We start from the raw sequence: 139,690 nt of genomic DNA on the forward strand, positions 1-139,690 counted from the left end.
TCTCTGTGTTGGATATGACTTGCTGCCCAAATGAGGGTGTTTCTCGGGATCCTATTCATGAATGAGGGAAGGATGGAGCAGAAGATGGACAGGCAGGTTGGCAGGCAGCTTTCGATTTGCCAGTCAATGTTTCGACCCTCAACTATGGTCCTTTTAGTCACTTCCTTTGGAAAGAATGAGATTGTAAATACAAGTAGCTGAAATGAGTTTTCTCCTGAGGGTGTCTGGGCTAAGCCTTAGAGATATTGTGAGGATCCTTAATGTTGAAAGGGGCCAGTTGAGGTGATTCTGGGATATAATCAGGATGCCTCCTGGGTGCCTTCTTTTAGAGTTTTACCGAACATGCCCATCGTGCTGGTTGGAGGGGCTGCATGTCCCATCTAGGAACAGAGGAGTAGGAAAGCATGGCTGGAGAGAAGGATGTGAGAAAACCCCTGCTTTGCAAGCTTTCTCCACAACCTGATCTTGGATAAGAGAAAGAAAATGGATGGATGGATGGATGGAGAACCCCCCTGGGTCATCCAGAAGCCGGCCTTGGTTTAACCTTTCTTACCATGGCAAGATTTTGTAGGCAATCTTTGGTGAAGGAAACTCCAGCCTCAAAATCCACAATATGCAGGAAGAATACCATATTTCTAGATATTAGAATTTCTAATGTTCAAATCTCACATCCATGCATGAATCCATGTATGTGTGCATGTGTGTGGACATGCATACATACATGTGCTTCTAGAGGAGAGTAAGCCTTTGTTTACATGTAACACCAGCTTTTACAGAGTGTTGGATAAGTCCCTGAAGGAAGTCTGTGTGTGTTGCGCTTTTTGCGTACATGCCAGCATTCCTGCCATGTCTATTGTGTTTGCATGCAGAAGAATGGATGAGTCTGAGTGTTTGTCTGCCTGTGTACATGTGTGGGAGAGTGTATCAGTAAAGGTATGAGGCAGCAGTCTGATTCCACGGAGTCTTATTTGGACTGAGTGAACTATCCAAACTGTGAGTCAGTCAGACCCCTGGTGATACCTTCAGACACCTCCAAGTTAGAGACAGAGGGAACAGAAAGAGGATGGATGAAATAGAATGAGCGGAATACAGAAGCTGGATAGGGACACAGGAGAAACTGGCACTAAGAAAAGCACAGCAGCAGAGAATAGTACGTCATTAAATAGATGATAATATTGTTGAGAAATTGTAGAAATACTGCACATATTAATAACCATTGAAAACGTAACTCAGGAACTCTCTTTTTGGGAGGCAGATCAAGAGGAGTGTACTATGACCCAGACAACTGCATAAAAATCACATACATTATAAATTAAACCACTGGTAAAGTAATAATAAAGGGGCTTTGGAGTGAACAACTCAAAAGATGATTTGATTGTTTTGTACAATTTTGGCTGGTTGCTTTCATTGTTATTTACAGCTGTAAATAAAGGAACACAGAAAGAAACTCAAAATTAGAAATCCTCCTCCGATAGGATCACACAAGCTGGGATGTCAACATATTGAGATTCTGACCCATGAGTACTTCGTTCTGACCATTACATTATTACATGAGCCAGTCAGTCTTCTTTGAATAACACATAAGGGTTTAGATAAAATGCTCATAGTGGTTGATATTACCATCCCGTCTCTGTTCCGTCTTCCTAGAATCAAAATTAAATATGATTGACATTATCAGACGCAAATGTAACATTCAGCTCTCGAGATTATAAACTTACCCTCTGTGTTAATTTGACATTTAGAAAGGCTGTTGAATAAAGTTCTCTTTTTATTTTTCAAAAGTGTTTTTAAATGCAACAGGCTATACAAAGTCTTTCTGTTGCTCATTTCCTTTGCCTCCTGCTGCCTCTTTCTGTCTCATAACTCTTCTTTCACCTTCTGTCTCTCTCAGTATTACTGTGCAGCCATGAGTTGAAGGGCTCTGATGCTTGAGTATGTGTGTGTGTTTGTGCAACTTTGTGCACAACCTAAGGGCTCAGAGTGGCATAAGTGCTCATTCAAGTGTGACATTGCAACTTTTTTATTGTATTGTTTGAGTCCCAAAGAAGAAAAAGGTGTTATTTTGCAGCCATGAAATGCGGGCACGCACACACACACACACACACACACACCTTTTGAAACAGACACCAGTAAAGCTCCCTACCTGCTGTGCCAAAAAACAACAACGAACAAACACATGCATGTACACGCACATAGGCAGGGCAATCATGACTAAACAGCCTGTGTGTTGCAGTGAAGGCTCTATCAATCATTCCTGAAGTTAAGAGCAGGTAGGGACCCCAAATAGCCTTTGAGAATGTTTGTGTGCAGGTGTGCACAGTGCACACAGGTAGTAAATAGTGGACGTTTGTGACAGAATGCAAGAAGGTGGAGAGATTACTCATCCATGACATCTGTGTGTGTGTGTGTGTGTGTGTGTGTGTGTGTGTGTTTGTTTGTGTTGGTCTGTGTCTATTTGCAGCCTTTTTCTCGAAGTTGACTTTCTAGACCATTCCTTCCCCTCATTGGCCAATGGTCGTAGCAGGGTTCTCCATTATGTTTCTATTTCACCTCTCACATATGGTACATGAGGATGTGACACTGCTTTACCAGCTGTGGCTGCTTTCTCTTAATTTTCTCAATCAAAGACCAGAGGAAGCAGATGACTGGCAGAGGTCTTGGAACATACTCCTCCCCTTGCAGTTATTGGTTTGTATCTTTAGGGACCAAGACAAGAGAATGTCCAATATAAAGCAGCTAAATGATGAGAGTAACAAAAAAGTAATGGAAAAGCTTCCTTTCTTCCAGACTTACTGAACTCATCACCTGCATGTGTGCTTCCGACAACTGCTACAGGCAGTGGAACTGCGGGGAGAGAGAAGCGTTGATGTTGCAGTGCTCTAGCTCTTATATAGTTTGCTAATGAGGGCCACCCTTCGTCAAGCATGTCGACTGATAAAATGTCTGTTGATGCTGTGCGGTCACTCTCTCAGGAACCATGGAATGCTGTAAAATGGTCGAACTTCATTCAATACTACATAATTCCCATTCTTTTCATGTCTTCAATAATCAGATAGATGCTGGACAGGGTTTAAATGGACGTGTGATCTTTTTGAGAAGATAACTCAACCACAACTTCAGTAGATCTAGACCACTCGCCAGATTGTGGTTGTGGTTAAATGTGTACCCATTGGAGTGTCTTCAGACACACTCAATACTTAAAACAAAAAGTCATAGAAGAAACTTAAATTTTTGCTATTTTTTTTTATTTTAATTACAATCGACAACAGCCTTTATTTGGTGCAACTTTCCTCAAAGATTTCTTATCGGCATTCTTTCTTAATGGGAAAGTGCACCAAAAACTTCAATACAATTTGATGAATGTCAATGGCGTCCTCATTGTCCTCTTCAGACATAATAAAACAACAAAAAAACATAAGATGCCTCCATACTGCTCTTGTGATGTCATCTAAGTGTACACAAGCCCCCACATTCATATTCGACTTGAAACCAGGTCATTTTCACTGTATTTTTGTTGTTGATTTATTACATCTGAAGAAGAGGACACCATTGACTTAAATGTCATTGTCTTCTGCTGCAACACTGTTTACACCTGAAACTCCAGATGTGTTTTGTGGACTCAAACACTTGACCCACCCCTCCGTCGGCATTGTGGTGAGTAGATAATGAGTGCATTTTCATTTTTCACTGAACTATCCCTTTAAATCCCAGCATGTCAACTACAAATCCCCCTGCTCATAATCAGTATTGCATATATCAGAAATAGCTCAGTGTTTGAGTTCAATTAAAAGTGGAGGAATCAGAAGTGAAATTATAAGACAAGCTGAGGAGAATATAATGTGTGCAGGTTTTGTATCAAGAATTCTTATCAAGTTTCAGAGGAAGTTTGAGGACAAAATGTCTTTCTGGAACTTCCCAGGGAGACTTTTCTTTGAAGGCATATTTTCTACGAGACACTTGCTGTTCACCCTAATGTGTGATGCATCGCCTCTTGCCTTTCAAGAGCGTTCAAGCGACAAATAATGTGTGAAACAGAGTGTGTTTGTGTGTCTTTTAAACAAGCAGAACTTGCTTAAAAGCTCTGCATATCGTGTGTATTTATCAGTCACTAACAGAGGTATAGGAAATGTGTGTTTTGCATACTGTTTGTGTGTTTTATCTTACCTTTAAACACATTTTAACTGACTTAAATAGCATGAGACATTGTGCTTACATTTGAGTGTGTTCTGCTGTGAATAGATAAACATTTCTGGTTCAAGGTAGCCTTGGTTAAAACTGCAGTGACATTAAGCTGCACTCTATGAATTCTTTCCTCCAAATTGTGCGTATTGCAGAGGCGGCAGCACCTCTAATGCATCAAAAATGAAGTCAGTCAGTCAGTCAATTATTGGAGATCTAGTTCCTGCTATTATTTCATGCACAGTTACACATGATGATGCAGTGTGACAAAAGGCAATTATCTGATCATAGACATGCAAACCCAGTATATGAAGAGTGAAGGAACAAGAAAGAGAGAAGAAATCAGAAACAGTTAGAAAGATATAGATTTTCAAATTGTGCATCCACACAGGTTCTCACAGGTTCTCAGAAATTAAAGAAGCATAGACACTGAGTAATATAATAATGTAAGATGAGTCTCTTTCCTTCCCCTATTCATTATTCACACAGACATGTGATTGTATGAATAGACATGCTTGAGAAATATAATAGGATGGATGGGGGGAATATGTTAAGAGAGGAGTGGCAAGGTAACTATAGAAATTAAGCATTGCGTTAGTTCATGCAGAACACATAGTGTAGTACAATTTTTGGCCATTTAACTATGTCACTTATGAATGTCACTATATACCTTTAAGAATCTGCACTACAAACTAAGGTATGATTAAAACATGATTTACTACTGATTACAAACATGATTTATTACTGATTACAATAAGTTTGTGAACGTAATTACGAATCAAATCATATATTCTGTGTGTAACAAGCAGTATGAGGTGATTGTATAACTTGTGTGAAGAAATATTAATCTTAAAAGACAATCTGACCGAATTGAAACATAATGCTGTCAAATGTAAGAACAATATCTTTTTAAAAATAGTAAGCTGATTAAGCAAAAGATAATGGTGTCAAGAATAAGCAAAGCTGTTTAAAAGTAAAATAGACATGCCTGGACATGTCTGGGTAAAACTAGGGTAAGATCCCAACATGCCCAGTGGAAATTTCCAGAGCTAGAAAATTGACCAATGAAATGTTGACAGGTGTGGCCTTGAAATAATGATAACCAATGAAATGTCGACAGGTGTGGTCACTAAAGGGTTTATAAGAAAACACCACACTACTGTTAGGCAGAGTCCTTCTCTGGTGAAGCTCCGGCTCGCTACTGAATGCTCTCTGGTTTTTTGTCGACAATAAACTCTGCTGCTTTTAAGTTGACCTCTCCTGCTTTTTATTTGACTAAATTTTTGGACTTTTGGACCACGAGTGAAACTTAGTTTTCACCACAACAGTAGTCATGTGCTCAGCTCGTCAGCCACCCACTAATCACAGCTCACTCTCTCACCAAAGCGGTCCCTTTGAATACGACCTCACCCTCACTGATCCCTGCTCAGCTACACTGCCAGCCACGCCTGTTGATAGCAACTTGCCTCCACCACCCCAGCCTCCACCTTTTAGCACCGAGTCCAAACACGGTCACGATAAACGATATTCATCTCAAACAAATGTACATTGCCTGCTACGCCCAACAGGGGGTTCTGCACGTTTCCTGTTTTATCTTAGCACGCTGCTCGGCTAATCCAGGGAAAATCCAAAGAATGTAGTCTTCAGCGCCAATCATAGCTGTATCCCCATTTGCGACATAGTGTTCCTGAATGAAATATAGTATATGCAGATACAGTGTTTGAATGCGTACATACATAGCAGGGGTCGCGTTAACCGAATAATTTCCGTCATTGACTGTTTTTTTAAAACGGTGACGGAAAAATCTGAGGGCCATCCGTCATTTTGACAGATTGCAGGTTCTTTGGTGTCACACTGACACATGTAGAAGCGTAGACATTTTCATCTTTACGCACAGACTACGTTGCAGAGGTGACCAAATCAATCAAAAAAAGATTCCCATCGGAGCATCTGAGCATCATCTCTGACCTGGACACTCAATGCATCTCGCTATCCGGGTGGTGCTGACAGCGCGTTAAAGAGCTATGGTCAGGAGGCTTTGGAGTGCATCTGAGACCGGTGCAGCTGATCCACTGGTGCAGAAGGAGCGCATGCTACGGGATTTCCTACCGACTTCTGATCACTTCACTTGAAGAAATGTTCCCTGATTTCAAAACTTTGACGGAAGTGGCGCTTGTAATTCCAGTTTCCAGTGTGGCAGCAGAGCGCGGATTCGGTCTCCGGAACAACATCAAAACAGCCAGGAGAAGTCGTCTGTCCGAGGACTTTTTCCTCAGACAGACAAAAGTCCATGACAATAGCCTCTGCAGCAGTCCCACTTGAGACATTTGATTACGCGCAAGCGGGCATGTGATTCAGGTCCATGCAGACCAGGAGGAAGGTGTGAGACGTTTAGGCCACAGGTGAACTGTGGGGCCACACAGTCAGTTGTTTTTGTTACTGCGGAGAACAAATTACATATTCTTCTGCTTGATGTGTGTATCCACGGTGTGGATTATTTGTTCAGCTTGTCTGGACTGCATATTAATTAAAAATGAATTAAAATTAAATGCTATTGAATATGTCATTATTATCATTTAAAAAATTAAAGTGACTGGTAAAAATAGATTATGACAGGATTTTTATGACCCTGTCAGACACAATGACAGACAACGAAAATGTCTAGCGCAACCTCTAATGCATAGAGAGAGAGGAACAAAGAAGACGGTTCTTCACTGAAACATTTTATTACACAACCGAAAAAGGTTTATACACTGTAAACATCCATATGCACAGTCAAATGCATACACTGTACTTTAAGACTTTTAATTGGATTTAATTTTCATCTACCTGTACAGTGTGACTTGAGTTTGGTTTCACATAGTCTTATACTATACATGTTGCTTTGTTGGTTTTGGCTCAATTTGTATTCTACGAAGAAAAGCTAAGAGAGAAAAGTTCAAGAGTGGCAGACAAAGGCAAATGCATTCAGACAAACAATTATTTTGTAGCAGGCACACACAATCTAATAAGAACTGTTTATGAAACTGTCTCATTTTAATACTGCTGACTCTTTATGACCTACGACAGTAAATTAGACAATCAGGGAGAAAATTGACTTTTTCTATAAACTATTCTCAATGTCTGTGGTGGTGGTTAGATTATCAGCGAGGTCAGAGCAACGACTTATGGCGGTCAGGCTTTAAAGGGAAGTCAGCCAAGCTAAAGGCTAGGCTAAAGGCTAACCCATACAGAACATGAATTTAAACTTTCACTAAAGCTTCCCTTTCACTGCAGAGGTGCTCAGATTAGACTAAAGGTGTTAATTGTATCACCTCCCAGCCCCACACCACACTGCCTCATGTCATATCATGGAACATAAGAATATGTATAATGTCACTGTAAGAATTTAAAGCAACAGTAACATTTACTGAGCAACAGCACCCTCTGCAGCCACATATGGTGATGAATTCTGTTGGGCTAAGTGTTCTAGCAATTATGTAAGTGGTTTTCATTTAAAGAAAACAAGTAGTACCACTCACTGCTTCCTGAACTGGAAGCACTGCTGTGGTAACACATATACCAAACACTGATTGAAATTCTTCTTATTTTAATACATTTAATATCAGAGATGAACATTGGGTTTCAATAACGTCTTAGTCTGAAGGCCTAGCATTACTATTGAAATGGCTGAGACTGATTCTGGTTGATACCTGTGATTATCAGTCACTTCTCACAGGTGATTGTACCTGCCATCCAAAGTTACATAGTGCAAGTCAGTGTACCATTTGAAATTTGAAGCTACTATTATAAGGTGAAAAGTTGGATAGTGTTAATCAAATAAAAATAACACAAGCAAAGACTATATGACGTGTTGCTAGTAATGTGATGAATAGTAAGAAAACAGAAGGGGAGGTGAAAGTCTGAGGATCCTGTAGTCTCAGGACATTCCTCAGGACAAGACGCTGCGGCTGAGAGAGTGCATATAATGACTGCGGGCACTGAAAACACTGTGTTAGCAGAACTAAAAACTTACTGCAAATCCCAAAGGAAGGCACTTTAGTAGGGGTAACGATTTATCTATTACATAGATGTATCGATTTATATTCCTAAGATCCAACTACATCGATCTGTGCTCGGCAAGTTGGCCTTCCGGACGACATATATCGATCTAACATCGTTTTAAAAAGCAATCAATCGATTGTGTCGATACTAGGAAATAACGCATTGGATTTAAGCACGTCAGACTTTATTTGGATGTGGTTTTTTTTAGCACTTTTAATGATAAAGGTGTTAAACATTACTCGATTCAGTCTGCCTGTCTGTGACCTCATCGCTACGTGCCGGCAGCAGCACAAATATCAAAACATAGCGTGATGGCGGGTGGCAGAGGAGACGCCGGCGAGCGAGAAATTATCAAGCCACCATTGCGGTCCAGTGTGTGGAAACACTTTGGCTTTTGCAAAGATGGAGATGTTCTAAATGGGTCATTCTCATGAAATCTTGGTTTCAAAGATTGGAGACATGGAATTTTAATTAAAAAAAAAAAATGGATCAACAAATTTCCTTTTTAGCCATTAATAACAAAGTCTTGAGTGGTTATGATTGTTATTTAAAAAATATTTACTGACAATTTAACACCTTTTTGAACATATTTTCCAAAACATGTCCTTAAAGATCTCATTACCGCAATGGTCTGAAAACATCAAGACCATTCGGAAAGCCAAACAATTTTCAAATTTTTAAAAATGGATTATTAATAGTCATGCATAATAACTTGAAACTCTGCAATAACAAATATTTTTTAATTCACATTTTTTCTTTATTTTCCTTTTTTTTCTCATTACCGCAATGCCTTCTGCAATCTACAACCTAATAGTTGTGATAATTAATTGAAACGTAACATATTTTCAAAAATATTTGGTAAACTTTAAAGCACTTGATGTACATATTCTGCACATGCATTTTAAAACAAACTACAATTTTTCTATCTATTAAATTAACCTTAAATGAACACCTGTTTCGGTAATGATACATAAGTTTCAGAAATGACAATGCATGTTTCGGTAATGATAATAACTATTAAGAAGTACAGTGTTAATGAAGAAATTCATACACATGTAAACAGAACCAAAACAACATGTATAAAAAAACAACAACAACAACACAGGGCTAAATAGAGCAACATTTCATTTCATTTTAACATTTTTTACAAAACACAGTCAAAATATTAGGAGGAAAACAAACAAACATGACTTTTGTATGCCAATGCTTCCTACTGCTACTCTATTTCTGCTTTGTGAATTTTGCCCAGATTTCCGGCAACACACAGAAGTGCCGAGCTGATGATGTTGCAGGTTGTGGCTCTGGGATGATGGCCTTAATGTCCTCGAAGTAGTACCGCACCTTTTCTCCCTCAAAGCGGATTGATGGAATGAAAAATTTGTTTGGCCCTGCACAGCTCATGGTGTCTACTTCATATTGACCAGCGGCAATCTAGGAGCATAGTAAAACAGGATAACTGAATAGGATTTAGGATTTATTATCAACAACATGACATGTCTATACTGCCAAAAAAATCTACATACCTGTGTAATGATGCCAGGGAACAGTTCACCATCATACTGAACAAGAACCCACTTTCCCACTTCCAAAAGTGGATTAGCATCCTCCTTTTCTGATTCCACATCTCTGAAGTCAAATGCTTTTGGGCTGAAGCATCCACAGGGAAAGCCACAAAAGCAGGACACTTCTTGGGTGTGGATAAAGCCTGGTTTTGTCGATATCATCTTAAGGAGAAAATAAAATAAATTTTAGTTGAATTTAAACTCGTCAAATACCATCATCCATTTAATACTTAAAAATGATGCTCAAAGCTAAATATGATGCAACATCTAATGCACCTATATGATGACGGAGAGAATCCATACTAGTATTTAAGCGCTGTTTTGTATCTTAACACTCGCACCACATGCTGATATAATTTCCTCTGATGCAGTTATCCAATATCTTTTAGTGTTTAACTATAATTCTTTAGGGATCGTAGGATATTTCCTCCAGGAGAACATTTCCTGGATGTTACTAATAAGAGAGAATCTTAGATAAGTTGCGATATTGAGATGTGGGCCCATCAGAGATGAAGTGGATGTTCCTGGCATTTGGATGCTCCTCTCGTATGCCCCTCAGTACTGGGTCAAGGTGAGCCCATGTGGCTGTGGCATCGTGCTGCATGCATGCTGAGAGGGATGAGAATGACTCCACCTTGCCCCCACTAAGATAGAGAACTCCTGTGTGGAGCGTGACCTGCTGATTTCCACTTCCAAAGTGAGTTTCTTTTATTTCCCTGGTGTATTTGCAGGCATAGTTCTCACTGTAGTCTATGTGAATGACTACGTCATTCTGGGTCAGGGTCTCTCTCAAGCTCCTCAGCCTTTCAAACTGGTGCTTAATGTTAAATATATGTCTGGAGAAGTTTGGGAGGTGGTCTTGAGTGAGCTCCACCAGCTTCTCAATTGAGGTGTGCCTCTTATCAAGAAGCACATTCCTTACTTCCTTCTCCTCAGTGGACCCATCTTTGCATCTCTTTATCAATGGCACAGATTTGGTAACCCACTCATCCCACGCAATGATGTTTCCTTTTATTGAAGGATCCAGTGTTGTAGGAAATGTCTTGTCTTTGCATTTGTTGCATGTCCTGTACATGCAGGACAAGTTATCCACACTACAGACACTGGCCAGGACGAGGTCCCTTGGGGATGATGTGTCAATCACGCCAAGCTGATGCAGCTTCTTTGTTTTCAGGCCAAAGTTTTCGTGTGTTTTGCAAGCACATGTTTCTCGATCAGACACTCTTCTCTGGCCAATCCAAAAAGGCTTGAGTTTGAAGAACTGAGCCTTGGAAATGCTGTGCCTTGGATTTTCAGACAAAAATCTTTTATGAAGATTGGCCATTGTATCTGTTAGGACTCTCTTCCGGAATATCTGTCCCTTTTTCCGAATTTCTCCTGATTTTCCATTTATAACAGTGGATACATCATCTTGATGAAGGAAGCGGCTTATAAGAGTGCTCATAAGTCTCCTCTGGCTGTTACTGAGAATGTTATATGTTCGCTTATGACCCCACTTTGTTTTTTTATTCTGAGCCTCTCTGCCTCCAATGTTGATGGTGACCTGCTTCCTCTTTGCTGACATCTCCAGTCTTTTGAGTCTTTTCTTGAGTTTGTCCATCTCTTTTGTCCTTTCCACAAGCTTCTCTTCTGTGGAGCACAATTTTGACTTTAATTTTTGCATTGTTTTCTTTCTTCTTTTCTTTGTCTTTTCTTCTTTTTCTTTTGTCTCGTTTTTCTTCAATTCCTTTGGGGTATATGTTGTTGGAGATGAGGTTTGGAAATCCACATGCTGAAGCTGGTCTTCTGAAACATTTTGAATCATTTCATTTGCCTCCTCATCCTCGTCACTCACTGGGGTTGTATCCAATATAGCTTTTAGTTGTCTCTTCTTTGTGTAGTATCTTTTTGAGTTTTTCCGCCACTGCTTTTTCTTTTTCTCATGTTGTTTTTTTGTCAAATCCTTAGTTTTTGTAATCTGGCCATTTTGCTTTCGTTTTTGATATCTGGAAGTTGAAAGGAAGCATGGCATGAAATCAGTGTCTCAAAACAAAGGATACATCTTTGAGTATGTCAAACCTACAGGATAGAACAGGCAGACTACACTGTGTGTGTGTGTGTGGGGGGTGTGTGTGTGTGTGTGTGTGTGGGATGTGTGTGTGTGTGAGAGATGAGGGCGCGATATGAGGGCGCGAGCTATAGACCAGTGATTCTCAACCTATTTCATATCAAGGACCCCTGGTGGTCCCCAGACCCTATAATTGAGAAACACAGTTATTGACTATATGCCAATTACTTTTTAGGTAACCTCTCCAATCCCTAACCTCTCTCTTTCCTTCCTTCTGTACTCTTCCAGCATTACTGGGTTGTTATAAATTTTTTCCCTGTGCTTGGCCAGCCGAGCCCCTGCTAACGCTTTCTTTTTTTCATTTGCTGACAGTCTGCAATTGAATAGGACAGGACAAACAACATGTCAATAGTAGCACACTTATAAGACAGTCATAATACACTTAGAACATAACTGTAACATGATACTAACACAGTTACAACAGTGTAATAACATGGCAAATAGTAACAAATAATTTAAATTAACAATTCATAATATGGATTTAAAAATATAGTACATAATACATTCTATATTATAAAATTCTCATTGCCGAAACAGAAGTTCTCTCTACCGCAACTGGCCTGAAATTGTTGCGGTAAGAGAGAATTGTGTTGCGGAGGATGAGGAACATTAGCATGTTTTGCTAGCAACAGAGAGGCCATGATGACTAAGCTAATTTTTACTCCATGTACATAAATAGACATTAATAATGTCTATTTTTCTTTTTAAAAAATTATCAAACGTTTTTCTAATTGTGGAAAACTAGCTGTATCGGTAATGATAATCAATACTGTCGTGTATGCAGTCTGACAGGATAAAGTTTAACTTTTAACATGAAAGGAAAAGGAGATCTTCTTACCTGAAAGCACTGGCACTGGTGTTGCATCATACAAAATAAAACTTTATTGAAAATGATCTTTCCATGTCTAACACGTAATTCCAATATGTTGTGGAGGATGAGAACTTGAGTCATGGACGCTTCATTTTTCCTCTGTTTTTTCATTATTATTAAACATATAAATTTAATTAATCATTTTTCAGTCACTTCAAAACATCCATGAGAGCATCCATTATTTTTTTCTAGGATATATTTGTTTTAATCTGTTAAAATAACATGACATACATTCAGACAAATCTGGACGCATTGCGGTAATGAGAAAGTTGTCATAAAATGCAATAAAATGTAAATAAAGTTAATTTCTATATTGAAATTACTCTTTGGTCCATATAGAGAAAATTATTAGCTTTATTATTATGTTTTGAAATTTTACTAAAATGCATGTTTTATGACTAAAATCATGACTGCCATGGTGTACTAATGATTTCATGAGAATGACCCAAATAAGTCGCTCGCTGTTTGTAGGATATGTAAAGGTCAAGTACCACAGCAACACGTCTAGCGCCATGGGATTTCATCACAAAACACCTACGGTCCAGTCAGCTTATATAAACATGAACATATAAACATGTTTATATCCATAATTTATACCTGATTCCCTTACAAGAAACAACAGGAATCTAGGAAACTTCACCTGCACTGTCCAGTATCTAGGTATTTATTTCAGTCACACTGGTTGAATTTCTGGCAAAAAGTTACTGAGTCTATTTCAAGTCACTGAATCGTTTCGAATCGTATCGTTCTAAATGAACCAATATCGTCCTTGAATCATATTGGCAACCACGAATTGTGATACGAATCAAATCGTTTTTTAAAACGAATCGTTACACCCCTACACTTTAGCTTTCAAAATCAAGTATATTTGTATTCAACTCCACAACTGCTGGGAAAGTCCTTGTGTGAAAATTGTTTTAAGATCCCAATGAATCAGAGAACCATCACAGTGGTTATTTATTTATTTACATTGAGGGAGCACTAAGCCATCGTTGAACTTTAATTGGCCATGATAGATTCCATCAGCGAGGACAGGGAAAATAAAACATGGGGAAAACACATTGATCGCAATAATAGTGTCACACCGCGGTGAGGTTTGTCTCGTTCTGGGTTTCTGTCTCGTGACTTCCTGTTTTATTTTGAAAATGAACTCTCCTCTCGTTTCAGGTCACTCGCCCTTCCTCATGTGTCACCGCTCTGATTGTCTGATCGTGTCCACCTGTAGCTCATTACCTTCATGTGTTATATAGTCTGCGTCTCTTTGTCTTGTGCCTGAGTGTATCATTTCTGCCATCCACCCCAGCCAGTCGCCACAGTCCATGTTGTGTCTCAGCTTTGCTTGTTTCTTTACCTCCAGTGGAGTGGTCTTGTGTTTGTATTCTTTCATAGTTTAGTGTCGTGCTCAGTTTTAGTTTCATAGTTGTTTTCATTGCCTCTGTAGGAGTGAATTTTTTTCTAGATAAGAATTTCATAGTGAGTAGCAGAGCCTCCGATTTTTAGGAGTGTGTTTTCATTTTTTGAACCAAGTTTGGTTTTCCTCCTTAGGGAGTGTTTTGAGTTAGTAGTTCTTAGCCCTTTTGTTTTCCTCCTTGTGGAGTGATTTTCTGTTCATACATTTCTCTTTGGTTTTATTTTTTGTGTTTTTTTCCCTCCTTCACGGAGTGGGTTTGGGTTTATTGGAAGAATTATCGTCCTGTTTATTTTGTTGATAATTCTTCATAGATGGGATAGCTAATTTTTCATAGCCTGTGATTTTGGTCACTCTGTCTGAGAGGTTGAAGAGGGTTCACAATAAAGCCTGATTTAACAGTCATTCCTCTGCATCTGAGTCCTTTGTCTAGTCCAGGCCTGACAAATAGCCAAGCTTCCATTGCCTGCTGCTCTTGATTTGTCTGAGGTTAGTGAGAGTCTGTGTGAAAGGTAATAATGTGAAACCATGATCCTGTTGTCATTCAATGATATCCGCAGAGATGACATTGCTGAATTAATTGCAAATCAAAGAAAAGTGTAGTAACAGGTGAAGCCACACATTTGAAAACATACAGAACAGCTTCCTGTAGTACAAAGATGACGTCCCAAAGCAAACTGCATTTTTTAATTAAATTTGGACTTCGTAGCCTTGATGCTGCAGGTCCTTCTTTAATCATAACAGTAGTTAGTTATACTATAGCAGATGGCTGTTTGCCAATGCTATGAGGGCACTGATGTTGTTGCAATGTTAAATGTCTAAAACACATAAAAGTTTAACTTAATATGTTGCCTGAATATGTTGCATCTTTGCATCTTCTCAGCGACTCTCAGCAATAATACGAGCACAGACAGCATTATCAAACAAAACTAATCCTTGTTTTGGTCACTTGGGAGGAGAACTTCATAACAGGTTAACATGCTCCCAAAGCTTAAGGGAACTTTCATTATTTTGTGTGGGTTTGTTAGGAGAGTCACCTTGTACATTGCACATCAATTTCTATAAAAATTACTGACATGAGAAGCTGTAAATTAAGAGCTTGAAAACTAAAACTAGGGCAATATCTTAGTTTGAATTGTCATTTACTGAAACCACTTATTTACAGCGTGATATGTCTATATCAGCTTTGCTCTATACAAATAGAACTGACATTAAAAAAGCCAGACATCTTGCAGCTCTGAAATCCTGAAATGTGATATTTTAGATCGAGTAGCACAGATATGTGCCGTGTTTCCAAAGGTTACACATGAAATGCAACCTTCACCTTGTCTGTGGGTAGCCAAGTCAAATGAAGAAAAGAAGCTTTCAATATTACAGAAATTAGAAAGTCTGGAAACTTTGGAAGTTTGGCGCTTACTTACATGTTGAAACAAGAAATTGGTTCCTCCGTTTCTGAGTAACGCATGAAAGAAAAGAAGCTGCGTGCAGCGTCACATGTCTTCTGATTGTTTCTTCTCCAACAAATCGATTTTTAGCTTTGAACCTCTAAAATGGTTTCTTGTCAATGATTGTCTTAACAATCCAACATTTTGACAATAAGTTGAAAGCTGATTTCTGTATGACAATTTTCCGTCTTTCCTCTTAGATGTACCTGCTTTCTCTATTTATAAACGTGTATATAACGTAGTTCAAACTAGCTCCACATGCAGCAACACAAACTCTGATGCTTAAGTAACTTTAGTAGCTGTCAGAGGGACCAATCTAGCACTTTCACTTTAATACTTTAATTTGAATGTCGGGACTTACGAACCCTCGGATGACTCCACAGAAGAAGTATGGAGGCATTTTGTGCCACTAATGAAACATATCATTGATTCTCAGAGACAGTTTTATTATAAATCTACATGATCTACATATGATTTTACCAAAGGTCTGAGTCTGTTTCTGAATAAACACAAAGATGGCAGCCAACTGGGAAACATAATATATGCAGCAACCAGTGTATTGATATATTTAAAATATGTGAATAATATATACTATATGGATAATATATTTATGATCCAAGTGGTTAGAAGAGGCATTATTTTTTATGTCAACGTTTTTCTCAACTGCATGTGATGATATCAGCTAACTTAAATCAGACCTTTTTTTTCTCGGCAGGTTGCTTTTTGCAGATCAACTTAAAGTTTTTGAGAGAAAACCTATGTACAATATGCTCACTTTCAGCAATGCTAAGGGCTCCATGACCTCATGAATGATTCTTGTCCCTGTTGGTCAAGACAAATGGCTTTAAAGAAAAACAGACTTTTACAAAGACACAGAATGAGGCAACAGGCAGAGCCGACCGGAAAAAATAAAGAACTGAAATTAAGTTAATTCCCTGCTGAGTTATGTTCGTCATCCTCATTTCAGTTGGTCATTATCTTTTTCTATTCCTGTTTCATCTCTGTGCCAATGTGTAGCCAATTCCACATGGGCGTAAATATACATTTCAAAGCCCATTAGTAAGTGGTTTCAAATTAAATAGGTTATTACACCACATGTTGAGAGGATGCAAGCAATTACTGCACTGCATGGGATGAATTCCTGCAAGAGAGAGGACTCATTAATTAAATATTTAATGTCAAACTCTATATGTTGTCGTCACCTGCCTACATGAAATTAATTCCCAGCTGCATGTGATTTATTCAAAATGTTAAACGTAAAGTGAAAGGGCACAAACTTTCTCAGCTTCAGCCTCTAAAACACCATTAAGGGTTAAATCTGCCCCAGAGTCTGTTCAACGCCATGTTTTTATGCAACAGCTAGAAACATTGAGGCACAATCTGCCCTCTGAGCAAACCTGCCTAGATGGAGGCAGATAGAAGCTGGTGTCCAGTGGAGGACTTATACAAAGGATTGTGTCTGCACAGCTGGAAAGGTCCTGCAGAGAGACTAAAACTGTTTTGATTGTGCTGAGGTGGACAGTGGCTCCAGGCAGCACACACCTGGCATGTTGAGAAAAGATAGCTTAGAGTCTGGTGTGGGGCCGATGGAGTATTAGCCCGCAGATGCTTTCATGACTGGAGGGGAGAGCTACAGGAGGTGAGAATTCTGTGAATGAACCTTAAAACTGCAAGTTGCCCTTTTACATTTTTTTCAGACAATATACTGTTCTGATGGAAAGATTCTGCAATAAATATGGTCCTTTTAGGAGACACGGCAGGTGGTTACCAACATCCCCTGGCACGCAAATGAGCCACGCCAAGCCGATCGGATGTAAACACTGGTGCAACTTTGTAAACAAACTCACTCACTCACTCAAACTGGCAATTTGTATCAGCAGAAAACACAGGGTGGAGAACAGCGAAGGGCAGGAGGCAGTGTGGGTGACAAACCTCAGAGCAAGACTCCGACTCCAGTTCAATTTTTATTGGTGTTTTAAAAACATTGTCTGCACTGTAATGATGATCAGCTGTCTTTTCCACACTTTTTAACTGATTGGTGTATTTTTTTATTGATTCTACTTACATGAGCACTTCATTTTAATATATCATTTTAAAATATGTAAAATACTCTCTCTCTCTCTCAGCATGCATCCATCCATGTCATGGGAGTTGTGAGTATGAGTAATGTCAATATCTGATATAAATAAAGCAAGATACTATTTGCCTGATGATTATTTGATATTCAATAACTGCAAATATAGCCCTTTCACCTACACACTTGCTGGAGCCTTTACGTGCATAAGCATGATGATTATGATTATGATGATGATGACAAAGCATTAAAACACATGCAACATGTGAAATGAGCAGTCTGACAAGAATGTAAAGTTCAAAAAAGAGGTTTTTATTGTTTGTTTTTTTTCTCCTCCTCCTTGTCCTCCTCCTCCTCCTCCTCGTCCTGGACGTCCTGAAGAAAAAGTAAAGATAGTGTGATTCCTAAAATACAGGACATGACCCAAACACACACAAAGGAAAAAAGGAGAAACATTAAGATACCTCCTTTTCTCTGGCCCGATGCCGTGCCAACCAGAGGTCCAAGCTGATGCCGTCCCGCAAAGCACAGTACCAGACCTTGCCAGTCTTTAAATTAAGTTGGCTGTGGCCAAACTCTTTGCAAGAAGGCTGGCCACAGCTCTGGCAGGTCCGTACTTTGCGTGGCGGCTTTTATGTTTCCTCAGCAACAGGACAGACAGAGGAGGGAGGGAGGGAGGGAGGCCGATGACGATGATGACGACGTTACTCACTCACTCACTCACTCACCTGGAATGAAGCGGCACAGGTGGAGGTGGAATGACTCCAGGGAAGTGGAGCCTCGGGCACAACGGAAGACGGGGAGCTTGAACCCCCCCCTGGTCACCTCCCCAGTCTTGGCGTAGAGCTCCACTCCTGGCGGGTCCTGGATGCAGCAGAGATGACGACGCTGCGTGCTCCAAACCTCTACCATCCTGGCAGAGTCAATGAGCGGGACGCCCATGCTGTCCGTCGCCAAGACGTCCAGCACCTCCTGGTTGAGCCACCCTGTCTCCTCCTCCCCCCTGGTGCGGCGCCTGCAGTGGCGGGCCAGCTCCCTGGAGGTGGGCTCCGCATGGGCGTCCGGCCCCCCCTCGGACTGCTTGGCCTCTTGCAGTCGCGCCACGTCGCCACTGTCCCACTCAAAGAAGGCAAACGACAGCCGTGACATGAAGAGGCCATATAGCTGGTGGCTATCTGTGGTGACGGCTCTGGCAAAGCGCCGCATCAGGTGCCAGACGTCCAGCCTCACCACCAGCTGCTCCCACTCGCCAAACATGGCTGCCACCTAACAAAACCAGCAGAAGGAGACATTTGTTTCAGTTGTTGTTGTAGTAGTAGTAGTGGTAGTAATAGTACTGTTTGTTTCTTTACCTTGCAGCGTCTGGCGGTGGCACATCAGTCCCGGTCCACATACAAGACCCGAGGAGGGGCTTTTCCAGCATCCCTGTAACACAGCACCAGCCCGGCCGCCATGGGCAACAGTCCGTCCCCCTCAGAGTCAGTGAGGACGGACATGAGCACCTGCCCTTGCTCGTTGCCCACGTTGGTGACCCAGGCGGCCGTGTCAGCGGCGTCCCCCCGCAAGCTTCCTTGTCATCTGAAAATGAGAAAGTCAATAAATGACATACACTATACACTTTCATTATTTGATGCATTTCCTTGGGTTTGTTAGCAATCTTTCACAGCTGATTAAAGCTTGCCTTCTTGGTGGAGTCCATCTTTAATATGTCCCCAAAGATGGACTTGACCCTGGCTTTATTCTCATCTATTCTCATCAGCGGGGCACAGACACCCGCTGTGGAGCCACGCCCGCCTCTTGTCGCAAGACAACCTGCAGGGCACAAGGTGACTGCTGTCAGCTGAGGGCTAGCCAAACAACGAATGACACACACACGCACGCTTCGATATGGCTGCCTACTTGTACGTGAGAACAGCTGGAAACAGCTCCTGGTGCGCCAGGTCCAGCTGTCCCAAGATGCCTTGGGCCCACGCAGCATACTTGTGCTTACAGGCGCCGCCTCACTCCAGGTACTCCGTGCCCATGAAGTACCAGGAGTCGAGGTCGAACACGCGACGGACGGTCCTGTACAGGCCAGCGCTGGTCAGTTGGCGCCAACAGTGAGGACACGCCAGCTTGTAGGCCTACATCCTGTAGGGCGCCCACAGGAAGAACCGGCACTGGAAGAAAGCGTGGGCAGAGGGTGGCTGCGTGTATAGGGGCCTGGGTCCCGGGAGTTGCCACCAGAGGCGCAGCTCAGTGGTCAGGAGGGGCTGCTTGCCCGTGACCCTGAGGAACAGAGCCTGGCCCACCCACTCCTGCTGCTCCTCCGGCAACGTCTGCCTCCAGCCCTTGGGCAGCCGCTGCAACCACAATCACATCACATATCCAGATTCAACTCACGCAGACAATATGGAGAACTACACACAAGTGTGCGCACATGTCAACACTTTTACCTGCGCGTCGGTGGACAGTGGTGGTGGGGGCTGGCCCGCTCCAACGCCCGCAGGTCCGTCCCCTGGCACGCAAATGAGCCACGCGGAGCCAACCGGATGTAAACACTTGCGATCTGTGTGAGGCTGTCTATCTGTCGCGTTTTTACAGAGTGCGAGAGACTTTGCAACAACCACGGTTTTAGCCTTTTTAACATAATTTTTACTGAGAAGGTTTTTATCATGGGAGCTGGCCACAACAAATTTAATAAAGAGAAGTGGCAGCTCCTAAACTACCTCTCAGGTGAAGCCAAACTGGCAATTTATATCAGCAGAAAATACAGGGTGGAAAACAGGGGAGGGCAGGAAGCAAAGGCAGTGTGGGTGACAAACCTCGGAGCAAGACTCAGACTCGAGTTCAACTTTTATAAACATATCTCTGATCTCGAGTCTTTGAAAAAATGCTGGTGTTTTAAAAACATTGTCTGCACCGCAAATGATGATGAGCTGTCTTTTCCACACTTTTTAACTGATTGATGTATTTTTATTTATTCTACTTACATGAGCACTTCATTTTAAAAACTTGTACAAATGAAAATATGTAAAAATCTCTTTCTCTCTCTCTCAGCATCCATACGTCCATGTGATGGGAGTTGTATGAGTAATGTCAATATCTGATATAAATAAAGCAAGATACTATTTGCCTGATGATTATCTGATATTCAATTACTGCAAATATATCCCTTTCACCTACATCTCACGCACTTGCTGGAGCCTTTACATGCATAAGGTGATGATGACAGAGCGTTAAAACACGTGCGACATGTGAAATGAGCAGTAAACTGCAAAAAAGAGGTTTTTATTGTTTAGGATGGTGCCCCAAAAAAAAGGCGCTTAATAAGGTTCAGCACTACTCTTCGTCCTTTTTCTTGTCTTTGGCCCGATGACGTGCAAGCCAGAGGTCCAAGCTGATGCCGTCCCGCAAAGCACAGTACTACAACTTGCCCAACTTTAAATTAAGTTGGCTATGGCCAAAGTGTTTGCCGTAAGGCTGGCCGCAGCTCTGGCAGGTCCGTACTTTGCGCAGCCTCTTGTCCTCAGCCTGTCCCTCTGACTGCTTTTTCTTCATCGTCCACAGGGTGGTCCTTGGGATGGGCTGCCCTGCAGCCTTCTCCTGTAACCACTCCTGTGGAGTCTTTCCCATCCTGTACCTCTGCAGAGCAGAACACCTGCCATAGTAGGCATGGCCGGTGTCCAGGTGCCGAGGATAGCTGCAGATCTCGCAGAGATTCTGAGGCTCTGCGCTGCCTCCAGCCTCAGACAGGACCTGTCTGTCTTTCTCCTCCCTCTTCTTCCTTCTTTGGGCTGTGCAGCGACTTGGGAGCCCATGGCTCTTACGCTTACCGCCGGTGGGTGGTGAGGAAGAAGAGGGGGACTCCACAGCAGTTGATGGTCCTGCCTTTTCCATGCTGCACATGAAGGAGAAAACAAAAGCACTACTCACAAGCGGCCTGTATAGAGACAGACAAACAGAGACAGACCGACAGACATCTTACTTGATGCAGACTGTGAAGTGGACCGCTGAGCCGGAGGAGCAGCTGGAGGAGGAGCAACAAACTTGCAGCATCACGGCTCAAATGCTTATGACCACAGTCTGGACCGGAGATGAAAAGATGGAGGCATCTTGTTGAGTGTTAAGGACAGAGGATGCCACACCTTGTTATTGTGATTTGTGAATATGGGCTCTTTTTTTTTTTGTGAGAATATTCTGTGCACATGCTGAGTGCTCTGGAATGGTTAGACCTGCTGCAGTGAGTTCAGAATAATGGATCCAGCCAACTTTTAAGCACAGTGCCATTGGCTTTACACTAATCTGTGGTAAAGACTGGATGATTCACTGCAGCAGTCTTCTCTTGTTTTAACACCGTCTGCTAACAGCAGCTACAGACAGCTGCTGAGTGGGAGTCTGAGGAGCAGCAGCACACCTCTGACCCTGAGCCAGTGTTATCAAATCCAAATAATGGCTCTGACTCAAATAAGCCTCTGATTGGCTGTCTGCTCTGGTGCTCTACAGAAAGTAGCATCATTGACCTTTCTGCAAACTGTTTTGTTTGCTTCATTCTGTCCTGGTTGTTAAAATAACAGATATAAGTTGTTTTTTAATCTCATCTCTCCACAGTAACAAGGATGAGTTTTAAACACTTTTATGGTTTAAAGAGTTTAATCCACATGCAGCAGACTGCCTGGGGTTTCAGCGTGCATTTAAAGATGAGGGACCCCTCCTAGTTCAAACAGTTCTAGCCACAGGGTTCCACCTTCTCCCAATGTACAGAAATTAAGCTGATTTGAAACCATTTTAAGAGTCTGAGTCATAGCGATCGAGGGATGGAGCTGTGGCATTATACAGACTGAATAACCTCAGACTTTTTTTTTTACAAATCAGGTTTCAATTATTTTCTGCTCATAGAAATATGAAAATACAGATTATAAGCATTATTCATGTTTCTGTTCATTTCATAGAATATTCGTTATCTTGTATTTCTGTAAAATACTGTTTCTTGTTGTTACACACAACCACAGTTGATTCGTTTCTCAAGGTCTCACCATTCCTTCTTGACTTTGTTGAAGCAATTCCGACCCAATAACTTGCTTGTTATACTACTTCTAACAATAATAATAATAATAAATAATTGACAAAAAAAAGACATTAGCACAAAAGCTTTGCCTCCCTATTCTGAAGCTGCTGCCCTCTCCTCACTCCATTTCTATAAAGAACTCAATTATTTTCTCTGCATGTGGCTAGCTCACATCCACGTTGCTGCGACTCCATTTATTTTTTTCCCCCTCTGTGTCTTCTGGTCAGCTCACTGTGGGTCTCCATCATCCTCTCTTGCCATGTTGTCTCCTGCTTTAGATCCACACAATACATTCAGCGAGTGGATACAAGCTGACTGGTCAATCACTGCAGGAGTTCTCAGAAAGTTGCAGGTGATTAGTTTATTAGAATGTAGAACGACAGTAAGTCGTTCCTCATCGACACCAAATCGAAACCACAATTAATCATGCAACACAAACATGATCATGGGGGAAAGGGAAAAAAACACAAGCACATTAGTGTATATATAAGATACTATGATATATAAGAACATACTAAATCAACAGAAACCTAGAGAATGATTTGTATCTGCTGTGTAACATAAAAAACGAATTTATATATCGCCAATTTTAAAGCAGGTAAACCCCTTTTCCAGCAATGCAGTCCTAGGGCCAGTTCAGAGCCAGTGCCTAATCTGGAACCAGTTTTCGTCAAACAAACACACACAATATTTGTGTTAGTGAAGACCAAATTATGTTGTTTTCACTGAGTCTTAGTTAATAGATTTGTCTGATGACACTGTATGATTGTGGGTGTGTGTGTGTGTGTGTGTTAGTGCGAGACGTAGAGACAGAGATGAAGAGAGTGAGCGGAATCAGGAGCGTGTGAATAAAAACATGAATTTGCGCTGCTATGAATAAAGATTTTACTTATTCAGGAAAAGTATGGATCATTATGTTGGGGTCAGTGTTGATAATGTGACCATGGTTATAAACACATCAAAGTTTAAGCTGTCCCGGGTCAGAGGTCAGCTCAGTCGTGTCGGTGTGTGTCTGTGTGTCAATGTGCTCAGCCAGTCACCAGTAGATGATTTGTCCAATCGACCAACCCTAGCTTGTAGTCGGCACAAGTGTCGCTGGGAAATCAGAGACATACATGGTGACTCTTGACCTTGGAAAAGCAAACTGGTTCTTAAAAGGTTGGCAAGTTGATCCAGCATCAACTATATATCACTGCACACCACATCCATTGATTCTATGGTTTCAGACCTATTTTAAACAAGAAGCACAAGCGAATAGTTGTGGGGCTCCGATGCATTCTGTGGACATAAACGCATGGTGAAAATAATCCCTGTTGTCACTGCTCATCTTTTATTTACAAATAGAGAAGGGGGGTGTAACAGAAAGAATAGAGCCACAAACCAAATGAAAAGATGAAGTGGAGAAGTCATCTCTGGTCCGGTGTATCCGTTCTGATGTTCCAAACAGGTTAATGTTTTCTGTTGCCTGTAGCCTAATTTGCAGTCATTAGTTTCGCATGAATTAAACATCTGCACATGTCTACTACTTATTCTTGTAAATGAGAGGGCTGCATTAGCATAACAGATGGCGTGATGCTTATGGTGTGAGTACACTTAAGAGGCTGGCTCCCCGTGTCTTTATCGTTTACTGCTCTGTTCCCCTCCCTCTCTCTCTCTCTCTCTACCTACCTCACCCAAATCTCACATACTTTACACTAAAATGATTCCTCAGTCCAAACAGATGATCTCACACCTTCCAATGAACGTTCTCCTCACCCTGAAGCAAGACACGCTTCTGTGATTATTTTTTAAAGATCATGTGAAGCTAGAATTGGCTCTTGGATTAGCAGGAGGATAAAAAGCTGTCATAAAAATCATCTCACCAAATGTCTCCGCCTGATGGTTTGGACGTATCACTCATATGTATCATTTCTGTGTCACTCAAGACAGTAATCATCCAAGATGGGTCCCAATCATTATTTGCTGTGTTCCAAATCATTTCTTTCTTTGTCCTCACATAGTTTTATCTTTAAAAACTCTTACCTTGTGTGTTCTCAAATTCCTGTGAATCCACGATTGATGAGGATATATCTGATCACATTCACATATTAATTAATTGATCACCTCTGCGGTTTACCTGAGATGTTTGGGGAGAGCAATCATATTGAGATTTGGATTTCATGGATTTTTGTCCCATGTAGTTACAAATAAATCTTACAAGACACTTATTCAGATGGAGTTGAAAGGGGGCACCTGTAAAGAGCTTAGTGCCCATGTGTAACTTACTACAATACCTAGATCAGTGATAGAGATTCAGCTTTGTCTGCTCAGATTACATTACACTCAAAATGTCTATGTGATATTTCTTGATTCTCTTAGTTTTGCTGTGTTACACCTTTGGGAGAAACTGATGCAGTGATATTGGATTAAGGGTGTTTTCACACTTGGTCCCTTTCCGGCCTCCAAATGAGGTCATGACAATGAGTCAGCATCGCCTGTGCTGGTCTGAGTGCCGCTTAACTTTTGCAATGTGAACACAAAGCGCTCCAGGTTTCCTTATAGAGCTATGCCATTGTGTTTAACGAACCTGAACTGAGATGCATCGATGCAGTGACAGAACATAATCAATACAAAATTTCGCGATTTTTGCTTCAACATCAGGACAGATTCACGTTTTGGGTCCGTTCGCCTTTTACTGTGTCAGAGTCTCCTGTTTACATTTTCATTTAGCTGATGCTTTAATCCAAAGTGACTTACAATAAGTGCATCAACCATGAGGGAAGAAACCCAGAACAACAAGAAACAAGTAAGAACAATTTGCTTCAGAAAGCCAAACTACAGAGTGCAACATGTAAGTGCAATATAAGTGCAACAATATATATATGTTTTTATAAAAAAAATTGAATTAGTTATTAGACATCATCTTCATCACCAAGGTGTAATCAGCAGAGATGTGTCTTTAGTCTGCAGCAAAAGATGTGTAGACTTTCTTCTGTCCTGGTGTCAATGGGTAGCTCGTTCCACCATTTGGAAGCAGGACAGCAAGCAGTCGTGATTTTGTTGAGTGGTTAGTTTGCAGCTCGCAATCATTTTTTTCACTTGCTGTAACATTGTGAGAAGCGTTTTTCAACTTTACCACTGATTTCCCAGGACATAAATCATGGATCTTAATAAAAAGCCAGATTTAAGGAACTGATATCTATGTGTTTGCAAATTGATGCAGCTTGATTAAATTTGAGGCGACTATTGGGCGGAGGTATGAGTTCTGAATACCATTTTTGTCTTTCTTGTTATCACATTAAACACATTAAGGAGCTGTTGATGAAATAAACTGGTTTCTAATACCTGTTACTATCTGCTCTACCTCTCCTGTTATATGCAATTAATGCCTACCACTCTCTCAGGCTTAATCCATATATCAAATTGATCTGATTTGTCACGGCTTGTGTTCTCTATGTTCCCCTCCTTGTTTCTTCCCTCCCTGCATGTGTGTGTGTGAGTGTGTGTTGTGGGTGCAGTCTCCACTCCTGGCACCTGGCGCTAGTTCCACACCTGGTCACAATCCCCGCCATCTGTCCGCTCATCGCCAGATTGTTCAGTCACATCAGTGGGATACACTCTCGGCCAGCTCAACAATAAAAGACTATTTTTCATTCACAACCAATCCCTCTCTGTGTCTGCTTTTGGGTCCAGTTAAAAACAAAACCTAACATGATTTCTCTGAACTAATGTTATGTGGTTATTACGGCAAGTGGATAAACTGAGTGGTTATGCTTAAAACACCTGGTTTTGACAGACCACAGCTGTATGGGATAACCTGCAGTTTTAAATGTGCTCTATGTTGACAGCTGTGCAAGCGATGTAGGTTTTTCTTTATTTTCCTCCATCTTAAAAAGTATGTTGAAAGCATTCTTTAGTCTTTCAGCATTTGCAGGAATAAATCAATCTTCATCTGAATCAATCAATCATTTTATTTTTTGGCAATATATATATATATATATATATATATATATATATATATCAAACAATATATTGCACTTGCACTAATACTCTTGTGATGCCATGCTCCCTGTACAGGCGGCTGATGAAAAGTCTGCGCTGTACACAGTACATTCACGTTTAATCAACAATGCAGTTTATATTTTAGGTTCCCTTGAACTAGTGACAAAGCTGAACGTTACTGAGATTCTTCTGAAATAACAAAAATACAATTTCCAAAAGAATGATGGTTATTATTGAGTTGAGGCAAGAAACAGTGAACTGTTTGAACTACTGAAGATCTAAAACTGTACACAAGCCGATTGCTTTCGGGATGACTGCCTCAGGGTGTTTTCACAGTGTTTTAATGATCTTAACTCGGTCGTCTTAAAGTGGACTAAAAAGTGGACCAGCACAAAAAGGACTCAGTTCACATTGACAGTTCATTTGCATCTCAATATATCCTCAATTTACTATGCTATTGCACACGGCTGCTTTTTCATCAAATAATACACTCAGTCAGATTAATCTGAACTCGCTTTTTATTTAAAAAGTCAGTAGTGATTTAGTTATGCACCCTGCGATGGTCAACAGGTGACCATACCACTGCGCTGTTTTTTTATCACCCACATGTAGACCTGATCTTTACGATAAAATTGTGTGTTAATTTCTAAGTTCCTGGATCAGCGGGCCGTGGCTTCTTCTGCAACAGTGAAGTAAAAAAAAAACAGTGTGTTGTGTGATAATCTAAGGAAAGAAATTCTCTCCTGTCCTCAACTGGTCTTCAAGACTAGAAAAGCTCTATATAAATACAACCATTGACTGTACATGGGTAGTATAAATGATGCACTTTTTCTGTTTACAATTCTGGGGTTCATCATTTTGCCCAAAGATACTTTGGAATGCAGACAGGAGCTGGGGCTCTAACCCCCAACCTTCTGGTTAGTGGACGACCTGCTCTGTCGCTCAAGCCCCAGCTCAGCCACTCCCCAGTGTACAGTGGGATTTAATGCTGAAATTGAGGTTGATGAGTTGAGTGATGACATTGCACTAAAAGCAGTAAAATGTGCTCTACAACACTGTAGTGCTCCATAGAGCTGAGGAGAACTGAAGAGAAACGTGATGAATATCTATGAATACTATCAAAACCTGTCACATTTCACATAACTGTTTGAGCTATCATTTAATAAATATTGATCAGCAGCTTTAATTTGATACAAAATATATATATATATTTTTTTTTTATTTACAATTTACTCTGAAAGCAATGATGATTTGGGATTTCCTATTTGCCTGTTAGAATTTCTTTTTTTTTCAGAGCTGATATTTACTCTTCTGGCATGATTGACTGTGTGTGTGTGTGTGTGTGTGCGTGTGTGTGTGTGTACTGTCAGTGGGGGAGGGAGGACACAGGAGATTTGGAAAAAGTAAAAGGTGACTGGAGCTATAACCTGCATCTGTCCTGATGCTGAAGCAATAATCGTGAAATCTTGAAGTGATTATGTTCTGTCACTGCATCCATGCATCTCAGTTCAGGTTCAGTTCAACACAATGGCATAACTTGAAAAGGAAACCTGGAGCGCTTTGTGTTCACATTGCAAAAGTTAAGCGGAACGCACTCAGACCAGCACAGGCGATGCTGACTCATCGTCAGTGTGAAAACACCCTTAATCTGAGCAGACCAAGCAGAATCTTTCACAGATCTAGGTATTGTAGTAAGTTACACATTATGAATCATGCACAATGAGGTGAAAGTAGGTGTGTGGATGCATTTGAGGAGGTACATGACAAATAGCCCTGTAGAGGCCTGTTAAAGTGATTGATTCATGTAAATGACATTGATCAAGGTGAAAGTGTATTTGTATGTTGGTGTATGTGAGGATAACATTACACTTATAAAAAGCACAATGTCACAGGATAGAATCAAGCGCTATAAGATCTAAGATGAGGCAATGAACCATAAAGCAAACTGCAACACACTCACACACACAGGAAATGCATGACCAGTTGAGCAAATATCACAGGAGAGCACACACACGGGGTGGCACTCAGGCATTACAGTACATATGAAGGGCACAGCCAGACAAGCAGACAAGAGAGTAAATATCACAACATGCATACACACACTTTCACACACACACACACACACACACACACACACACACGCACACACAGTCAGTCATGCCAGAAGAGTAAATATCAGCTCTGAAAAAAAAAGAAATTCTAACAGGCAAACAGGAAATCCCAAATCATCATTACTTTCAGAGTAAATTGTAAATCAAAAATATAAATATATATATTTTGTATCAAATCAAAGCTGCTGATCAATATTTATTAAATGATAGCTCAAACAGTTATGTGAAATGTGACAGGTTTTGATAGTATTCATAGATATTCATCACGTTTCTCTTCAGTTCTCCTCAGCTCTATGGAGCACTACAGTGTTGTAGAGCACATTTTACTGCTTTTAGTGCAATGTCATCACTCAACTCATCAACCTCAATTTCAGCATTAAATCCCACTGTACACTGGGGAGTGGCTGAGCTGGGTCTTGAGCGACAGAGCAGGTCGTCCACTACCCAGAAGGTTGGGGGTTGGAGCCCCAGCTCCTGTCTGCATTCCAAAGTATCTTTGGGCAAAATGATGAACCCCAGAATTGTAAACAGAAAAAGTGCATCATTTACACTACCCATGTACAGTCAATGGTTGTATTTATATAGAGCTTTTCTAGTCTTGAAGACCACTCAAAGCACTTTACACTACAGTTTTCCATTCACCCATTCACACACACATTCATACATAGAGTGCTAGCACTTTTTGTTGTTCTATTGGGCAGTTTGGGGTTCAGTATCTTGCCCAAGGACACTTTGGCATGCAGATAGGAAGACTGGGGATTGAACTTCCGACCTTCTGGTTGGAGGACGACCGCTCTACCCCCTCAGCCACAGCCACCCAGTACCCACCCACAAGGATAGAGACTAGTTGGTGAACACTGTGGAGCCAAATGTTTTTTCTCAGAAGTTGGTGAAGGCCAAAATAGAGCTTAAAGATGAGTGAATATTGAAGTTAACTTAAAGGTCACAAGGTCAGTCAGTGCAATGCATGATTAAAAGCAATGCATGTTTAAATACAACACAAAAAGTATGAAAAGGTGTAGCAAGTAAGGCAATTACTTGCAGTGTGGTTGTCTGTTGCTTTGTGTTCTGCGGCACGTTTGATAATGTTTTCTGACTTTGTGTTGACCTCTCAGGGCCACTGTACTAAACACTTGTAACAGTATACATTTGTCAGCTTTACCAAAACACAAAATTAAACATCTAATACTAGGCTGAGTTCAAGAGATACAGCATGTTGTGTAATTATGGGCTGTATATTTGTATGAACCATAGTAAAGGACACACAGCTACACACAATCAGTTTGACACACACACCCATCAACTGATCTGCACTTTGTCTTTATGAATGTCATGATGAAGTCATTCAGTCCGTTGTTAGCCCAGTGGCTAATTTGCCAGAGCAAGAGGCAGCATGAGTTTTATTGCTCTACATCAATCACCAAGATGGCAGGGTAAAAATATTACAATCAGACAAAGAGTCATCTGTTTTCAAATTACTCTATTATTACTCTATTATTATTTGTTCAGACAGTGAGTCAGAAACAAACACAGGAGAAAGGGTCATGTACTGTTGCTTCCCTGTTGCGGTCCAATGATACGCTGTAATCTGCTGGTGTTGCGAGTATATCCATACAAGCTGCTAATACCACAGCTGAGATTAAATCCGTGCACAGAACATGCATTAATCAGATAACGATGAAGCAGCCTTGCAATTAATGTAAGCAAATTCACAATTTTTTCATTCACTTCAACTTGTGATAAGTGAACTTATTGAAACCTGTTTGCTAACTTCAAAACTTTTATTTTAAAAAAAAAAGGAGTTTTAGTCTACATCTCTGCAATATGTGATAAACCAGCTGCAGACATGCAGAGTCCATCCAAGCACAGAGTCAAGTCCTGGGGAGACTGACCTGATGTGCACACCACAAGGAGACTGTCCTCTCAGGCGAGTGTGTCGCCTAATTGAACCTTCACTGCATGAGAGGCATGGAGCTGGATCTTATTAAGGCAGCATGAAGCATGAAGGATAGATCTCTCTCATATCTGTGTTTTAATTGCCAGCTCTCCGTTATAATCAGATTAGCTGGAGAGAGCAGTGAAGAGGCAGATAAGACAAAGGAATAATTGAATTAGAGGCAAAGCAGGAGGGAGCAGGAAGGAGGGGGATAACAGAAGAGGCTGTTTGTCTTAGAGGGAGTAAAATGAACATCACAGCAGCTGGTTGCATGGAGAAATCAGGAGTATTGGGGATTCAGAGATGAAAAAAAATCAAGTGGGTGAGAGATGTTGACTTACAGCATCCCCTCTGATGACCACAGTGTATTGGTATAGTCTTGCCAGGTTTGCGTGGCAACATTGGCTGGAGACTGAGCATCATTATTCTGTTCATTACAGGGTTATCGTTATGGCAACAGCTCTGTCTGCCTCTTGAGAAAATAGTGGTTAACAAGCCCACTCATCTTACTAATGAAGGAACTGAGATATGGTCTGATATGGTCAGTAAGTAGAATGAAAGCTGCTCTGTGTTATCTGTTTGGATGCAGGCTGAGCATATTTTATCACAACAAATAGGTGGTGCAGTGGCCTTGCTAAAAAACGGTCCACTGGAGGGCCATGACCTCACATGGATCAGTGCATCTGCAGTATTTATGTTCCTACATCTGGAACTTGTGATCACACATGACTGATGTAGAAAATATCAGCCATCTTCCTTTTAATGGAGGGTCTCAACTGGTCAGTGGATCACGGGAGGTTTTAAAATGAAAGTCGATGAATCATTGGCGTGATGATAGCAGACAATCACAGTCAAAGGTTGCATCATTTAGATAAGTGGCCTTTAAACTAGCCAGCCTTGAATTGTGTGCAATAATTTGACATGCTAAAATAAACTCTACATTTATTTTGGCCTCTCATTGGCTCATTCAAACACAGATGGCAGCTCATGCATTGTTGCTGGCCTGATCATCAGGAACAACTTGGGGTGTTAATCACTCTGCCCAAGGACACTTTGACATGTGGACAGGAAGAGATGCGGAATTGAACTGAATCAGAGAATGCATGATAAAGATCCACATATGCTCTTCGAAGCATATTTAATTTAAACTGATAACTGAATAACACTGGTAGCGAACATATTGTAGCTTCTATGAGTCTTGCACCGCACAACACCTATACCTATACATATACTTGTTTGGTAACTAAAAAGCCCCTCCCCACACAAGATTTCAAGTCTGAGTTGAGGACTGTCAAGAAGCCAGGTACAATAACCATTAGCAGTTATGAACCTGAGTGAATAGTAATTTGAAAATTAAGGCTGCACTTATAAATATTTTTTATTACATGTGGATCAAATTACGATGCCCAGCACCAGACAGCAGACACAGTTTGACAGCATCTCGAGAACATGTAGTAGCAACAGTGACAGAGATATTTCCCTCAGGATCTATTGGAGACAAAATACAGAGCTAAAAAAAGAGAGATGATTGGACTTCTGGTGACCAGAAACTTGACCCCCCCCCCCCCATTAAAATACAAATTTAGCTCAAATCACTGTCTGCAAGTTAAAAATGAATAAGAAATCAAGTAAAAGTTTGTTGTCTTCAAACATTCACATCTACTTTAACAGGAGTCCAACCAACACATTACTTGCAGTCAAAGTGTTAAAAAAAAGTGTACTCTGAGATCATTTTGGAAAACATTTCACAACTTAAGTGATGATGCTATAAAAACATACAAAATATTTCAATACACTGGAACTTTTCACACAACATACACAAGCTGGAAGAAAACTGCTGTCTAACCATAGCATGTATGCATCAGTTTTCTTTTTAAAGTCATGATCAAAGCTACTGTAGTCAGCTTGAAGACCCAAATCGACTTCTTGTCAATATCTCATTTGGACAGAGGTAGATGTAAACAAACAAATCGAAAAAAAATGAAACTATATTCTTCAAGATGAAAGGCAGACAGACTTTCCACCTCACAGCATTTTTTCCAATGTAATGACATTTGTCCTTATGTTCAGGCCAAATTTTGTGCTCATATTCTCCAAGGCTTCAGCTTCCGTTGTATAATTGATTTCAAATCCAGTTATATATATCATGGGGAAACTAATTTAAAAGAAGCCACAATAACAATGGATTGGTTCATCTAAAGCATCATTGGTTCATTATTGGTATTACACATCTACCTCATAATTCCATATTCTGTCTGTATGTCTAAAGTGGAATGCATATTTCGGGAGCTGATCATCTCATTGGCTTCTTACTTGGCATGTCTATTCTAAATGGCCTGATTAAGTGCAGTCCCATGTTTGGTGCAATTAGATGCGTTCAAACTGAGTAAACAGTTGACCTCTGTAGCAGTAAGTGTGAATGCTACATCCTCAGACCCAGTTACTGACCGATACTATGTTTTATCTAACTACAAGTCTAAATTGCCAGATAAATTATTTTTTTTCATTTAACCATATTGGACTGACTCAGATATTCGCATGTCACGGTAAGAACATTCACAGTCACTTCTTCTTTGGCAAGTTGCCTTGGAAGCAAAAGCATAATGACCATGTTGTTAAGCCAATGCTTATCAAGGTAAACTACAACTTGGGTCTGAATATTGTTTTAATTGCTTAAAAGACGTCTGTAATAGTCACTCTGGCATATCACCTTGATGTGAGAAACAGTCTTCTGTTTAATCATCCAGCAGACACAAGGTAATCTGCAATTATTTTCTGGCCACAATATAAAATAAAGTCTAATATTCACTTTTCTTTTCATTTCTGTTTTGGTCTCTGACAATTCCTGCAAAAAACACCTAAGCTCAGCTTTGTTCACCAACTAATCACTTGACTTTATGTTTCATAGTGGGCAGGTTGAAGGCACAAATGTGATAACAACCTTTAGTCAACTGATCCATTGTTTGTATAAAACTACATCTTTGTGCAGCTGTAATTTTGACACTTGCTTTCTAAGACAAATGTAATTCATACATATTCACACATTAAAAATAATGAATACAGAATTCTGAGCACATTAAACGCAGACAGAAGTAGACAGTAAGGGACCGCCACAACAACAAAAGAACAGAGGGAGAAAAAGTACACAAAGGCATGACAAAGGTCAAACTCTGCACAGTGTACTTAACCCATGGCACACTCCTGCACCCGCTGGGCCACTAGGGAGACCCCATCATTGTCAAGAGCTGCTTCAAAGAGAGCAGTCATCAAGGCACACAGACTACCCATCGGCAAGCGCTGACATCGAGAAATCAAACACACCCCAGCAGTGTGAATAATCTCATGGCTAATGTCTAATATCTAATGGCCTTAATCAAAAGCCCCTGCTAAGATCCTCTCAGCACTGTGTTGATAAATCACTGCGTTAATGAAAAATGGGCCTTATCACAGCACAGAGCTGGTAGGCTGTGGCACAGCCCCATTTGTTAAAGCAGCTTCCTGTGGATTTGGTGTCGCCTTAGTTTCCTTTCTACTTCTCTCCGTTTTCTATTCCTCCCTCCATCTCCCATTTGTATGAGCATCTCCTCCTATTTGATGTAAGTTCTTTCTGCCATCTGTTTTAACCTCTTGTCGCAATGTTTTGGCCTTTAATTTATTCACCAGCTGCCTGTGGTTTTCCTTCTTATTCTTTCACTACATCTCTGTTTCCCCATTGCTCTCCCTCTCCTCCCGTCTATACCCATTTTCCATTCTCCAGCTTGCTGCGTCCAGTTCTTTAATTTCATCTTTTCCTTTTGTTCTCTCCTCCCATTCTTTCTTCCTATCCCTGCCTCTGTTTGCCTCTCCGTCTAATTTGTAAACCAGAGGTGTCCTGTTGTGTTCTGTGGTCTTGGTGGGTAGGCTGCCTGGTGAACAGATCTGCTGTGAGGAGGTAATTAACCACTGCTCATTTAGACAACAGGCTCAATCAGCGAGACAGAATGATTACATGTGGGCTGGAATGCCAATTGCAGAGTCCTCAGACACACACACACACGCACACACAGACATGCACTCAGACAACCTTCACTGGAAACAAATGAACAGATAATGTAAAGTCTACATTCATGCTGATAAATATAGATTTTGCTGATTATGAGATGAGAAAATATGTCAGTTTACAAATCCTCTTTTTCAAATTTTAAAAACAAACAGCTCAGAGGTTTTCATCAGTAATTGCAGACCAACCACATCATGTGGGTGAATATTAATTATAGTATAGTGTCATAGTGACATGCGTAGGCTATAATTGGAGGACTAAGAGCAGCTATGCCTCTGGAGTGTGTAGTGTGAAGTGTAGTTGGCTTAATAACATATGCCAAATGGAGAGAGTTAGATGGCATCCATGACATGAGTGTGGAGTCCATACAGATGCTGGTAGTTTCTCTGAGGTAGCATGAGCTTTAAGTATCCTGCAGGTCTGGGAGCTGTATCCTAATCATCTTCTGTACATTGGAAATAAGCCATTGAAGAGTTTTCATATCTACACAGAGTTGATACCACAGAGATGCAGTATGTTAGGATAGATTCACTCTGATGCGGTGACAAATGATGTTGGAACAGAGCAACTTTCTTCAGGGAAAATGGCCATTGGTGTTCAAGGACCATGTGACTTCCTCTGAGATGCAAAGGGGAGCATCCTCTCTCGGTCTTCCAAAGCCTATGATAAGCTCCTTGGACTTTGCAGAATTGAAGGACTCTCCAGGTTCCAGACTTTTGCCATTTGTACACCGTTGTGTCATCTGCAACCTTTGCAATGGTGTTGGTAGGGAATATAGAAGCACAGTGTGTGTAGAAGGAGTCGTGGATGGAGCTCAGTACACATCCTTGTTGTGTCAGTACTCAAAGTTATAGTGAAGAACAGGTAGGGGCCAAGTCTTACTGCTTGATGGGAGGTTCAGGTTCCAGTTCCATAGTGATGGCAAATCTGTCGAGGTCAGGAGGTATGGTTCCGCTTGCCAGCGATGATAGTTTTGTAAGCAGAGCTGTAGTGTAAAGAATGCTTACATATGTGCCCTGTCTCTGCAGGTAAAGTGCTTGAGAGAAGTTGTCTTGTGTGGACTGGTGTGAGCCCAGAGAGGCAGGGATTATGGTCTTTATGAGGGAGAGGACAAGACCCTTGAAACACTTCTTGGTGTGAGAGCAACAGGATGATAGTTGCTCAGGTTTCTGATATTTAATTTCTTCGTAGATACATCAGCAGTCCTCAAGTATCCATCACCATAAGGGTTTGCAGTTTTACTGGGATGGACCCTCTGCAGAGCAAACTGTGCATCATGTAAATTTAGCCTCAGAACCCGTTCATCCTCTATTTGGAATTTTTGTGTTTGTCCCATTATTGTCGGTTTCAAAATGAGCCATGAAATTGTTGCATTTGTAGGACATTATGACACTGAGGTGGCAGACAAGGTACCCAGTGTCAGGACCTTGTCACATGCCCTTGTCAGTGCTGTTTAAGTTTTAAGTGGTGTTCTACACTTTGTCTGAATATGTCCTTTTTGCTTTCTTTCTTCTTTAAGGTTTGATCTGGTGACACTATGTTGTACCATCACGCGATCGGCTGCATTATTGCATTCTTTCAAAAGATTTTGTACATGTTCCATTAAGTGATACAATCAACCCAGTAACTGGACATGATTGATTCACTTACTTTAAAAAATCATTAACAAATCATAACATTTACAAGAACTGGAAAACTTCCAAGCGGGAGTGAATCTGTAAAGAGAGGGTACATTAAATAATGGGCTATAACATTTTACTCATTTCAAGTTTAAAAGAAAAATGCTTTTAATGTTTGATGTGCAGTAACTCAAAAGCCTCTTCTTCAGTAAAGATGCATGTTGTAAATGCATGTTATAAAACTGCTTTGTTGCAAACAACGCTTTAAATTTTACTCAGAGATGAGTCAGCAAAGACGTGAATAAACATTCAAACAGGGTGATCATCATTGACGGAATAATCATCATCAAAAAAACCTAAAATGTGCATTGGTGTGTTGTAATAGCCAGACTGTGCAGTGTATCTGAACTGCATAAGGAGGAAAATATAATGTTGTAAAAGTAAGGACATCTGTGCCAACAGGTAATAGCATCTTTCAAGCAGAGAGGGGGGATTGGTGTATCTATTGAAAGGAGGAAAGGCTGCCCACAGCAACTCTGAACTAAAACAAGTACAGTTAGATAATTTTCCAAAATGGACATGCGGTAGGAACTAAAATTGGCACCATTTGGCTATTACCTTCCAGTTCCAGAACAATCTTCAGATTAGACCCTCTTCCTCAGCCACTTTCCAACTGACCAACCACAGGGAAAAGGAGTTTTTTCTCCAACATGCCTCCTCTAAATGAAAGTCCCTGATGTACTGATTTGAGATACACAGGACAATAGAGGGTCACAGATGGTTTAAGGCAGCACATCTGAACTCTACCTTGCTGCAAGACGTCTACAGGATGTGGTACATTTCATATCTGATTCCCTTAATAAAAACCTTTGTATCATACATTTACCCTCTGTGTTAGATTTTACTCCACTGAATTTGTGGTTTCTTGGTGAACAAGTGGCACCAAAAGTACTGTTAGATTAAGGATCATCGCCAGAAATGACCCTAATTTTGCAGAATTATTTTAGGTGAGGAATAGAGCAGTTACTCTTGCACAGAATAGCAAGGCAGCAAAATAAACTTTCAAACTGCCCTGTCTAAGTGGCTGTGTGAACAGGAGGTAATGCAAACACTATAGTGAGTAGGGGTGTAACGATTCATCTACTACATCGATGTATCGATTTATATTCCTACAATCCAACTACATCGATCTGTGCTCGTCAAGTACATATATCGATCTAACATTGTTTTAAAAGGTAATCAATCAATTGTATCGATAATAGGAAATAAGGCATTGGATTTAAGCACGTCAGACTTTATATGGATGTGGTTTTTTTAGCACTTTTAATGATAAAGGCGTTAAACGTTACTCGATTCAGTCTGCCAGTCTGTGACCTCATCGCCACGTGCCTGCAGCAGCGCAAAATCAAAACATAGCGTGATGGCGGATGGCAGAGGAGACGCCGGCGAGCGAGAAATTATCAAGCCACCATTGCGGTCCAGTGTGTGGAAACACTTTGGCTTTTGCAAAGATGGAGATGTTCTAAATAAGTCGCTCGCTGTTTGTAGGATATGTAAAGGTCAAGTACCACAGCAACACGTCTAGCGCCATGGGATTTCATCACAAAACACCTACGGTCCAGTCACCTTATATAAACATGAACATATAAACATGTTTATATCCATAATTTATACCTGATTCCCTTACAAGAAACAACAGGAATCTAGGAAACTTCACCTGCACTGTCCAGTATCCAGGTATTTATTTCAGTCACACTGGTTGAATTGTTGGCTAAAATGTTACTGAGTCTATTTCAAGTCACTGAATCGTTTCGAATCGTTTCGAATCGTATCGTTCTAAATGAACCAATATCGTCCTTGAATCATATTGGCTACCACGAATTGTGATAAGAATCAAATCGTTTTTTAAAACGAATTGTTACACCCCTACACTTTAGCTTTCAAAATCAAGTATATTTGTATTCAACGCCACAACTGCTGGGAAAGTCCTTGTGTGAAAATTGTTTTAAGATCCCAATGAATCAGAGAACCATCACAGTGGTTATTTATTTATTTACATTGAGGGAGCACTAAGCCATCATTGAACTTTAATCGGCCATGATAGATTCCATCAGCGAGGACAGGGAAAATAAAACATGGGGAAAACACATTGATCGCAATAATAGTGTCACACCGCGGTGAGGTTTGTCTCGTTCTGGGTTTCTGTCTCGTGACGTCCTGTTTTATTTTGAAAATGAACTCTCCTCTCGTTTCAGGTCACTCGCCCTTCCTCATGTGTCACCGCTCTGATTGTCTGATCGTGTCCACCTGTAGCTCATTACCTTCATGTGTTATATAGTCTGCGTCTCTTTGTCTTGTGCCTGAGTGTATTGTTTCTGCCATCCACCCCAGCCAGTCGCCACAGTCCATGTTGTCTCTCAGCTTTGCTTGTTTCTTTACCTCCAGTGGAGTGGTCTTATGTTTGTATTCTTTCATAGTTTAGTGTCGTGCTCAGTTTTAGTTTCATAGTTGTTTTCATTGCCTCTGTAGGAATGAATTTTTGTTCTAGATAAGAATTTCATAGTGAGTAGCAGAGCCTCCGATTTTTAGGAGTGTGTTTTCATTTTTTGAACCGAGTTTGGTTTTCCTCCTTAGGGAGTGTTTTGAGTTAGTAGTTCTTAGCCCTTTTGTTTTCCTCCTTGTGGAGTGATTTTCTGTTCATACATTTCTCTTTGGTTTTATTTTTTGTGTTTTTTTCCCTCCTTCACGGAGTGGGTTTGGGTTTATTGGAAGATTTATCGTCCTGTTTATTTTGTTGATAATTCTTCATAGATGGGATAGCTAATTTCTCATAGCCTGTGATTTTGGTCACTGTCTGAGAGGTTGAAGAGGGTTCACAATAAAGCCTGATTAAACAGTAATTCCTCTGCATCTGAGTCCTTTGTCTAGTCCAGGCCTGACAAATAGCCAAGCTTCCATTGCCTGCTGCTCTTGATTTGTCTGAGGTTAGTGAGAGTCTGTGTGAAAGGTAATAATGTGAAACCATGCTCCTGTTGTCATTCAATGATATCCGCAGAGATGACATTGCTGAATTAATTGCAAATCAAAGAAAAGTGTAGTAACAGGTGAAGCCACACATTTGAAAACATACAGAACAGCTTCCTGTAGTACAAAGATGACGTCCCAAAGCAAACTGCATTTTTTAATTAAATTTGGACTTCGTAGCCTTGATGCTGCAGGTCCTTCTTTAATCATAACAGTAGTTAGTTATACTATAGCAGATGGCTGTTTGCCAATGCTATGAGGGCACTGATGTTGTTGCAATGTTAAATGTCTAAAACACATAAAAGTTTAACTTAATATGTTGCCTGAATATGTTGCATCTTTGCATCTTCTCAGCGACTCTCAGCAATAATACGAGCACAGACAGCATTATCAAACAAAACTAATCCTTGTTTTGGTCACTTGGGAGGAGAACTTCATAACAGGTTAACATGCTCCCAAAGCTTAAGGGAACTTTCATTATTTTGTGTGGGTTTGTTAGGAGAGTCACCTTGTACATTGCACATCAATTTCTATAAAAATTACTGACATGAGAAGCTGTAAATTAAGAGCTTGAAAACTAAAACTAGGGCAATATCTTAGTTTGAATTGTCATTTACTGAAACCACTTATTTACAGCGTGATATGTCTATATCAGCTTTGCTCTATACAAATAGAACTGACATTAAAAAAGCCAGACATCTTGCAGCTCTGAAATCCTGAAATGTGATATTTTAGATCGAGTAGCACAGATATGTGCCGTGTTTCCAAAGGTTACACATGAAACGCAACCTTCACCTTGTCTGTGGGTAGCCTAAGTCAAATGAAGAAAAGAAGCTTTCAATATTACAGAAATTAGAAAGTCTGGAAACTTTGGAAGTTTGGCGCTTACTTACATGTTGAAACAAGAAATTGGTTCCTCCGTTTCTGAGTAACGCATGAAAGAAAAGAAGCTGCGTGCAGCGTCACATGTCTTCTGATTGTTTCTTCTCCAACAAATCGATTTTTAGCTTTGAACCTCTAAAATGGTTTCTTGTCAATGATTGTCTTAACAATCCAACATTTTGACAATAAGTTGAAAGCTGATTTCTGTATGACAATTTTCCATCTTTCCTCTTAGATGTACCTGCTTTCTCTATTTATAAACGTGTATATAACGTAGTTCAAACTAGCTCCACATGCAGCAACACAAACTCTGATGCTTAAGTAACTTTAGTAGCTGTCAGAGGGACCAATCTAGCACTTTCACTTTAATACTTTAATTTGAATGTCGGGACTTACGAACCCTCGGATGACTCCACAGAAGCAGTATGGAGGCATTTTGTGCCACTAATGAAACATATCATTGATTCTCAGAGACAGTTTTATTATAAATCTACATAATCTACATATGATTTTACCAAAGGTCTGAGTCTGTTTCTCAACACAAAGATGGCAGCCAACTGGGAAACATAATATATGCAGCAACCAGTGTATTGATATATTTAAAATATGTAAATAATATATACTATATGGATAATATATTTATGATCCAAGTGGTTAGAAGAGGCATTATTTTTTATGTCAACATTTTTCTCAACTGCATGTGATGATATCAGCTAACTTAAATCAGACCTTTTTTTTCTCGGCAGGTTGCTTTTTGCAGATCAACTTAAAGTTTTTGAGAGAAAACCTATGTACAATATGCTCACTTTCAGCAATGCTAAGGGCTCCATGACCTCATGAATGATTCTTGTCCCTGTTGGTCAAGACAAATGGCTTTAAAGAAAAACAGACTTTTACAAAGACACAGACCCAGGCAACAGGCAGAGCCGACCGGAAAAAATAAAGAACTGAAATTAAGTTAATTCCCTGTTGAGTTATGTTCGTCATCCTCATTTCAGTTGGTCATTATCTTTTTCTATTCCTGTTTCATCTCTGTGCCAATGTGTAGCCAATTCCACATGGGCGTAAATATACATTTCAAAGCCCATTAGTAAGTGGTTTCAAATTAAATAGGTTATTGCACCACATGTTGAGAGGATGCAAGCAATTACTGCACTGCATGGGATGAATTCCTGCAAGAGAGAGGACTCATTAATTAAATATTTAATGTCAAAGTCTATATGTTGTCGTCACCTGCCTACATGAAATTAATTCCCAGCTGCATGTGATTTATTTAAAATGTTAAACGTAAAGTAAAAGGGCACAAACTCTCTCAGCTTCAGCCTCTAAAACATCATTAAGGGTTAAATCTGCCCCAGAGTCTGTTCAACGCCATGTTTTTATGCAACGGCTAGAAACATTGAGGCACAATCTGCCCTCTGAGCAAACCTGCCTAGATGGAGGCAGATAGAAGCTGGTGTCCAGTGGAGGACTTATACAAAGGATTGTGTCTGCACAGCTGGAAAGGTCCTGCAGAGAGACTAAAACTGTTTTGATTGTGCTGAGGTGGACAGTGGCTCCAGGCAGCACACACCTGGCACGTTGAGAAAAGATAGCTTAGAGTCTGGTGTGGGGCCGATGGAGTATTAGCCCGCAGATGCTTTCATGCTGGGAGGGGAGAGCTACAGGAGGTGAGAATTCTGTGAATTATCCTTAAAACTGCAAGTTGCCCTTTTACATTTTTTTCAGATAATATACTGTTCTGATGGAAAGATTCTGCAATAAATATGGTCCTTTTAGGAGAAATGGCAGGTGGTTGCCAAGTTTGCCTTTAGGTGATAATGGGAAAAGACACAAAGGGAAAGGTCATGCAACAATGTAGGAGAGACGGCTGGCTGCAACCTCATATTTTTAGGTTCTCCTGGAGAAGAGACTGAACATGTTTCTAAACATTGACCATGGTATGCAAGTAAAAGGAATTAGCTGCATGATTTTCACTTTCTGGAAAGGTGATGCATTTCTCCTATTTGCATGTTCAGTATCTGCTATATATATGAAAAGGGAACTACATTAATCTTACACATCTCTGAATAAATCTGTAGTACCACAAGCTATTAAATAGCGGGCTGCTGTTCAGATAAGGTGTAAAGCTAGTAATGTATTTGGCTGGTGGTGAAAAGAGAACTGAGCCCAAAAGGTTTGGATTTCTATAGAAAAGCTTTGGAAAAGAATAATACTATAGATTCAAGCAGCTAATATGAGGGCCCTCACTGGGTTGTGCATGTTGCGTGTTCTTCGAGGTTGGCGCACCTGCTGAATCCCGTTAATTTTCCCCGCTCTCCCACATCGGCCTTTCTCCTCCGTGAGTCCTCCTTGATATTTTCCGCAATACCCCGTCATGACCATGGAACACACGCAAAAGTCGGGGGCGGCGCTGCTTCCCAAGTCAGGCAGGTCCATCCCCTCGCACGGGGAGGTTTATATAAAATCCGCCACTGTGGGCTGGGTCCATTTTCACCCCACCTCTTTGACCACACAGTGGGGGGCCTGTTGCTCAGTCCGGACTGGTGGATGCTCTTTACACAGTTCCTGTAGAGGTTTTTTTTGTCACCTCTGTGTATTGTCAGTTTTTGTTCATTCACTACAGTGAGTAGGGGGCCGGTCCTCTCCCCCAGCCCTGGGCTCAGGATGATTTCAGGGTAGTGGTCTGCAGCATCAGGTTTGATCTCTTTTCTTTGGTGGCCCCTCAGGTGGCCCTTCTATTCTTCAGAGAGCCTCTGGGTCCAGAGTTCCAGGATCTTCTGGGCCACCCGGAGAGACTGCAGCCCCAGCAGAGAGCCCAGGGCCTGGGTGTTGTTTAGTGTCGGCCCCACTGCATCCACCAGCTGCTGTAGGGTCAGGGTTCCAGACCGGGTCAGCGCCGCCATCAGGCCGGGTGTTGTTTTGTTGCTGACGTCCAGTCTGGCTCCATTGACGAGGGGTTCTCTCAACAACCAGTGCAGAGAGTTGGCTTCTGGGCCCCTTTTATGGTTAAAAAGGGCCCATGACTTAAAAACACCTTGATAAAAAGGAGGTAACATAGTTAGTTTTAAAAATTTAGGATCAGTTAAAAACAGAGCATCATCCAACCTCAGCTTATTGGCACGCCTCAGGATGCTGCTGGCCACATCTCTCCACACCAGATCTGCCGGACCTGTGAGGTACCTTTGTATGAATTGGAGTCTAAAAGTGGCAGTCCGGCTGGCCAGGTGGACAAGGCCCTGTCCCCCCTCCTCTCTGTCTAAAAACAGCACCCCCTGTGGCACCCAGTGCAGACCACCCCAGAGGAAGTCAACCATCTTCCTCTGGATTTCTGCGAGTAAGCCTGGGGGGGGGTCTAAACAGGTAAGTCGGTGCCACAGCTGGGATGCTACCAAGTTGTTTAAAACCAGAACTCTCCCTCTAAAAGACATTTGGGGGAGCAGCTATTTCTAATTGTTGAGTTTGTTTTGAATTTTTTCTGTGACGGTCTCCCAGTTCTTCTTCATTATGTGGTCTGCTCCTAAAAACACCCCGAGATATTTTAAACCTTCTTTCTTCCACTCCAGGTTTTGGGGGAGAACCGGGAGACCGCCGCGCTTCACTTTTTTTCTAGTTGACCCTCGCTGCCAGTGCCGAGCTAAAATCCTTGATAATGTCTGCTAAAACGTCAGCCTCCATTTGGTTCCACAGGAAGCTGTGTTCAACACAGTCAAAAGCCTTTTCTTGGTCTATGGAAATGAAACCAGTGTTTGCACCTAATGAACTAGAGACATCCAAAACATCTCGAATCAGGTGGACATTGTCCACCATGGACCTGCCGGGGACACAGTAGGTCTGGTCCCGATGGATGACCTGCTCCATAGCCTTTCAAAACATAAACAAAGGAAAACACTTCTTAGAACATGTGCTGAACCCACGAACCAAAACCAGGGCCATAGGATTTATTAGGTGATTGGGGAATTACTTAAAAGATTAATTTTCACAGGATATGTTCAAATGAAAAGACTTCATTGAGAAGAGGCTTACAGTTTAATACAAACATACAGTGGCTAACACTGAGGATTTGCACATGAAGTATGGAGATGAAGGAAAACATCGGAAGCTTGAAGTTAGTGTGTTTTGTTTTTTTACCTGTTATATGTATATTTTTGTCTTTCAGTCATTTGAACAAATGCAGTCTCATGATACTGCCCAAAATAATGGGTGCAGCTTCACCAAAATGCTGAAGGCCCTCCGCCAAGCCCTGCAGGACTCAAAGAGGGAGAACAAAGAGCTCACTGCTGAGAATGCAGCTCTGAAAAAGCAGGCTGCAGAAAACACTGAAAAAAATTCTGCATTAAAGAAGCAGGCAGCAGAGAACACTGCTCTGCTTGCAGAAAATGCTGAATTAAAGAAGCTGGCTGCAAAGAAGAAGGCAGCTATGAAGGAGCAGGTGGCAGAGTTAACTGCTCTGAGGAAGAAGGCAGCAAAGAACACTGCTCTGGCTGCAGAAAACGCTGCATTGCAGAAGCTGACTGTAGAGAGGCTGGCAGCTATGGAGGAGCAGGCAGCAGAGATAACTGCTCTGAGGAAGAAGGCAGCAAAGAACACTGATCTGGCTGCAGAAAACGCTGCATTGCAAAAGCTGACTGTAGAGAGGCTGGCAGCTATGGAGGAGCAGGCGGCAGAGATAACTGCTCTGAGGAAGGAGGCAGCACAAAACACTGCTGCAGCTGCAATACAGTCTGCTCTGAAGAGCCAGCTGACTGTTGAGAAGGTTGCTCTGGATAAAAGCCTAGACTCTTCCGTCTCACAGCTGAGTCAGCTCAAAGACGACTTGGCCAACATGATGGAAGAGTTGGAGAAGGAGGTCAAAGATCTTCAGCTCCAGCACGTGGAGAAGCAGAAAGTGCAAAATCAATGGAAGGTCGAATTCCAAGCTCTGCAGAAGAACTGTGACAAGCAGCTGAGGTGCAGAGTCCTGGAACAGGAGGCCAGCTTCCAGGAGAAGGACAAGAAGGAGAAGGAGGAGAGAAAAGGGACAGAGAGAAGGAATATATTCAGTTTTCTCTTTCCATGCTGGCGCTCATCATAATCTCCTCTCATCTTTCCTCTACCTCAACCATCCCCTCATCCTGACTCCACCCCATGAGACATGAGAGTAGATTCTGTATTGAATGTGCTGTAACTGATATATACTTATTTCAGTGTTTATGTACTGCTATTGGAAATTTAATTATTTCTTCTTTGGGAACAAATTGTTGTCTCGAAAGCTGAAAGATGTTTGAACTCAGGTCCTGACAGAACATTACAGTTTTTTACAAACGCTATGACCCGTTGTTCAATACTTTTAACCCTTTTTCAAAACTCTTCACACAGTTACCACAACATCAGCCTGTGTGGGCTATACAATTAACACAATTCTTCTTCTTTTGACACAAAATACACACATTTTACACGTTTAGAATTTTAAGTTTTAACTCCTTTTACACACAAGCTCAAACAAGACCAAAACAGTAGATGTTAATTGATTAATTTTCAAAATTTTTTACATTTTACATCGTGGCCACACCCGTCTATCATTACATCGTGGCCACACCTGTCAGCATTTCATTGGTCTATCATTACATCGTGGCCACACCTGTCAGCATTTCATTGGTCTATCATTACATCGTGGCCTAAGCCCATTGGTTACTTTAGTTTGCCTTTGGAATTGCTCACTGAACATTTTGGGACTTTCCACAGGAAGTTTCCTGTTTTACCCAGACATGCCCAGGCATGTCTCTTTTACTTTTAAACAGTTTTGGTCATTCTTGACACCATTATATTCTGTTCAATTAGTTTAATATTTTTTTTTAAAGATATTGTGCTTACTTTTGACACCCTTATGTTTCAGTTTTGTCAGATTGCCTTTTTTTAAAAGGTTATTATTGCTACACACAAGTTATACACACAAGTCATACTGGATTATGCAGTAAACAGATGATTCCTCTGTGTAATCATCTTAAAATGAATGTTCTGATAGGGATGTTCAGAATCCAAAGAGGGTATGCTTTGACCTGTGGCCAGAATGTAGCTGTCAGAGGAAAAGAACGATGAGGCACCGCCCCCTTCTTTTATACCCTGACTATCTTTATGAAATTCACACAGTACAAACTGGAAGGATGTAGCCCAGGGCAGCCCAATTTGGGGCCCGCGGGTTTGGCCCGCGCCTTACCCACTGTATATATTGTAACGGACTGGGGTTTACAGTTATGTGTAATTGTTGGCCGTTTAAGGAATGTTCTGATTTACTGAGCGACAGTGAAGGGGTCAGGGGCGGGACATGTGATTGTTTAGAGGATGGGTTCTTCTGTGAAGAGGCTCTCTCATTGGCCGGTTTTGCGGGGGATTGTGGGGCAATGAGGAAGTTGTGTCGGTTGTTGATGTGCGCGAGTGACGGAATGAAGGTAAAAGGTACTTGTTCCTGTAAAGGTTAATAAAAGTAATAAAACGACGAAGAAGCTTCCTGTCCTCCCTAAGCGAGAACGCTACAATATTATTGTTTTCCACCATCAGCGCTCGCACTCATTGAATATTATTGATTGGTGCATTTCCATTCCTGACCATAGAATAACATTGTGATACATTGATGGTAGGGTGGCGCTGTTGAGCTCCTATCCTCTTGCGCTCCAATCCGAAGTCACTTGACAGCGAGTAAGTGAGGTGCAAGGATGGAGCGGCAGTGGCACACAGAGAAACGCAAATTCAAAAAATGTTGGGAACATGATTATTTATTTACCAAGGTCGATTCCAACGCAATATGCCTGGTATGTAAGCAGAAGGTCGCTGTTTTAAAGGAGTACAACATTCGTCGTCACTATGAAACTAAGCATTCTCACCAGTTCGCAAAATACACAGACGAGGACCGAAACGTAAAGGTGGCAAACTTGCTAATGAAGCTAGAAACACAGCAGCAAACTTTACTTCAGCCATCCACTGCACAAGAAAATGCCACCCTTGCAAGTTATCGTATTAGCAACATCATTGTCAGAAGTGGACACGCTTTTGCTGCGGGTGATTTTGTAAAAGAGTGTCTGACAGTTGCTGCTGAAGCTGTGTGTCCAACTCAGAAGCGGGCTTTTTCTCAAATAAGCCTGTCACGGAACACGGTGACCCGCCGCGTTGAGGACATGGCCGAAGACGTTCGGGGCCAGATAGCCCAAAGAGCAGGTCGGTTTTCTGCCTTCTCCATCGCATGCGATGAAAGTACCGACATATCGGACTCAGCACAGTTGCTGGTGTTTTTGCGAGGCGTCAATGAGGACTTTGAAATGTGCCAAGAACTAGCGGGCCTTGAAACACTGAAAGGGATGACAAGAGGTATCGATATTTTTAGGGCAGTGGAGCAAGTTATGGACAAGAATGGTTTGAAGTGGGAAAACCTATCTGGCATCACGACTGATGGAGCCCCGGCCATGGTCGGTAAGAGAGCAGGTCTAACTGCACTTGTGTCGGACAAAGTCTGTGAGTGTGGTGGCTCGATTTTTAAATATCATTGCATTTTGCATCAGGAGCAACTGTGCGCTAAGAATATCGGCCTAAAGAACGTGATGCAGGATGTCGTTGGCATTGTCAATAATATTCGCTCAAAGGCGCTCTCACACCGTCAGTTCAAAGCTGTTGTTGATGAGATGGATGCCCAGTATGGTGATGTATTGTACCACCAGGAGGTGCGGTGGCTGAGCCGCGGGAAAGTTTTACGACGTTTCTTTGAGCTGCGTGAGGAAATCAGGGTGTTTCAAGCCACAAAGGAGAACAGCATCCAAGTGCCCTCGGACAATCACTGGATTGCAGATCTGGCCTTTCTTGTGGACATCACAGAGCTGCTGAATATCCTCAATCTTCAGCTTCAAGGGAGAGACCAGATAATCACTCAGCTGTACGACCATGTCAGAGCCTTCAAGCAAAAGCTCCAGTTGCTTAGCAGTCATCTCTTAACAGGTGAGACCTAACTTGAATATGTTATTGAACACAAAACAATGTAGTAGGCTGGTAATTGATCACTATAACCAGCATGTTATTATATTTGTTACATACATTGTGTGTGGAGAATACATTTTCTATTTAAATATAGGCATTAAATCCAATAACACATTTTTTTTTTGTACTGCAGCCATAAACACAAAAAAAACAAGTTTTTTTCTCATTTGATTGATGTTTGGTATTTAACTGAAAATCAAATGAACAACCTTGCATCTTACATTGCTACTTTTGTCTTTGTGTCTGTACATTAGGAAATTTGGCACATTTTCCCAGCCTCAGAGAAGTTGGGTTGATGGAGGAAGACACACCAAAATACTGCAACATTCTCAGCGATCTTGTGGTGGAGTTTGACCATCGCTTTGAGGATTTTCGTGGAAACGAAACAGCATTTGAGCTGTTTGCCCAACCCTTTTCTGTAAATGTGGATGCAGTCAGTGAGGAGCTTCAAATGGAACTTTTGGAGCTTCAGTCTGATTCAGACCTCCGTTGCCGGTTTAGAGAGCTTTCTTTACAGGACTTTTACAAATCTGTTCCTGCACACAGATATGGCAAGATCCGCAAACATGCACAGGTGATGTTCTCCCTCTTTGGAAGTACCTATGTCTGTGAGCAGGCATTCAGCCTGATGAATCTTAATAAGTCCAAACTGAGAAATGCTTTATCTGACTCTCACCTTCATAACATTCTCACTCTGTCAGTTAGTCAGCTGGAGCCTGATATTAAGAGACTTGTAAAAACCAAGGACAGGCTTCATGTCTCCCACTGATAGGCCTACTTCAAATCATAATGTATAGGCCTGGACCTCCAATGTGTCGGAGTATGTTCTGCTCTGTCCTGTGTTACTTTTATTGCACTAAAAAAAAATCTTTGTATTTGAAGATACAGGCCCAAGGCCTAGTAATGTTCCATGTCTGTCTTCAAATATTTCATAGTGCTTCAATTATTTTTCTAATTTAAAGAAGATAGATTTTATGATTTATTTATTATTTTTTGAACATTAATGTGAAGCACAATAAACATTGTCATTCATTTTTCAAAATGACCTTGTGATAGTGTTGATTTTGCACACGCATGCTATTTATACCCATATTTAACCTAATATAATGAAAAATTACAATTTTGGCCCACGAGCCTCCCCCCGATTAAATTTTGGCCCTCCAGAGGGAAGAATTTGGGCACCCCTGATGTAGCCAATACAAATGTATTGTTGACATCCATTAATGTGCTGCCTAAAATGGGGGTGACCAAAGTATAGCTGCCTTCATTCTGAACCGCAGCAAAGGGTCCGCTAACCTGAGGGGGGTATATAAAGCGAGCACTGCTGTGGGGTTGATGTACTTGCTTCGGCAGTACATATAATAAATTGGATACGATACAGAGAAGATTAGCATGGCCCCTGCGAAAGGATGACACGCAAATTCGTGAAGCGTTTCCACATTTTGGTCCAAAATGCACAAATGTAAATCTATACATACCTGGTCTTTATTTCTACATATGTATATCTTCTATTTCTTCTTGCCTTACTTGATTTTTATATTGCTATGTTTATACCTGCCTTTGCTCTTTCTCAGGGGCTCTGTAACATCTGAATTTCCTGACGGAGATTAATAGAGTACTTCTGATTCAGAAATTGAACTTTGGCACAAGCCAAGGCTATGTTGTGAAAACTAAGTTCCACTCGTGGTCCAAAAGTCCGAAAATTCAGTCGAATAAAAAGCAGGAGAAGTCCACTTAAAAGCAGCAGAGTTTTATTGTCCACAAGAAAACCAGAGAGCATTCAGTAGTGAGCCTGGGCTGCACCAGAGAAAAGCTCTGCCTAAGACTTGTGTGATGCTGTCTAATTAACCTTTTAGAGACCACACCTGTCAGCATTTCATTGGTCTATCATTACATCGTGGCCACACCTGTCAGCATTTCATTGGTCTATCATTACATCGTGGCCTAAGCCCATTGGTTACTTTAGTTTGCCTTTGGAATTGCTCACTGAACATTTTGGGACTTTCCACAGGAAGTTTCCTGTTTTACCCAGACATGCCCAGGCATGTCTCTTTTACTTTTAAACAGTTTTGGTCATTCTTGACACCATTATATTCTGTTCAATTAGTTTAATATTTTTTTTAAAAGATATTGTGCTTACTTTTGACACCCTTATGTTTCAGTTTTGTCAGATTGCCTTTTTTTAAAAGGTTATTATTGCTACACACAAGTTATACACACAAGTCATACTGGATTATGCAGTAAACAGATGATTCCTCTGTGTAATCATCTTAAAATGAATGTTCTGATAGGGATGTTCAGAATCCAAAGAGGGTATGCTTTGACCTGTGGCCAGAATGTAGCTGTCAGAGGAAAAGAACGATGAGGCACCGCCCCCTTCTTTTATACCCTGACTATCTTTATGAAATTCACACAGTACAAACTGGAAGGATGTAGCCAATACAAATGTATTGTTGACATCCGTTAATGTGCTGCCTAAAACGGGGGTGACCAAAGTATAGCTGCCTTCATTCTGAACCGCGGCAAAGGGTCCGCTAACCTGAGGGGAGTATATAAAGCGAGCACTGCTGTGGGGTTGATGTACTTGCTTCGGCAGTACATATAATAAATTGGATACGATACAGAGAAGATTAGCATGGCCCCTGCGAAAGGATGACACGCAAATTCGTGAAGCGTTTCCACATTTTGGTCCAAAATGCACAAATGTAAGTCTATACATACCTGGTCTTTATTTCTACATATATATATCTTTTTTTTCTTTTTGCCTTACTTGATTTTTATATTGCTATGTTTATACCTGCTTTTGCTCTTTCTCAGGGGCTCTGTAACATCTGAATTTCCTGACGGAGATTAATAGAGTACTTCTGATTAAGAAATTGAACTTTGGCACAAGCCAAGGCTATGTTGTGAAAACTAAGTTCCACTCGTGGTCCAAAAGTCCGAAAATTCAGTCGAATAAAAAGCAGGAGAAGTCCACTTAAAAGCAGCACATTTTTTATTGTCCACAAGGAAACCAGAGAGCATTCAGTAGTGAGCCTGAGCTGCACCAGAGAAAAGCTCTGCCTAAGACTTGTGTGATGCTGTCTAATTAACCTTTTAGAGACCACACCTGTCAGCATTTCATTAGTCTATCATTACATCGTGGCCACACCTGTCAGCATTTCATTGGTCTATCATTACATCGTGGCCTAAGCCCATTGGTTACTTTAGTTTGCCTTTGGAATTGCTCACTGAACATTTTGGGACTTTCCACAGGAAGTTTCCTGTTTTACCCAGACATTCCCAGGCATGTCTCTTTTACTTTTAAACAGTTTTGGTCATTCTTGACACCATTATCTTCTGTTCAATTAGTTTAATATTTTTTTTTAAAGATATTGTGCTTACTTTTGACACCCTTATGTTTCAGTTTTGTCAGATTGCCTTTTCTTGAAAGGTTATTATTGCTACACACAAGTTATACACACACGTCATACTGGATTATGCAGTAAACATTTCCTCTGTGTAATCATCTTAAAATGAATGTTCTGATAGAGATGTTCAGAATCCAAAGAGGGTATGCTTTGACCTGTGGCCAGAATGTAGCTGTCAGAGGAAAAGAACGATGAGGCACCACCCCCTTCTTTTATACCTTGAGCATCTTTATGAAATTCACACAGTACAAACTGGAAGGATGTAGCCAATACAAATGTATTGTTGACATCCGTTAATGTGCTGCCTAAAATGGGGGTGACCAAAGTATAGCTGCCTTCATTCTGAACCGCAGCAAAGGGTCCGCTAACCTGAGGGGAGTATATAAAGCGAGCACTGCTGTGGGGTTGATGTACTTGCTTCGGCAGTACATATAATAAATTGGATACGATACAGAGAAGATTAGCATGGCCCCTGCAAAAGGATGACACGCAAATTCGTGAAGCATTTCCACATTTTGGTTCAAAATGCACGAATGTAAATCTATACATACCTGGTCTTTATTTCTACATATGTATATCTTTTATTTCTTTTTGCCTTACTTGATTTTTATATTGCTATGTTTATACCTGCTTTTGCTCTTTCTCAGGGGCTCTGTAACATCTGAATTTCCCGACGGAGATTAATAAAGTACTTCTGATTCAGAAATTGAACTTTGGCACAAGCCAAGGCTACTTTCATCTTTCTCTACGTCAATGTTATGGGAAAGGAGGCTGTCTGTTTCCCTTGTCGCCCACGAAGTATTATCCTCGTGAAAGAATGTTAGATTATGCAGTCAACATTTCCTCAGTATAATCATATTAAAATGAATGTTCGGATAGGGATGTTCAGAATCAAAAGAGGGTATGCTTTGACCTGTGGCCAGAATGTAGCTGTCAGAGGAAAAGAACGATGAGGCACCGCCCCCTTCTTTTATACCCTGAGCATCTTTATGAAATTCACACAGTACAAACTGGAAGGATGTAGCCAATACAAATGTATTGTTGACATCCGTTAATGTACTGCCTAAAACGGGGGTGACCAAAGTATAGCTGCCTTCATTCTGAACCACAGCAAAGGGTCCGCTAACCTGAGGGGAGTATATAAAGCGAGCACTGCTGTGGGGTTGATGTACTTGCTTCGACAGTACATATAATAAATTGGATACGATACAGAGAAGATTAGCATGGCCCCTGCGAAAGGATGACACGCAAATTCGTGAAGCGTTTCCACATTTTGGTCCAAAATGCACAAATGTAAATCTATACATACCTGGTCTTTATTTCTACATATGTATATATTTTATTTCTTCTTGCCTTACTTGATTTTTATATTGCTATGTTTATACCTGCCTTTGCTCTTTCTCAGGGGCTCTGTAACATCTGAATTTCCTGACGGAGATTAATAGAGTACTTCTGATTAAGAAATTGAACTTTGGCACAAGCCAAGGCTATGTTGTGAAAACCAAGTTCCACTCGTGGTCCAAAAGTCCGAAAATTCAGTCGAATAAAAAGCAGGAGAAGTCCACTTAAAAGCAGCAGAGTTTTATTGTCCACAAGAAAACCAGAGAGCATTCAGTAGTGAGCCTGAGCTGCACCAGAGAAAAGCTCTGCCTAAGACTTGTGTGATGCTGTCTAATTAACCTTTTAGAGACCACACCTGTCAGCATTTCATTGGTCTATCATTACATCGTGGCCACACCTGTCAGCATTTCATTGGTCTATCATTACATCGTGGCCACACCTGTCAGCATTTCATTGGTCTATCATTACATCGTGGCCTAAGCCCATTGGTTACTTTAGTTTGCCTTTGGAATTGCTCACTGAACATTTTGGGACTTTCCACAGGAAGTTTCCTGTTTTACCCAGACATGCCCAGGCATGTCTCTTTTACTTTTAAACAGTTTTGGTCATTCTTGACACCATTATCTTCTGTTAAATTAGTTTAATATTTTTTTTTAAAGATATTGTGCTTACTTTTGACACCCTTATGTTTCAGTTTTGTCAGATTGCCTTTTCTTGAAAGGTTATTATTGCTACACACAAGTTATACACACACGTCATACTGGATTATGCAGTAAACATTTCCTCTGTGTAATCATCTTAAAATGAATGTTCTGATAGGGATGTTCAGAATCCAAAGAGGGTATGCTTTGACCTGTGGCCAGAATGTAGCTGTCAGAGGAAAAGAACGATGAGGCACCGCCCCCTTCTTTTATACCCTAAGCATCTTTATGAAATTCACACAGTACAAACTGGAAGGATGTAGCCAATACAAATGTATTGTTGACATCCGTTAATGTACTGCCTAAAACGGGGGTGACCAAAGTATAGCTGCCTTCATTCTGAACCACAGCAAAGGGTCCGCTAACCTGAGGGGAGTATATAAAGCGAGCACTGCTGTGGGGTTGATGTACTTGCTTCGGCAGTACATATAATAAATTGGATACGATACAGAGAAGATTAGCATGGCCCCTGCGAAAGGATGACACGCAAATTCGTGAAGCGTTTCCACATTTTGGTCCAAAATGCACAAATGTAAATCTATACATACCTGGTCTTTATTTCTACATATGTATATCTTTTATTTCTTTTTGCCTTACTTGATTTTTATATTGCTATGTTTATACCTGCCTTTGCTCTTTCTCAGGGGCTCTGTAACATCTGAATTTCCTGACGGAGATTAATAGAGTACTTCTGATTAAGAAATTGAACTTTGGCACAAGCCAAGGCTATGTTGTGAAAACCAAGTTCCACTCGTGGTCCAAAAGTCCGAAAATTCAGTCGAATAAAAAGCAGGAGAAGTCCACTTAAAAGCAGCAGAGTTTTATTGTCCACAAGAAAACCAGAGAGCATTCAGTAGTGAGCCTGAGCTGCACCAGAGAAAAGCTCTGCCTAAGACTTGTGTGATGCTGTCTAATTAACCTTTTAGAGACCACACCTGTCAGCATTTCATTGGTCTATCATTACATCGTGGCCACACCTGTCAGCATTTCATTGGTCTATCATTACATCGTGGCCACACCTGTCAGCATTTCATTGGTCTATCATTACATCGTGGCCTAAGCCCATTGGTTACTTTAGTTTGCCTTTGGAATTGCTCACTGAACATTTTGGGACTTTCCACAGGAAGTTTCCTGTTTTACCCAGACATGCCCAGGCATGTCTCTTTTACTTTTAAACAGTTTTGGTCATTCTTGACACCATTATCTTCTGTTCAATTAGTTTAATATTTTTTTTTAAAGATATTGTGCTTACTTTTGACACCCTTATGTTTCAGTTTTGTCAGATTGCCTTTTCTTGAAAGGTTATTATTGCTACACACAAGTTATACACACACGTCATACTGGATTATGCAGTAAACATTTCCTCTGTGTAATCATCTTAAAATGAATGTTCTGATAGGGATGTTCAGAATCCAAAGAGGGTATGCTTTGACCTGTGGCCAGAATGTAGCTTTCAGAGGAAAAGAACGATGAGGCACCGCCCCCTTCTTTTATACCTTGAGCATCTTTATGAAATTCACACAGTACAAACTGGAAGGATGTAGCCAATACAAATGTATTGTTGACATCCGTTAATGTGCTGCCTAAAACGGGGGTGACCAAAGTATAGCTGCCTTCATTCTGAACCGCAGCAAAGGGTCCGCTAACCTGAGGGGAGTATATAAAGCGAGCACTGCTGTGGGGTTGATGTACTTGCTTCGGCAGTACATATAATAAATTGGATACGATACAGAGAAGATTAGCATGGCCCCTGCGAAAGGATGACACGCAAATTCGTGAAGCGTTTCCACATTTTGGTTCAAAATGCACGAATGTAAATCTATACATACCTGGTCTTTATTTCTACATATGTATATCTTTTATTTCTTTTTGCCTTACTTGATTTTTATATTGCTATGTTTATACCTGCTTTTGCTCTTTCTCAGGGGCTCTGTAACATCTGAATTTCCCGACGGAGATTAATAAAGTACTTCTGATTCAGAAATTGAACTTTGGCACAAGCCAAGGCTACTTTCATCTTTCTCTACGTCAATGTTATGGGAAAGGAGGCTGTCTGTTTCCCTTGTCGCCCACGAAGTATTATCCTCGTGAAAGAATGTTAGATTATGCAGTCAACATTTCCTCAGTATAATCATATTAAAATGAATGTTCGGATAGGGATGTTCAGAATCAAAAGAGGGTATGCTTTGACCTGTGGCCAGAATGTAGCTGTCAGAGGAAAAGAACGATGAGGCACCGCCCCCTTCTTTTATACCCTGAGCATCTTTATGAAATTCACACAGTACAAACTGGAAGGATGTAGCCAATACAAATGTATTGTTGACATCCGTTAATGTACTGCCTAAAACGGGGGTGACCAAAGTATAGCTGCCTTCATTCTGAACCACAGCAAAGGGTCCGCTAACCTGAGGGGAGTATATAAAGCGAGCACTGCTGTGGGGTTGATGTACTTGCTTCGGCAGTACATATAATAAATTGGATACGATACAGAGAAGATTAGCATGGCCCCTGCGAAAGGATGACACGCAAATTCGTGAAGCGTTTCCACATTTTGGTCCAAAATGCACAAATGTAAATCTATACATACCTGGTCTTTATTTCTACATATGTATATATTTTATTTCTTCTTGCCTTACTTGATTTTTATATTGCTATGTTTATACCTGCCTTTGCTCTTTCTCAGGGGCTCTGTAACATCTGAATTTCCTGACGGAGATTAATAGAGTACTTCTGATTAAGAAATTGAACTTTGGCACAAGCCAAGGCTATGTTGTGAAAACCAAGTTCCACTCGTGGTCCAAAAGTCCGAAAATTCAGTCGAATAAAAAGCAGGAGAAGTCCACTTAAAAGCAGCAGAGTTTTATTGTCCACAAGAAAACCAGAGAGCATTCAGTAGTGAGCCTGAGCTGCACCAGAGAAAAGCTCTGCCTAAGACTTGTGTGATGCTGTCTAATTAACCTTTTAGAGACCACACCTGTCAGCATTTCATTGGTCTATCATTACATCGTGGCCACACCTGTCAGCATTTCATTGGTCTATCATTACATCGTGGCCACACCTGTCAGCATTTCATTGGTCTATCATTACATCGTGGCCTAAGCCCATTGGTTACTTTAGTTTGCCTTTGGAATTGCTCACTGAACATTTTGGGACTTTCCACAGGAAGTTTCCTGTTTTACCCAGACATGCCCAGGCATGTCTCTTTTACTTTTAAACAGTTTTGGTCATTCTTGACACCATTATCTTCTGTTAAATTAGTTTAATATTTTTTTTTAAAGATATTGTGCTTACTTTTGACACCCTTATGTTTCAGTTTTGTCAGATTGCCTTTTCTTGAAAGGTTATTATTGCTACACACAAGTTATACACACACGTCATACTGGATTATGCAGTAAACATTTCCTCTGTGTAATCATCTTAAAATGAATGTTCTGATAGGGATGTTCAGAATCCAAAGAGGGTATGCTTTGACCTGTGGCCAGAATGTAGCTTTCAGAGGAAAAGAACGATGAGGCACCGCCCCCTTCTTTTATACCTTGAGCATCTTTATGAAATTCACACAGTACAAACTGGAAGGATGTAGCCAATACAAATGTATTGTTGACATCCGTTAATGTGCTGCCTAAAATGGGGGTGACCAAAGTATAGCTGCCTTCATTCTGAACCGCAGCAAAGGGTCCGCTAACCTGAGGGGAGTATATAAAGCGAGCACTGCTGTGGGGTTGATGTACTTGCTTCGGCAGTACATATAATAAATTGGATACGATACAGAGAAGATTAGCATGGCCCCTGCGAAAGGATGACACGCAAATTCGTGAAGCGTTTCCACATTTTGGTCCAAAATGCACAAATGTAAATCTATACATACCTGGTCTTTATTTCTACATATGTATATCTTTTATTTCTTTTTGCCTTACTTGATTTTTATATTGTTATGTTTATACCTGCTTTTGCTCTTTCTCAGGGGCTCTGTAATATCTGAATTTCCCGACGGAGATTAATAAAGTACTTCTGATTCAGAAATTGAACTTTGGCACAAGCCAAGGCTACTTTCATCTTTCTCTACGTCAATGTTATGGGAAAGGAGGCTGTCTGTTTCCCTTGTCGCCCACTAAGTATTATCCTCGTGAAAGAATGTTAGATTATGCAGTCAACATTTCCTCTGTGTAATCATATTAAAATGAATGTTCTGATAGGGATGTTCAGAATCAAAAGAGGGTATGCTTTGACCTGTGGCCAGAATGTAGCTGTCAGAGGAAAAGAACGATGAGGCACCGCCCCCTTCTTTTATACCCTAAGCATCTTTATGAAATTCACACAGTACAAACTGGAAGGATGTAGCCAATACAAATGTATTGTTGACATCCGTTAATGTACTGCCTAAAACGGGGGTGACCAAAGTATAGCTGCCTTCATTCTGAACCGCAGCAAAGGGTCCGCTAACCTGAGGGGAGTATATAAAGCGAGCACTGCTGTGGGGTTGATGTACTTGCTTCGGCAGTACATATAATAAATTGGATACGATACAGAGAAGATTAGCATGGCCCCTGCGAAAGGATGACACGCAAATTCGTGAAGCGTTTCCACATTTTGGTCCAAAATGCACAAATGTAAATCTATACATACCTGGTCTTTATTTCTACATATGTATATCTTTTATTTCTTTTTGCCTTACTTGATTTTTATATTGCTATGTTTATACCTGCTTTTGCTCTTTCTCAGGGGCTCTGTAATATCTGAATTTCCCGACGGAGATTAATAAAGTACTTCTGATTCAGAAATTGAACTTTGGCACAAGCCAAGGCTACTTTCATCTTTCTCTACGTCAATGTTATGGGAAAGGAGGCTGTCTGTTTCCCTTGTCGCCCACTAAGTATTATCCTCGTGAAAGAATGTTAGATTATGCAGTCAACATTTCCTCTGTGTAATCATATTAAAATGAATGTTCTGATAGGGATGTTCAGAATCAAAAGAGGGTATGCTTTGACCTGTGGCCAGAATGTAGCTGTCAGAGGAAAAGAACGATGAGGCACCGCCCCCTTCTTTTATACCCTAAGCATCTTTATGAAATTCACACAGTACAAACTGGAAGGATGTAGCCAATACAAATGTATTGTTGACATCCGTTAATGTACTGCCTAAAACGGGGGTGACCAAAGTATAGCTGCCTTCATTCTGAACCACAGCAAAGGGTCCGCTAACCTGAGGGGAGTATATAAAGCGAGCACTGCTGTGGGGTTGATGTACTTGCTTCGGCAGTACATATAATAAATTGGATACGATACAGAGAAGATTAGCATGGCCCCTGCGAAAGGATGACACGCAAATTCGTGAAGCGTTTCCACATTTTGGTCCAAAATGCACAAATGTAAATCTATACATACCTGGTCTTTATTTCTACATATGTATATCTTTTATTTCTTTTTGCCTTACTTGATTTTTATATTGCTATGTTTATACCTGCCTTTGCTCTTTCTCAGGGGCTCTGTAACATCTGAATTTCCTGACGGAGATTAATAGAGTACTTCTGATTAAGAAATTGAACTTTGGCACAAGCCAAGGCTATGTTGTGAAAACCAAGTTCCACTCGTGGTCCAAAAGTCCGAAAATTCAGTCGAATAAAAAGCAGGAGAAGTCCACTTAAAAGCAGCAGAGTTTTATTGTCCACAAGAAAACCAGAGAGCATTCAGTAGTGAGCCTGAGCTGCACCAGAGAAAAGCTCTGCCTAAGACTTGTGTGATGCTGTCTAATTAACCTTTTAGAGACCACACCTGTCAGCATTTCATTGGTCTATCATTACATCGTGGCCACACCTGTCAGCATTTCATTGGTCTATCATTACATCGTGGCCTAAGCCCATTGGTTACTTTAGTTTGCCTTTGGAATTGCTCACTGAACATTTTGGGACTTTCCACAGGAAGTTTCCTGTTTTACCCAGACATGCCCAGGCATGTCTCTTTTACTTTTAAACAGTTTTGGTCATTCTTGACACCATTATCTTCTGTTCAATTAGTTTAATATTTTTTTTTAAAGATATTGTGCTTACTTTTGACACCCTTATGTTTCAGTTTTGTCAGATTGCCTTTTCTTGAAAGGTTATTATTGCTACACACAAGTTATACACACACGTCATACTGGATTATGCAGTAAACATTTCCTCTGTGTAATCATCTTAAAATGAATGTTCTGATAGAGATGTTCAGAATCCAAAGAGGGTATGCTTTGACCTGTGGCCAGAATGTAGCTTTCAGAGGAAAAGAACGATGAGGCACCGCCCCCTTCTTTTATACCTTGAGCATCTTTATGAAATTCACACAGTACAAACTGGAAGGATGTAGCCAATACAAATGTATTGTTGACATCCGTTAATGTGCTGCCTAAAATGGGGGTGACCAAAGTATAGCTGCCTTCATTCTGAACCACAGCAAAGGGTCCGCTAACCTGAGGGGAGTATATAAAGCGAGCACTGCTGTGGGGTTGATGTACTTGCTTCGGCAGTACATATAATAAATTGGATACGATACAGAGAAGATTAGCATGGCCCCTGCGAAAGGATGACACGCAAATTCGTGAAGCGTTTCCACATTTTGGTCCAAAATGCACAAATGTAAATCTATACATACCTGGTCTTTATTTCTACATATGTATATCTTTTATTTCTTTTTGCCTTACTTGATTTTTATATTGCTATGTTTATACCTGCCTTTGCTCTTTCTCAGGGGCTCTGTAACATCTGAATTTCCTGACGGAGATTAATAGAGTACTTCTGATTAAGAAATTGAACTTTGGCACAAGCCAAGGCTATGTTGTGAAAACCAAGTTCCACTCGTGGTCCAAAAGTCCGAAAATTCAGTCGAATAAAAAGCAGGAGAAGTCCACTTAAAAGCAGCAGAGTTTTATTGTCCACAAGAAAACCAGAGAGCATTCAGTAGTGAGCCTGAGCTGCACCAGAGAAAAGCTCTGCCTAAGACTTGTGTGATGCTGTCTAATTAACCTTTTAGAGACCACACCTGTCAGCATTTCATTGGTCTATCATTACATCGTGGCCACACCTGTCAGCATTTCATTGGTCTATCATTACATCGTGGCCTAAGCCCATTGGTTACTTTAGTTTGCCTTTGGAATTGCTCACTGAACATTTTGGGACTTTCCACAGGAAGTTTCCTGTTTTACCCAGACATGCCCAGGCATGTCTCTTTTACTTTTAAACAGTTTTGGTCATTCTTGACACCATTATCTTCTGTTCAATTAGTTTAATATTTTTTTTTAAAGATATTGTGCTTACTTTTGACACCCTTATGTTTCAGTTTTGTCAGATTGCCTTTTCTTGAAAGGTTATTATTGCTACACACAAGTTATACACACACGTCATACTGGATTATGCAGTAAACATTTCCTCTGTGTAATCATCTTAAAATGAATGTTCTGATAGAGATGTTCAGAATCCAAAGAGGGTATGCTTTGACCTGTGGCCAGAATGTAGCTTTCAGAGGAAAAGAACGATGAGGCACCGCCCCCTTCTTTTATACCTTGAGCATCTTTATGAAATTCACACAGTACAAACTGGAAGGATGTAGCCAATACAAATGTATTGTTGACATCCGTTAATGTGCTGCCTAAAATGGGGGTGACCAAAGTATAGCTGCCTTCATTCTGAACCGCAGCAAAGGGTCCGCTAACCTGAGGGGAGTATATAAAGCGAGCACTGCTGTGGGGTTGATGTACTTGCTTCGGCAGTACATATAATAAATTGGATACGATACAGAGAAGATTAGCATGGCCCCTGCGAAAGGATGACACGCAAATTCGTGAAGCATTTCCACATTTTGGTTCAAAATGCACGAATGTAAATCTATACATACCTGGTCTTTATTTCTACATATGTATATCTTTTATTTCTTTTTGCCTTACTTGATTTTTATATTGCTATGTTTATACCTGCTTTTGCTCTTTCTCAGGGGCTCTGTAACATCTGAATTTCCCGACGGAGATTAATAAAGTACTTCTGATTCAGAAATTGAACTTTGGCACAAGCCAAGGCTACTTTCATCTTTCTCTACGTCAATGTTATGGGAAAGGAGGCTGTCTGTTTCCCTTGTCGCCCACGAAGTATTATCCTCGTGAAAGAATGTTAGATTATGCAGTCAACATTTCCTCAGTATAATCATATTAAAATGAATGTTCGGATAGGGATGTTCAGAATCAAAAGAGGGTATGCTTTGACCTGTGGCCAGAATGTAGCTGTCAGAGGAAAAGAACGATGAGGCACCGCCCCCTTCTTTTATACCCTGAGCATCTTTATGAAATTCACACAGTACAAACTGGAAGGATGTAGCCAATACAAATGTATTGTTGACATCCGTTAATGTACTGCCTAAAACGGGGGTGACCAAAGTATAGCTGCCTTCATTCTGAACCACAGCAAAGGGTCCGCTAACCTGAGGGGAGTATATATAGCGAGCACTGCTGTGGGGTTGATGTACTTGCTTCGGCAGTACATATAATAAATTGGATACGATACAGAGAAGATTAGCATGGCCCCTGCGAAAGGATGACACGCAAATTCGTGAAGCGTTTCCACATTTTGGTCCAAAATGCACAAATGTAAATCTATACATACCTGGTCTTTATTTCTACATATGTATATATTTTATTTCTTCTTGCCTTACTTGATTTTTATATTGCTATGTTTATACCTGCCTTTGCTCTTTCTCAGGGGCTCTGTAACATCTGAATTTCCTGACGGAGATTAATAGAGTACTTCTGATTAAGAAATTGAACTTTGGCACAAGCCAAGGCTATGTTGTGAAAACCAAGTTCCACTCGTGGTCCAAAAGTCCGAAAATTCAGTCGAATAAAAAGCAGGAGAAGTCCACTTAAAAGCAGCAGAGTTTTATTGTCCACAAGAAAACCAGAGAGCATTCAGTAGTGAGCCTGAGCTGCACCAGAGAAAAGCTCTGCCTAAGACTTGTGTGATGCTGTCTAATTAACCTTTTAGAGACCACACCTGTCAGCATTTCATTGGTCTATCATTACATCGTGGCCACACCTGTCAGCATTTCATTGGTCTATCATTACATCGTGGCCACACCTGTCAGCATTTCATTGGTCTATCATTACATCGTGGCCTAAGCCCATTGGTTACTTTAGTTTGCCTTTGGAATTGCTCACTGAACATTTTGGGACTTTCCACAGGAAGTTTCCTGTTTTACCCAGACATGCCCAGGCATGTCTCTTTTACTTTTAAACAGTTTTGGTCATTCTTGACACCATTATCTTCTGTTAAATTAGTTTAATATTTTTTTTTAAAGATATTGTGCTTACTTTTGACACCCTTATGTTTCAGTTTTGTCAGATTGCCTTTTCTTGAAAGGTTATTATTGCTACACACAAGTTATACACACACGTCATACTGGATTATGCAGTAAACATTTCCTCTGTGTAATCATCTTAAAATGAATGTTCTGATAGGGATGTTCAGAATCAAAAGAGGGTATGCTTTGACCTGTGGCCAGAATGTAGCTGTCAGAGGAAAAGAACGATGAGGCACCGCCCCCTTCTTTTATACCCTGAGCATCTTTATGAAATTCACACAGTACAAACTGGAAGGATGTAGCCAATACAAATGTATTGTTGACATCCGTTAATGTGCTGCCTAAAACGGGGGTGACCAAAGTATAGCTGCCTTCATTCTGAACCGCAGCAAAGGGTCCGCTAACCTGAGGGGAGTATATAAAGCGAGCACTGCTGTGGGGTTGATGTACTTGCTTCGGCAGTACATATAATAAATTGGATACGATACAGAGAAGATTAGCATGGCCCCTGCGAAAGGATGACACGCAAATTCGTGAAGCGTTTCCACATTTTGGTCCAAAATGCACAAATGTAAATCTATACATACCTGGTCTTTATTTCTACATATGTATATCTTTTATTTCTTTTTGCCTTACTTGATTTTTATATTGCTATGTTTATACCTGCTTTTGCTCTTTCTCAGGGGCTCTGTAATATCTGAATTTCCCGACGGAGATTAATAAAGTACTTCTGATTCAGAAATTGAACTTTGGCACAAGCCAAGGCTACTTTCATCTTTCTCTACGTCAATGTTATGGGAAAGGAGGCTGTCTGTTTCCCTTGTCGCCCACTAAGTATTATCCTCGTGAAAGAATGTTAGATTATGCAGTCAACATTTCCTCTGTGTAATCATATTAAAATGAATGTTCTGATAGGGATGTTCAGAATCAAAAGAGGGTATGCTTTGACCTGTGGCCAGAATGTAGCTGTCAGAGGAAAAGAACGATGAGGCACCGCCCCCTTCTTTTATACCCTAAGCATCTTTATGAAATTCACACAGTACAAACTGGAAGGATGTAGCCAATACAAATGTATTGTTGACATCCGTTAATGTACTGCCTAAAACGGGGGTGACCAAAGTATAGCTGCCTTCATTCTGAACCGCAGCAAAGGGTCCGCTAACCTGAGGGGAGTATATAAAGCGAGCACTGCTGTGGGGTTGATGTACTTGCTTCGGCAGTACATATAATAAATTGGATACGATACAGAGAAGATTAGCATGGCCCCTGCGAAAGGATGACACGCAAATTCGTGAAGCGTTTCCACATTTTGGTCCAAAATGCACAAATGTAAATCTATACATACCTGGTCTTTATTTCTACATATGTATATCTTTTATTTCTTTTTGCCTTACTTGATTTTTATATTGCTATGTTTATACCTGCTTTTGCTCTTTCTCAGGGGCTCTGTAATATCTGAATTTCCCGACGGAGATTAATAAAGTACTTCTGATTCAGAAATTGAACTTTGGCACAAGCCAAGGCTACTTTCATCTTTCTCTACGTCAATGTTATGGGAAAGGAGGCTGTCTGTTTCCCTTGTCGCCCACTAAGTATTATCCTCGTGAAAGAATGTTAGATTATGCAGTCAACATTTCCTCTGTGTAATCATATTAAAATGAATGTTCTGATAGGGATGTTCAGAATCAAAAGAGGGTATGCTTTGACCTGTGGCCAGAATGTAGCTGTCAGAGGAAAAGAACGATGAGGCACCGCCCCCTTCTTTTATACCCTAAGCATCTTTATGAAATTCACACAGTACAAACTGGAAGGATGTAGCCAATACAAATGTATTGTTGACATCCGTTAATGTACTGCCTAAAACGGGGGTGACCAAAGTATAGCTGCCTTCATTCTGAACCACAGCAAAGGGTCCGCTAACCTGAGGGGAGTATATAAAGCGAGCACTGCTGTGGGGTTGATGTACTTGCTTCGGCAGTACATATAATAAATTGGATACGATACAGAGAAGATTAGCATGGCCCCTGCGAAAGGATGACACGCAAATTCGTGAAGCGTTTCCACATTTTGGTCCAAAATGCACAAATGTAAATCTATACATACCTGGTCTTTATTTCTACATATGTATATCTTTTATTTCTTTTTGCCTTACTTGATTTTTATATTGCTATGTTTATACCTGCCTTTGCTCTTTCTCAGGGGCTCTGTAACATCTGAATTTCCTGACGGAGATTAATAGAGTACTTCTGATTAAGAAATTGAACTTTGGCACAAGCCAAGGCTATGTTGTGAAAACCAAGTTCCACTCGTGGTCCAAAAGTCCGAAAATTCAGTCGAATAAAAAGCAGGAGAAGTCCACTTAAAAGCAGCAGAGTTTTATTGTCCACAAGAAAACCAGAGAGCATTCAGTAGTGAGCCTGAGCTGCACCAGAGAAAAGCTCTGCCTAAGACTTGTGTGATGCTGTCTAATTAACCTTTTAGAGACCACACCTGTCAGCATTTCATTGGTCTATCATTACATCGTGGCCACACCTGTCAGCATTTCATTGGTCTATCATTACATCGTGGCCTAAGCCCATTGGTTACTTTAGTTTGCCTTTGGAATTGCTCACTGAACATTTTGGGACTTTCCACAGGAAGTTTCCTGTTTTACCCAGACATGCCCAGGCATGTCTCTTTTACTTTTAAACAGTTTTGGTCATTCTTGACACCATTATCTTCTGTTCAATTAGTTTAATATTTTTTTTTAAAGATATTGTGCTTACTTTTGACACCCTTATGTTTCAGTTTTGTCAGATTGCCTTTTCTTGAAAGGTTATTATTGCTACACACAAGTTATACACACACGTCATACTGGATTATGCAGTAAACATTTCCTCTGTGTAATCATCTTAAAATGAATGTTCTGATAGAGATGTTCAGAATCCAAAGAGGGTATGCTTTGACCTGTGGCCAGAATGTAGCTTTCAGAGGAAAAGAACGATGAGGCACCGCCCCCTTCTTTTATACCTTGAGCATCTTTATGAAATTCACACAGTACAAACTGGAAGGATGTAGCCAATACAAATGTATTGTTGACATCCGTTAATGTGCTGCCTAAAACGGGGGTGACCAAAGTATAGCTGCCTTCATTCTGAACCGCAGCAAAGGGTCCGCTAACCTGAGGGGAGTATATAAAGCGAGCACTGCTGTGGGGTTGATGTACTTGCTTCGGCAGTACATATAATAAATTGGATACGATACAGAGAAGATTAGCATGGCCCCTGCGAAAGGATGACACGCAAATTCGTGAAGCGTTTCCACATTTTGGTTCAAAATGCACGAATGTAAATCTATACATACCTGGTCTTTATTTCTACATATGTATATCTTTTATTTCTTTTTGCCTTACTTGATTTTTATATTGCTATGTTTATACCTGCTTTTGCTCTTTCTCAGGGGCTCTGTAACATCTGAATTTCCCGACGGAGATTAATAAAGTACTTCTGATTCAGAAATTGAACTTTGGCACAAGCCAAGGCTACTTTCATCTTTCTCTACGTCAATGTTATGGGAAAGGAGGCTGTCTGTTTCCCTTGTCGCCCACGAAGTACTATCCTCGTGAAAGAATGTTAGATTATGCAGTCAACATTTCCTCAGTATAATCATATTAAAATGAATGTTCGGATAGGGATGTTCAGAATCAAAAGAGGGTATGCTTTGACCTGTGGCCAGAATGTAGCTGTCAGAGGAAAAGAACGATGAGGCACTGCCCCCTTCTTTTATACCCTGAGCATCTTTATGAAATTCACACAGTACAAACTGGAAGGATGTAGCCAATACAAATGTATTGTTGACATCCGTTAATGTGCTGCCTAAAACGGGGGTGACCAAAGTATAGCTGCCTTCATTCTGAACCGCAGCAAAGGGTCCGCTAACCTGAGGGGAGTATATAAAGCGAGCACTGCTGTGGGGTTGATGTACTTGCTTCGGCAGTACATATAATAAATTGGATACGATACAGAGAAGATTAGCATGGCCCCTGCGAAAGGATGACACGCAAATTCGTGAAGCGTTTCCACATTTTGGTCCAAAATGCACAAATGTAAATCTATACATACCTGGTCTTTATTTCTACATATGTATATCTTTTATTTCTTTTTGCCTTACTTGATTTTTATATTGCTATGTTTATACCTGCTTTTGCTCTTTCTCAGGGGCTCTGTAATATCTGAATTTCCCGACGGAGATTAATAAAGTACTTCTGATTCAGAAATTGAACTTTGGCACAAGCCAAGGCTACTTTCATCTTTCTCTACGTCAATGTTATGGGAAAGGAGGCTGTCTGTTTCCCTTGTCGCCCACTAAGTATTATCCTCGTGAAAGAATGTTAGATTATGCAGTCAACATTTCCTCTGTGTAATCATATTAAAATGAATGTTCTGATAGGGATGTTCAGAATCAAAAGAGGGTATGCTTTGACCTGTGGCCAGAATGTAGCTGTCAGAGGAAAAGAACGATGAGGCACCGCCCCCTTCTTTTATACCCTAAGCATCTTTATGAAATTCACACAGTACAAACTGGAAGGATGTAGCCAATACAAATGTATTGTTGACATCCGTTAATGTACTGCCTAAAACGGGGGTGACCAAAGTATAGCTGCCTTCATTCTGAACCACAGCAAAGGGTCCGCTAACCTGAGGGGAGTATATAAAGCGAGCACTGCTGTGGGGTTGATGTACTTGCTTCGGCAGTACATATAATAAATTGGATACGATACAGAGAAGATTAGCATGGCCCCTGCGAAAGGATGACACGCAAATTCGTGAAGCGTTTCCACATTTTGGTCCAAAATGCACAAATGTAAATCTATACATACCTGGTCTTTATTTCTACATATGTATATCTTTTATTTCTTTTTGCCTTACTTGATTTTTATATTGCTATGTTTATACCTGCCTTTGCTCTTTCTCAGGGGCTCTGTAACATCTGAATTTCCTGACGGAGATTAATAGAGTACTTCTGATTAAGAAATTGAACTTTGGCACAAGCCAAGGCTATGTTGTGAAAACCAAGTTCCACTCGTGGTCCAAAAGTCCGAAAATTCAGTCGAATAAAAAGCAGGAGAAGTCCACTTAAAAGCAGCAGAGTTTTATTGTCCACAAGAAAACCAGAGAGCATTCAGTAGTGAGCCTGAGCTGCACCAGAGAAAAGCTCTGCCTAAGACTTGTGTGATGCTGTCTAATTAACCTTTTAGAGACCACACCTGTCAGCATTTCATTGGTCTATCATTACATCGTGGCCACACCTGTCAGCATTTCATTGGTCTATCATTACATCGTGGCCTAAGCCCATTGGTTACTTTAGTTTGCCTTTGGAATTGCTCACTGAACATTTTGGGACTTTCCACAGGAAGTTTCCTGTTTTACCCAGACATGCCCAGGCATGTCTCTTTTACTTTTAAACAGTTTTGGTCATTCTTGACACCATTATCTTCTGTTCAATTAGTTTAATATTTTTTTTTAAAGATATTGTGCTTACTTTTGACACCCTTATGTTTCAGTTTTGTCAGATTGCCTTTTCTTGAAAGGTTATTATTGCTACACACAAGTTATACACACACGTCATACTGGATTATGCAGTAAACATTTCCTCTGTGTAATCATCTTAAAATGAATGTTCTGATAGAGATGTTCAGAATCCAAAGAGGGTATGCTTTGACCTGTGGCCAGAATGTAGCTTTCAGAGGAAAAGAACGATGAGGCACCGCCCCCTTCTTTTATACCTTGAGCATCTTTATGAAATTCACACAGTACAAACTGGAAGGATGTAGCCAATACAAATGTATTGTTGACATCCGTTAATGTGCTGCCTAAAATGGGGGTGACCAAAGTATAGCTGCCTTCATTCTGAACCGCAGCAAAGGGTCCGCTAACCTGAGGGGAGTATATAAAGCGAGCACTGCTGTGGGGTTGATGTACTTGCTTCGGCAGTACATATAATAAATTGGATACGATACAGAGAAGATTAGCATGGCCCCTGCGAAAGGATGACACGCAAATTCGTGAAGCATTTCCACATTTTGGTTCAAAATGCACGAATGTAAATCTATACATACCTGGTCTTTATTTCTACATATGTATATCTTTTATTTCTTTTTGCCTTACTTGATTTTTATATTGCTATGTTTATACCTGCTTTTGCTCTTTCTCAGGGGCTCTGTAACATCTGAATTTCCCGACGGAGATTAATAAAGTACTTCTGATTCAGAAATTGAACTTTGGCACAAGCCAAGGCTACTTTCATCTTTCTCTACGTCAATGTTATGGGAAAGGAGGCTGTCTGTTTCCCTTGTCGCCCACGAAGTATTATCCTCGTGAAAGAATGTTAGATTATGCAGTCAACATTTCCTCAGTATAATCATATTAAAATGAATGTTCGGATAGGGATGTTCAGAATCAAAAGAGGGTATGCTTTGACCTGTGGCCAGAATGTAGCTGTCAGAGGAAAAGAACGATGAGGCACCGCCCCCTTCTTTTATACCCTGAGCATCTTTATGAAATTCACACAGTACAAACTGGAAGGATGTAGCCAATACAAATGTATTGTTGACATCCGTTAATGTACTGCCTAAAACGGGGGTGACCAAAGTATAGCTGCCTTCATTCTGAACCACAGCAAAGGGTCCGCTAACCTGAGGGGAGTATATAAAGCGAGCACTGCTGTGGGGTTGATGTACTTGCTTCGGCAGTACATATAATAAATTGGATACGATACAGAGAAGATTAGCATGGCCCCTGCGAAAGGATGACACGCAAATTCGTGAAGCGTTTCCACATTTTGGTCCAAAATGCACAAATGTAAATCTATACATACCTGGTCTTTATTTCTACATATGTATATATTTTATTTCTTCTTGCCTTACTTGATTTTTATATTGCTATGTTTATACCTGCCTTTGCTCTTTCTCAGGGGCTCTGTAACATCTGAATTTCCTGACGGAGATTAATAGAGTACTTCTGATTAAGAAATTGAACTTTGGCACAAGCCAAGGCTATGTTGTGAAAACCAAGTTCCACTCGTGGTCCAAAAGTCCGAAAATTCAGTCGAATAAAAAGCAGGAGAAGTCCACTTAAAAGCAGCAGAGTTTTATTGTCCACAAGAAAACCAGAGAGCATTCAGTAGTGAGCCTGAGCTGCACCAGAGAAAAGCTCTGCCTAAGACTTGTGTGATGCTGTCTAATTAACCTTTTAGAGACCACACCTGTCAGCATTTCATTGGTCTATCATTACATCGTGGCCACACCTGTCAGCATTTCATTGGTCTATCATTACATCGTGGCCACACCTGTCAGCATTTCATTGGTCTATCATTACATCGTGGCCTAAGCCCATTGGTTACTTTAGTTTGCCTTTGGAATTGCTCACTGAACATTTTGGGACTTTCCACAGGAAGTTTCCTGTTTTACCCAGACATGCCCAGGCATGTCTCTTTTACTTTTAAACAGTTTTGGTCATTCTTGACACCATTATCTTCTGTTCAATTAGTTTAATATTTTTTTTTAAAGATATTGTGCTTACTTTTGACACCCTTATGTTTCAGTTTTGTCAGATTGCCTTTTCTTGAAAGGTTATTATTGCTACACACAAGTTATACACACACGTCATACTGGATTATGCAGTAAACATTTCCTCTGTGTAATCATCTTAAAATGAATGTTCTGATAGGGATGTTCAGAATCCAAAGAGGGTATGCTTTGACCTGTGGCCAGAATGTAGCTTTCAGAGGAAAAGAACGATGAGGCACCGCCCCCTTCTTTTATACCTTGAGCATCTTTATGAAATTCACACAGTACAAACTGGAAGGATGTAGCCAATACAAATGTATTGTTGACATCCGTTAATGTGCTGCCTAAAACGGGGGTGACCAAAGTATAGCTGCCTTCATTCTGAACCGCAGCAAAGGGTCCGCTAACCTGAGGGGAGTATATAAAGCGAGCACTGCTGTGGGGTTGATGTACTTGCTTCGGCAGTACATATAATAAATTGGATACGATACAGAGAAGATTAGCATGGCCCCTGCGAAAGGATGACACGCAAATTCGTGAAGCGTTTCCACATTTTGGTCCAAAATGCACAAATGTAAATCTATACATACCTGGTCTTTATTTCTACATATGTATATCTTTTATTTCTTTTTGCCTTACTTGATTTTTATATTGCTATGTTTATACCTGCTTTTGCTCTTTCTCAGGGGCTCTGTAATATCTGAATTTCCCGACGGAGATTAATAAAGTACTTCTGATTCAGAAATTGAACTTTGGCACAAGCCAAGGCTACTTTCATCTTTCTCTACGTCAATGTTATGGGAAAGGAGGCTGTCTGTTTCCCTTGTCGCCCACTAAGTATTATCCTCGTGAAAGAATGTTAGATTATGCAGTCAACATTTCCTCTGTGTAATCATATTAAAATGAATGTTCTGATAGGGATGTTCAGAATCAAAAGAGGGTATGCTTTGACCTGTGGCCAGAATGTAGCTGTCAGAGGAAAAGAACGATGAGGCACCGCCCCCTTCTTTTATACCCTGAGCATCTTTATGAAATTCACACAGTACAAACTGGAAGGATGTAGCCAATACAAATGTATTGTTGACATCCGTTAATGTACTGCCTAAAACGGGGGTGACCAAAGTATAGCTGCCTTCATTCTGAACCACAGCAAAGGGTCCGCTAACCTGAGGGGAGTATATAAAGCGAGCACTGCTGTGGGGTTGATGTACTTGCTTCGGCAGTACATATAATAAATTGGATACGATACAGAGAAGATTAGCATGGCCCCTGCGAAAGGATGACACGCAAATTCGTGAAGCGTTTCCACATTTTGGTCCAAAATGCACAAATGTAAATCTATACATACCTGGTCTTTATTTCTACATATGTATATCTTTTATTTCTTTTTGCCTTACTTGATTTTTATATTGCTATGTTTATACCTGCCTTTGCTCTTTCTCAGGGGCTCTGTAACATCTGAATTTCCTGACGGAGATTAATAGAGTACTTCTGATTAAGAAATTGAACTTTGGCACAAGCCAAGGCTATGTTGTGAAAACCAAGTTCCACTCGTGGTCCAAAAGTCCGAAAATTCAGTCGAATAAAAAGCAGGAGAAGTCCACTTAAAAGCAGCAGAGTTTTATTGTCCACAAGAAAACCAGAGAGCATTCAGTAGTGAGCCTGAGCTGCACCAGAGAAAAGCTCTGCCTAAGACTTGTGTGATGCTGTCTAATTAACCTTTTAGAGACCACACCTGTCAGCATTTCATTGGTCTATCATTACATCGTGGCCACACCTGTCAGCATTTCATTGGTCTATCATTACATCGTGGCCACACCTGTCAGCATTTCATTGGTCTATCATTACATCGTGGCCTAAGCCCATTGGTTATTTTAGTTTGCCTTTGGAATTGCTCACTGAACATTTTGGGACTTTCCACAGGAAGTTTCCTGTTTTACCCAGACATGCCCAGGCATGTCTCTTTTACTTTTAAACAGTTTTGGTCATTCTTGACACCATTATCTTCTGTTCAATTAGTTTAATATTTTTTTTAAAAGATATTGTGCTTACTTTTGACACCCTTATGTTTCAGTTTTGTCAGATTGCCTTTTCTTGAAAGGTTATTATTGCTACACACAAGTTATACACACACGTCATACTGGATTATGCAGTAAACATTTCCTCTGTGTAATCATCTTAAAATGAATGTTCTGATAGGGATGTTCAGAATCCAAAGAGGGTATGCTTTGACCTGTGGCCAGAATGTAGCTGTCAGAGGAAAAGAACGATGAGGCACCACCCCCTTCTTTTATACCCTGAGCATCTTTATGAAATTCACACAGTACAAACTGGAAGGATGTAGCCAATACAAATGTATTATTGACATCCGTTAATGTGCTGCCTAAAACGGGGGTGACCAAAGTATAGCTGCCTTCATTCTGAACCGCAGCAAAGGGTCCGCTAACCTGAGGGGAGTATATAAAGCGAGCACTGCTTAGGGTTGATGTACTTGCTTTGGCAGTACATATAATAAATTGGATACGATACAGAGAAGATTAGCATGGCCCCTGCGAAAGGATGACACGCAAATTCGTGAAGCGATTCCACATTTTGGTCCAAAATGCACAAATGTAAATCTATACATACCTGGTCTTTATTTCTACATATGTATATCTTTTATTTCTTCTTGCCTTACTTGATTTTTATATTGCTATGTTTATACCTGCCTTTGCTCTTTCTCAGGGGCTCTGTAACATCTGAATTTCCCGACGGAGATTAATAAAGTATTTCTGATTCAGAAATTGAACTTTGGCACAAGCCAAGGCTATGTTGTGAAAACTAAGTTCCACTCGTGGTCCAAAAGTCCGAAAATTCAGTCGAATAAAAAGCAGGAGAAGTCCACTTAAAAGCAGCAGAGTTTTATTGTCCACAAGAAAACCAGAGAGCATTCAGTAGTGAGCCTGGGCTGCACCAGAGAAAAGCTCTGCCTAAGACTTGTGTGATGCTGTCTAATTAACCTTTTAGAGACCACACCTGTCAGCATTTCATTGGTCTATCATTACATCGTGGCCACACCTGTCAGCATTTCATTTGTCTATCATTACATCGTGGCCTAAGCCCATTGGTTACTTTAGTTTGCCTTTGGAATTGCTCACTAAACATTTTGGGACTTTCCACAGGAAGTTTCCTGTTTTACCCAGACATGCCCAGGCATGTCTCTTTTACTTTAAAACAGTTTTGGTCATTCTTGACACCATTATCTTCTGTTCAATTAGTTTAATATTTTTTTTAAAAGATATTGTGCTTACTTTTGACACCCTTATGTTTCAGTTTTGTCAGATTGCCTTTTCTTGAAAGGTTATTATTGCTACACACAAGTTATACACACACGTCATACTGGATTATGCAGTAAACATTTCCTCTGTGTAATCATCTTAAAATGAATGTTCTGATAGGGATGTTCAGAATCCAAAGAGGGTATGCTTTGACCTGTGGCCAGAATGTAGCTGTCAGAGGAAAAGAACGATGAGGCACCACCCCCTTCTTTTATACCCTGAGCATCTTTATGAAATTCACACAGTACAAACTGGAAGGATGTAGCCAATACAAATGTATTGTTGACATCCGTTAATGTGCTGCCTAAAACGGGGGTGACCAAAGTATAGCTGCCTTCATTCTGAACCGCAGCAAAGGGTCCGCTAACCTGAGGGGAGTATATAAAGCGAGCACTGCTGTGGGGTTGATGTACTTGCTTCGGCAGTACATATAATAAATTGGATACGATACAGAGAAGATTAGCATGGCCCCTGCGAAAGGATGACACGCAAATTCGTGAAGCGTTTCCACATTTTGGTTCAAAATGCACAAATGTAAATCTATACATACCTGGTCTTTATTTCTACATATGTATATCTTTTATTTCTTCTTGCCTTACTTGATTTTTATATTGCTATGTTTATACCTGCTTTTGCTCTTTCTCAGGGGCTCTGTAATATCTGAATTTCCCGACGGAGATTAATAAAGTACTTCTGATTCAGAAATTGAACTTTGGCACAAGCCAAGGCTACTTTCATCTTTCTCTACGTCAATGTTATGGGAAAGGAGGCTGTCTGTTTCCCTTGTCGCCCACTAAGTATTATCCTCGTGAAAGAATGTTAGATTATGCAGTCAACATTTCCTCTGTGTAATCATATTAAAATGAATGTTCTGATAGGGATGTTCAGAATCAAAAGAGGGTATGCTTTGACCTGTGGCCAGAATGTAGCTGTCAGAGGAAAAGAACGATGAGGCACCGCCCCCTTCTTTTATACCCTGAGCATCTTTATGAAATTCACACAGTACAAACTGGAAGGATGTAGCCAATACAAATGTATTGTTGACATCCGTTAATGTACTGCCTAAAACGGGGGTGACCAAAGTATAGCTGCCTTCATTCTGAACCACAGCAAATGGTCCGCTAACCTGAGGGGAGTATATAAAGCGAGCACTGCTGTGGGGTTGATGTATTTGCTTCGGCAGTACATATAATAAATTGGATACGATACAGAGAAGATTAGCATGGCCCCTGCGAAAGGATGACACGCAAATTCGTGAAGCGTTTCCACATTTTGGTCCAAAATGCACAAATGTAAATCTATACATACCTGGTCTTTATTTCTACATATGTATATCTTTTATTTCTTCTTGCCTTACTTGATTTTTATATTGCTATGTTTATACCTGCCTTTGCTCTTTCTCAGGGGCTCTGTAGCATCTGAATTTCCTGACGGAGATTAATAGAGTACTTCTGATTAAGAAATTGAACTTTGGCACAAGCCAAGGCTATGTTGTGAAAACCAAGTTCCACTCGTGGTCCAAAAGTCCGAAAATTCAGTCGAATAAAAAGCAGGAGAAGTCCACTTAAAAGCAGCAGAGTTTTATTGTCCACAAGAAAACCAGAGAGCATTCAGTAGTGAGCCTGAGCTGCACCAGAGAAAAGCTCTGCCTAAGACTTGTGTGATGCTGTCTAATTAACCTTTTAGAGACCACACCTGTCAGCATTTCATTGGTCTATCATTACATCGTGGCCACACCTGTCAGCATTTCATTGGTCTATCATTACATCGTGGCCACACCTGTCAGCATTTCATTGGTCTATCATTACATCGTGGCCTAAGCCCATTGGTTACTTTAGTTTGCCTTTGGAATTGCTCACTGAACATTTTGGGACTTTCCACAGGAAGTTTCCTGTTTTACCCAGACATGCCCAGGCATGTCTCTTTTACTTTTAAACAGTTTTGGTCATTCTTGACACCATTATCTTCTGTTCAATTAGTTTAATTTTTTTTTTTAAAGATATTGTGCTTACTTTTGACACCCTTATGTTTCAGTTTTGTCAGATTGCCTTTTCTTGAAAGGTTATTATTGCTACACACAAGTTATACACACACGTCATACTGGATTATGCAGTAAACATTTCCTCTGTGTAATCATCTTAAAATGAATGTTCTGATAGGGATGTTCAGAATCCAAAGAGGGTATGCTTTGACCTGTGGCCAGAATGTAGCTTTCAGAGGAAAAGAACGATGAGGCACCGCCCCCTTCTTTTATACCTTGAGCATCTTTATGAAATTCACACAGTACAAACTGGAAGGATGTAGCCAATACAAATGTATTGTTGACATCCGTTAATGTGCTGCCTAAAATGGGGGTGACCAAAGTATAGCTGCCTTCATTCTGAACCGCAGCAAAGGGTCCGCTAACCTGAGGGGAGTATATAAAGCGAGCACTGCTGTGGGGTTGATGTACTTGCTTCGGCAGTACATATAATAAATTGGATACGATACAGAGAAGATTAGCATGGCCCCTGCGAAAGGATGACACGCAAATTCGTGAAGCGTTTCCACATTTTGGTTCAAAATGCACGAATGTAAATCTATACATACCTGGTCTTTATTTCTACATATGTATATCTTTTATTTCTTTTTGCCTTACTTGATTTTTATATTGCTATGTTTATACCTGCTTTTGCTCTTTCTCAGGGGCTCTGTAACATCTGAATTTCCCGACGGAGATTAATAAAGTACTTCTGATTCAGAAATTGAACTTTGGCACAAGCCAAGGCTACTTTCATCTTTCTCTACGTCAATGTTATGGGAAAGGAGGCTGTCTGTTTCCCTTGTCGCCCACGAAGTATTATCCTCGTGAAAGAATGTTAGATTATGCAGTCAACATTTCCTCAGTATAATCATATTAAAATGAATGTTCCGATAGGGATGTTCAGAATCAAAAGAGGGTATGCTTTGACCTGTGGCCAGAATGTAGCTGTCAGAGGAAAAGAACGATGAGGCACCGCCCCCTTCTTTTATACCCTGAGCATCTTTATGAAATTCACACAGTACAAACTGGAAGGATGTAGCCAATACAAATGTATTGTTGACATCCGTTAATGTGCTGCCTAAAACGGGGGTGACCAAAGTATAGCTGCCTTCATTCTGAACCACAGCAAATGGTCCGCTAACCTGAGGGGAGTATATAAAGCGAGCACTGCTGTGGGGTTGATGTATTTGCTTCGGCAGTACATATAATAAATTGGATACGATACAGAGAAGATTAGCATGGCCCCTGCGAAAGGATGACACGCAAATTCGTGAAGCGTTTCCAAATTTTGGTCCAAAATGCACAAATGTAAATCTATACATACCTGGTCTTTATTTCTACATATGTATATCTTTTATTTCTTTTTGCCTTACTTGATTTTTATATTGCTATGTTTATACCTGCCTTTGCTCTTTCTCAGGGGCTCTGTAACATCTGAATTTCCTGACGGAGATTAATAGAGTACTTCTGATTAAGAAATTGAACTTTGGCACAAGCCAAGGCTATGTTGTGAAAACCAAGTTCCACTCGTGGTCCAAAAGTCCGAAAATTCAGTCGAATAAAAAGCAGGAGAAGTCCACTTAAAAGCAGCAGAGTTTTATTGTCCACAAGAAAACCAGAGAGCATTCAGTAGTGAGCCTGAGCTGCACCAGAGAAAAGCTCTGCCTAAGACTTGTGTGATGCTGTCTAATTAACCTTTTAGAGACCACACCTGTCAGCATTTCATTGGTCTATCATTACATCGTGGCCACACCTGTCAGCATTTCATTGGTCTATCATTACATCGTGGCCTAAGCCCATTGGTTACTTTAGTTTGCCTTTGGAATTGCTCACTGAACATTTTGGGACTTTCCACAGGAAGTTTCCTGTTTTACCCAGACATGCCCAGGCATGTCTCTTTTACTTTTAAACAGTTTTGGTCATTCTTGACACCATTATCTTCTGTTCAATTAGTTTAATTTTTTTTTTTAAAGATATTGTGCTTACTTTTGACACCCTTATGTTTCAGTTTTGTCAGATTGCCTTTTCTTGAAAGGTTATTATTGCTACACACAAGTTATACACACACGTCATACTGGATTATGCAGTAAACATTTCCTCTGTGTAATCATCTTAAAATGAATGTTCTGATAGGGATGTTCAGAATCCAAAGAGGGTATGCTTTGACCTGTGGCCAGAATGTAGCTTTCAGAGGAAAAGAACGATGAGGCACCGCCCCCTTCTTTTATACCTTGAGCATCTTTATGAAATTCACACAGTACAAACTGGAAGGATGTAGCCAATACAAATGTATTGTTGACATCCGTTAATGTGCTGCCTAAAATGGGGGTGACCAAAGTATAGCTGCCTTCATTCTGAACCGCAGCAAAGGGTCCGCTAACCTGAGGGGAGTATATAAAGCGAGCACTGCTGTGGGGTTGATGTACTTGCTTCGGCAGTACATATAATAAATTGGATACGATACAGAGAAGATTAGCATGGCCCCTGCGAAAGGATGACACGCAAATTCGTGAAGCGTTTCCACATTTTGGTTCAAAATGCACGAATGTAAATCTATACATACCTGGTCTTTATTTCTACATATGTATATCTTTTATTTCTTTTTGCCTTACTTGATTTTTATATTGCTATGTTTATACCTGCTTTTGCTCTTTCTCAGGGGCTCTGTAACATCTGAATTTCCCGACGGAGATTAATAAAGTACTTCTGATTCAGAAATTGAACTTTGGCACAAGCCAAGGCTACTTTCATCTTTCTCTACGTCAATGTTATGGGAAAGGAGGCTGTCTGTTTCCCTTGTCGCCCACGAAGTATTATCCTCGTGAAAGAATGTTAGATTATGCAGTCAACATTTCCTCAGTATAATCATATTAAAATGAATGTTCCGATAGGGATGTTCAGAATCAAAAGAGGGTATGCTTTGACCTGTGGCCAGAATGTAGCTGTCAGAGGAAAAGAACGATGAGGCACCGCCCCCTTCTTTTATACCCTGAGCATCTTTATGAAATTCACACAGTACAAACTGGAAGGATGTAGCCAATACAAATGTATTGTTGACATCCGTTAATGTGCTGCCTAAAACGGGGGTGACCAAAGTATAGCTGCCTTCATTCTGAACCACAGCAAATGGTCCGCTAACCTGAGGGGAGTATATAAAGCGAGCACTGCTGTGGGGTTGATGTATTTGCTTCGGCAGTACATATAATAAATTGGATACGATACAGAGAAGATTAGCATGGCCCCTGCGAAAGGATGACACGCAAATTCGTGAAGCGTTTCCAAATTTTGGTCCAAAATGCACAAATGTAAATCTATACATACCTGGTCTTTATTTCTACATATGTATATCTTTTATTTCTTTTTGCCTTACTTGATTTTTATATTGCTATGTTTATACCTGCCTTTGCTCTTTCTCAGGGGCTCTGTAACATCTGAATTTCCTGACGGAGATTAATAGAGTACTTCTGATTAAGAAATTGAACTTTGGCACAAGCCAAGGCTATGTTGTGAAAACCAAGTTCCACTCGTGGTCCAAAAGTCCGAAAATTCAGTCGAATAAAAAGCAGGAGAAGTCCACTTAAAAGCAGCAGAGTTTTATTGTCCACAAGAAAACCAGAGAGCATTCAGTAGTGAGCCTGAGCTGCACCAGAGAAAAGCTCTGCCTAAGACTTGTGTGATGCTGTCTAATTAACCTTTTAGAGACCACACCTGTCAGCATTTCATTGGTCTATCATTACATCGTGGCCACACCTGTCAGCATTTCATTGGTCTATCATTACATCGTGGCCTAAGCCCATTGGTTACTTTAGTTTGCCTTTGGAATTGCTCACTGAACATTTTGGGACTTTCCACAGGAAGTTTCCTGTTTTACCCAGACATGCCCAGGCATGTCTCTTTTACTTTTAAACAGTTTTGGTCATTCTTGACACCATTATCTTCTGTTCAATTAGTTTAATATTTTTTTTTAAAGATATTGTGCTTACTTTTGACACCCTTATGTTTCAGTTTTGTCAGATTGCCTTTTCTTGAAAGGTTATTATTGCTACACACAAGTTATACACACACGTCATACTGGATTATGCAGTAAACATTTCCTCTGTGTAATCATCTTAAAATGAATGTTCTGATAGAGATGTTCAGAATCCAAAGAGGGTATGCTTTGACCTGTGGCCAGAATGTAGCTTTCAGAGGAAAAGAACGATGAGGCACCGCCCCCTTCTTTTATACCTTGAGCATCTTTATGAAATTCACACAGTACAAACTGGAAGGATGTAGCCAATACAAATGTATTGTTGACATCCGTTAATGTGCTGCCTAAAATGGGGGTGACCAAAGTATAGCTGCCTTCATTCTGAACCGCAGCAAAGGGTCCGCTAACCTGAGGGGAGTATATAAAGCGAGCACTGCTGTGGGGTTGATGTACTTGCTTCGGCAGTACATATAATAAATTGGATACGATACAGAGAAGATTAGCATGGCCCCTGCGAAAGGATGACACGCAAATTCGTGAAGCATTTCCACATTTTGGTTCAAAATGCACGAATGTAAATCTATACATACCTGGTCTTTATTTCTACATATGTATATCTTTTATTTCTTTTTGCCTTACTTGATTTTTATATTGCTATGTTTATACCTGCTTTTGCTCTTTCTCAGGGGCTCTGTAACATCTGAATTTCCCGACGGAGATTAATAAAGTACTTCTGATTCAGAAATTGAACTTTGGCACAAGCCAAGGCTACTTTCATCTTTCTCTACGTCAATGTTATGGGAAAGGAGGCTGTCTGTTTCCCTTGTCGCCCACGAAGTATTATCCTCGTGAAAGAATGTTAGATTATGCAGTCAACATTTCCTCAGTATAATCATATTAAAATGAATGTTCGGATAGGGATGTTCAGAATCAAAAGAGGGTATGCTTTGACCTGTGGCCAGAATGTAGCTGTCAGAGGAAAAGAACGATGAGGCACCGCCCCCTTCTTTTATACCCTGAGCATCTTTATGAAATTCACACAGTACAAACTGGAAGGATGTAGCCAATACAAATGTATTGTTGACATCCGTTAATGTACTGCCTAAAACGGGGGTGACCAAAGTATAGCTGCCTTCATTCTGAACCACAGCAAAGGGTCCGCTAACCTGAGGGGAGTATATAAAGCGAGCACTGCTGTGGGGTTGATGTACTTGCTTCGGCAGTACATATAATAAATTGGATACGATACAGAGAAGATTAGCATGGCCCCTGCGAAAGGATGACACGCAAATTCGTGAAGCGTTTCCACATTTTGGTCCAAAATGCACAAATGTAAATCTATACATACCTGGTCTTTATTTCTACATATGTATATATTTTATTTCTTCTTGCCTTACTTGATTTTTATATTGCTATGTTTATACCTGCCTTTGCTCTTTCTCAGGGGCTCTGTAACATCTGAATTTCCTGACGGAGATTAATAGAGTACTTCTGATTAAGAAATTGAACTTTGGCACAAGCCAAGGCTATGTTGTGAAAACCAAGTTCCACTCGTGGTCCAAAAGTCCGAAAATTCAGTCGAATAAAAAGCAGGAGAAGTCCACTTAAAAGCAGCAGAGTTTTATTGTCCACAAGAAAACCAGAGAGCATTCAGTAGTGAGCCTGAGCTGCACCAGAGAAAAGCTCTGCCTAAGACTTGTGTGATGCTGTCTAATTAACCTTTTAGAGACCACACCTGTCAGCATTTCATTGGTCTATCATTACATCGTGGCCACACCTGTCAGCATTTCATTGGTCTATCATTACATCGTGGCCACACCTGTCAGCATTTCATTGGTCTATCATTACATCGTGGCCTAAGCCCATTGGTTACTTTAGTTTGCCTTTGGAATTGCTCACTGAACATTTTGGGACTTTCCACAGGAAGTTTCCTGTTTTACCCAGACATGCCCAGGCATGTCTCTTTTACTTTTAAACAGTTTTGGTCATTCTTGACACCATTATCTTCTGTTCAATTAGTTTAATATTTTTTTTTAAAGATATTGTGCTTACTTTTGACACCCTTATGTTTCAGTTTTGTCAGATTGCCTTTTCTTGAAAGGTTATTATTGCTACACACAAGTTATACACACACGTCATACTGGATTATGCAGTAAACATTTCCTCTGTGTAATCATCTTAAAATGAATGTTCTGATAGGGATGTTCAGAATCCAAAGAGGGTATGCTTTGACCTGTGGCCAGAATGTAGCTTTCAGAGGAAAAGAACGATGAGGCACCGAACCCCCTTCTTTTATACCTTGAGCATCTTTATGAAATTCACACAGTACAAACTGGAAGGATGTAGCCAATACAAATGTATTGTTGACATCCGTTAATGTGCTGCCTAAAACGGGGGTGACCAAAGTATAGCTGCCTTCATTCTGAACCGCAGCAAAGGGTCCGCTAACCTGAGGGGAGTATATAAAGCGAGCACTGCTGTGGGGTTGATGTACTTGCTTCGGCAGTACATATAATAAATTGGATACGATACAGAGAAGATTAGCATGGCCCCTGCGAAAGGATGACACGCAAATTCGTGAAGCGTTTCCACATTTTGGTCCAAAATGCACAAATGTAAATCTATACATACCTGGTCTTTATTTCTACATATGTATATCTTTTATTTCTTTTTGCCTTACTTGATTTTTATATTGCTATGTTTATACCTGCTTTTGCTCTTTCTCAGGGGCTCTGTAATATCTGAATTTCCCGACGGAGATTAATAAAGTACTTCTGATTCAGAAATTGAACTTTGGCACAAGCCAAGGCTACTTTCATCTTTCTCTACGTCAATGTTATGGGAAAGGAGGCTGTCTGTTTCCCTTGTCGCCCACTAAGTATTATCCTCGTGAAAGAATGTTAGATTATGCAGTCAACATTTCCTCTGTGTAATCATATTAAAATGAATGTTCTGATAGGGATGTTCAGAATCAAAAGAGGGTATGCTTTGACCTGTGGCCAGAATGTAGCTGTCAGAGGAAAAGAACGATGAGGCACCGCCCCCTTCTTTTATACCCTGAGCATCTTTATGAAATTCACACAGTACAAACTGGAAGGATGTAGCCAATACAAATGTATTGTTGACATCCGTTAATGTACTGCCTAAAACGGGGGTGACCAAAGTATAGCTGCCTTCATTCTGAACCACAGCAAAGGGTCCGCTAACCTGAGGGGAGTATATAAAGCGAGCACTGCTGTGGGGTTGATGTACTTGCTTCGGCAGTACATATAATAAATTGGATACGATACAGAGAAGATTAGCATGGCCCCTGCGAAAGGATGACACGCAAATTCGTGAAGCGTTTCCACATTTTGGTCCAAAATGCACAAATGTAAATCTATACATACCTGGTCTTTATTTCTACATATGTATATCTTTTATTTCTTTTTGCCTTACTTGATTTTTATATTGCTATGTTTATACCTGCCTTTGCTCTTTCTCAGGGGCTCTGTAACATCTGAATTTCCCGACGGAGATTAATAAAGTATTTCTGATTCAGAAATTGAACTTTGGCACAAGCCAAGGCTATGTTGTGAAAACTAAGTTCCACTCGTGGTCCAAAAGTCCGAAAATTCAGTCGAATAAAAAGCAGGAGAAGTCCACTTAAAAGCAGCAGAGTTTTATTGTCCACAAGAAAACCAGAGAGCATTCAGTAGTGAGCCTGGGCTGCACCAGAGAAAAGCTCTGCCTAAGACTTGTGTGATGCTGTCTAATTAACCTTTTAGAGACCACACCTGTCAGCATTTCATTGGTCTATCATTACATCGTGGCCACACCTGTCAGCATTTCATTTGTCTATCATTACATCGTGGCCTAAGCCCATTGGTTACTTTAGTTTGCCTTTGGAATTGCTCACTAAACATTTTGGGACTTTCCACAGGAAGTTTCCTGTTTTACCCAGACATGCCCAGGCATGTCTCTTTTACTTTAAAACAGTTTTGGTCATTCTTGACACCATTATCTTCTGTTCAATTAGTTTAATATTTTTTTTAAAAGATATTGTGCTTACTTTTGACACCCTTATGTTTCAGTTTTGTCAGATTGCCTTTTCTTGAAAGGTTATTATTGCTACACACAAGTTATACACACACGTCATACTGGATTATGCAGTAAACATTTCCTCTGTGTAATCATCTTAAAATGAATGTTCTGATAGGGATGTTCAGAATCCAAAGAGGGTATGCTTTGACCTGTGGCCAGAATGTAGCTGTCAGAGGAAAAGAACGATGAGGCACCACCCCCTTCTTTTATACCCTGAGCATCTTTATGAAATTCACACAGTACAAACTGGAAGGATGTAGCCAATACAAATGTATTGTTGACATCCGTTAATGTGCTGCCTAAAACGGGGGTGACCAAAGTATAGCTGCCTTCATTCTGAACCGCAGCAAAGGGTCCGCTAACCTGAGGGGAGTATATAAAGCGAGCACTGCTGTGGGGTTGATGTACTTGCTTCGGCAGTACATATAATAAATTGGATACGATACAGAGAAGATTAGCATGGCCCCTGCGAAAGGATGACACGCAAATTCGTGAAGCGTTTCCACATTTTGGTTCAAAATGCACAAATGTAAATCTATACATACCTGGTCTTTATTTCTACATATGTATATCTTTTATTTCTTCTTGCCTTACTTGATTTTTATATTGCTATGTTTATACCTGCTTTTGCTCTTTCTCAGGGGCTCTGTAATATCTGAATTTCCCGACGGAGATTAATAAAGTACTTCTGATTCAGAAATTGAACTTTGGCACAAGCCAAGGCTACTTTCATCTTTCTCTACGTCAATGTTATGGGAAAGGAGGCTGTCTGTTTCCCTTGTCGCCCACTAAGTATTATCCTCGTGAAAGAATGTTAGATTATGCAGTCAACATTTCCTCTGTGTAATCATATTAAAATGAATGTTCTGATAGGGATGTTCAGAATCAAAAGAGGGTATGCTTTGACCTGTGGCCAGAATGTAGCTGTCAGAGGAAAAGAACGATGAGGCACCGCCCCCTTCTTTTATACCCTGAGCATCTTTATGAAATTCACACAGTACAAACTGGAAGGATGTAGCCAATACAAATGTATTGTTGACATCCGTTAATGTACTGCCTAAAACGGGGGTGACCAAAGTATAGCTGCCTTCATTCTGAACCACAGCAAATGGTCCGCTAACCTGAGGGGAGTATATAAAGCGAGCACTGCTGTGGGGTTGATGTATTTGCTTCGGCAGTACATATAATAAATTGGATACGATACAGAGAAGATTAGCATGGCCCCTGCGAAAGGATGACACGCAAATTCGTGAAGCGTTTCCACATTTTGGTCCAAAATGCACAAATGTAAATCTATACATACCTGGTCTTTATTTCTACATATGTATATCTTTTATTTCTTCTTGCCTTACTTGATTTTTATATTGCTATGTTTATACCTGCCTTTGCTCTTTCTCAGGGGCTCTGTAGCATCTGAATTTCCTGACGGAGATTAATAGAGTACTTCTGATTAAGAAATTGAACTTTGGCACAAGCCAAGGCTATGTTGTGAAAACCAAGTTCCACTCGTGGTCCAAAAGTCCGAAAATTCAGTCGAATAAAAAGCAGGAGAAGTCCACTTAAAAGCAGCAGAGTTTTATTGTCCACAAGAAAACCAGAGAGCATTCAGTAGTGAGCCTGAGCTGCACCAGAGAAAAGCTCTGCCTAAGACTTGTGTGATGCTGTCTAATTAACCTTTTAGAGACCACACCTGTCAGCATTTCATTGGTCTATCATTACATCGTGGCCACACCTGTCAGCATTTCATTGGTCTATCATTACATCGTGGCCACACCTGTCAGCATTTCATTGGTCTATCATTACATCGTGGCCTAAGCCCATTGGTTACTTTAGTTTGCCTTTGGAATTGCTCACTGAACATTTTGGGACTTTCCACAGGAAGTTTCCTGTTTTACCCAGACATGCCCAGGCATGTCTCTTTTACTTTTAAACAGTTTTGGTCATTCTTGACACCATTATCTTCTGTTCAATTAGTTTAATTTTTTTTTTTAAAGATATTGTGCTTACTTTTGACACCCTTATGTTTCAGTTTTGTCAGATTGCCTTTTCTTGAAAGGTTATTATTGCTACACACAAGTTATACACACACGTCATACTGGATTATGCAGTAAACATTTCCTCTGTGTAATCATCTTAAAATGAATGTTCTGATAGGGATGTTCAGAATCCAAAGAGGGTATGCTTTGACCTGTGGCCAGAATGTAGCTTTCAGAGGAAAAGAACGATGAGGCACCGCCCCCTTCTTTTATACCTTGAGCATCTTTATGAAATTCACACAGTACAAACTGGAAGGATGTAGCCAATACAAATGTATTGTTGACATCCGTTAATGTGCTGCCTAAAATGGGGGTGACCAAAGTATAGCTGCCTTCATTCTGAACCGCAGCAAAGGGTCCGCTAACCTGAGGGGAGTATATAAAGCGAGCACTGCTGTGGGGTTGATGTACTTGCTTCGGCAGTACATATAATAAATTGGATACGATACAGAGAAGATTAGCATGGCCCCTGCGAAAGGATGACACGCAAATTCGTGAAGCGTTTCCACATTTTGGTTCAAAATGCACGAATGTAAATCTATACATACCTGGTCTTTATTTCTACATATGTATATCTTTTATTTCTTTTTGCCTTACTTGATTTTTATATTGCTATGTTTATACCTGCTTTTGCTCTTTCTCAGGGGCTCTGTAACATCTGAATTTCCCGACGGAGATTAATAAAGTACTTCTGATTCAGAAATTGAACTTTGGCACAAGCCAAGGCTACTTTCATCTTTCTCTACGTCAATGTTATGGGAAAGGAGGCTGTCTGTTTCCCTTGTCGCCCACGAAGTATTATCCTCGTGAAAGAATGTTAGATTATGCAGTCAACATTTCCTCAGTATAATCATATTAAAATGAATGTTCCGATAGGGATGTTCAGAATCAAAAGAGGGTATGCTTTGACCTGTGGCCAGAATGTAGCTGTCAGAGGAAAAGAACGATGAGGCACCGCCCCCTTCTTTTATACCCTGAGCATCTTTATGAAATTCACACAGTACAAACTGGAAGGATGTAGCCAATACAAATGTATTGTTGACATCCGTTAATGTGCTGCCTAAAACGGGGGTGACCAAAGTATAGCTGCCTTCATTCTGAACCACAGCAAATGGTCCGCTAACCTGAGGGGAGTATATAAAGCGAGCACTGCTGTGGGGTTGATGTATTTGCTTCGGCAGTACATATAATAAATTGGATACGATACAGAGAAGATTAGCATGGCCCCTGCGAAAGGATGACACGCAAATTCGTGAAGCGTTTCCACATTTTGGTCCAAAATGCACAAATGTAAATCTATACATACCTGGTCTTTATTTCTACATATGTATATCTTTTATTTCTTCTTGCCTTACTTGATTTTTATATTGCTATGTTTATACCTGCCTTTGCTCTTTCTCAGGGGCTCTGTAGCATCTGAATTTCCTGACGGAGATTAATAGAGTACTTCTGATTAAGAAATTGAACTTTGGCACAAGCCAAGGCTATGTTGTGAAAACCAAGTTCCACTCGTGGTCCAAAAGTCCGAAAATTCAGTCGAATAAAAAGCAGGAGAAGTCCACTTAAAAGCAGCAGAGTTTTATTGTCCACAAGAAAACCAGAGAGCATTCAGTAGTGAGCCTGAGCTGCACCAGAGAAAAGCTCTGCCTAAGACTTGTGTGATGCTGTCTAATTAACCTTTTAGAGACCACACCTGTCAGCATTTCATTGGTCTATCATTACATCGTGGCCACACCTGTCAGCATTTCATTGGTCTATCATTACATCGTGGCCACACCTGTCAGCATTTCATTGGTCTATCATTACATCGTGGCCTAAGCCCATTGGTTACTTTAGTTTGCCTTTGGAATTGCTCACTGAACATTTTGGGACTTTCCACAGGAAGTTTCCTGTTTTACCCAGACATGCCCAGGCATGTCTCTTTTACTTTTAAACAGTTTTGGTCATTCTTGACACCATTATCTTCTGTTCAATTAGTTTAATTTTTTTTTTTAAAGATATTGTGCTTACTTTTGACACCCTTATGTTTCAGTTTTGTCAGATTGCCTTTTCTTGAAAGGTTATTATTGCTACACACAAGTTATACACACACGTCATACTGGATTATGCAGTAAACATTTCCTCTGTGTAATCATCTTAAAATGAATGTTCTGATAGGGATGTTCAGAATCCAAAGAGGGTATGCTTTGACCTGTGGCCAGAATGTAGCTTTCAGAGGAAAAGAACGATGAGGCACCGCCCCCTTCTTTTATACCTTGAGCATCTTTATGAAATTCACACAGTACAAACTGGAAGGATGTAGCCAATACAAATGTATTGTTGACATCCGTTAATGTGCTGCCTAAAATGGGGGTGACCAAAGTATAGCTGCCTTCATTCTGAACCGCAGCAAAGGGTCCGCTAACCTGAGGGGAGTATATAAAGCGAGCACTGCTGTGGGGTTGATGTACTTGCTTCGGCAGTACATATAATAAATTGGATACGATACAGAGAAGATTAGCATGGCCCCTGCGAAAGGATGACACGCAAATTCGTGAAGCGTTTCCACATTTTGGTTCAAAATGCACGAATGTAAATCTATACATACCTGGTCTTTATTTCTACATATGTATATCTTTTATTTCTTTTTGCCTTACTTGATTTTTATATTGCTATGTTTATACCTGCTTTTGCTCTTTCTCAGGGGCTCTGTAACATCTGAATTTCCCGACGGAGATTAATAAAGTACTTCTGATTCAGAAATTGAACTTTGGCACAAGCCAAGGCTACTTTCATCTTTCTCTACGTCAATGTTATGGGAAAGGAGGCTGTCTGTTTCCCTTGTCGCCCACGAAGTATTATCCTCGTGAAAGAATGTTAGATTATGCAGTCAACATTTCCTCAGTATAATCATATTAAAATGAATGTTCCGATAGGGATGTTCAGAATCAAAAGAGGGTATGCTTTGACCTGTGGCCAGAATGTAGCTGTCAGAGGAAAAGAACGATGAGGCACCGCCCCCTTCTTTTATACCCTGAGCATCTTTATGAAATTCACACAGTACAAACTGGAAGGATGTAGCCAATACAAATGTATTGTTGACATCCGTTAATGTGCTGCCTAAAACGGGGGTGACCAAAGTATAGCTGCCTTCATTCTGAACCGCAGCAAAGGGTCCGCTAACCTGAGGGGAGTATATAAAGCGAGCACTGCTGTGGGGTTGATGTACTTGCTTCGGCAGTACATATAATAAATTGGATACGATACAGAGAAGATTAGCATGGCCCCTGCGAAAGGATGACACGCAAATTCGTGAAGCGTTTCCACATTTTGGTCCAAAATGCACAAATGTAAATCTATACATACCTGGTCTTTATTTCTACATATGTATATCTTTTATTTCTTTTTGCCTTACTTGATTTTTATATTGCTATGTTTATACCTGCTTTTGCTCTTTCTCAGGGGCTCTGTAATATCTGAATTTCCTGACGGAGATTAATAAAGTACTTCTGATTCAGAAATTGAACTTTGGCACAAGCCAAGGCTACTTTCATCTTTCTCTACGTCAATGTTATGGGAAAGGAGGCTGTCTGTTTCCCTTGTCGCCCACTAAGTATTATCCTCGTGAAAGAATGTTAGATTATGCAGTCAACATTTCCTCTGTGTAATCATATTAAAATGAATGTTCTGATAGGGATGTTCAGAATCAAAAGAGGGTATGCTTTGACCTGTGGCCAGAATGTAGCTGTCAGAGGAAAAGAACGATGAGGCACCGCCCCCTTCTTTTATACCCTGAGCATCTTTATGAAATTCACACAGTACAAACTGGAAGGATGTAGCCAATACAAATGTATTGTTGACATCCGTTAATGTACTGCCTAAAACGGGGGTGACCAAAGTATAGCTGCCTTCATTCTGAACCACAGCAAAGGGTCCGCTAACCTGAGGGGAGTATATAAAGCGAGCACTGCTGTGGGGTTGATGTACTTGCTTCGGCAGTACATATAATAAATTGGATACGATACAGAGAAGATTAGCATGGCCCCTGCGAAAGGATGACACGCAAATTCGTGAAGCGTTTCCACATTTTGGTCCAAAATGCACAAATGTAAATCTATACATACCTGGTCTTTATTTCTACATATGTATATCTTTTATTTCTTCTTGCCTTACTTGATTTTTATATTGCTATGTTTATACCTGCCTTTGCTCTTTCTCAGGGGCTCTGTAACATCTGAATTTCCTGACGGAGATTAATAGAGTACTTCTGATTAAGAAATTGAACTTTGGCACAAGCCAAGGCTATGTTGTGAAAACCAAGTTCCACTCGTGGTCCAAAAGTCCGAAAATTCAGTCGAATAAAAAGCAGGAGAAGTCCACTTAAAAGCAGCAGAGTTTTATTGTCCACAAGAAAACCAGAGAGCATTCAGTAGTGAGCCTGAGCTGCACCAGAGAAAAGCTCTGCCTAAGACTTGTGTGATGCTGTCTAATTAACCTTTTAGAGACCACACCTGTCAGCATTTCATTGGTCTATCATTACATCGTGGCCACACCTGTCAGCATTTCATTGGTCTATCATTACATCGTGGCCACACCTGTCAGCATTTCATTGGTCTATCATTACATCGTGGCCTAAGCCCATTGGTTATTTTAGTTTGCCTTTGGAATTGCTCACTGAACATTTTGGGACTTTCCACAGGAAGTTTCCTGTTTTACCCAGACATGCCCAGGCATGTCTCTTTTACTTTTAAACAGTTTTGGTCATTCTTGACACCATTATCTTCTGTTCAATTAGTTTAATATTTTTTTTAAAAGATATTGTGCTTACTTTTGACACCCTTATGTTTCAGTTTTGTCAGATTGCCTTTTCTTGAAAGGTTATTATTGCTACACACAAGTTATACACACACGTCATACTGGATTATGCAGTAAACATTTCCTCTGTGTAATCATCTTAAAATGAATGTTCTGATAGGGATGTTCAGAATCCAAAGAGGGTATGCTTTGACCTGTGGCCAGAATGTAGCTGTCAGAGGAAAAGAACGATGAGGCACCACCCCCTTCTTTTATACCCTGAGCATCTTTATGAAATTCACACAGTACAAACTGGAAGGATGTAGCCAATACAAATGTATTATTGACATCCGTTAATGTGCTGCCTAAAACGGGGGTGACCAAAGTATAGCTGCCTTCATTCTGAACCGCAGCAAAGGGTCCGCTAACCTGAGGGGAGTATATAAAGCGAGCACTGCTGTGGGGATGATGTACTTGCTTTGGCAGTACATATAATAAATTGGATACGATACAGAGAAGATTAGCATGGCCCCTGCGAAAGGATGACACGCAAATTCGTGAAGCGATTCCACATTTTGGTCCAAAATGCACAAATGTAAATCTATACATACCTGGTCTTTATTTCTACATATGTATATCTTTTATTTCTTCTTGCCTTACTTGATTTTTATATTGCTATGTTTATACCTGCTTTTGCTCTTTCTCAGGGGCTCTGTAACATCTGAATTTCCCGACGGAGATTAATAAAGTATTTCTGATTCAGAAATTGAACTTTGGCACAAGCCAAGGCTATGTTGTGAAAACTAAGTTCCACTCGTGGTCCAAAAGTCCGAAAATTCAGTCGAATAAAAAGCAGGAGAAGTCCACTTAAAAGCAGCAGAGTTTTATTGTCCACAAGAAAACCAGAGAGCATTCAGTAGTGAGCCTGGGCTGCACCAGAGAAAAGCTCTGCCAAAGACTTGTGTGATGCTGTCTAATTAACCTTTTAGAGACCACACCTGTCAGCATTTCATTGGTCTATCATTACATCGTGGCCACACCTGTCAGCATTTCATTTGTCTATCATTACATCGTGGCCTAAGCCCATTGGTTACTTTAGTTTGCCTTTGGAATTGCTCACTAAACATTTTGGGACTTTCCACAGGAAGTTTCCTGTTTTACCCAGACATGCCCAGGCATGTCTCTTTTACTTTTAAACAGTTTTGGTCATTCTTGACACCATTATCTTCTGTTCAATTAGTTTAATATTTTTTTTAAAAGATATTGTGCTTACTTTTGACACCCTTATGTTTCAGTTTTGTCAGATTGCCTTTTCTTGAAAGGTTATTATTGCTACACACAAGTTATACACACACGTCATACTGGATTATGCAGTAAACATTTCCTCTGTGTAATCATCTTAAAATGAATGTTCTGATAGGGATGTTCAGAATCCAAAGAGGGTATGCTTTGACCTGTGGCCAGAATGTAGCTGTCAGAGGAAAAGAACGATGAGGCACCACCCCCTTCTTTTATACCCTGAGCATCTTTATGAAATTCACACAGTACAAACTGGAAGGATGTAGCCAATACAAATGTATTGTTGACATCCGTTAATGTGCTGCCTAAAACGGGGGTGACCAAAGTATAGCTGCCTTCATTCTGAACCGCAGCAAAGGGTCCGCTAACCTGAGGGGAGTATATAAAGCGAGCACTGCTGTGGGGTTGATGTACTTGCTTCGGCAGTACATATAATAAATTGGATACGATACAGAGAAGATTAGCATGGCCCCTGCGAAAGGATGACACGCAAATTCGTGAAGCGTTTCCACTTTTTGATTCAAAATGCACAAATGTAAATCTATACATACCTGGTCTTTATTTCTACATATGTATATCTTTTATTTCTTCTTGCCTTACTTGATTTTTATATTGCTATGTTTATACCTGCTTTTGCTCTTTCTCAGGGGCTCTGTAATATCTGAATTTCCCGACGGAGATTAATAAAGTACTTCTGATTCAGAAATTGAACTTTGGCACAAGCCAAGGCTACTTTCATCTTTCTCTACGTCAATGTTATGGGAAAGGAGGCTGTCTGTTTCCCTTGTCGCCCACTAAGTATTATCCTCGTGAAAGAATGTTAGATTATGCAGTCAACATTTCCTCTGTGTAATCATATTAAAATGAATGTTCTGATAGGGATGTTCAGAATCAAAAGAGGGTATGCTTTGACCTGTGGCCAGAATGTAGCTGTCAGAGGAAAAGAACGATGAGGCACCGCCCCCTTCTTTTATACCCTGAGCATCTTTATGAAATTCACACAGTACAAACTGGAAGGATGTAGCCAATACAAATGTATTGTTGACATCCGTTAATGTACTGCCTAAAACGGGGGTGACCAAAGTATAGCTGCCTTCATTCTGAACCACAGCAAATGGTCCGCTAACCTGAGGGGAGTATATAAAGCGAGCACTGCTGTGGGGTTGATGTATTTGCTTCGGCAGTACATATAATAAATTGGATACGATACAGAGAAGATTAGCATGGCCCCTGCGAAAGGATGACACGCAAATTCGTGAAGCGTTTCCACATTTTGGTCCAAAATGCACAAATGTAAATCTATACATACCTGGTCTTTATTTCTACATATGTATATCTTTTATTTCTTCTTGCCTTACTTGATTTTTATATTGCTATGTTTATACCTGCCTTTGCTCTTTCTCAGGGGCTCTGTAGCATCTGAATTTCCTGACGGAGATTAATAGAGTACTTCTGATTAAGAAATTGAACTTTGGCACAAGCCAAGGCTATGTTGTGAAAACCAAGTTCCACTCGTGGTCCAAAAGTCCGAAAATTCAGTCGAATAAAAAGCAGGAGAAGTCCACTTAAAAGCAGCAGAGTTTTATTGTCCACAAGAAAACCAGAGAGCATTCAGTAGTGAGCCTGAGCTGCACCAGAGAAAAGCTCTGCCTAAGACTTGTGTGATGCTGTCTAATTAACCTTTTAGAGACCACACCTGTCAGCATTTCATTGGTCTATCATTACATCGTGGCCACACCTGTCAGCATTTCATTGGTCTATCATTACATCGTGGCCTAAGCCCATTGGTTATTTTAGTTTGCCTTTGGAATTGCTCACTGAACATTTTGGGACTTTCCACAGGAAGTTTCCTGTTTTACCCAGACATGCCCAGGCATGTCTCTTTTACTTTTAAACAGTTTTGGTCATTCTTGACACCATTATCTTCTGTTCAATTAGTTTAATATTTTTTTTAAAAGATATTGTGCTTACTTTTGACACCCTTATGTTTCAGTTTTGTCAGATTGCCTTTTCTTGAAAGGTTATTATTGCTACACACAAGTTATACACACACGTCATACTGGATTATGCAGTAAACATTTCCTCTGTGTAATCATCTTAAAATGAATGTTCTGATAGGGATGTTCAGAATCCAAAGAGGGTATGCTTTGACCTGTGGCCAGAATGTAGCTGTCAGAGGAAAAGAACGATGAGGCACCACCCCCTTCTTTTATACCCTGAGCATCTTTATGAAATTCACACAGTACAAACTGGAAGGATGTAGCCAATACAAATGTATTATTGACATCCGTTAATGTGCTGCCTAAAACGGGGGTGACCAAAGTATAGCTGCCTTCATTCTGAACCGCAGCAAAGGGTCCGCTAACCTGAGGGGAGTATATAAAGCGAGCACTGCTGTGGGGTTGATGTACTTGCTTTGGCAGTACATATAATAAATTGGATACGATACAGAGAAGATTAGCATGGCCCCTGCGAAAGGATGACACGCAAATTCGTGAAGCGATTCCACATTTTGGTCCAAAATGCACAAATGTAAATCTATACATACCTGGTCTTTATTTCTACATATGTATATCTTTTATTTCTTCTTGCCTTACTTGATTTTTATATTGCTATGTTTATACCTGCTTTTGCTCTTTCTCAGGGGCTCTGTAACATCTGAATTTCCCGACGGAGATTAATAAAGTACTTCTGATTCAGAAATTGAACTTTGGCACAAGCCAAGGCTATGTTGTGAAAACTAAGTTCCACTCGTGGTCCAAAAGTCCGAAAATTCAGTCGAATAAAAAGCAGGAGAAGTCCACTTAAAAGCAGCAGAGTTTTATTGTCCACAAGAAAACCAGAGAGCATTCAGTAGTGAGCCTGAGCTGCACCAGAGAAAAGCTCTGCCTAAGACTTGTGTGATGCTGTCTAATTAACCTTTTAGAGACCACACCTGTCAGCATTTCATTGGTCTATCATTACATCGTGGCCACACCTGTCAGCATTTCATTGGTCTATCATTACATCGTGGCCTAAGCCCATTGGTTACTTTAGTTTGCCTTTGGAATTGCTCACTGAACATTTTGGGACTTTCCACAGGAAGTTTCCTGTTTTACCCAGACATGCCCAGGCATGTCTCTTTTACTTTTAAACAGTTTTGGTCATTCTTGACACCATTATCTTCTGTTCAATTAGTTTAATATTTTTTTAAAAAGATATTGTGCTTACTTTTGACACCCTTATGTTTCAGTTTTGTCAGATTGCCTTTTCTTGAAAGGTTACTATTGCTACACACAAGTTATACACACACGTCATACTGGATTATGCAGTAAACATTTCCTCTGTGTAATCATCTTAAAATGAATGTTCTGATAGGGATGTTCAGAATCCAAAGAGGGTATGCTTTGACCTGTGGCCAGAATGTAGCTGTCAGAGGAAAAGAACGATGAGGCACCACCCCCTTCTTTTATACCCTGAGCATCTTTATGAAATTCACACAGTACAAACTGGAAGGATGTAGCCAATACAAATGTATTGTTGACATCCGTTAATGTGCTGCCTAAAACGGGGGTGACCAAAGTATAGCTGCCTTCATTCTGAACCGCAGCAAAGGGTCCGCTAACCTGAGGGGAGTATATAAAGCGAGCACTGCTGTGGGGTTGATGTACTTGCTTCGGCAGTACATATAATAAATTGGATACGATACAGAGAAGATTAGCATGGCCCCTGCGAAAGGATGACACGCAAATTCGTGAAGCGTTTCCACATTTTGGTTCAAAATGCACAAATGTAAATCTATACATACCTGGTCTTTATTTCTACATATGTATATCTTTTATTTCTTCTTGCCTTACTTGATTTTTATATTGCTATGTTTATACCTGCTTTTGCTCTTTCTCAGGGGCTCTGTAATATCTGAATTTCCCGACGGAGATTAATAAAGTACTTCTGATTCAGAAATTGAACTTTGGCACAAGCCAAGGCTACTTTCATCTTTCTCTACGTCAATGTTATGGGAAAGGAGGCTGTCTGTTTCCCTTGTCGCCCACTAAGTATTATCCTCGTGAAAGAATGTTAGATTATGCAGTCAACATTTCCTCTGTGTAATCATATTAAAATGAATGTTCTGATAGGGATGTTCAGAATCAAAAGAGGGTATGCTTTGACCTGTGGCCAGAATGTAGCTGTCAGAGGAAAAGAACGATGAGGCACCGCCCCCTTCTTTTATACCCTGAGCATCTTTATGAAATTCACACAGTACAAACTGGAAGGATGTAGCCAATACAAATGTATTGTTGACATCCGTTAATGTACTGCCTAAAACGGGGGTGACCAAAGTATAGCTGCCTTCATTCTGAACCACAGCAAATGGTCCGCTAACCTGAGGGGAGTATATAAAGCGAGCACTGCTGTGGGGTTGATGTATTTGCTTCGGCAGTACATATAATAAATTGGATACGATACAGAGAAGATTAGCATGGCCCCTGCGAAAGGATGACACGCAAATTCGTGAAGCGTTTCCACATTTTGGTCCAAAATGCACAAATGTAAATCTATACATACCTGGTCTTTATTTCTACATATGTATATCTTTTATTTCTTCTTGCCTTACTTGATTTTTATATTGCTATGTTTATACCTGCCTTTGCTCTTTCTCAGGGGCTCTGTAGCATCTGAATTTCCTGACGGAGATTAATAGAGTACTTCTGATTAAGAAATTGAACTTTGGCACAAGCCAAGGCTATGTTGTGAAAACCAAGTTCCACTCGTGGTCCAAAAGTCCGAAAATTCAGTCGAATAAAAAGCAGGAGAAGTCCACTTAAAAGCAGCAGAGTTTTATTGTCCACAAGAAAACCAGAGAGCATTCAGTAGTGAGCCTGAGCTGCACCAGAGAAAAGCTCTGCCTAAGACTTGTGTGATGCTGTCTAATTAACCTTTTAGAGACCACACCTGTCAGCATTTCATTGGTCTATCATTACATCGTGGCCACACCTGTCAGCATTTCATTGGTCTATCATTACATCGTGGCCTAAGCCCATTGGTTATTTTAGTTTGCCTTTGGAATTGCTCACTGAACATTTTGGGACTTTCCACAGGAAGTTTCCTGTTTTACCCAGACATGCCCAGGCATGTCTCTTTTACTTTTAAACAGTTTTGGTCATTCTTGACACCATTATCTTCTGTTCAATTAGTTTAATATTTTTTTTAAAAGATATTGTGCTTACTTTTGACACCCTTATGTTTCAGTTTTGTCAGATTGCCTTTTCTTGAAAGGTTATTATTGCTACACACAAGTTATACACACACGTCATACTGGATTATGCAGTAAACATTTCCTCTGTGTAATCATCTTAAAATGAATGTTCTGATAGGGATGTTCAGAATCCAAAGAGGGTATGCTTTGACCTGTGGCCAGAATGTAGCTGTCAGAGGAAAAGAACGATGAGGCACCACCCCCTTCTTTTATACCCTGAGCATCTTTATGAAATTCACACAGTACAAACTGGAAGGATGTAGCCAATACAAATGTATTATTGACATCCGTTAATGTGCTGCCTAAAACGGGGGTGACCAAAGTATAGCTGCCTTCATTCTGAACCGCAGCAAAGGGTCCGCTAACCTGAGGGGAGTATATAAAGCGAGCACTGCTGTGGGGTTGATGTACTTGCTTTGGCAGTACATATAATAAATTGGATACGATACAGAGAAGATTAGCATGGCCCCTGCGAAAGGATGACACGCAAATTCGTGAAGCGATTCCACATTTTGGTCCAAAATGCACAAATGTAAATCTATACATACCTGGTCTTTATTTCTACATATGTATATCTTTTATTTCTTCTTGCCTTACTTGATTTTTATATTGCTATGTTTATACCTGCTTTTGCTCTTTCTCAGGGGCTCTGTAACATCTGAATTTCCCGACGGAGATTAATAAAGTACTTCTGATTCAGAAATTGAACTTTGGCACAAGCCAAGGCTATGTTGTGAAAACTAAGTTCCACTCGTGGTCCAAAAGTCCGAAAATTCAGTCGAATAAAAAGCAGGAGAAGTCCACTTAAAAGCAGCAGAGTTTTATTGTCCACAAGAAAACCAGAGAGCATTCAGTAGTGAGCCTGAGCTGCACCAGAGAAAAGCTCTGCCTAAGACTTGTGTGATGCTGTCTAATTAACCTTTTAGAGACCACACCTGTCAGCATTTCATTGGTCTATCATTACATCGTGGCCACACCTGTCAGCATTTCATTGGTCTATCATTACATCGTGGCCTAAGCCCATTGGTTACTTTAGTTTGCCTTTGGAATTGCTCACTGAACATTTTGGGACTTTCCACAGGAAGTTTCCTGTTTTACCCAGACATGCCCAGGCATGTCTCTTTTACTTTTAAACAGTTTTGGTCATTCTTGACACCATTATCTTCTGTTCAATTAGTTTAATATTTTTTTTAAAAGATATTGTGCTTACTTTTGACACCCTTATGTTTCAGTTTTGTCAGATTGCCTTTTCTTGAAAGGTTACTATTGCTACACACAAGTTATACACACACGTCATACTGGATTATGCAGTAAACATTTCCTCTGTGTAATCATCTTAAAATGAATGTTCTGATAGGGATGTTCAGAATCCAAAGAGGGTATGCTTTGACCTGTGGCCAGAATGTAGCTGTCAGAGGAAAAGAACGATGAGGCACCACCCCCTTCTTTTATACCCTGAGCATCTTTATGAAATTCACACAGTACAAACTGGAAGGATGTAGCCAATACAAATGTATTGTTGACATCCGTTAATGTGCTGCCTAAAACGGGGGTGACCAAAGTATAGCTGCCTTCATTCTGAACCGCAGCAAAGGGTCCGCTAACCTGAGGGGAGTATATAAAGCGAGCACTGCTGTGGGGTTGATGTACTTGCTTCGGCAGTACATATAATAAATTGGATACGATACAGAGAAGATTAGGATGGCCCCTGCGAAAGGATGACACGCAAATTCGTGAAGCGTTTCCACATTTTGGTTCAAAATGCACAAATGTAAATCTATACATACCTGGTCTTTATTTCTACATATGTATATCTTTTATTTCTTCTTGCCTTACTTGATTTTTATATTGCTATGTTTATACCTGCTTTTGCTCTTTCTCAGGGGCTCTGTAATATCTGAATTTCCCGACGGAGATTAATAAAGTACTTCTGATTCAGAAATTGAACTTTGGCACAAGCCAAGGCTACTTTCATCTTTCTCTACGTCAATGTTATGGGAAAGGAGGCTGTCTGTTTCCCTTGTCGCCCACTAAGTATTATCCTCGTGAAAGAATGTTAGATTATGCAGTCAACATTTCCTCTGTGTAATCATATTAAAATGAATGTTCTGATAGGGATGTTCAGAATCAAAAGAGGGTATGCTTTGACCTGTGGCCAGAATGTAGCTGTCAGAGGAAAAGAACGATGAGGCACCGCCCCCTTCTTTTATACCCTGAGCATCTTTATGAAATTCACACAGTACAAACTGGAAGGATGTAGCCAATACAAATGTATTGTTGACATCCGTTAATGTACTGCCTAAAACGGGGGTGACCAAAGTATAGCTGCCTTCATTCTGAACCACAGCAAATGGTCCGCTAACCTGAGGGGAGTATATAAAGCGAGCACTGCTGTGGGGTTGATGTATTTGCTTCGGCAGTACATATAATAAATTGGATACGATACAGAGAAGATTAGCATGGCCCCTGCGAAAGGATGACACGCAAATTCGTGAAGCGTTTCCACATTTTGGTCCAAAATGCACAAATGTAAATCTATACATACCTGGTCTTTATTTCTACATATGTATATCTTTTATTTCTTCTTGCCTTACTTGATTTTTATATTGCTATGTTTATACCTGCCTTTGCTCTTTCTCAGGGGCTCTGTAGCATCTGAATTTCCCGACGGAGATAAATAAAGTACTTCTGATTAAGAAATTGAACTTTGGCACAAGCCAAGGCTATGTTGTGAAAACCAAGTTCCACTCGTGGTCCAAAAGTCCGAAAATTCAGTCGAATAAAAAGCAGGAGAAGTCCACTTAAAAGCAGCAGAGTTTTATTGTCCACAAGAAAACCAGAGAGCATTCAGTAGTGAGCCTGAGCTGCACCAGAGAAAAGCTCTGCCTAAGACTTGTGTGATGCTGTCTAATTAACCTTTTAGAGACCACACCTGTCAGCATTTCATTGGTCTATCATTACATCGTGGCCACACCTGTCAGCATTTCATTGGTCTATCATTACATCGTGGCCTAAGCCCATTGGTTACTTTAGTTTGCCTTTGGAATTGCTCACTGAACATTTTGGGACTTTCCACAGGAAGTTTCCTGTTTTACCCAGACATGCCCAGGCATGTCTCTTTTACTTTTAAACAGTTTTGGTCATTCTTGACACCATTATCTTCTGTTCAATTAGTTTAATATTTTTTTTAAAAGATATTGTGCTTACTTTTGACACCCTTATGTTTCAGTTTTGTCAGATTGCCTTTTCTTGAAAGGTTATTATTGCTACACACAAGTTATACACACACGTCATACTGGATTATGCAGTAAACATTTCCTCTGTGTAATCATCTTAAAATGAATGTTCTGATAGGGATGTTCAGAATGCAAAGAGGGTATGCTTTGACCTGTGGCCAGAATGTAGCTTTCAGAGGAAAAGAACGATGAGGCACCGCCCCCTTCTTTTATACCTTGAGCATCTTTATGAAATTCACACAGTACAAACTGGAAGGATGTAGCCAATACAAATGTATTGTTGACATCCGTTAATGTGCTGCCTAAAACGGGGGTGACCAAAGTATAGCTGCCTTCATTCTGAACCGCAGCAAAGGGTCCGCTAACCTGAGGGGAGTATATAAAGCGAGCACTGCTGTGGGGTTGATGTACTTGCTTCGGCAGTACATATAATAAATTGGATACGATACAGAGAAGATTAGCATGGCCCCTGCGAAAGGATGACACGCAAATTCGTGAAGCGTTTCCACATTTTAGTCCAAAATGCACAAATGTAAATCTATACATACCTGGTCTTTATTTCTACATATGTATATCTTTTATTTCTTCTTGCCTTACTTGATTTTTATATTGCTATGTTTATACCTGCTTTTGCTCTTTCTCAGGGGCTCTGTAACATCTGAATTTCCCGACGGAGATTAATAAATTACTTCTGATTCAGAAATTGAACTTTGGCACAAGCCAAGGCTACTTTCATCTTTCTCTACGTCAATGTTATGGGAAAGGAGGCTGTCTGTTTCCCTTGTCGCCCACTAAGTATTATCCTCGTGAAAGAATGTTAGATTATGCAGTCAACATTTCCTCAGTATAATCATATTAAAATGAATGTTCTGATAGGGATGTTCAGAATCAAAAGAGGGTATGCTTTGACCTGTGGCCAGAATGTAGCTGTCAGAGGAAAAGAACGATGAGGCACCGCCCCCTTCTTTTATACCCTGAGCATCTTTATGAAATTCACACAGTACAAACTGGAAGGATGTAGCCAATACAAATGTATTGTTGACATCCGTTAATGTACTGCCTAAAACGGGGGTGACCAAAGTATAGCTGCCTTCATTCTGAACCACAGCAAAGGGTCCGCTAACCTGAGGGGAGTATATAAAGCGAGCACTGCTGTGGGGTAGATGTACTTTCTTCGGCAGTACATATAATAAATTGGATACGATACAGAGAAGATTAGCATGGCCCCTGCGAAAGATGACACGCAAATTCGTGAAGCGTTTCCACATTTTGGTCCAAAATGCACAAATGTAAATCTATACATACCTGGTCTTTATTTCTACATATGTATATCTTTTATTTCTTCTTGCCTTACTTGATTTTTATATTGTTATGTTTATACCTGCCTTTGCTCTTTCTCAGGGGCTCTGTAACATCTGAATTTCCCGACGGAGATTAATAGAGTACTTCTGATTAAGAAATTGAACTTTGGCACAAGCCAAGGCTATGTTGTGAAAACTTAAGTTCCACTCGTGGTCCAAAAGTCCGAAAATTCAGTCGAATAAAAAGCAGGAGAAGTCCACTTAAAAGCAGCAGAGTTTTATTGTCCACAAGAAAACCAGAGAGCATTCAGTAGTGAGCCTGAGCTGCACCAGAGAAAAGCTCTGCCTAAGACTTGTGTGATGCTGTCTAATTAACCTTTTAGAGACCACACCTGTCAGCATTTCATTGGTCTATCATTACATCGTGGCCACACCTGTCAGCATTTCATTGGTCTATCATTACATCGTGGCCACACCTGCCAGCATTTCATTGGTCTATCATTACATCGTGGCCTAAGCCCATTGGTTACTTTAGTTTGCCTTTGGAATTGCTCACTGAACATTTTGGGACTTTCCACAGGAAGTTTCCTGTTTTACCCAGACATGCCCAGGCATGTCTCTTTTACTTTTAAACAGTTTTGGTCATTCTTGACACCATTATCTTCTGTTCAATTAGTTTAATATTTTTTTTAAAAGATATTATGCTTTCTTTTGACACCCTTATGTTTCAGTTTTGTCAGATTGCCTTTTCTTGAAAGGTTATTATTGCTACACACAAGTTATACACACACGTCATACTGGATTATGCAGTAAACATTTCCTCTGTGTAATCATCTTAAAATGAATGTTCTGATAGGGATGTTCAGAATCCAAAGAGGGTATGCTTTGACCTGTGGCCAGAATGTAGCTTTCAGAGGAAAAGAACGATGAGGCACCGCCCCCTTCTTTTATACCTTGAGCATCTTTATGAAATTCACACAGTACAAACTGGAAGGATGTAGCCAATACAAATGTATTGTTGACATCCGTTAATGTGCTGCCTAAAACGGGGGTGACCAAAGTATAGCTGCCTTCATTCTGAACCGCAGCAAAGGGTCCGCTAACCTGAGGGGAGTATATAAAGCGAGCACTGCTGTGGGGTTGATGTACTTGCTTCGGCAGTACATATAATAAATTGGATACGATACAGAGAAGATTAGCATGGCCCCTGCGAAAGGATGACACGCAAATTTGTGAAGCGTTTCCACATTTTGGTCCAAAATGCACAAATGTAAATCTATACATACCTGGTCTTTATTTCTACATATGTATATCTTTTATTTCTTCTTGCCTTACTTGATTTTTATATTGCTATGTTTATACCTGCTTTTGCTCTTTCTCAGGGGCTCTGCAGCATCTGAATTTCCCGACGGAGATTAATAAAGTACTTCTGATTAAGAAATTGAACTTTGGCACAAGCCAAGGCTACTTTCATCTTTCTCTACGTCAATGTTATGGGAAAGGAGGCTGTCTGTTTCCCTTGTCGCCCACTAAGTATTATCCTCGTGAAAGAATGTTAGATTATGCAGTCAACATTTCCTCTGTGTAATCATATTAAAATGAATGTTCTGATAGGGATGTTCAGAATCAAAAGAGGGTATGCTTTGACCTGTGGCCAGAATGTAGCTGTCAGAGGAAAAGAACGATGAGGCACCGCCCCCTTCTTTTATACCCTGAGCATCTTTATGAAATTCACACAGTACAAACTGGAAGGATGTAGCCAATACAAATGTATTGTTGACATCCACTTAAAAGCAGCAGAGTTTTATTGTCCACAAGAAAACCAGAGAGCATTCAGTAGTGAGCCTGAGCTGCACCAGAGAAAAGCTCTGCCTAAGACTTGTGTGATGCTGTCTAATTAACCTTTTAGAGACCACACCTGTCAGCATTTCATTGGTCTATCATTACATCGTGGCCACACCTGTCAGCATTTCATTGGTCTATCATTACATCGTGGCCTAAGCCCATTGGTTACTTTAGTTTGCCTTTGGAATTGCTCACTGAACATTTTGGGACTTTCCACAGGAAGTTTCCTGTTTTACTCAGACATGCCCAGGCATGTCTCTTTTACTTTTAAACAGTTTTGGTCATTCTTGACACCATTATCTCCTGTTCAATTAGTTTAATATTTTTTTTAAAAGATATTGTGCTTACTTTTGACACCCTTATGTTTCAGTTTTGTCAGATTGCCTTTTCTTGAAAGGTTATTATTGCTACACACAAGTTATACACACACGTCATACTGGATTATGCAGTAAACATTTCCTCTGTGTAATCATCTTAAAATGAATGTTCTGATAGGGATGTTCAGAATGCAAAGAGGGTATGCTTTGACCTGTGGCCAGAATGTAGCTTTCAGAGGAAAAGAACGATGAGGCACCGCCCCCTTCTTTTATACCTTGAGCATCTTTATGAAATTCACACAGTACAAACTGGAAGGATGTAGCCAATACAAATGTATTGTTGACATCCGTTAATGTGCTGCCTAAAACGGGGGTGACCAAAGTATAGCTGCCTTCATTCTGAACCGCAGCAAAGGGTCCGCTAACCTGAGGGGAGTATATAAAGCGAGCACTGCTGTGGGGTTGATGTACTTGCTTCGGCAGTACATATAATAAATTGGATACGATACAGAGAAGATTAGCATGGCCCCTGCGAAAGGATGACACGCAAATTCGTGAAGCGTTTCCACATTTTAGTCCAAAATGCACAAATGTAAATCTATACATACCTGGTCTTTATTTCTACATATGTATATCTTTTATTTCTTCTTGCCTTACTTGATTTTTATATTGCTATGTTTATACCTGCTTTTGCTCTTTCTCAGGGGCTCTGTAACATCTGAATTTCCCGACGGAGATTAATAAAGTACTTCTGATTCAGAAATTGAACTTTGGCACAAGCCAAGGCTACTTTCATCTTTCTCTACGTCAATGTTATGGGAAAGGAGGCTGTCTGTTTCCCTTGTCGCCCACTAAGTATTATCCTCGTGAAAGAATGTTAGATTATGCAGTCAACATTTCCTCAGTATAATCATATTAAAATGAATGTTCTGATAGGGATGTTCAGAATCAAAAGAGGGTATGCTTTGACCTGTGGCCAGAATGTAGCTGTCAGAGGAAAAGAACGATGAGGCACCGCCCCCTTCTTTTATACCCTGAGCATCTTTATGAAATTCACACAGTACAAACTGGAAGGATGTAGCCAATACAAATGTATTGTTGACATCCGTTAATGTACTGCCTAAAACGGGGGTGACCAAAGTATAGCTGCCTTCATTCTGAACCACAGCAAAGGGTCCGCTAACCTGAGGGGAGTATATAAAGCGAGCACTGCTGTGGGGTTGATGTACTTGCTTCGGCAGTACATATAATAAATTGGATACGATACAGAGAAGATTAGCATGGCCCCTGCGAAAGGATGACACGCAAATTCGTGAAGCGTTTCCACATTTTGGTCCAAAATGCACAAATGTAAATCTATACATACCTGGTCTTTATTTCTACATATGTATATCTTTTATTTCTTCTTGCCTTACTTGATTTTTATATTGCTATGTTTATACCTGCCTTTGCTCTTTCTCAGGGGCTCTGTAGCATCTGAATTTCCTGACGGAGATTAATAGAGTACTTCTGATTAAGAAATTGAACTTTGGCACAAGCCAAGGCTATGTTGTGAAAACCAAGTTCCACTCGTGGTCCAAAAGTCCGAAAATTCAGTCGAATAAAAAGCAGGAGAAGTCCACTTAAAAGCAGCAGAGTTTTATTGTCCACAAGAAAACCAGAGAGCATTCAGTAGTGAGCCTGAGCTGGACCAGAGAAAAGCTCTGCCTAAGACTTGTGTGATGCTGTCTAATTAACCTTTTAGAGACCACACCTGTCAGCATTTCATTGGTCTATCATTACATCGTGGCCACACCTGTCAGCATTTCATTGGTCTATCATTACATCGTGGCCACACCTGTCAGCATTTCATTGGTCTATCATTACATCGTGGCCTAAGCCCATTGGTTACTTTAGTTTGCCTTTGGAATTGCTCACTGAACATTTTGGGACTTTCCACAGGAAGTTTCCTGTTTTACCCAGACATGCCCAGGCATGTCTCTTTTACTTTTAAACAGTTTTGGTCATTCTTGACACCATTATCTTCTGTTCAATTAGTTTAATATTTTTTTTAAAAGATATTGTGCTTACTTTTGACACCCTTATGTTTCAGTTTTGTCAGATTGCCTTTTCTTGAAAGGTTATTATTGCTACACACAAGTTATACACACACGTCATACTGGATTATGCAGTAAACATTTCCTCTGTGTAATCATCTTAAAATGAATGTTCTGATAGGGATGTTCAGAATCCAAAGAGGGTATGCTTTGACCTGTGGCCAGAATGTAGCTTTCAGAGGAAAAGAACGATGAGGCACTGCCCCCTTCTTTTATACCTTGAGCATCTTTATGAAATTCACACAGTACAAACTGGAAGGATGTAGCCAATACAAATGTATTGTTGACATCCGTTAATGTACTGCCTAAAACGGGGGTGACCAAAGTATAGCTGCCTTCATTCTGAACCGCAGCAAAGGGTCCGCTAACCTGAGGGGAGTATATAAAGCGAGCACTGCTGTGGGGTTGATGTACTTGCTTCGGCAGTACATATAATAAATTGGATACGATACAGAGAAGATTAGCATGGCCCCTGCGAAAGGATGACACGCAAATTCGTGAAGCGTTTCCACATTTTGGTCCAAAATGCACAAATGTAAATCTATACATACCTGGTCTTTATTTCTACATATGTATATCTTTTATTTCTTTTTGCCTTACTTGATTTTTATATTGCTATGTTTATACCTGCTTTTGCTCTTTCTCAGGGGCTCTGTAACATCTGAATTTCCCGACGGAGATTAATAAAGTACTTCTGATTCAGAAATTGAACTTTGGCACAAGCCAAGGCTATGTTATGAAAACTAAGTTCCACTCGTGGTCCAAAAGTCCGAAAATTCAGTAGAATAAAAAGCAGGAGAAGTCCATTTAAAGCAGCAGAGTTTTATTGTCCACAAGAAAACCAGAGAGCATTCAGTAGTGAGCCTGAGCTGCACCAGAGAAAAGCTCTGCCTAAGACTTGTGTGATGCTGTCTAATTAACCTTTTAGAGACCACACCTGTCAGCATTTCATTGGTCTATCATTACATCGTGGCCACACCTGTCAGCATTTCATTGGTCTATCATTACATCGTGGCCTAAGCCCATTGGTTACTTTAGTTTGCCTTTGGAATTGCTCACTGAACATTTTGGGACTTTCCACAGGAAGTTTCCTGTTTTACCCAGACATGCCCAGGCATGTCTCTTTTACTTTTAAACAGTTTTGGTCATTCTTGACACCATTATCTTCTGTTCAATTAGTTTAATATTTTTTTTAAATATATTGTGCTTGCTTTTGAGACCCTTATGTTTCAGTTTTGTCAGATTGCCTTTTTTTAAAAGATTATTATTTCTACACACAAGTTATACACACATATCATACTGCATGATACAAACAGAGTATATTGTTTCATTTATAATTTCTTTCTTCAGCTTGTTGTAATCAATAGCAAATTATGCTTCAATCACACCTAGTTTGTAGAGTAGAGTAAATGTATATAGTGACATTCATATGTGACATAGTGGACTGCCGATGCTGCATGCTCCAGACCTCTGTCATCCTGGCAGGGTCGATGAGCGGGACGCCCATGCTGTCCGTCGCCTGCCACAAGATGTCCAGCACCTCCTGGATGAGCCGCCCTGTCTACGCCTCCCTCCTGGTGCGGCGCCTGCAGTGGCGGGCCAGCTCCCTGGTGCCACACATCCAGCCTCACCACCAGCTGCTCCCACTCGCCAAACATGGCCGCCGCCTTACAAAACCAGCAGAAGGAGACATTTGTTTCAGTTTGAGTCGAGGGATAATCCAAGTGGCCTGTTGTTGTTGTAGTATTGTTTCTTTTTACCTTGCAGCATTTGGCGATGGCACAGCAGTCCCAGTCCACGTACAAGACCCAAGGAGGCTGATGGAGAGCACACATTAGATTTGAATATTAATACTCTAAGGTAAAAATATATAGTGAAAGATAATCTTTATTATAGAAATAAATATTTTTCTGCACTTAGTGCTTTGATATGCTGTTCTGCTTCTATTTACATTTATAGGTCAGGCTGCTCCTGCTGCCTTCACTCCTCTCGTCTCTCCAGCAAGATGTTTACATTGCTCGGTTAGTGACTTTCGGTTGAGCACTACTTTTCATGATATCTATATAGGGTATAAAAAACTTCTCAACATTCACTACAAAATGGCAAACTCACTATATAGTGATTAGTGAGTGATTTCGGACGGTAGGTGAAGGTATCTGAAAGGATAGGAGGTGAGTTTACAAAATAAAACAGCTCTAAGCAATTAAAAACGTGTGACCAGTTCTTACAATCCAGCTAAAAAGATAGATAGATACTTTATTCATCCAGAGGGAAATTTACACTACCAGATGAATGGTTACAATTCTGTTTAATCATAAGAAACATTACATACACATGTAAAAAAGGTGGTTGTCTGTTGTTCATGTATAGTGGGAAAATGCCAGAATCACTGAAACCAGTCATGATATGACTGATATTTAATATAAAAAAAAAAAAGTCAGGAGGTGCAACTGAGTTTTAACATTTTCCTCCAGAATGGGTGTGAGACTGAAATGCACTAACCGCTATAGAGCCACATGTGAGGATGGGCGCAGCCTGGGTACAGACCGAAGACACTCAATTCTACTTGTAGCTGAGGGCACATTTATCATCTCTTTTTGCCTCAAATTGCTGCAAAAGAGTGTGGTCCTGAGGGCCTTCTTACCAAACAATGCTTTCATTGTGGTCCAGTGTGTAGAACATGTCAAGCTTTTGTCTGGCACTCCCTCTCATTGCTGCCTTCCTGTAAATTAAGATAAAGACTTATACTGTACATGTTACAACATTTACACAACAAGTGTTTTGTATCTAAAATTATCAACCAGAACTGTATTGCTGTTTCTATTGTGTGATATCAGATATTTATTTTAACTCGTACAAAATGTTCCTGTATGATCAAGAAAGTCAGCTGTGGCCTTAGCATGAAACTATTTTATATGGGAAAGCACTCATTGACATCTCAATTACACCTTTGCCATTTTGCTATGTCTTTATTTTACCCTGCTCTGTCCCAGTGGATGCTGGGGTAGGCACCATATGCCTGCAAGCTTGAATAGGATAAGTGGTTTAAAAATCAAGTTTTTGGATAACTTGCGCTGCTGCACTTAAAGCCATTGTTTGACAGTAGAGAGATGGACATCAGAGAAAGAAGGAGGTCGGAGCTCTCTCACTTGTGAGGCAGATTTTTATCTGCTGTGGGAAGCAGAATAATGACTTTTCCACTTCTTCTAAAGCTCAGCTCGCATTGCTCTGCTGAGCTCCATATAGTCTGTGAGGAGCTTGCAAAGGGCACTCTGCAGTGGAAATTAGTCATTGTCAGAGAGCTGTGATTTAAAACGCTGAAGTGGAATATTTCCTTGAATATAAAGCAGTGGCCATCCTACTCAAAACAATGCTGTTAATACACGTTTCAAAGATGTTTGGTCAGAGTGCACTTCTCTAGGTTTTCTATACCACAACATGAGAGGTGCGGTATATGAGAAAAACACCACAGCCATTTATTTAGTTCAAAGCTGCTGCTGGCCTGAAAAGGTCATCCATTTTGACTGTTTAATTCAAAAATCCAGACAAGAGGAATTAACTTTGTTGCCAAATTACTGAAGTTACTCTCATCTGATCTTTGTTCTCTACCTGTCAAGTCATCTTGAAGCAGTTAAGTGGTAGATGTGAAGCAAGGATTAATGCTTATGACCTACAATTTATAATGACTCAGAGTTCAGTCTTGTCATTAGTCATAAGATTCACTGGGTGATTTCACCCTATATGGAGTTATTGACATACACATACAGTATGTGATCTTATTTGAAACATACTTTGATGTTTTAGTTTGTTCCATGTCCCACCCACTAGCATGGAGGAGGCAGGATTTACAGTGTTCACCTACACTGCAGCCAGCCACCAAGTGGGGATTGAGAGCGGTCATGTTGTCATCTTTATATATATTCTATGGGGCTAACCCACTTTCATTGTAGTTCCAGTAAACCTCCATTTATTGTTTCTGCATTCACACATGAACGTATACATATATATTGTTTCTATAGTTACTGACGACTGTTAGTAGTATACAAGCACCAGTTGATAAGCTTGTCTACATTCATACAAGTTTGTCTGCTAAATATTGTTTGACAATCTAATGGAATTGAGTTCTCCCTTTCCTGAAGGTTTTTCCCACATTAAACTGATTTCATCGCCTTATTATTATTAATTACATTCAGGGTGTCTATGGTGGCTAATTACTAAGTGATATATGATTTCATCATTAAATACGTCATTCAAAAATCACACTTTAATGAATGATAGTTTTAATGTTTAGGTTAATTTTACTCGAGATGTACTTACTTGCTTTTCAGATTCATATCATATTAAATGTAGATGGATGTTGTTAGCTACTAGCTGCTAGCATGGCTGTAGACCATGATGACTTTATCGTTCACCTTTCATAACTTTTCCATCAAGACATTCACAGTGACGGTGACATTAAGTTTAATAATAGAAATGCCTCCCCATGTAACACAGTAACCTACAATTCAACAGCACCCCCAAATAGAGTGGACTCAACCCCTCCCTAAAAAAATGAATAACAGCTGAATATATATTGCAGGCTGGTTCTATTAAACTGCATCAGCTGGATGTGCAAGATGAACTGCTAACTCAGTTTAAGTGGAGATGTTTGTTGGTAATGTATAAATATAATAAGGGTTTAATTAATGTGACTTAACCAGTGTCTGTGGAACTATTGAGAGTAATCTGTGGAAACGAACCACTTAAAATCTCACAGTGTACAACACTTCATCAATAACTCTCTTCAATATACTCACACACACACTCGGGCACTCTACTCTCCTCGCTCTTCTATCATCGTCTGCTCTGCTTGTTCTCTTATTTTTTAAAACCCCTCATTAACTCGAGACGGTCTTCTAAATCCCCCATGATAGAAGGGAATATATTCTCTGCTTTCAACTTATCCTCAGGGATGTGACAGAGACACCGGCTGGACAGTTCAATGGGGTTGGGAGGAGGAGTCAGTAAATGAGTAGAGGCCACAAAGTTTTATTTTTCCCTTGTGAACAACCGGAATGAGCAAATGGATTGATGGAGACAATGATGGGTAGAGATAAGAGCTGGAATCCTCTGAATGAGTGATTGGTTAACAGATGGATGACAGATGAATAAAACAGAGGAGTATGAGAGCAGTCCATAATGTTAATTTTCACCTTTAGTTTTATTATTATTCTGACCCGGGCGGCAGAGGCAGCTGCAAAATTTACATTTATCGACACTCTGAAACCCGATCGCACACAAAATACTATCTTACAAACACTTCACACACCAGTACATTCAGTTCATTCCACCCATACATAGTAGTAAGACCACATTCTAATGCAGACAGAAACATCGCATCCTCAGTCAGTCACACATCATTTCGCAGTCAGTCAGTGTAGGAGAAACACAGGAAGAAACAAGCTTTTACAAGCAAAGCCAGTGTTATGCTTTGAAAAGTAGTAGTTCAACAGGCTACATTTTGAAAAATTGCAACCAATACATTTCTCCCCCTCCCATCAGCCCTCTCGTCAAAGCTATGCACACATGAACCAGCACTGGCTGCTAGAAGCCGACTTTTCTGTGACTTGCTCACTAACTTCTGGCCATAGTCTCTGCTCCAGCATATATCTAGGGGCAAGGTGCCAGCAGGCAGGTCAGTTAGTGACAGACAGACAGGTACCACAACTAATCATACTATTTGTTGTGTTTATTGCAGTCCTGTGAGGACCACAGCTTTTCACCTTTATTTATGGATAGCTATCTGGACATTAGAACATTTCAACAAATAAGAAAAAATGATTCTTAGAAACAAATGACCAACTTTACAGGCTGGTTTAACACTGTCCCATTGTGCCACGTCCCTTCTCTTGCTACTTAAGGATATTTTTCTTTGCTATATTTTGCTGCACTAATGTGATACTTGCTACTTTTGACTGTTAGTGTTCATGGCCGTTTTTTGCTGTCAATGAGAATCAAAGCATATCATTGAAGCTACTGAGCCTGGTGACGGTAGAGGACTAGTGTACTGATATTACCCCCAATGTTTGTAGGAAAAGTCAGGGATGTAACTTGAGCAATTAGAAACTAATGTTACTGCTATGGCTCCACCCATGAAGTAGAGGGCGGTGAAATTAACCACTTTTCCTACCAATAGTGCACATTACTAGGATCACACTCACACATTCAGCCTGTATGTGTAACCTCAACTAATTTGTTCCTATAATAATTTGTCGTTAAAGTTTCATAAAAGTTTAATAAAGTACCTCCTCAAGCTCGGGGATTTTTCTTTTTTTTTGCAAATGGTTCTTAAACCAGAGTAAATGCTCTTTAGACGACAGTGGAGCTCCATGGCTCCAGATGAATAACATATACTGACGTTTCTTTGCAGTAGGATCACTTCATTTTTAGCTCTTGTCAGTCACATGGGATTTTAAAATGACATGAAAAGCAAAGAAAGTCACTGGGCTAATCATGGAATCAAGGAGCCTACATATATGGGTCCGATATTGCATGGTACACCAGCAATAACAGCTTCTAGGAGTGTTCTATGATGCATTTCTTTTTTATATCCTGACAACCTCAACAATCATGGACTGTAAATGTCTCCACTTAATCACTGCATGTAGCGAGAGATAATGTCTTCTTTCTGTCTCTCCTACAGTGCCATGATGATTTTTTATCCTGTGTGTCTTCACTTAACTTTAATTTCAACTTATTGAATAACTGACTTGTGTAACCGGTTCGAAAGCACCTGCCAGCAAAGTTCTACATTTCTGATTTAACTCTTATTCAAAAGAGCTGCAGCTCCAGCCCTGGTGGCCTGCTCTATTGTGGAGCTGTGGTTTGAATCTGCTCCTTTGTGCAGTCACGTATCACAAAAAAACTGTTCCTACACTTGACAGCCAAGCTCAATGAGCAAGACTTTTGAGGTGCATTCAATCCAGTAGACATTGCACACATGATCTGCACTGTCAAAGCAAAGGTAGGTCTGTGGACCTCCCAGCAGAGAAACAGGAGAGTGATGCTCTTAGCATCAAAGCCGGAGAGACTGGAGCCAAATGCAGGAAGAGTTTGTCCTGTTTACTTCTGTCTGATCTCGATGGAACGGTATACAGGTGCAGGATTTGCTCTCAGTGACTTTTTCACATGACGATTATTGGCCAGCTGTGAATAAAATAAAATGAAACAGAAGTAGAAGACAGATGGCTTGTGTGAAACTGCGGTGAATTTAACTATAGAAAGTAAACTTCAGTCACAACAGACCAATTTTGTCAAAGTTTAAATGGAATATTTTGCTATTCTTTCTTTCCCCCTTTTAGATATATTTTTTTATAGATTGTTTCTCAGTGGATCACTCTTTTGATACCTCCATTTGAGATATTACAGTCACAGAGGGAAAAGACTGATGATCAATATTTTTGTTACCGGACAAAAAGAGAACCTGTGTATTTATTGTTTTTTGATGCTTCCACTTTTGAGGTGGATGGATGAAGATTTTAAAAGTTTCTGTTTTATAAATATTTAATGAAGGATTTTATAGTTTTTAACTGTATTGGCAGCTTTTAACACCCATATAGGCTTTACAGTCTGTCCTTGTTTGTGTGATACTATTTTGTGATTGTGATCATTTTTGCTTTTACTATCCTGTTCGAAACTTTAACTTCTATGTTTCTGTGTAAAATTGCAGCATTTGTTGGCTGAAGGTCATCTAACTCTCCCTCTTATCACAAAGATTCAGCCTTCTTGCGGAGTATATTTAAAGATTTAAAGTGTGTCCAAACACATTCTGTAAAACTCCCTGACCAGGACTAAAATGGATTAATAATTGTCTGGGAATCTAACATTGGAATATTAAGTTTACATCTGTTTTTGTGTTTATGTCAATAACTTCTTATCTTTTAATTTTATTGCTGCAAACAAAAACATCTAAAATGGATATATATCCCTGTTGTTGCATTCCGTGGTGTGTGTTTGAGAGAGCGGGACAGTGTATATAAATTACAGCGTGTGTGCATGGTTATGAAGCTATGTTTATTATCTTGTGTTACTGGTTTATAAAAAAATCAAGCTTTCTATGTATCACTTGCGTATAACATGTTTCTCTTTTCCTCAACTCTTTAAACCCTCTCTACTGTTACCTGATGGGGGAATGTGTGAGGTGTGTGAAATACAAAGTGAAACAAAGAAAGAGATAAGGAAATAGAAAAGCCTAGCAAGGGAGATGAAAAAGGCTTAAGGAGGGGTAGAAGATAAGGAACCTAGTTGTCAGTTATTTCTTCAATAGCAGTGGTTACCAACCTATTTCCTCACTGCCTCACATTCTTTTCTTTACATTGTCATCCTGTTCAATTATAAACTAATTTAAATTGTTCTGAACAGAGGTTTGGATGCACAGTGTGATGCTAGTGACAGCACAAGTGCTGGTGGACCGATCGAGCCTGTTGTTGTTACAATGGTGCTGAAGCTTGTCTTGGACTTACATCTGGTTTATAGAATAATCACCCTTTTAATTGCATGTTTAGCCAGTCTGGGCGCAACAGCATGTTGTTTGACAATCCAACAACATTTTTTTTATCTGTTCTGCTGGAAATTGGCTTTGAGGTCAACATGGTCACCTTGAGGCTAGAAATGTAGGCATCTATCACCCACAATTCATGTGTCAGGAGAACTCAGTTTGTAGAGACGTACGCACATTGCCACCACAAATTGTTGACATTTTTTCCAACTCTGTACTCTGGTTTGCAAACAAAACTGACAAGAGTGTATTTTGGACTGCATGATGTTAGACTCAGGACCCTGCATTCACTTGTTGAGTCAATGTGTCTGTTAGATTTATCATTCTCATCCAAAACACATCAACTACCCCTGTTTGCACATGAATGCTTGCATCACTGATGTCATAAAACATTGGGTCAAATCCATAAAACACACGCACTTTTCTACACTAAATGTTGACTGTTACTGAGGTTTTATGTAATGAGCACTTACTCATCTGACACTGTCACGTTCTTCTTGCAGCTGCATTTGACCATTTCATCGATTCTGTCTTCGACAGTGCTTTCCAAAAGTGGGACACTTTTTACTTTATCCACAGCCTCTCTATAATAATCACACAGTTTGAGTATGATAACCTGCTCTCCAATATTTTGAGTCTTTTAAGCCTTGGCGAACATTCAAGTGACACCTCTGTGGCTCTGTGTAATTCACTGACTGCTCCCTCAAATACTTTTCTGATGTGACTGGATCTTTTTGAAAGTGCCAATTGCTTTTTCCTTTTAAAAAAAATCCTTGACCTCCACCAAGTCACTTGGTGTTTTGTTTCCTTGTGTCCCATCATTTTGCTTGTTTTCATACAAAGCTTCTGGCTCGAGTCCTGTCCTTCAATAAGACCAAAGCTAGGATATGGCCCTTTCTTTGATTTTTAATACTGATTAGTCATCAGCACCTTCTTGTTGTGTCAGTCATAAACTACTTATGCTTTGCAGGAGAAGAGAGGATGACCTGGGTTGAGCTTCTCAGCTAGCTGCAAGTGTGAGGGATCACTGTAAATAGTTTTAGATAAAGGTTTTTGATTATCTAGTAACTCTTATTTTGATTGAATCTAATATTTTAGAATTTAATTTTGATATCACAACTTCAGAGCAGCCTTACACACCTTGTTACCCCTCCCCTGATAGGGGCACAGACTCCACATTTGACATTTCATCCACCAGTACTTTGAGTTTGTGTGTGTCCGCGCTGAAGCTATATCTTTGTGTCTCGTGGGCCTTTTTAAAGTGATTCATATTTCAGGTTTTAGACAAAATATTCATTGTTCCCTCAGCTCCCCACTGTTCTCTACTCTTTTCCAATTCAGTGCTGACTTTGGAAGAAAAAGGTCCCTTGTTCCCTGTACTGCTAGGCTTAAACCAGCCAAGCCATATTTGTCATAGTGATACAAAATAGCACAGTTACAATACATAACATTTTTATAGCTTTTTTAAAATTATTGATGATGATCCAAGTACAAAGACTAAATATCAATAAATATTTATTCTTTATATAAGTTTGTTTTATTTTAATTTGTTTCTGGTCTGCATGTTTCTTTTATACCAAATTGGCTTTGAGGTCAACATGGTCACCTTTAGGCTAGAAATGTAGGCATCTATCACCCACAATTCATGTGTCAGGTGAACTCAGTTTGTAGAGACGTACGCACAGTGCAAAAGCATCTGCACTTGGGGGACGGAGGCGCCGCCAAAGCGCGCCTGCGACAGCCCCAGTATCTCTCTGCTCTACAATGCACCAAAAATAAGACATTTAACATAACTTTGAGTGCTGCTCTGTATTGAATGGAATAGATGGAATTCAATTATAAAACTGAGCTGACCCTGGGATGTATAGAGCAGAACTCTTTGGCTGCAGTGCATGTATGAGCGTAGACTCATTCATCAGAGGAATAAAGAGGATGGATCTGGTTCATTTTGACAGGGACAGATTCAATTTTCAATTCCTCCCTCTTTAACATGTGTCTCTGGGATTCCATGACTACTGACTGTCTTGTCTCTTTTCCTTTTTTAATGTTAAAATCCAAGCTTGCAGTTTGGCTCTGTGGATGGCAGTGCCTCTCCTGGCTTGTACCAGGTTTGTAGACTGATATATCTCTCCAACTATTTGATAGAGTGTCATGCAACTTTATACGCACATCCATGGTGCCCACATGGTGACACAGATCGAATTGATGATACTCTTACTTTTTCAAAAGTCTCACTTATTAAGTAATGTTTCAGTATGATTCCAGATTGTGGAAAGTAGTTTCAAGGTTCAAATTCACAATCTCTTAACTGGAAAAACTTGTGGTGAATTGTTTATTTGAGCCTGATGAATGTCAACTGTTCATTTAAACAGCGCTGATCGGATCTGGGTTCCACCATGTATAGATTTGATAGATAGATTTGAGAAGTTACTATTTCCAATCATTGAATTGTGTTGCTTAGTCTTATTTACTAGTAACGTACTTTTACAGTTTGCTTTCATCAATTCTGCACAAAATGAGGCGGTGTAGTTTGAGACAAATAAGGACTTTTTTTGAAATATGAATCATACAAAGCTACATCGACCCAGAACAAAAAAAAGAGCAGGAAATGAGCATAATAGTGCCACTTCAATTTTCCTGTACCTTGCTTTATGTCCAAATGCCTGAAAAACTAATGGCACTCCCACCAGCCTCAGATGTACTTTGTGTTTAGTGCTAAACAACAAAATTCTTAGACATTACCATACCTTTAATTTTCAAGCCAGTACCAGTGTGTTTATGTGCATGTGTGTGTCTGTGTTGCTTTGATCTAACATTTTAAAGACCAATTTAATGCCTGATTTACTCATGACCTGTACCAAAAGCACATCTGCTTATTTGTTGAAGCCTTTCAGCCCATGATGGATTCTCATCAGGTCAGACTTGGCAACATAACCATGACACTCTGTCTTATTATGCACAGAAAGTGAGATTGACAGGGAGGGATCAACAGATGGGAAGGCGGAGAATGTTGAGCAGTTGCTGTGCATCAGAGGCTTTGCTTAATGCTAGATAATTCCCAGTCACTTTTTGTTTACATGTGCCAGAAATAATTTCACATGTCAGGCTTTTTGCTAAGATGTTTATGGTCACTGTATGACAGAGACAAATCAGAGAGTGTGAAACTGTCATTAATTTATTATTTATTCCACTTCGTCTCAGTCTATCAGAATATGTCTCAATTTCATTGTGTTGAACTTCAAAGGCCAGAGCCACTGAGGATGTCAGGAGCTGCTCTGACTGTTTCATCACTTCATGTTTGAAGAGCCAGAGTTTACAGCTCCGTTTGTCAGGGTTTACAACCTCAACAGCTTTAAGACCACATTTGCTCGTCTTTCATTGAATTGGTGACAACTCACATATCAATGTTACATTGTATGATATGCTATAAAATATGTTGCTCAGTGATATGTTAAAGAGTATACACATATATTTAATAATATATATATATATATTTATACATTTTTCAGCAGGCTTATTTAATTCATTTGTTGCTGGTAGAGGGCTCACAACACATGCACACAAATACAGTCGGTGCACCCAGTCAGACCCTTTCTAACTTTGTGTTATCTTCCACAGCAAAACGAAATGTGGGCCTGTTCTATAAAAGCTGGAACCAGAGCACCTTATCTGGATACAGACATTTTGACAAAACTACCAAATAATTCGCAAACAGGGTATCTTAATGAGTTTTATTTCTGGCATTCAAACAAATGAGTTGATTTACAAACACAAAACGTGGTCTCTTTTTTTATCCATTTCCTTATTGCATCTTCTTTTTCAAACTTTTCCTTGTCATAGCTCACCCCCACATTGTCATCCCCCTGCTGCTGAGCATCACCTTTCTCTCACGTTAGCAGGCCACCCACCTGTTGCTGTTTGCTTGACTGATGATATCACTGATATATTGATCCAGATGACCACTTAAAGGTCCAGTGTGTAAGATTTAGGTGAAAGGGAACTTTTGGCAGAAATTTAATGTGGAATAATCCTCATGATGTAAAAAAACACTTCCATTTTTGGGATTAGTCTGCTTGACTTGAGAGCAAATAAACAGGACAACTAACGAGATAGAGAAAGGGAAAGCAGAAGTTGAGGTCTCTGGGACACTGTGATTCCTCAACTATGGGACTTACCATCTGAGTTAGATGAGATGCTTTATAAGAAGGTGAAGACGACATTATTTTACTTTATTATTTGAGGTTTTGTGACAAGAGACCCTAGAAATTAATTTTCAGGCAGTGACTCACAATTTGGACACTTAAAGGTCCAGTGTGTAAGATTTAGGTGAAAGGGAACTATTGGCAGATATTTAATGTAGAATAATCCTCATGATGTTTTCACTAGTTCATTTCATCTAAATTGTGTGAATTGTAGTTTTCTTTATCCCAGAAAAGGTCCTTTATATTTAAATACTTTATATTTACATCGAGGGGACCCTCTCTACAGAGGCTGACATGTTTTCTACATTAGTCCAGACTGGACAAACTAAACACCTTTTGAGTTTTTATGACAATTAAAGCTACCACAGTTTCTTTTTCATGTTTGGAAGGAGAGGGTGAGGTGAGGGGTGTTCAGCTGCAACATGAAATTTCAACACCAGATATCACAAAATTCTACACACTGTACCTTTAAGTCTAGTGTTGTACTTTTTAATCAAATTTTCAATCGGTTTCCCCGGAGCTTGGATATGAACTCTGGTTTTGGATCTTGTTCAACATGCTGGGTGTTACACCCCAAAGTTCCATTTACTGAGTAAATTAAACTGCCCTTGGTGACAAAAAGGATAATGCAACAATACACTCATCACAATCATTGTGAGCATGGCTAGTTTTACAACGCACTGGTGCAATGGATGCAAGGAACATAATATCTCGTTATGTGGGTTAACTTTTGGATCTGTTTAGAATTTGATTTTTTTTGTTACTGAAGAAACCAGGAACCTCAATTTAAAATCTAAACTAAATAAAAGAGCTCATCTAGATGTTATGACAAGGTGGGCTTTCTGATTCTGACTTCTAGTATGGCAGGTGGCTTCTCAGTAGGTTTACCACGTGGTCATTTTTCCTACATTCTACTCCCATTCCCCACACCCCACCAAACAAGTTTACATTTTCTAAGAACAATCCGAAAACAAATTTTCAACAACTGTTCTTCAGTAGAGGGAAAGCCCCATTTGAAGGATGCAACCCAAGGACAGAAGTCTAGTGGGGTCAACATGCACCTTATATGATTTAGCCTCACAGAAAGCTAGAAGAAAGAAAAGTATTTTTCAGGTACTCAGCGACTTTTAATGGAGATGGCCTGCTTGATAAATGGTAGTGGTATTTACCACCACCTTGTGTCACAGTCAGTCACCCATCCTCCCACTTCTCAGTCAGTCTCCCATCCTTCCACCTCTCAGTACTTTTCCATGGACTCCGCCTCTGCTTCATCGGCCAGCCAAGCCACACCCTCTCACAATCCAACAAAGCTGCTCTTCATCACCTGCAATCAAGCCCAGTATCTATTCACCAGCTCGACTCTCAGTCAGTGCCAGATTGTTCTACGCCTTCATGCAAGACTTTCCAGCAGTTATCCCCGGACTGATTCTTCGTTGCCAACCCTGCCTGTTCCTGACTAACCTGCCTCGTCCGAAACCTGGTAATCACCTCTGCCTTCCGTCCCTGACCAAGTCTTCTGCCTGTTGCTGTCTGACCAAGTCTTCGGCCTGTTGCTGTCTGTATTGCCTGCCACCTGATCTGCTAAGAGCTGAGAATAAAGACTGTTACCAACTGTCCATGCTTGTTGTGCTGCATTTGGGTTCAAAACCATACCCGTTACACCTTGGTATTTAGTTTTACACAACCTTTATCCAGCACTAGCAACACAAATCAATTTGCTGTTCTTTTCCCTCAAAGATTGAATTATTAGTGGCAGAAATTGCCACCTAGAGTGTTAATTTTTTCAATGGTTTACATAATCTTTTCATGTTTCATTATAAAAAGGACAATATTGTTTAAAAGTAGAATGTATTCATCAACAACATACAGACAGGGTTTTGCTAGTATAAATAATCCCTCTTATTAGTAAAAGTTGCAACCTTACAGCCACCATTATTTCTGTGTGTTCTTCCTCCATGTCTACACACACTGTGTGGTGAAAGCAGAATATAAGGAGCAGAGCAGCAGCAGTTTCAGTCCTCGGACAGTGTCCACACAGGGCTTGTTCAGGCACAGTGCTGCTGTGTAGGTCTCTCAGATTAAGACTCTTCCTATAGTTCAGTGACTCTCATCACGTGTGAAGTGAAAGAAAAAAGACTTGAAGGCCAAAAAGTTGTGGCACATGAGCACAGATGGGTTAAATAAAATAGAAGCACGTCTGCTCCCTTACACCCATGTCAGATGGATGAGAGAAAAACTGAAAGACCTGTGTGTGAATCTAAACATTTTAATGCTGTATCCTGTCAAAATTCACTTTTGACTTTACTGTTGGAAAGCAGCATTGTCATGTGAGGTGTGGTCAAACCAGGGGGAGAGGCAGGCTGACAACTTAGTGTGAGGGACAGAGCCAGATGATTTATTTGACCACCCTGCATATGGAAATGCTGCTGACCGCTGACATCAAATACTCAAACAGGTCAAAGAGGAGTACACAACCAACTTGGCATTCCTGCCTAGTGTCTCTCTGACACAAATTATTCAGTGCCTGCTTCTTGAGACTTGCTTTTTGTCTTGCTCTGTTAGCATCCTAGCATTTACTACATAGTATGTCATACTGATTTTCTATATACAATGTCAATTCATTATACAAAGCCATTTAATTCAATGCTTAAATGTGAATATTTACTCTTGCTCTGAAATGTTAAATTGAATTGTCAAGTTAATTGCAATAAGTGTAGTTTACCATCTGGCTATAATAAATACATAGATTAGAATATAATAGACAAGCCCAGTGTGCCTAGTTGGTGGGAGCAGGCCTGCATTGATGGAAAGAGAGTGTCATCTGGAGTTTCAGATATAAATACTCTTGGATAGAATGAATGCTTTTTTACAGAGTTTATGTAAAAAAGATTAAGACATGTTTTGCTGTTTACAAGTATTTGGTGAGTGAGCTCATAGAAGGAGAAGTTGTGAGTGAGCCCAGTTGCTAGTGGAGCTGCTGGGAACCACACGAAGTAAAACCGGTCCAAAGTTTCTGCGTTTGTATCAAAGAACCACAGCAGAGCAGATTATTGATATGGCACGTATCGAGAAAAACCCTGAAAGACAGTGTTAGTCATGCCTAGCACTGACAAAGGTGCGGATTTGTTTGAGTAAGTTGTTCAAACCAATTGTAAGTAACTCTCGATAGGAAAAATGTTCCCCACCCTCAGGCAGAGCTGAGTAGCAGGGTGCTGAGGTCTGATGAGCTGGCTTCTTGCTAACTCGATACCTCCCGATTATTTTTTTAAATTTTCTAACGGATTTGCGGATTGCCTTAAGTTTGGACACAAGTTAGTGTCAATTGCTTGAGGCAATTAATGTTCCCCAGAAACAGACTTAAATGTCAACAATGCCCAGCACACAGTGAGTGTATGAGAAACAAATGCCTTTGCACGTCAGAGGCGAAAGATTTGCTTAAGTGTACAAAAAAGAATTGACATTTTTCTGTGTGAGTGTATTGCATTACATAGAACTGGACTGGATCATGTCAATCATGCTGTGTAATGCATGTATGTGTTATCTGAATATGTTGTCGTACACTGATGGAGAATCTAAGCAGCTGTGGCAAGGACGAAAAATGAAAAAACAAATCACTTCAGCTTTTCAAAAAGAAAACTGCAGGTGCGTGGTGTTACAGCCAGTCACATTTCAGCTGGGGTTTGTGTCTTTCCTCACTGAAGTTTGTAGGAATGGGCTGTGTGTGATGTCGTGTATTCTTCATATTGCCATGGTGACTTGGCTCCCCCGTCCATCAGCCTGAACAATGTCTGAATGTGTCCTTGCCGTCTTTAATGTGATTCATGTGTGTTGTGCAGTACACTTAAGGTATTTTGTGTGTTTGCCAGGCTGCCCTCACCTCAACAGCTCTTGTGCTGCCTTTCACAGATTTTAATTGGTAATCTGTGTCTTTTCTTCTCTGTTTATTTCTCTCTCCTGTATGTGGTTATTATAACAATTTTCATTTAGTTTTACCAACAGGGAAATCTATTTCACTTTTATGTATTCATAATCTTGTCTCTCACCCTCCCACAACAGTGGGGTACGTGCTCATTAAAGAATGAGAAAGCACACCATTAGAAACAAAAGGAAATGAAATCTGCCCTCTCGCCCTTCGGATTGTTATTTTAGGTCTGTGCCAGGACGGGTGTAGGGATCTTGCCTCAGACTCAGAGTCACACATAATTAAAGGGTGCTAATTTGGAATAGGCCTCCCAGTGACTGAGGCTGTTGCGGTGCGTCCCATATCTATAAAAAGACACAATTTAAGGAATTAGAAAAGGATTTTCTATTTGACATTTCACCTCTGCGCCTTTTGCAAAGTACAGGGTGTATTTGAATGGATTTTAGGGTTTCCAAGTTCATGACATTAATTTACAGTACAAAGTACAAAACTGATTAGAAAACAACTATGGAGTGTGAGTAAGACATTTTGGCAGATTACTTTGCTAAACTCCAGTTCAAGAGTGATAAACATTCAGTGGGGGAGATTGTGACCTTATTCCCTTTAGTTTGACTGGATGGTGGAGGCAGTGTGATAATCCTAGTTCAACAAACACAACAAACTGTGACAAAATGTGAAGAGTTTTAAACTCCTCACTTATACTATTATGAATCACCTTTTATCTGACAAGATCCATGGATCCATCACTTTAACCAAACTTAATGGATTTAAGTTTAACAACTTAGCGGCACCTGAAACAACACACTCCCACGAGCACAGCCCCTTGCATTTTATTCAGTGCTGGGCTGTTTTTGGTCAGAACGCCTGCTGCACTTGTTGGAAGTATGGCAATCTCAGAGCCATGACGATTTAGCCTCTGGGGGCACTGGCAAATATCTGGGAGCTTCTTGGGTAGACAGCTATGCATTGCATGAAGATCATCCCAAAAAAAACAAATCAACACATTCCCCTTTATACAGAAGATGGTGATTTGGCTTGATGATAACACACCACTGAAACCACGCCTACTGAGTCTGAGGCATGACTTGTTAAAAGCAGTGTGATTGTACACATGCATGAATACAATTGTACTGAAAGGTTGTGCAAGATTGAGTTGTCGTTTGTTCCTCCTAAAAGCACTTTAAAGCCATTTATACACATGTTGAGTCTGTTGACCAGTTTAGTTCAATGTTCCTTTTAATAATTTTACATTGCCTCATCTACCTCACTGAACAATTTGCAATGTTTGCAACATTTATAATTGGGGAACTTAAGTTGAAATTAACTTTTTCTGGGGGTTCATTTTTTATTTATTGGATAGTATTTTATTTTATTTGCACTTTTAAATAACCCTTTAAATAACTCTTATTTAAGTAATTGTGCCGCTATGGAAGAATGTTTTATGGTTACTTGTTTTATAAAAATACAGTGCAGTTAGCGATGCAGTCAGTTACTGTTTTACTGTCAAGTTTTTATTACATATTGAAATTGCTGGAAATGTTTCAAGTTAATGGTCGTGATAATGGTAATAATTGTATTCATATTGTTGAGCACTGATAACTAAGAATGGAGAAATGTTAAAATTTTAGTGAGTTTCCATCTGTGTTTGAGTTTAGCACAGCCACAATTTTAAAATGATTGCTCAGTGCAATGTAAATTTAATAAGCACCATTGACTCAATTTGATTTAGCATTTTTGAAATTAAAAAGGTTAAAAAATGTACTTAATATATTAAAGTTCAAACATTTGGAGTATTGTCAACTTATTATTATATATTATTATTTATATGTACATATTCTGTTTTACAGTATAGAAGAGCTCAGATGGAGTAGTTTGGGTTGCTTGCAGGTACCTGAACGGCACATAGTGTGCCAGGAAGTGAACTGAAAGGGACAGACCCCACTTAGCTTGATGAGCCCCAAAAGTCAATCCGGAGGATTTCAGGCAGCTCACCTCAGAATCATGTCAGCCTTTTTAGCCTTTCCTTTTACACTTTTGACCTGTATGCTTTTTGTGCTGACAGAACTGGGAATAAAAGCTTTTGTCTCTCTCAGTAAAGCTTCTCTTCATAACTCTCAACTTTTCATCTTTTGCTGAGCTTTGTGGAGTTTGACTCTGATCTTAAATTGTCAGCATCCTGCAGGTTCCTCCTGCATATTTAATATTCCTGTTCTGAAGGAAGCATCAACGTACAGTCACTGACACCAACTATGATGAATTGAGCCACACCATTACTCAAATTTAGGGAAAATTGTGGCCATGTTCATAGTTGAATTTGCAATGAACATTTATATTGATTATAACAATGAAGCTTTACTGTTGCATTGTCAGGCCATTGTCGCTTTTCAGCTCTATTACCATTTCTTCAGTTTTAATTTGTTACAAATTTTTGTATGACAGCTTCTTATTACTTATTGATGTTATTTATTCAAAGAATACACCGAAATTGGGCCTGAAATGCCAGTGGCAGTGAAGGTTAAAGCTTTCTGACATTAGGCATGGGGGTAAACACATTAGGAACAAGTCCAGACAATCACAAGAGCTGGAAAACAGGACAAAGACAGGAAGTTCAGCTAGAGACACACAAGGATCATCATTTCAAAATAAAACAGGAAACTCATCGTCCAAACAACCCAACAGAACACAAATCTAAACACAAAAAACCCAGTTAAAATGAATTAAAATGACTTCAATGAGAAATCTGACCTCTGACATTCTTTCCACTTAATGTAGTTCATAAAAATGATCAGTGTTGGGTCATGCTCAGTTTAAGGATTTAAAATGTTTGACCTTCATGGATATATCCTTATCAGCCATGTGAAATATAGAATAGATTCACAAATAAAAGATATTGAAACTTCTGTCAAAATAACCAGTTGTTATTGTATAGGGGTGTGGAGAAATAATTATAGGACATTATTTGATGGTCACCAAGTGATCATTGTAAATGTCAATATCAATAACATATAGGCCATCATTGCAGGCCTTAACTGTAAAAGCTTGTTTGTTGTTTATCACATTGACAAAAAGACGATGTAAATACACTGCCATAGAAATTATATGGCCTTACTTTAAAACTCAACAAATAGGAAACACCTAGAAAATAAATGATACAAGTGAAAATGGAGTGGCATTAGATCTATCAGCCATGGAGAACAATCGTGACCACTAATAAAAGTACACAACCTCTTTCCAAATTAAATCAGACATCTCACATTTCGTAGCTGCTAAAATGTACTGGTGGGAAAGCTGCCCATTCGAAAGTAACACTAGTGTGTATGATTTAGAAGATTGGTTATTTTATTCTAATTTGTTGTAACTTTGGAATTCTGTGATTCGAGGCTGGGTTGTAATATAAAGTATGGCATATTTACATTTAATTTACAAGAAGAGATGATTGACTAAAATGGGCCCTCTTGTTAAGTTTGTGGGGAAATATAAATTCAGAGATGGCAATGGAAGAGCAATTTCCTTCAGAAGAAGAAACAGAGCATGCATCATCATACTCCACTTAAAGTGTGGGTATGTGTAGGTAGAAATGTGTCATTTCACTTTGAAATTAATGTTTGAGCAACTGAACAAGCCTAGTCTGAAATTCAAATTATTCTTCGTAATTTTAGAATGTTTGCTTATTCTTTATTTTTCAAGGCAATGCAACTCTGAGTTCTAAAGAAAAAGTGATCAGCTTTACCAGAAGGCATAAATCAAAGAGGTGGGAGCCAGAGTCATGCTTGAACAGAGCGGACTGCAGTGGTCCTCATCACAGCTACATTTACTTGCAGTTATAGAAAGGTTAAGTGTGTGCAAGCCTTTCTCAGTGTAGAGATGTGGAGGCATAGCTGTTCATAGTAAATTTTGAAAACACTTGTTTTCCCAAATTTTGTTTTGGGATTAGTCTGCTTGACTTGAGAGCAAATAAACCAGTCAGGACCACTATGGAGAAAGAGAAAGCAGAAGTTAAGGTCTCTGGGACACTGTGATTCCTCAACTATGGGACTTACCATCTCAGTTAGATGAGATGCTTTATAAGAAGGTGAAGACGACATGATTTGACTTGAAAGATTTTATGACAAGAGACACTAGAAATTAATTTCCAGGCAATGACTCACAATTTGGACACTTAAAAGATAATTAAATGCTGATGTTGCAGACACCAAAATAAGTTTCATTTTATTTGTGCGTGGATGGTTTCTAGACAATGGTTAAAGTTTCAGGTAGAATCAACAGCAAACATGGGCAGCTGTGGCTCTGGAGGTTAAGCTAACAGATGGTGGTTCAATTCCCAGCTCTTTCAGTCTGCATGCTAAAATGTCTTTGCCAAAAGTCAACCATCAGTTGTCCCTGATGGCTGTGCATGGATGGTGTTTGTAAAAAAAAAAAAAAAAAAAAGAAGTTCTTTATGAATGGGTGAATGTGACTTTGAGAGCTTTGAGTGGCCGATAAGATTCAATAAGCACTTTAAAAAGTCAATTTGCCATGGGTTAACTTGGACATTAACCAGATCAAAATTGGATCTGGTTAATGAGATTATTATTATGATTATTATTAAGATAAAGTTACATGAGATGCGATGGGCAGTTGGAAATTAACTGGAAAAAATGTTGAGATTAGATTTGACATCTCTTGTCACAGGCACGAAGTTTGTTGGGGGCCAGTTCTGGACCTACCACAGGGTTTCAGGAATTAGTTTACCCTAAAAACATCAGAAGATATTTTATTGATCTTGTGTAAATGTCCCAAATGTTGGTTTCTTCAACTAGTATTTTGATAGTTGTAGTAAATTGTAGACTCTCTATTCTTTTACTTTCTAGATTTGCCGTACAAAATTATGTATTGATAAGGTTTAATCATGTTAAAGGCCAGAGAAAGAGGTTTTCACTCTACACAACTCATTTTCCACCTTTTCAATCTTGGCATCATGCCATTGAGAGTGTGTGAGTGTATGTGTGTTTCTGTGTGTATTCATACCAACTATCATTTATCATGCATGTCCTAAAGATACTGTCTACTGTCCAACCTTCTGTCATTGTCTACGTGTGTGACTATTAGGTTTGTGTCTCTGCAGCTATGGTCCTGTGTACTGGTAAATTAAAACTGTGATAAACACAACAAAACAAAAATCTCACAACCTACGTATCAATAGGCAGATGACAACCATGACAGTCCCTTTAGGGGATGCAGGACCTAACACTTGGGGAGATGCACAGACTTCATACAGATTAACGGTGAAGCTGTACACTTGTGTAGAATATGTCCCTCAACACTTTCTCTCCTCCCTCACAGTCTTTGTCATTTCTAATAAACTGTTCTTAAGGAAGCAGACTGGGGAAAACATAATGTTCTATGTTGCAGACGATTAAACTCTGATGTAAGTAGGAAACGGTCCCCCTCTTAGCTCAGAAAGAGTCAAATCAAGGTGACAATAACAGTATTAATCTTCAGTCAGCTGCCAGTTGCCTTTTTCATCACTTATTAGGTGCTAGGTGGGTGGGAGGCATAACAACAAAGTCAAATGTGGTCACGGAGGAAACAGCTGAATACAGAGCTGCATATAAATGTAGGAATAGCAGCTGCAGTTATTTATTCTCTAAAACTGTGACGTGAAATAAGGATCAAAGATGTAACTAATACATGGATATAACGCTGAAAGATGCCATTGAGATCAACAACAGTGACTGCAGGGAAAGAGTAATGATTTAGAAAGCATATACTCCTGCAAGCACTGCACTCAGTTAATAAGATAATAAAAGAGTCATTGGATATAGTCTATGTAGATGCAGTCAGTGTAGGTTATATCCAGTCATGGTCTTAAAGGTTCTATTTGTGAGTTGTCTCCGCCTCCGACTGTGCCGGTGGGTGATGGTAATGGTCTCTTGCCAAGAGCTTCAAGGATCATTGCGCTTAGAAGAGGTTATAATAGAACCTCTGAGCAGCACTTCTTCTTCTGGACAGACTTGAAATTATAGTGACTTGATCTCAGAAAGTGAAGAGATGCATGGGTTAGCTGATTAGCATTCTAAAATATCTGGGACTATCATACAGAAGTTACAACATTTGGTTTTAGTAATGCATTTCTTATTTTCATCATTTTGGCCCTGGAAAAACATGATCACTATAAGCGCTTTCCACTTTATCCTTTACACTCAAAAGCACAAATATGTTGGACTATGGTCAGCGTCTAACTCCCACTCTGGATCAACACGAGCCATGTAGAAAGAAAGGGTTGTTGGCCATTACAGAGGCTCTATTGTTAATCAGGCACACAAGCACCTTGGTGGAGAAGAGACACCAATGTATCAAGTGGAGAAACTTAAAGGTTCAGTGTGTAGAATTCATGACAACTAGTGGTGAAGGGTCATGTAGCAGCTGATTACCCCTCACCTCAATCTCACCTTCTTAACATGACAGAGAACCTGTGGTAGCTTCAGTTGTTATAAAAACTCAAAAGATGTTTAGTTTGTCCAGTTTGGACGACTGTAAAAAACATGGCGGCCTCCGTAGAGAGGACCTGATCCTGATGTAAATATAAAGTATTTGAATATAAAGGGCCCATTCTAGGGTAAAGAAAACTACAATTTCCTAAAATTTATATGAAATACACAAGTGAAAACATCAGAAGAATTATTTTATATTTAATTTCTGCCAATAGATCCTTTCACCTGAACCTTACACACTGGACCTTTAAACCACAAACACACACACATGCACTATTTTACCCTGTGCTGCACATAATTATATACTGTACCCATGTAAATACACAAGTTTATTCAACTACTCTTTATCATCTATAAGTTATCTTCTTTTGAAATTTGTATTTGCTCAGTTAAAAATGTATATTTGTATTTCATATTTTGTCTCACCTGGGTTTTCAGCTTCCTCTAAAGAGGACATGTAGGTTGGGGTTAGGTTTATTGGAGACTCCCTCGGTGTGAATGTGAGTGAATGTTGTCTCTGTGTGTCAGCCCTGCAATGTGCTGGCAATCCACTGGATTGGCTCTAGCTTCCCCTGCAACCCACAAAGGATAAGTGGTATATATATATATATATATATTTAGCTTTTTTGTGTCCTTAGAAAATTGTTAAACAATTTTTTGTTGCAATGTTGTGCCTATTTGGATGAGGTACAAACACATTAGGCTGGGAACCAATAATTAGACCAGCCACACTTTGAAGATATTACACATCACACACTCAGCAAGCCAAACTGTTGCACTAGTGGACTCAAACATTGCGCGCTGTCTCAACACCAGAGAAGAAGCTAATGATTCCTGTGGGCATATTAAACTTTTGTGGCAGTGGAGAAAACAACAAAGGCAAAAAATAAATAAAAGCACTAACTCCTAACTTTGAGTTACTAAGAGAATTAAGAGGCAGTTCTGGGCACATTTACATCTTGTTTTAAGTGTATATAGAGACATTATTGAAGAATAGACTGTAAAAAACACTGTTTCATTTCTCTGTTTTTATCAGAGAGTACAACATCCTTCTCAAAAAAGACATTCTAGCTTGAAAGCACGAGAAATAGACAATAATTAAAACTATGTCCTCATTGAAATTAGTCTTCTGGGATGTGATATAAGAATCAGACATATAACATTTGTTGAGATTTAAGAAGTGATTATATAATAGCCTATAGTTGCTGTTGTTAGAGAATGACATGTATGGAAAAAAAAACCTAGAGGTAGGCTGTATGAGAGTGTATGTGTGATGATGTAACAATATCTTACTCTAGATTTTTATCTTGTATTTTGTTGTGCTGTAAATCTCAACCTTTACGTGGCTTTGTCCACATAACACAGAGCGAGAGTGGCAAAGAACTACTGAACAAGAGAACGACTCAAAATACAAGTGTGTTGCATTGACGGGGTTTGGTTGTGTGTCAATTGTGACATGGACCGCAACATTGTACTTTGCAAATGGCACCACAGTTCACTCCCCACAGCAGACACAAACACCGCTCACAACTTTCACCCTCCATGCAAGAATCATGTCGAACAGTAAAGAGAATCTACAGATGAGAGCCACCAAAGCACAGATGAATGCTACTACGAATGCTAATACTCAGATTTTGCTTTCATCTCGAAGATGCATCTGAAGGCAATGGCCCCAATATACACAGTAGAGAAAAAGTCACTTAGAGATTTGGTCATATCACACCACCCTAGTGCCACTTGTTTGTGCAATGGCTGTTAGAAGTGTACAAAATCAATTGGCTTTACATTCAGTCTAAACAATGACGCCCTGACAGAGATATTATTACACATCCAGTCCACTCTCACGCCTCCTTTTAACAAATGAAACAAGCAAGTTTGGAGCGAAGTCAAACTAGAATGTGTCGAATGAATAGAAGCAACCACGTTATGTCTGTGTGAAAGTTGGTGTCACTGTGGTTGTGAGGCATGTTTGATGATCTTAACCAAACTCTATGACGGAGATGATGAAACCCTTTTGTAAGCAGGTTGCAGTCGCTTCCCTGCCTCAGTCAAACTTGAGACGGCAAAACCAAGGTGACATTGCCAGATTTAATCTGCAGCCAGCTGCTTAACCAGCTTTTATCTCAATTCTCAGGGGTCCTGTGACGAAACTGGCTCCAATGTTCTTTCGTGTGTTTCAGCCGTCTCTCTCATCCTGTTTGTACTCATTCTCACCCACTTGCTTTCTTTCCTTGCATTTATTTCTACCTGTTTACTCCTTACTTTCTTCCCTTCCCCATTTCTTTTACAGTAACTTCTTTCCCTCCTGACCACAGTCCGGCATCAGTGTTTTTTTAATAATGTGTTTGTGTTAAACTGTCATGTTGCCTTGCTCCTTGCTTTCTTTCAAAACTTTGTGTCTTTGCCTCCCTCCATGACAACTTTTTCTCTTCCACAATTCTTTTATTTTTTATTTTTGGCTGGTCAGTGCTACATACACAAATGTCCATGACGGACTGAAGGATGTGATTACAATATAAAGCACATGGATTTATCCTGTTGCTTTTTCAAAATGTTTTGGCCTAAACAGTTTTGATTACATTTTCAGAGTAGAGTTTACAGGCAGCACTTTTTTCATTACACTTGTAGACTTTTTAAAACTTTTAGTTGTCTTTCTCTTCTCGGATTGATGATATTGCAATTATTAGCTGAAAAGATACAATACAGACATCATCTTTAACTTAAGTGTATGGTGATATTGTCAAATGACATCATGGTTATAGAATCAGGGTTTTATCAGTACAGAGCAGCAGGTTGGAAAAGGCTTGAGGTTGCCCTTTAGTTAACATTTCTTCTTACTGGGCTTCTGGCTCAGTCACTTTTTCGTACTCTGTTTTTCCAACAACAAACATTTAAATGAGGACACCTCTCACCCTTCCCTTTCTTTGTCCTTCCTGCTAAGCACATCTGTTTTCTTTTAGTCAACCTTTTCATTCTCTCCCCTCTTGCAATCTCTAATTCTCTATACTATCTTCAGGTAGGCTTCATTAGACCTGATCAAACAGCCTCACAGGTCTTTAACTGATCTGCTCTGTCACTCCGCTGTGTGCCACTCTGAACTGGGCACCTCTCCTTTAGGCACCATCACCTTTAGTGTGAGTTAGTATGTGCAAGTAGAAAGAAAGAAAGAAAATTGAATGTGATTTTGAACAGACAGGCCATTAATCTCTTCCTGGTGGCAGCACACAGCATCTGTGTGTGTGTGTGTGTGTGTGTGTGTGTGTGTGTGTGTGTTTGTTTATCACACACTATGTTGCAGAGTATTCTGGAAACAACTTCATATTTTCGGACGGGTGGATGATCTCACACAATTCAGTATTAAAATCTCAGTAGAAAGCTCTATAAACAAACATTACACAATAAGGGGCTCATGTTGAAAGGAGTTAGTCATAAAAACCTTTTGGTCATATCTCATATTTTGTATTAGTTGTATTGTTTAGCTAATTAGCTTTTTATTTATTGTTAACATTATACTGTTTCCCAACAGTTTCCATTAAAATATGCTAATTACAAAATTACACCAATTTGCCTGAGAGTATAGTAGCAGTGAAATTATAACTTAATTAAACTAGTGGGATAAAAGCTGACTATCTTCTTAACGCTTCAGCTTTATAGATTATTAAATGAACAAATAATTATATTCAGGTAAAAAAAAACCTGCTTCCTCCAGTCATTAAATTGGTCACTTAAAATTAATTGGGTTAATGATTCTGCGTGTGTTTAGAATATATTCTCAGTGCCTATTAAATTCTAAAAGAGGAAATCCACCTTGAATTTGAGTCAATGTGTGACTGGACTTTGACATAAAAATCAGTGACCCCTGATTTCACAGAATGTGAAAAAAAAGTGCAGCCAATTAACACTTCATTTACTTAAGTCTTGAATCAATCAGCAGCCAATCATGAGCATTTAGTTGTGTAGAAGTAATAGGTAGTGGTGTAACAGAATGAAAAGCATGAGCTGCAGTTTGCTGGATATCACCCAGTTGAAGTTTGATTTGAGTAATTTAAAGTGATCATCATCGTCTTGACTTGTTTCTTTTCAAATGGAAAGTTGTTCTTCTTGACCTGGGATTTGGCGAAGGACCTGGTTCAGACTCACACACTCATTTTTGAGCCAGATTAAAATAAGAACATTTGCTTGACTTGGATTTCAGTTTTTAATTCCTTTAGCTGTTAGTGGAATGGCATAATTGCAGCGCCTCATCACCAGGAGGCTGAGTTCATAAAGATGGTTCATCTGCAGGGTTCTGCCACAGATGTAAAGAAACATGTTTTTCTCTGTAAAATCACAGTGGGTGTTTTAAACTTTTTTTCTTCCAGCTTATTGTCAGCAAAGCATCTCATGACATGAAGACATCTCCCTCCATTCATCTTCGATCAAACTGCTAGAACCACTTGGCCATGAAACTTTAGATTCCTTTTCATAGATTTTTACACTTGTGTCAGCTCATCTATAACTTGTTTGAAGCCCAAGGTTACATCAGCCACTGTAACATATTACAGCATCACTTTGAGGTTTCATGCATTATTGAGAAAAATAACTGACTGAACTAAAGGCTGCCCCTTCACTTTCCCTCTTTTCACTGGAAATTAGAAGCAACATGTTCTTCAGAATATAATTAGGAGCACTAGTTTACTGTTTATGTAGTTTTGCTAGTAATTGCTAGTTTTTAAGCTTACAATTAAAAAAAGGACACTTCAGGAGTTAGCTCCTTTACTGTTTCTCTTGTCGACATGCCAACTTTAAACCTAAGTCATTAAACAGTCATGCACACAGATTTGCATAATTGTCCATTTTTTTAATGGTCATTGGTGAGAACTGAAGCATCACACATTTTGAACTAAAACACTAAAACCCTTGTTATTTTCGAGAGCATAAAACAACAAATAGAATCTATTGACATAAAGAGCTGTACCAGATATTAACTATTCCAAGTACAATATATACTATACAGGAGGTATATGTATTTAAACAGTTCACCAGAAATGAATAAAGAAATCTTGACAACTCTTGTATCTATAAGAGCTGTATGTTACCAAACCAGAATACCAGCCATATAATGGAAGCATTACAATGTTGAACAGTGTTAGAATCTCACTCACAGCTTTCAGGTTGTGACTGATGCATATTTTATGCTTGGGGCTTACTCATAGCTGCATGTGCTCACTCTTGAGACCATTCAGAAACACAAACCTGAACAAACATGTATACTCAACTCCATCGTACATTCTCAGCACTTCTCCCACATGTCGAACAGGAACCCGTGTGCTGGGAAATACCACTTGGGAGCCTCCGGGCTCAACAGACTTGTTCATGTACTACACTGCTGCTCATGGCTTTAGTTATGGCGAGTGGTTTGTACAGTGTTGGGGTCTGGGAGGTAACTGCAGGGCAGGTGGATGCAGCAGGGTCTGAAAGGACCAGAGAGTTGGTGACAAGGGTGAAAAGGGTTGGAATGAATGATCCGATGACAGAGTTGGTCTTTTGATACATTTTTCAAAGTGGTTTGTTCTACCATAACAGAAAACGTGCATCACTATTTGCTTGATATGAGGTTTGTCTTTTTCAAGTAAGAAACCCAAATGAGAATAATCTAATTGAGGACTGTACAGTGGGATGTTGTTCAGATTGCAGCATTGTATTCACTGTTGTATCCATCCTTTCAAAGCTTTTAGGGAACTACACCTGACAGCCAATGTGTTTTTCACTTTTACACACGTGCAGTATGTGTGGATTCAGCAGTTATTACACTGAACCTGTGTGTTTAAGGCCTCCTCACAATACTCTCATTGACACTTCATCTAGATTTTCATATGATCTTGGCGGCAACAAATCAACTTTCACCAAGTGTATTCTTTCTTCCTGCACTCCCAAGCTAGCTGGGTGACAGAATAACTTCAGCCTCATACTGCTGTTTTATTTTGGATTTATTTTATTATAACTACATACTTATTATCATACTTATAGCACATGGTAATAATGGTTGCTCTGCTATTTGTTAGTGTGACAGCAGATTGTTTGAGACTATGCATCTACAGTAAATGTTCTGCCCTCTTTTTGAGTGCATGTAAAACTGTTAAATAGATTTCATATGAACTGCTCCACCACATTTTGGTCATTCAGCAGCAGCAGCCTCACAACAAAGCTATTGAGGCCTGACTGGGAACTCATGCCTTGGACTCCAATTGTCCATGGGCATTTTGTTTGAACGATTTTGGAAAAACTGTAGACATGATATGTTTGCCTTTATAAAAATGCTTCTACAACATAGCTTTGAGCTAGTAATTAGTGCTGCTTGACGTGTGACTCAGAATTTCTCATTTTAAAGGTTGTAGCCTTAGACAGTGTCGGTAAAATGTGCCTTAGTTTGATACTGCCCTCTGTTTTTATTTGTGTAGAGCCCTGTGTTTATAGTGGCACACTGTGAGCTGGCAATTCATTTTGTAGGTAAGATCAGTCCTATAGTGTGGGTATGAGTAAGTACATTGCTTGTTTACAGAGAGTGTCAAAGATAGTTTTCTTCTGTTTTCTTTCTTTCACAAACAAACTAAATCTAAAAACAATATTAAAGAAAATATGTGTTTAATGATGAACATGTCTGCAGCATGAGCTCGATTCACTGCTCCTGCTGACTGACAGCTGCTCAGCTGGTTGAGAGGGCTGCCATGTGTCCTATTACACTCAGGTGATGTCTGTTTCCAATTTCAGTAGATGACTGTCGGAAATCTGTCTGTACACATGAAGAACGTGCTGTTCCCTCTCCTCAGACAGAACTGGAACTCAGTCTGTCGTCATGGTGTTGACGGAGGCTTAACGGCTGCTGTTTCAACTGTTTGTTTTTTTAGATTCACAGAAGAAACACTCAGCAAAGCAGCTGAAAATAATTGGTGCGACAAAACCTTTGTTGAGATGAAATGTGAGTGTTTCTGTTTATAAATCAACATAAGCACAGTGATAACATACAGAAATCGAATTACTGATATGTTTTAATAAAGGGGCCAGTTTATGGAGGGATGCCCATCTCCTATTGAAGCTCACAGATGTCTGAGATTTGCAGAAAACACAAAGGCAAGTCTGTCAGGCTGCCACAGAGGACAGCTTTAAGCTGTTTTAATTGTATCAGGCAGCAAAAGAACTGTTTACCAATGTTGAAGCTTATCAGGTTCTGAAAGTTGGAGAAAAATACACAGGTGGTGCAGCAAGAAGAAACTGAAGAGGGAGAAAGAAATAAGTATCACGTCAAAAATAAAGTAGAGGGAGTGAGGGGGACTTTTAAGAGGAGTGGTGACACACTCAAATGAGAACTGTGAGGGAGATGCTGATGAGGAGAAAGAAAACACTTGAGGTAACAGTTGTACAGGAAGACAGGGATGGTTAAAGTGAGATGTCAACCAAGACTGGGGAGGGAGCAAAGAGAGGATTGAAACCTGAGTGAATAGAATAAATGCGATTGCTTTTTTCTGCTCGGGGCTCCCTCAAGCAAGTCAGAGACAGACCCTATGCAGAAAAATCTGACTGCCTCACTTTGATCTTCCCTCTAGTCAGATTGGAGCTCAGGGTTTAGGGACACGACATAGCATTGCATTGCCTCTTTTCTTTTTGAAAACTATAAGTTTGAGTATGTGTGATTATGCATATCTGTTTATGTATGCATGTGGTGGGGGTCATGTGTATGTGTGTGCGGCAGGGAGATGAATTAAAAGCAGGATGTGGATAGTAGTTAGTTTGAAAAGCACGCCTCAAATGAATATATAAATAAGAGTTCAAATAATACCTGTGCATTTTGATTTTAGTACATTAAGTTGATGATTTTTGGGATCATGTCAATTTAAGTCGGTGTAAAAGGCTCTGTCCCTCCCCACAGACATGCAGCTTAGTGTTAACTGACAACTATAAATTGGCTCTTATTGTAATCACTTGTCATTGCACCGTGCACTGTGCGGTATTAACCCCATCTGACACCTGGTTTGATCAGGGAGAGACTCCATGCAGATAATGTATGGGTGGAAGGTTCTACATTAAAGCACACACAAAGTACACACAAAGAGAGAAATATGCATGTGTGCTCCCTTCACCTCTACTCTCAGCTACACAAGTGTGACTTCCTGTCTCAGTAAATCACATGTAGATGTAAGCACACCTATTATAATAATGCCTGGCAGTACTTCAGGCACTCAGTGAAATTAATGACATTAAAGAGGGTTTCAGTTTCACCCACAGATTTTTATCGGCCAGTTTCTCCGACAAGGCCATTATTACTCTCGGCTGAGGCTGTATGTAGCAACATCTGGGATATCCATCCATCCTTTGTCTTCCTTTTATCTGGGCTCGGGTTACAGAGGTAGCCGCCCAAGTAGGGTATCCCAGACATTCCTCTCCCTAGTCATACTTCCTAGCTCTTCCAGGTGCATCCATCCAGGATATCTTATCCCTCCAGCAAATTCTAGGAGGTATCCTGATTATAACCCTCCAAACTACCTCAACTGTCCCTTTCAATGTGAAAGTGATGTCTGAGCTACTCACCCTATCTTCAGCATTGAGTCCAGTGTCCAGATGGAGAAAAGTTATTTTAGCCACTTGTATTAACGATCCTGTTCGTACTGTACACTACCAAGTTTATAGCCTACAGCATGTTTGTGTAGTTTGGCTCATGTAACACATTAAACATCACTCAGATTGCCTTAATATAGATCCCTTTCTAGACTGCAAAACATCCTTACATCCTTATCCTTGGTAAAAGTTTTTGTCTTTCAATAAGATTCAGTTCCTCATAGTTGTTTTCCTGCTATTTTACTGGGGCAGCATCTGTGCAAGAGATGCCAGCAGGATCAATAAACTCATTCACAAGGCCATGGCTGGTCTGAACCTGGAGGCATTTGAGTCAGTGAGGAGCAGGAGGTCACTGAACAAACTGCTCTCCATCTTGGATAAATCCATCCCGTCCTCTCCTCGATGCACTGCACTACGACGAGTGGAGTTCTGTGTCTCACAGACTCATGCAGCTCTGTCACCACAAAGAACATTCCAGGAAATTACCTACCTACTGTTCACCATAAAATCATACAGCAGCTATCTATCGAGCTATCTATCGAGCTATCTATCTAGCTATCAATTAGCGAGAAAGGAAATTGACTTGTGTGGCAACATGCAGCATTAGTTTTATTTCTAGTTAGGGAATTGAAACAAAAAGACTATGCACGTTAAAAGTAATCAGCAGTTTCAGTGTTGATAGTTGCAGATAATTAAATATTTTTCATTCAGACATAAACTCTTTCTTCAGTTGAACACCTTGCTGATGATCAACTTTACTTGGAAGCGTTTGGTATGGTTGTGTTACACCATTTTACTTGTTCGTTCTTTCTGCACATCCTAGAAAGGGTCTATTCACTGCCCCAAATGTAACTGATGATGCAAACTGAGGCCAAGTGGTAGCAAGACTCATTACAGCCACAAGACCTTTAATCACTCTGAGATTAAAAACTAAGATTCTGATTGCAGAGACGGAACTGGAACTTCACAACAAAGTTAAAAAAAAGTGAGGTGAAGTGAATTCATACATTTCTTTTATTCACTTGATTGAACTATTGTGTTTCATGATGACCAGGGAAGAACAGCTGTCTGAAGTACATGTCATCTGAGTCAAGTTAACCACTTTGATTCTGATTGGTAACCAAATATCATCAAACACCAGTTTGCTGGGTTAGTAGAGCATTAAGGGGTTGGTGGAGACCACAAATATTGCAAGGAGATTATAGTATATATATAAAAAGTATATTTGACTTAAATCCACCAGGTGGCCAGAGACACAACTCAAATAAATGATAGTGACGTTTATTTATGAAGAACATTGGAAACATTGAATTGACCAACGTGTTATACAAAAAATAGCACCAAGGGAATTTCAAGAATAAAATAGTATATTATTAAATCCTAAAAAGTGAAAAAAGAACAACTTGGTGGAACTCAAAAGTCTAAGAAAGCGTCACATCTGGTGTCAACAATGTATTTCTGATGCCCCCAAGTGGTCAGACAAATCAGTTATTTCAGGTTTAAGACTGGGTTTCTGGTTTGTTTTCATCTCAGGCACAGGCACACATACTAAATGTTCCCATCAATCTCACGCTGTTCCGCTGACCAGCTGGCAGTGGTAGCACACTTAGATGCAGCACTGTAGCAATTGTAAGGAAGAATAAGCATAGATGTTAATACTGACACAGAAATGCAACTGTTGCTGATATTTTATGACGCAGGAAGTTAATTTAATTTGTATGAAACACTGATTATAAACAAAACTTCACAGGGTATTCTTAATTAATTCCAATTAATCACGTGATTAAGCTA

General features: G+C 40.0%; 2 protein-coding genes, 1 long non-coding RNA gene and 56 other non-coding genes across 59 annotated transcripts; 57 read left to right on the forward strand and 2 right to left on the reverse strand.

Annotated features, from left to right (window-relative positions):
* Nucleotides 1–11,363: 11,363 nt before the first annotated feature.
* Nucleotides 11,364–12,630, reverse strand: LOC138411494 (uncharacterized). The gene is made up of 2 exons (XR_011244127.1): nt 12,089–12,630; nt 11,364–11,770 (listed from the first exon to the last, which is right to left on the reverse strand). It is a non-coding gene; the product is annotated as an uncharacterized lncRNA (long non-coding RNA).
* A 5,372-nt stretch (nt 12,631–18,002) lies between these two features.
* Nucleotides 18,003–19,289, reverse strand: LOC138411517 (uncharacterized). The gene is made up of 4 exons (XM_069532077.1): nt 19,043–19,289; nt 18,419–18,956; nt 18,155–18,306; nt 18,003–18,065 (listed from the first exon to the last, which is right to left on the reverse strand). Exons 2-4 carry the CDS (start codon nt 18,945–18,947, stop codon nt 18,003–18,005), a joined length of 744 nt encoding a protein of 247 aa, XP_069388178.1. The 5' UTR covers nt 18,948–18,956; nt 19,043–19,289.
* Nucleotides 19,290–44,548: 25,259 nt separating this feature from the next.
* LOC138411518 (general transcription factor II-I repeat domain-containing protein 2-like) lies at nt 44,549–49,099 on the forward strand. Its single transcript, XM_069532078.1, has 4 exons — nt 44,549–44,743; nt 45,125–45,279; nt 47,444–48,291; nt 48,585–49,099. The coding sequence occupies exons 1-4, from the start codon at nt 44,549–44,551 to the stop codon at nt 49,097–49,099; spliced, it is 1,713 nt and encodes a 570-aa protein (XP_069388179.1).
* Nucleotides 49,100–49,667: 568 nt separating this feature from the next.
* LOC138411575 (U6 spliceosomal RNA) lies at nt 49,668–49,774 on the forward strand. Its single transcript, XR_011244195.1, has one exon. It is a non-coding gene; the product is annotated as a U6 spliceosomal RNA (small nuclear RNA).
* A 1,136-nt stretch (nt 49,775–50,910) lies between these two features.
* On the forward strand, nt 50,911–51,017 carry LOC138411586 (U6 spliceosomal RNA). Its single transcript, XR_011244206.1, has one exon. It is a non-coding gene; the product is annotated as a U6 spliceosomal RNA (small nuclear RNA).
* A 1,133-nt stretch (nt 51,018–52,150) lies between these two features.
* Nucleotides 52,151–52,257, forward strand: LOC138411564 (U6 spliceosomal RNA). The gene has a single exon (XR_011244184.1). It is a non-coding gene; the product is annotated as a U6 spliceosomal RNA (small nuclear RNA).
* Nucleotides 52,258–52,908: 651 nt separating this feature from the next.
* LOC138411593 (U6 spliceosomal RNA) lies at nt 52,909–53,015 on the forward strand. The gene has a single exon (XR_011244213.1). It is a non-coding gene; the product is annotated as a U6 spliceosomal RNA (small nuclear RNA).
* A 1,174-nt stretch (nt 53,016–54,189) lies between these two features.
* On the forward strand, nt 54,190–54,296 carry LOC138411597 (U6 spliceosomal RNA). Its single transcript, XR_011244217.1, has one exon. It is a non-coding gene; the product is annotated as a U6 spliceosomal RNA (small nuclear RNA).
* Nucleotides 54,297–55,470: 1,174 nt separating this feature from the next.
* Nucleotides 55,471–55,577, forward strand: LOC138411549 (U6 spliceosomal RNA). The gene has a single exon (XR_011244169.1). It is a non-coding gene; the product is annotated as a U6 spliceosomal RNA (small nuclear RNA).
* Nucleotides 55,578–56,228: 651 nt separating this feature from the next.
* LOC138411555 (U6 spliceosomal RNA) lies at nt 56,229–56,335 on the forward strand. The gene has a single exon (XR_011244175.1). It is a non-coding gene; the product is annotated as a U6 spliceosomal RNA (small nuclear RNA).
* Nucleotides 56,336–57,509: 1,174 nt separating this feature from the next.
* On the forward strand, nt 57,510–57,616 carry LOC138411556 (U6 spliceosomal RNA). Its single transcript, XR_011244176.1, has one exon. It is a non-coding gene; the product is annotated as a U6 spliceosomal RNA (small nuclear RNA).
* Nucleotides 57,617–58,267: 651 nt separating this feature from the next.
* LOC138411557 (U6 spliceosomal RNA) lies at nt 58,268–58,374 on the forward strand. The gene has a single exon (XR_011244177.1). It is a non-coding gene; the product is annotated as a U6 spliceosomal RNA (small nuclear RNA).
* Nucleotides 58,375–59,025: 651 nt separating this feature from the next.
* Nucleotides 59,026–59,132, forward strand: LOC138411558 (U6 spliceosomal RNA). The gene has a single exon (XR_011244178.1). It is a non-coding gene; the product is annotated as a U6 spliceosomal RNA (small nuclear RNA).
* A 1,132-nt stretch (nt 59,133–60,264) lies between these two features.
* On the forward strand, nt 60,265–60,371 carry LOC138411559 (U6 spliceosomal RNA). Its single transcript, XR_011244179.1, has one exon. It is a non-coding gene; the product is annotated as a U6 spliceosomal RNA (small nuclear RNA).
* A 1,132-nt stretch (nt 60,372–61,503) lies between these two features.
* On the forward strand, nt 61,504–61,610 carry LOC138411590 (U6 spliceosomal RNA). The gene has a single exon (XR_011244210.1). It is a non-coding gene; the product is annotated as a U6 spliceosomal RNA (small nuclear RNA).
* Nucleotides 61,611–62,261: 651 nt separating this feature from the next.
* LOC138411560 (U6 spliceosomal RNA) lies at nt 62,262–62,368 on the forward strand. Its single transcript, XR_011244180.1, has one exon. It is a non-coding gene; the product is annotated as a U6 spliceosomal RNA (small nuclear RNA).
* A 1,174-nt stretch (nt 62,369–63,542) lies between these two features.
* LOC138411561 (U6 spliceosomal RNA) lies at nt 63,543–63,649 on the forward strand. Its single transcript, XR_011244181.1, has one exon. It is a non-coding gene; the product is annotated as a U6 spliceosomal RNA (small nuclear RNA).
* A 651-nt stretch (nt 63,650–64,300) lies between these two features.
* LOC138411562 (U6 spliceosomal RNA) lies at nt 64,301–64,407 on the forward strand. The gene has a single exon (XR_011244182.1). It is a non-coding gene; the product is annotated as a U6 spliceosomal RNA (small nuclear RNA).
* A 651-nt stretch (nt 64,408–65,058) lies between these two features.
* Nucleotides 65,059–65,165, forward strand: LOC138411563 (U6 spliceosomal RNA). Its single transcript, XR_011244183.1, has one exon. It is a non-coding gene; the product is annotated as a U6 spliceosomal RNA (small nuclear RNA).
* Nucleotides 65,166–66,297: 1,132 nt separating this feature from the next.
* LOC138411565 (U6 spliceosomal RNA) lies at nt 66,298–66,404 on the forward strand. Its single transcript, XR_011244185.1, has one exon. It is a non-coding gene; the product is annotated as a U6 spliceosomal RNA (small nuclear RNA).
* A 651-nt stretch (nt 66,405–67,055) lies between these two features.
* LOC138411566 (U6 spliceosomal RNA) lies at nt 67,056–67,162 on the forward strand. The gene has a single exon (XR_011244186.1). It is a non-coding gene; the product is annotated as a U6 spliceosomal RNA (small nuclear RNA).
* Nucleotides 67,163–67,813: 651 nt separating this feature from the next.
* On the forward strand, nt 67,814–67,920 carry LOC138411567 (U6 spliceosomal RNA). Its single transcript, XR_011244187.1, has one exon. It is a non-coding gene; the product is annotated as a U6 spliceosomal RNA (small nuclear RNA).
* Nucleotides 67,921–69,052: 1,132 nt separating this feature from the next.
* On the forward strand, nt 69,053–69,159 carry LOC138411591 (U6 spliceosomal RNA). Its single transcript, XR_011244211.1, has one exon. It is a non-coding gene; the product is annotated as a U6 spliceosomal RNA (small nuclear RNA).
* Nucleotides 69,160–69,810: 651 nt separating this feature from the next.
* LOC138411568 (U6 spliceosomal RNA) lies at nt 69,811–69,917 on the forward strand. Its single transcript, XR_011244188.1, has one exon. It is a non-coding gene; the product is annotated as a U6 spliceosomal RNA (small nuclear RNA).
* A 1,174-nt stretch (nt 69,918–71,091) lies between these two features.
* On the forward strand, nt 71,092–71,198 carry LOC138411569 (U6 spliceosomal RNA). The gene has a single exon (XR_011244189.1). It is a non-coding gene; the product is annotated as a U6 spliceosomal RNA (small nuclear RNA).
* Nucleotides 71,199–71,849: 651 nt separating this feature from the next.
* LOC138411570 (U6 spliceosomal RNA) lies at nt 71,850–71,956 on the forward strand. Its single transcript, XR_011244190.1, has one exon. It is a non-coding gene; the product is annotated as a U6 spliceosomal RNA (small nuclear RNA).
* Nucleotides 71,957–73,129: 1,173 nt separating this feature from the next.
* Nucleotides 73,130–73,236, forward strand: LOC138411596 (U6 spliceosomal RNA). Its single transcript, XR_011244216.1, has one exon. It is a non-coding gene; the product is annotated as a U6 spliceosomal RNA (small nuclear RNA).
* A 1,132-nt stretch (nt 73,237–74,368) lies between these two features.
* Nucleotides 74,369–74,475, forward strand: LOC138411571 (U6 spliceosomal RNA). The gene has a single exon (XR_011244191.1). It is a non-coding gene; the product is annotated as a U6 spliceosomal RNA (small nuclear RNA).
* A 651-nt stretch (nt 74,476–75,126) lies between these two features.
* On the forward strand, nt 75,127–75,233 carry LOC138411601 (U6 spliceosomal RNA). The gene has a single exon (XR_011244221.1). It is a non-coding gene; the product is annotated as a U6 spliceosomal RNA (small nuclear RNA).
* A 1,174-nt stretch (nt 75,234–76,407) lies between these two features.
* Nucleotides 76,408–76,514, forward strand: LOC138411572 (U6 spliceosomal RNA). Its single transcript, XR_011244192.1, has one exon. It is a non-coding gene; the product is annotated as a U6 spliceosomal RNA (small nuclear RNA).
* Nucleotides 76,515–77,165: 651 nt separating this feature from the next.
* Nucleotides 77,166–77,272, forward strand: LOC138411594 (U6 spliceosomal RNA). Its single transcript, XR_011244214.1, has one exon. It is a non-coding gene; the product is annotated as a U6 spliceosomal RNA (small nuclear RNA).
* A 1,132-nt stretch (nt 77,273–78,404) lies between these two features.
* LOC138411573 (U6 spliceosomal RNA) lies at nt 78,405–78,511 on the forward strand. The gene has a single exon (XR_011244193.1). It is a non-coding gene; the product is annotated as a U6 spliceosomal RNA (small nuclear RNA).
* Nucleotides 78,512–79,162: 651 nt separating this feature from the next.
* LOC138411595 (U6 spliceosomal RNA) lies at nt 79,163–79,269 on the forward strand. The gene has a single exon (XR_011244215.1). It is a non-coding gene; the product is annotated as a U6 spliceosomal RNA (small nuclear RNA).
* A 1,132-nt stretch (nt 79,270–80,401) lies between these two features.
* On the forward strand, nt 80,402–80,508 carry LOC138411592 (U6 spliceosomal RNA). The gene has a single exon (XR_011244212.1). It is a non-coding gene; the product is annotated as a U6 spliceosomal RNA (small nuclear RNA).
* Nucleotides 80,509–81,159: 651 nt separating this feature from the next.
* Nucleotides 81,160–81,266, forward strand: LOC138411574 (U6 spliceosomal RNA). The gene has a single exon (XR_011244194.1). It is a non-coding gene; the product is annotated as a U6 spliceosomal RNA (small nuclear RNA).
* A 1,176-nt stretch (nt 81,267–82,442) lies between these two features.
* Nucleotides 82,443–82,549, forward strand: LOC138411576 (U6 spliceosomal RNA). Its single transcript, XR_011244196.1, has one exon. It is a non-coding gene; the product is annotated as a U6 spliceosomal RNA (small nuclear RNA).
* A 651-nt stretch (nt 82,550–83,200) lies between these two features.
* On the forward strand, nt 83,201–83,307 carry LOC138411577 (U6 spliceosomal RNA). The gene has a single exon (XR_011244197.1). It is a non-coding gene; the product is annotated as a U6 spliceosomal RNA (small nuclear RNA).
* A 1,132-nt stretch (nt 83,308–84,439) lies between these two features.
* On the forward strand, nt 84,440–84,546 carry LOC138411578 (U6 spliceosomal RNA). Its single transcript, XR_011244198.1, has one exon. It is a non-coding gene; the product is annotated as a U6 spliceosomal RNA (small nuclear RNA).
* Nucleotides 84,547–85,197: 651 nt separating this feature from the next.
* LOC138411602 (U6 spliceosomal RNA) lies at nt 85,198–85,304 on the forward strand. The gene has a single exon (XR_011244222.1). It is a non-coding gene; the product is annotated as a U6 spliceosomal RNA (small nuclear RNA).
* Nucleotides 85,305–86,478: 1,174 nt separating this feature from the next.
* Nucleotides 86,479–86,585, forward strand: LOC138411579 (U6 spliceosomal RNA). The gene has a single exon (XR_011244199.1). It is a non-coding gene; the product is annotated as a U6 spliceosomal RNA (small nuclear RNA).
* A 651-nt stretch (nt 86,586–87,236) lies between these two features.
* On the forward strand, nt 87,237–87,343 carry LOC138411544 (U6 spliceosomal RNA). Its single transcript, XR_011244164.1, has one exon. It is a non-coding gene; the product is annotated as a U6 spliceosomal RNA (small nuclear RNA).
* Nucleotides 87,344–88,517: 1,174 nt separating this feature from the next.
* Nucleotides 88,518–88,624, forward strand: LOC138411580 (U6 spliceosomal RNA). The gene has a single exon (XR_011244200.1). It is a non-coding gene; the product is annotated as a U6 spliceosomal RNA (small nuclear RNA).
* Nucleotides 88,625–89,275: 651 nt separating this feature from the next.
* On the forward strand, nt 89,276–89,382 carry LOC138411581 (U6 spliceosomal RNA). The gene has a single exon (XR_011244201.1). It is a non-coding gene; the product is annotated as a U6 spliceosomal RNA (small nuclear RNA).
* A 651-nt stretch (nt 89,383–90,033) lies between these two features.
* On the forward strand, nt 90,034–90,140 carry LOC138411582 (U6 spliceosomal RNA). The gene has a single exon (XR_011244202.1). It is a non-coding gene; the product is annotated as a U6 spliceosomal RNA (small nuclear RNA).
* Nucleotides 90,141–91,314: 1,174 nt separating this feature from the next.
* On the forward strand, nt 91,315–91,421 carry LOC138411598 (U6 spliceosomal RNA). The gene has a single exon (XR_011244218.1). It is a non-coding gene; the product is annotated as a U6 spliceosomal RNA (small nuclear RNA).
* A 1,132-nt stretch (nt 91,422–92,553) lies between these two features.
* On the forward strand, nt 92,554–92,660 carry LOC138411543 (U6 spliceosomal RNA). Its single transcript, XR_011244163.1, has one exon. It is a non-coding gene; the product is annotated as a U6 spliceosomal RNA (small nuclear RNA).
* Nucleotides 92,661–93,311: 651 nt separating this feature from the next.
* LOC138411545 (U6 spliceosomal RNA) lies at nt 93,312–93,418 on the forward strand. The gene has a single exon (XR_011244165.1). It is a non-coding gene; the product is annotated as a U6 spliceosomal RNA (small nuclear RNA).
* Nucleotides 93,419–94,550: 1,132 nt separating this feature from the next.
* LOC138411599 (U6 spliceosomal RNA) lies at nt 94,551–94,657 on the forward strand. Its single transcript, XR_011244219.1, has one exon. It is a non-coding gene; the product is annotated as a U6 spliceosomal RNA (small nuclear RNA).
* Nucleotides 94,658–95,789: 1,132 nt separating this feature from the next.
* On the forward strand, nt 95,790–95,896 carry LOC138411583 (U6 spliceosomal RNA). Its single transcript, XR_011244203.1, has one exon. It is a non-coding gene; the product is annotated as a U6 spliceosomal RNA (small nuclear RNA).
* A 651-nt stretch (nt 95,897–96,547) lies between these two features.
* Nucleotides 96,548–96,654, forward strand: LOC138411546 (U6 spliceosomal RNA). The gene has a single exon (XR_011244166.1). It is a non-coding gene; the product is annotated as a U6 spliceosomal RNA (small nuclear RNA).
* Nucleotides 96,655–97,786: 1,132 nt separating this feature from the next.
* Nucleotides 97,787–97,893, forward strand: LOC138411600 (U6 spliceosomal RNA). The gene has a single exon (XR_011244220.1). It is a non-coding gene; the product is annotated as a U6 spliceosomal RNA (small nuclear RNA).
* A 1,132-nt stretch (nt 97,894–99,025) lies between these two features.
* LOC138411548 (U6 spliceosomal RNA) lies at nt 99,026–99,132 on the forward strand. The gene has a single exon (XR_011244168.1). It is a non-coding gene; the product is annotated as a U6 spliceosomal RNA (small nuclear RNA).
* Nucleotides 99,133–99,783: 651 nt separating this feature from the next.
* Nucleotides 99,784–99,890, forward strand: LOC138411547 (U6 spliceosomal RNA). The gene has a single exon (XR_011244167.1). It is a non-coding gene; the product is annotated as a U6 spliceosomal RNA (small nuclear RNA).
* Nucleotides 99,891–101,022: 1,132 nt separating this feature from the next.
* LOC138411584 (U6 spliceosomal RNA) lies at nt 101,023–101,129 on the forward strand. Its single transcript, XR_011244204.1, has one exon. It is a non-coding gene; the product is annotated as a U6 spliceosomal RNA (small nuclear RNA).
* A 651-nt stretch (nt 101,130–101,780) lies between these two features.
* LOC138411550 (U6 spliceosomal RNA) lies at nt 101,781–101,886 on the forward strand. The gene has a single exon (XR_011244170.1). It is a non-coding gene; the product is annotated as a U6 spliceosomal RNA (small nuclear RNA).
* Nucleotides 101,887–103,061: 1,175 nt separating this feature from the next.
* On the forward strand, nt 103,062–103,168 carry LOC138411589 (U6 spliceosomal RNA). Its single transcript, XR_011244209.1, has one exon. It is a non-coding gene; the product is annotated as a U6 spliceosomal RNA (small nuclear RNA).
* A 1,377-nt stretch (nt 103,169–104,545) lies between these two features.
* On the forward strand, nt 104,546–104,652 carry LOC138411585 (U6 spliceosomal RNA). The gene has a single exon (XR_011244205.1). It is a non-coding gene; the product is annotated as a U6 spliceosomal RNA (small nuclear RNA).
* Nucleotides 104,653–105,303: 651 nt separating this feature from the next.
* On the forward strand, nt 105,304–105,410 carry LOC138411587 (U6 spliceosomal RNA). The gene has a single exon (XR_011244207.1). It is a non-coding gene; the product is annotated as a U6 spliceosomal RNA (small nuclear RNA).
* A 1,174-nt stretch (nt 105,411–106,584) lies between these two features.
* On the forward strand, nt 106,585–106,691 carry LOC138411588 (U6 spliceosomal RNA). Its single transcript, XR_011244208.1, has one exon. It is a non-coding gene; the product is annotated as a U6 spliceosomal RNA (small nuclear RNA).
* Nucleotides 106,692–139,690: the final 32,999 nt, after the last annotated feature.

The sequence above is a fragment of the Paralichthys olivaceus genome, chromosome 9 (genome assembly GCF_024713975.1).
Source record: "Paralichthys olivaceus isolate ysfri-2021 chromosome 9, ASM2471397v2, whole genome shotgun sequence".
In the NCBI taxonomy this organism is placed as follows: Eukaryota; Metazoa; Chordata; class Actinopteri; order Pleuronectiformes; family Paralichthyidae; genus Paralichthys; species Paralichthys olivaceus.

Excerpts from the sequence above, each read along its gene's own strand:
- LOC138411517 (XM_069532077.1), bottom strand. The coding sequence starts at position 18,947 with ATGTTTGGCGAGTGGGAGCAGCTGGTGGTGAGGCTGGACGTCTGGCAC. Across the intron at positions 18,307-18,418 it reads CCTGTGCCGCTTCATTCCAG|TACGGACCTGCCAGAGCTGT; the intron begins GTGAGTGAGTGA and ends CGCCACGCAAAG. Across the intron at positions 18,066-18,154 it reads ATCGGGCCAGAGAAAAGGAG|GACGTCCAGGACGAGGAGGA; the intron begins GTATCTTAATGT and ends CTTTTTCTTCAG.
- LOC138411518 (XM_069532078.1), top strand. The coding sequence starts at position 44,549 with ATGCTGAAGGCCCTCCGCCAAGCCCTGCAGGACTCAAAGAGGGAGAAC. Across the intron at positions 44,744-45,124 it reads AGCTGGCTGCAAAGAAGAAG|CTGAGTCAGCTCAAAGACGA; the intron begins GCAGCTATGAAG and ends TCCGTCTCACAG. Across the intron at positions 45,280-47,443 it reads AACTGTGACAAGCAGCTGAG|CCTGTCACGGAACACGGTGA; the intron begins GTGCAGAGTCCT and ends TTCTCAAATAAG.